The sequence below is a fragment of the Littorina saxatilis genome, linkage group LG4, assembly GCF_037325665.1.
Source record: "Littorina saxatilis isolate snail1 linkage group LG4, US_GU_Lsax_2.0, whole genome shotgun sequence".
NCBI classification, from domain to species: Eukaryota; Metazoa; Mollusca; class Gastropoda; order Littorinimorpha; family Littorinidae; genus Littorina; species Littorina saxatilis.
The window spans coordinates 38506317-38649487 of record NC_090248.1 but is presented as its reverse complement, the minus strand read 5'-3'; the positions used below and the strand labels follow the sequence as shown (position 1 = coordinate 38649487).

General features: G+C 42.0%; 9 protein-coding genes and 3 long non-coding RNA genes across 13 annotated transcripts in view; 6 read left to right on the top strand and 6 right to left on the bottom strand.

The window, feature by feature from the left end:
* LOC138964702 (uncharacterized) overlaps nt 1–4553 on the top strand; it is a 5996-nt gene extending 1443 nt beyond the window's left edge. Inside the window, exons 3-6 of the mRNA XM_070336725.1 lie at nt 400–451; nt 1258–1420; nt 1979–2087; nt 4110–4553. Of these exons, the coding sequence (XP_070192826.1) occupies nt 400–451; nt 1258–1420; nt 1979–2087; nt 4110–4298 (513 nt within the window). The 3' untranslated portion in view covers nt 4299–4553. The remainder of the gene's footprint in view (nt 1–399; nt 452–1257; nt 1421–1978; nt 2088–4109) is intronic.
* Nucleotides 4554–5444: 891 nt separating this feature from the next.
* LOC138964701 (solute carrier family 41 member 1-like) lies at nt 5445–20431 on the bottom strand. Its single transcript, XM_070336724.1, has 9 exons — nt 20376–20431; nt 19094–19660; nt 17118–17297; nt 16504–16648; nt 13597–13743; nt 12900–13121; nt 11787–11921; nt 11046–11194; nt 5445–10400 (listed from the first exon to the last, which is right to left on the bottom strand). The coding sequence occupies exons 2-9, from the start codon at nt 19637–19639 to the stop codon at nt 10215–10217; spliced, it is 1710 nt and encodes a 569-aa protein (XP_070192825.1). The 5' UTR covers nt 19640–19660; nt 20376–20431; the 3' UTR covers nt 5445–10214.
* Nucleotides 20432–20614: 183 nt separating this feature from the next.
* On the top strand, nt 20615–35102 carry LOC138964699 (NOP protein chaperone 1-like). Its single transcript, XM_070336723.1, has 4 exons — nt 20615–20712; nt 22731–22826; nt 23575–23702; nt 33694–35102. Exons 1-4 carry the CDS (start codon nt 20631–20633, stop codon nt 33928–33930), a joined length of 543 nt encoding a protein of 180 aa, XP_070192824.1. The 5' UTR covers nt 20615–20630; the 3' UTR covers nt 33931–35102.
* A 1479-nt stretch (nt 35103–36581) lies between these two features.
* Nucleotides 36582–42357, bottom strand: LOC138964700 (uncharacterized). Its single transcript, XR_011455185.1, has 2 exons — nt 40775–42357; nt 36582–40326 (listed from the first exon to the last, which is right to left on the bottom strand). It is a non-coding gene; the product is annotated as an uncharacterized lncRNA (long non-coding RNA).
* A 3728-nt stretch (nt 42358–46085) lies between these two features.
* LOC138965583 (uncharacterized) lies at nt 46086–47963 on the top strand. The gene has a single exon (XM_070337766.1). The coding sequence runs from the start codon at nt 46086–46088 to the stop codon at nt 47961–47963; it is 1878 nt and encodes a 625-aa protein (XP_070193867.1).
* A 28-nt stretch (nt 47964–47991) lies between these two features.
* On the bottom strand, nt 47992–54500 carry LOC138964695 (kelch-like protein 36). The gene is made up of 5 exons (XM_070336719.1): nt 54426–54500; nt 53577–53912; nt 51610–51852; nt 50630–50806; nt 47992–50021 (listed from the first exon to the last, which is right to left on the bottom strand). Exons 2-5 carry the CDS (start codon nt 53703–53705, stop codon nt 48768–48770), a joined length of 1803 nt encoding a protein of 600 aa, XP_070192820.1. The 5' UTR covers nt 53706–53912; nt 54426–54500; the 3' UTR covers nt 47992–48767.
* Nucleotides 54483–62092, top strand: LOC138964696 (large ribosomal subunit protein mL42-like). Its single transcript, XM_070336720.1, has 6 exons — nt 54483–54611; nt 55126–55195; nt 55615–55699; nt 57424–57456; nt 58503–58624; nt 59060–62092. The coding sequence occupies exons 1-6, from the start codon at nt 54560–54562 to the stop codon at nt 59112–59114; spliced, it is 417 nt and encodes a 138-aa protein (XP_070192821.1). The 5' UTR covers nt 54483–54559; the 3' UTR covers nt 59115–62092.
* Nucleotides 59365–86906, bottom strand: LOC138964693 (acylamino-acid-releasing enzyme-like). 2 transcript variants are annotated; one of them, XM_070336718.1, is made up of 22 exons: nt 86768–86906; nt 85778–86040; nt 85366–85456; nt 84681–84759; nt 83277–83431; nt 81667–81804; nt 79679–79767; nt 78642–78682; nt 78175–78296; nt 77681–77765; nt 77018–77179; nt 75685–75773; nt 74740–74890; nt 73791–73880; nt 72482–72562; nt 72014–72102; nt 71478–71588; nt 70541–70589; nt 70108–70138; nt 67276–67378; nt 65886–65992; nt 59365–63301 (listed from the first exon to the last, which is right to left on the bottom strand). In XM_070336718.1, the coding sequence occupies exons 1-22, from the start codon at nt 86816–86818 to the stop codon at nt 63196–63198; spliced, it is 2283 nt and encodes a 760-aa protein (XP_070192819.1). In that variant the 5' UTR covers nt 86819–86906; the 3' UTR covers nt 59365–63195. The 2 variants fall into 2 exon arrangements, with proteins under 2 accessions (XP_070192819.1, XP_070192818.1); XM_070336717.1 differs by lacking the exon at nt 70108–70138 and adding an exon at nt 69749–69779.
* Nucleotides 86907–88077: 1171 nt separating this feature from the next.
* Nucleotides 88078–93124, bottom strand: LOC138964697 (uncharacterized). Its single transcript, XR_011455184.1, has 3 exons — nt 92352–93124; nt 91469–91559; nt 88078–90465 (listed from the first exon to the last, which is right to left on the bottom strand). It is a non-coding gene; the product is annotated as an uncharacterized lncRNA (long non-coding RNA).
* Nucleotides 93125–98640: 5516 nt separating this feature from the next.
* Nucleotides 98641–111000, top strand: LOC138964692 (DNA damage-regulated autophagy modulator protein 1-like). Its single transcript, XM_070336716.1, has 8 exons — nt 98641–98752; nt 100018–100082; nt 103365–103418; nt 104926–104993; nt 108239–108384; nt 108616–108796; nt 110118–110203; nt 110527–111000. Exons 2-8 carry the CDS (start codon nt 100021–100023, stop codon nt 110740–110742), a joined length of 813 nt encoding a protein of 270 aa, XP_070192817.1. The 5' UTR covers nt 98641–98752; nt 100018–100020; the 3' UTR covers nt 110743–111000.
* A 10620-nt stretch (nt 111001–121620) lies between these two features.
* On the top strand, nt 121621–125218 carry LOC138964690 (uncharacterized). The gene is made up of 2 exons (XM_070336715.1): nt 121621–121848; nt 123528–125218. The coding sequence occupies exon 2, from the start codon at nt 123529–123531 to the stop codon at nt 124510–124512; it is 984 nt and encodes a 327-aa protein (XP_070192816.1). The 5' UTR covers nt 121621–121848; nt 123528; the 3' UTR covers nt 124513–125218.
* Nucleotides 125219–128089: 2871 nt separating this feature from the next.
* LOC138964691 (uncharacterized) lies at nt 128090–131162 on the bottom strand. Its single transcript, XR_011455183.1, has 3 exons — nt 131029–131162; nt 129376–129532; nt 128090–129099 (listed from the first exon to the last, which is right to left on the bottom strand). It is a non-coding gene; the product is annotated as an uncharacterized lncRNA (long non-coding RNA).
* Between the last annotated feature and the right edge of the window lie 12009 nt (nt 131163–143171).

Here is a 143171-nt window from a genome sequence, read left to right as displayed (position 1 = left end):
GCGCAGGAGACAGACAGATACTGAGAGACGGAGAAAGAAAGAAAGAAAGACAGACAGACAGACAGACAGACAGACAGACAGACAGACAGACAGACAGACACTGAGAAAGAAAGACAGAAAGACAAAAAGACACAGAGACAGAGAGAACATGAGAGATTGAGATATAGACAGCCAAGACAGACAGACAGAGAGACTTACAGAATAAAACAGACATAGAGAGGCTGGCAGACAGAAAAATAGAAGGAGATAGGTAGGTATTCGTACTAACCCGAGAGGGTCGCGAACAGAGTTGAAGGCAGTAGGTATAGTTGCAGCAAATGTTCCTGTGTGATGTTACAGCCCACTTACGTTATAGTATTTTTAAAGCTAACTTTCAACTGTTTCTCTTTTTTTCTACAGCGAATGTGGATAGCTGGCAACTTCCTAACCAAGGGTACATCTTCGCAGTGTGGTGAGATTATTGTTGTTGACTGTTATTGTATGTTGATTGTCTGATTCTTTGTGGATGACTGCGTGTGTGTGTGTGCGTGCGTGATTGCGTGCGTGCGTGCGTGCGTGCGTTCTTTTATTCAATTCCTGAAAGTTGGGAAATGTTGTAGAATATCTTCATTTCGTAACACAATGTCTGATTGCAGTTTTATGGTCGTTGTGAACATTTTGAGCTGGTTTTGTGTTTTACTATTGTTATTCCCTATTCCGCAAAAGCGGTTAAAGGATTCAACTTAAATTTGAATCGTGCGTGTGTGTGTGTGTGTGCGTGTGTGTGTGTGTGTGTGTGTGTGTGTGTGTGTTTTTCTATTTATGGATTTTGGAAGAGTTGCTTTCCCTTGTTTTTTCCTTGCCGCTTGTCTATAGAAACACTGAAGCAAGCTACACGTGACATTGTAGGCTTGCCTCAGTGTTTCTATGACAACTATTGGGGAAAACAACTCTTCTATAACCCATAAATAATTTGACAAAGTTATTTCCGAACATCTTCTATTTTAATTTGTGTTTTAATTTATTTCGATGTGTATATAATTATTTGACTTGGCATTATGCGGGTTAAAACTGTGTAAACTGTATAAGTATGTGAGGACGTAAACGTTCCCCTAGTTCCTTCCTAGTATGTTTCGGTGTGTATCATTATTTGAGTTGGAATTGTGTACAAAATAATGTAATCATTTTTGTGAGGCGGGTAGAACTATTTTTAAGATTTGCGCCATATAAATATCCTCATTATTATTATTATTTCACTCATGTCCTTGTTCGTGACAGCGGCGGGGTCATGTTCCGCTGAGCAGAAGCGCCTGGCCTGTGAACTGGCGGGGTCAGCCAACGTCCAAGCGGCCCATGTCCACCCCTCCGGTGTCCATGACGGCGCCTATGCCAACAACAACCTGCACGACATGTGCAACGGACTGAAGGCCCAAAGATCTCAGTATGTCAATGCTGCGTGTCGTTGAATTCAGTCTAGATAATTAGATGTTTTTGTTCTTTGACTTTGTTGTATGTTTTCTTTACAGTGCTCTATGTCCTGGTAGCTGGCTTGCTGGCGTTCGCTCTGTGTCTGTCTGTCTGTCCGTCTGTCTCTCTCTCTCTCTCTCTCTCTCCGTCTCTCTCTCCCTCCGGCCTTACCCGCTTCCCCTAAAATGTGAACAATACGTTACGTATACTATGTATCTGTTCTTCACAGTTTTGTTAAATGTCGAAACGTAGGGCACAAAATGTGTCAAAATGTTTTGTTTCCATTCGTGAAGTCGAAAAGAACCACGGAAGATCAGGTCAGGACCAGGAAGGGAGGAGGAGGAGATAAGGGAGGGGTGGGGGGGTGGGGTAGCGGCTGGAAAAAGGTTATGAACTCATTACTGCATGTTTTGGGACGGTTAGATCGTGCCTTTTCCCATTTCTCTCCCTACACCCACCTCCTCTGCGCGGTATACAGACCCACCGGCCCGACAATACCTGTCCATCTCATTATCTTACCTGTGTCTCACAGTTACACCTGCGCCGAGTGTCGCTCACCTGGTGCACCGGGAGGAACCACCTGCCTCAGCCTCAACCTGCTCAAGTTCCTTCAGGACCTCAAGAACCACGGACGCGTCATTGTGAGTATGACGGCCTAGACTATGGCAAGCCGATCGATGAATCGAGTTACACATTCTGTGAATCAAAAAATGAACTACAAACACGAAACTGATTTGCGAGCTTGCCATAATTATTATCAACTCACAGAATCGCCGGTAAAAATGCAAAACTAGGTAGACTGCCAACCTTCTAAAACTCACAATCAGAAAACAACAATGGTATGTAATTGGAACGTTTCATTTATAACCAAAAAACCACAGTTACAGTCACTTTACTTTGACCCAGCGGTTTGTTTGTTTGTTTGTGTGCTTAACGCCCAGCCGACCACGAAGGGCCATATCAGGGCGGTGCTGCTTTGACATATAACGTGCGCCACACACAAGACAGACTGAGTCGCAGCACAGGCTTCATGTCTCACCCAGTCACATTATTCTGACACCGGACCAACCAGTCCTAGCACTAACCCCATAATGCCAGACGCCAGGCGGAGCAGCCACTAGATTGCCAATTTTAAAGTCTTAGGTATGACCCGGCCGGGGTTCGAACCCACGACCTCCCGATCACGGGGCGGACGCCTTACCACTAGGCCAACCGTGCCGGTATTGAGCCAGCGGTCGGTAAAGTGGACAGACAGACAGACAGACAGACAGACTTAAAAGACCGCTGGGTCCAAGTACAGTGACTGTAACGTTTTGTTTTGTCATAAATTAAACTTTCCAATAACATACCATATCCTTGCTTGCTGGCGTTTGCTCTGTGTCTGTCTCTCTGTGTCTGTCTCTGTCACGTCAGTGCATTCTTGTTTTCTGATTCTGAGTTTTGGAACATTGGCGGTCTATCTCATTTTGGATTTTTACCAATTCAGTGAGTTAATGATATGGGCAAGCTTGTGTGATGTACAAATGGTTGCTGAATGGCTGATTCCTTCTTATCTATATATATATATATACGACTAGTGTCTGTCTGTCTGTCTGTCTGTCTGTCTGTCTGTCTGTCTGTCTGTCTGTCTGTCTGTCTGTCTGTCTGTCTGTCTGTCTGTTCGCGATGCACGGCCAAAGTTCTCGGAGTGGATCTTTTTCAAATTTGGACACCGTATTCAGCTACACCCCGGACACAACCTCATCGATGAGATATTTAAACACGTGCTCTCAGCGCGCTGTGCGCACTGAACCGATTTTTTTGTTTGTTTGTCGGGATCCACTACCAGTAACTCTTCCTTATCTTCTCCAGTGTTTTCAGCCGCGATTATCTCCCTTCCTCCGTGTGGCGTCAATCCATATTCCCGTTACTACGTTACTATTTTTAGAAGGTCACTGCACGTTACTATTTTTAGAAGGTCTCCAGTGTTTTGCGCGTTTATCTCCTTTCCTTCGTGCGCCGGCAAAGCCGGCGTACACCCGGCTTTGCCGGGTCCCAGGCGCAGCCTGGTATTCGGCTCTACTTCTTCCCGGCGAAGCCGGTACCCGGCGAAGCGGGTAATCATCTAGTATTAAATATGTGAACGTTAACACGCTGATAGATTTAGGACTGTGTGATTTCCCTAAGCATTACAATTTTTGGGCAGGCTGAATTATTTTAACTATGGAGATAAGAGTGAGTCAATTCCGTGTGGATTTTCAAAGCCTACACTGAAAAGTCATGACTGGTTTACTTTTGCAAGAATGTTGTAGACAACAAAATATTCAGTCTTGTATTAGTTCTATTGGCTGTTGCAAGTCAGCTTATAACTTCTGTATTGATTCGGAGTTTTATTGTCAGATTCGTAATCAGCAGTTGAACCCCTCTTCTAAAACTACATGAATATCAGAAAAGTGGGTCTTAAAACAATGGGGGGGGGGGGGGGGGGGGGGGGCGGCGGAGGAGCCTGAAAATGGAGGTAAATTTACATATGTTATGAACAGAAAATGTAAGAAAACAAAGTTTTAAAAGAGGGAAAGTGTAACATTGGTTGGGCAGGAGTGGGATGTTGGGATCTTACAATTAAGGGGGTTCCACTGTAAAATAACCATAAAATGAACGTGTGTGTTTCTCTACCTGTTCAGATCAACGAGCTATCAGGAGCCTGCCACGGCTGCAGTTCACGCCACTACTCGGGTCTGGCTGTGGACCTACATAACGATGCACGCAGCTCAGAGTACATGACCAAGTGCAAGACCCACGGTGGTCTGCCCCTGGACGAGGGCAACCACATCCACTGCCAGTTCTATGACGGAGCCCATCCCAACTGGTGAACACCAGAGCACCAGGGGTGGTGTGAACAAGAAAGCGCCCATAGTGAGTGGGAACCAAGCGCTTGATCGGATTGGTTGACATTGATTTTTTTTTTTTAAAGATTGAAACCAATCTGACCCAGCGCTTGGGTCCAACCCAGTTGGGCCCGTTCTCGTGCATGCGTCCCCAGATGTATGAAACCCGCGAACTCTCTTCTCATCCTTTTAATGCAGCCATGTATTACTAATAAAAGCTCTGATCTACAGTCAAACGATTGTGTGTGCGTGTGTGTGTGAGTGAATGTTGTGCCTCGTCTTCCATTAGTTTCATCAGTTATAATAAAACAAAGACTACAAGACTTCTGCCCCCAGGAATCTCCGATAATAAATCATAACTTAGCTCAGTTTCAAATTTCCAGATTAACTTACAGACTATCATCACAACACAAGATGATAGACTTGTTCTAACAATGAATGAGTTAAATATTGTTTTTAAACTTCCAGCAGTTTCACAGCTAAACCATCAAATGCACGTTGTGGCTGTCATGGACCATTTGTGGTTGGTATAACACTTTCAAGTGTGGCTGTCATGGACCATTTGTGGTTGGTATAACACTTTAAAGTGTGGCTGTCATGGACCATTTGTGGTTGGTATAACACTCTAAAGTGTGGCTGTCATGGACCATTTGTGGTTGGTATAACACTTTAAAGTGTGGCTGTAGCACATTGTGTTTTAAATGAGAAATGAAGGCCTTAGGACAATAACATCTGACCTGTTTTACTGTTTTATAAAACATTTTCTGATAGCTGCTTGTCATACTTCTGTACTGGAAGTAAATGCGTCATGAGATTATCTGGTCTCATCTGGAAACAATGCTGTTGACATACTTTTCTTATCTGTTGATATCTGCAGTGTGTTGGGTCTGCATGGTTTTAAAATATAAGAAGTAGTAATCTTGGTTTTTTTTACAAACGGTACATACAGGAGCTTGTGTGTGTGTGTGTGTGTGGGGGGGGGGGGGGGGGAGTCTACACATGCAAGTTGACATGTGTGAATGTTTGTGTGTGCACAAGTCTCTTAATTTTACTTAGATACATTAACAATTCCTATTACTGTATTTTTTAAAACTAGCCAACACAAAAGCTGTCCAAGAAATTACAAAGATATTTTGCAGGATCATGTGGTTTATTGTGAAATTCTCTATGCATTTCTCATTTGCACTGAATAATATATTTAACGTAAGCAGATAAAACATTCACCAACAACACAATAACACTGAAGCCTTCATCACCAGTAGCCCTGCTGGAACATACATGTATAAGAAACTTCTTCTCAAAACCGTAACTTAATAAATAAGTCCCTGCTATTTGTCAAGTTATTTTAAACAGTGAACATGCAAATGTACTTACATTACAAATGTGTTTTAAAACCACGATATTTATGTGTACATACATGTACCAGTCCACTTTTTCATAATTGAAAACTGCCAGCCCTTTTAGGGAAAATATAAACAAAATCTCTCTCTGTCTCTCTCTCTCTTTCTCTTTTGAGCATTCTGTCTAACATTTAGTCTTGCACACATTCATTCTTTCTTTCTTTATTTGGTGTTTAATGTCGTTTTCAACCGTTCAAGGTTATATCGCGACGGAGGGAAGGGGGTGATGGGCTAGAGCCACTTGTCAATTGTTTCTTGTTCACAAAAGCACTAATCAAAAATTTGCTCCAGGGGCTTGCAACGTAGTACAATATATATATTACCTTACTGGGAGAATGCAAGTTTCCAGTACAAAGGACTTAACATTTCTTACATACTGCTTGACTAAAATCTTTACAAACAATGACTATATTCTATACAAGAAACACTTAACAAGGGTAAAAGGAGAAACAGAATCTGTTAGTCGCCTCTTACGACATGCTGGGGAGCATCGGGTAAATTCTTTCTCGTCCCAACCAATATGGGACTCCCCCTGACCCGCGGGGCGCACACATTCATTACTCAGTCATTATTGTGAGATAGTACTCTCACACACACACACACACACACACACACACACACACACACACACACACACACACACACACACACACACACACGCACACACACACACACACAACCACACATACACACACAACCTGATGATGTGTATCATGTTTCTTAAAATAAATTCACAGTTGCTTGTGCAAGTATCCACACAATCTTACATGTATTTTATATTCCTTTTTTTCTCCCATAAAAGGCACATTTGTACATAAACTCTGGACTCTCTCTCTCGATCTTTCTCTCTCACACACTATCACGCACACACACAAGCTAGTCCAAAACCACCACTCATCACAATCTTTCTGTAAAACAAAACAAGCATACATTAAATATAAATGGTAACATTTACTCCATGTGCAAATTGCAACATGAAGAGTTTAGGGAGGTCTGAGAAATGAGAATGCATGTATTGCATCAGAATTGTCCTTCCTAAATGTTATTTCACACATTTGTAGTTGATAGACAGCAAGCAGAGAAAGGCACTGAGCTGAGGCTGTCACATTGTCAGTAAAATAGAAGAGATGGTGTATTTGAAGATAGTCTGCAAATTTGTTTGCCTGAAATGTAAGTTTTTCCAGACAAGACAAAAACAATCACATTTATGCTTTCATTATCCCTTCACCTAAATATAATACATTTACATAAAATATGTACACACACACACACAAACACACACACTTGCAAACACACACTGCACACATGCATGCAAACACCCACCCACTCACACACACACACACTCACCAGTAAATTACCACATCATATTATAAAAGTGACATCCACCTGTATGATAAAACAAAGTTGATTGAAATAATGTAAAAAGACAATCCATTCTCCTTGATGTCAAAGTACTTTTCTTGGATTTTCACATGATTTTTTTTTCCCCACTGGCAAATTCTTTTTGTCTTTTTTTGTGTACATAAAATGCATCTGTAAAAGCACCATTAACACTATCTGCATGTATTTCGATGTTCTTACAGCACAAGATTTCACATTCCTCATACAAGGTGATCAGATTCTCATCTCTCAGACACTGTCCAAAATATTAACAGCTATTGTGTTTTCAGCGTAGCAATACTGGGTCCGATATTTAGATGAGACAAGTATAATGCCGACGAGTTGAAGACGAGTCGCATTATACTTGTTCGAGTCTAAATATCGGACCCTATTGCTACGCTGAAAACACAATAGCGATTATATAGCTGTTTTGACCTTGATTTGTTGTTCCAAACTTACAAAATGACAGTTTTTGCGTCGATGCGTTGATCTCAGGTTTTGATAGCAGACGCCGTTTCTTATGCGCATTAGTTTTGCGCAGGCGCCACACTGACTTTGGAAAAAAACTCGATTTGACAACACAGCTGTTAAACAGCTTTTTATTAGTTCATTCGTATACAACAAAAAGAAGTTTGAGGTTTTTTTAATTTTGAACAAGACTACTTATGAAGAAGACCAAAACACAACATAAACGGAAAACTAGAAACAACTGAAGAACTAGGATGCAACAAGGGGAGGAGAAGAGAACAGCTAATCCGTACAACGCGAGCAGACGGCAGCGAAGTTTTCAGTTTGGGTAAATGGCATTTATACTTGTCTCGTCATGAAGCGAATTTTTCAACCTCAGTTATAAACGACTACATGAATGTTAGTGCCATGGGTTGTACATCAATACTTCAGAGGGGAAGTGGGGTATTTAGTGTGGAGTTACGAGATAAGAAAAGCCGAATGCGAAAGTTTGTGTCAGTCGGCAACTGACACAGGCACACAAAAACGGCTGTTCCGTTTTACTCCCCTGTTTGTACTACATCTTTCGACTTTGGGCATTTTGTGGTGTTTAGGGACAGAAAATAATTGGTTTAGTCCTGTTTCATCGGGAAGTTAGCAGAAAGGGTATGCTATCGACATTTGTAAAGCTGAAAAACATTCCCGAGAAGAATTTCAAGTTGTCAGTGTATGCTGTTGTCGATTAAAACATCGTGTGGTACAGATGGGTAAACCGGAACCATGCGTCTTTGTTATTGCCAATATGCTTTTGGATATTGGCAAAAATGGCCGACTTCCGTAGCATTATGCTTTGATGATCGGAAGAGACCATCCAATCACAGCCCCCGAATTCCCCCACGTGTCCATCAGAATAGCTATATAATATCATCATCATGGTCAAAATCACACGCAAGCAAACATCTTTTCAGCTGAAATAGCACAAAATATATTAACAAGATGTATCAATACATATCTGTGAGTGAGTGTTTTTGACTTCTACGGTGTCAAGTCAAATTCTCTGTACATTTTCACACACACAAACATCACAAATCTGTGGAACATCACGTGTCTTAACCCCCATAATTCAAACAATGTTCTTGAAAGACGATTACATTAACCTTTTGCCTCCTGTGACACAGGAAGTAACTGTCCATTTCAAATTTTAAAGAAACAACAGAGAGTGTTCCAAAATTATAAATGCTCAAAGCTCGCAGGAAGCCAGTAGAAACGGAAACAGATATGTGTCATATAGCACAGATTTCGGGCATCCAGGGATCTGCATAAGGGTTCTTGAGCAGACAATATTGGGCATCATGGGAGTCATTGGGGTACGTTCACATGGTAGCTCATCCAAAACAAAGTTTCATTAATGCCGAGTTCAGTACTTGCCATGTAACAGATCATGCAAACCGCTACAAATCTGTCCATGATTTTACATGAGGCCAAACAAAAAAATAGGTGTGGTTACGGTAACATAGCCCCAAAAAATAGGGTAGGTAGGTAGGCAATCACTTTTTTTTTTGTTAACTTTTTTTTCTAATGTGTACAAATTAAACCTACTTGACAGGGAAATAAGTGTGCGACTCGGGCGCTTTCGCTTTCATTGCGTTTTTTGCACTTGGGTTTTTTTTTGTTTTTTTTGTTTTGACAAATGTAATAAAAAGTTATAGGATCAGCCCCTAAAATTAGGGTAGGTCGGGTTACCGTAACCACACCTATTTTTTTTTTAGGCCTGAGAGAAAAGCATTAAACTGACCGTCTATTTGGGTTTAAAGTCCTCTTAGACCTATTGGCCTATATTGGGACAAGTATTGGTAATACCCTGAGGATATCGTGTGATAGTGTGATCCTATGACTCGAACAAGCCCACTGTGGCTGTCTTCTTCGACATGCCAGCATTTGGCTTGCCTCATCGAAGTTTTAAGATACGATCATGATAATGAGAGATGAGAGATAATGCATTGCAAGCCTTCGTGTTTTCCAAACCCTGTGACTTTCGCTGTGAGCTTGGGATCTTTTTCATGCGCAGGTGTGCACACGAGGATGTTCAGACACCAAAGAGAGTTTGCAAAAAGTTGACTCAGATAGCCATGAACTGGTGATAAAGCCAGCGCGCAACCCACTGAGCTACATCCCAGCCCCGAGAAAAGCATCCTTCCACCAAAAATCAACAGTCCGGTTCTTCTTCTGAAGAGTGCGATTTTTGACCAAATTAGTTTGGCAGACGGACATAGGTGTCAGTCATGAAATTAATTCAGCGAGGCTGTAGAATTTTGGTATGTGTCCAAGACAAAAGATGCTCTTATTTCATGTAAAAGCCTGGGTATATGGATCGATGGTGATTTACAAGATGAATTACATGGGAAGGATGGTATCTTTGACATATTTGTCTTGTGTTACAAAAAACCTTGCCATGCCTCTATAACCCAGAAATGTTTAGCATTAACTCAACAAAACTTACTCTTATTCAGGGAGGTTTTTCAACCAAATGTTTCTCAACTTCTCTTCATCTCCAACGTGAGACACTGACTATTGCATTGTTAAAACAAATGGCAGCAAATATTTCACAGTGAAAGGAATTCCGCACATCTGTATATATCACAACTTCAACGCGGACAGGACACAAACACCTCCTTCACTCCCCTAGATCAGCGTCTCTGTCGCCTATCAAGTAGAGGGCGTGGAAAGCCAAAGCCAGAAAGCCTGTGCCCAGTAGGTCCCCTATAGCGGTGAGGTAGGGTATAGCCACATTGTCTGGGTCATCTCCAATGCTCCAGATTTTGTGGACCATCCACTGTGATATGTACAGCAGCAGTATAACCTGGGGATATATTCAAGGCGTATTTGAATCCAAATCACCTTTTGCTATGAATCTTATGAAATAAAACAGTTTAAGAAATGAAGCACGTTTTAATCAGTGTTGAATGAGAAGTTGCACCTAGATGCCAAGAGTGTTTGTTTGTTATTGCATGTCTCCATGTTAGTGGATCATAGCATGATTGTTTACTTCATTTCACTTTTAGTGAGCAAACTATGGAAAGAAAAGAACGATCGATTTTGAGCTTTTATCTTGCAGTTGCAGGAAGAAATATTTCTGTGGAAATTCTACAGTTGATCTCACAGAGCATTTTACCTTATCCAGTATGCGGTATCCTAAAGGGTGTAGCATGTTTGGAATGAGAGTGCATATGAAAAAAATGCACTGCTGTTTTTGTCTCTTTGAAAACACTGGTTTAGTGCACTAAGTACTGTATACTTCGCTGTAAAAAGTGCAGTTTGTTGAAGAAGAAAGTACAGATCATGAACAAATTTTTTTTTAATCTGAAATATCACATTCCTTTCAAAAACTTTAGTCTGATATTAACGGGCGAAGTAGACTTCGGAAGTCTTCACAAAGTCAACTTCGGGGTCAATGAAGGACAGCTGTTAATGACAAAAAGAAAGCGCCAAAAAGGTGAGCCTTTACCTGTAAAACTGCAGCCAGCAGGTAAAAGACGTTGAAGAGGATGGTGATGGAGGTGTGGCCAGCCTTCATGTAGTAGATGGTGTAGATGAAGATCAGGTGGCCTGGCACCACCAGCAGTAACAACACTCGTGCCGCACGGGCATTTACAGCTGCAACAAACACATCAGCCGTGTTTATCAGAGGTGCTGATCTGCCGCTGAAACGATCACTTTAACACATCTGTGACAGTCCGCATATACAGTCGTTACAGCAGAGCATTGTGCACTACCGGGCTGCGTATATACAGCAGTCATTTCTATGGTACAAAACTCGTGTTTGCTTGGAACGTACGGATATTACGAGTTACTTTCCATGCATAGTAATTCCGTTTGCCAAAGTCTGATCAGAATTCAAAGTGGTTTTGCGGAATTTTTGAGGGAAATATTTTATCTAAAGCATCCTTTGAAGAGATAGGAGCTAGATTCCTGTATGCTCGAGCTTGACAGTATTTTGGATGAGGATTGTTTTCCTTAAAGTTTTCAATTTGACAAATATTTTGTTCATACCATACGTGTCACTGTGTTCTTATTCTTCACTCCACTTGACATAATGACTATGTTAGGGCTGGGTTTTTTTCTTGAAGAATTTTCAGTTTCACAAAAGTCAACTTGCCTGTATATCAGTATAAGTAACTAAAAATCTGCTATAACTGCTCTTTTGTGCAATGACAAGAAAACATCTCTTCATTGCTCAGCAACTTACTTTTGCCAAAGAAGAAAGTAAAGGGATTGGCACAGCCTTTAGATGCTCCTGCTATTATCTGCCCTGGACGCCCGCGTCGGTGCAAGAAGGTTGATATGCGACTAGCTTGCACAGCCACCAGGTTACCGCCAACACCTGAGTGACATTATAATAATAATAATAAAAATAATAATAATGATAAATAGCGTTTTTATAACGCGAGTTCCAGCAGTTGGCTCCAGGTGCTTTACAATTTCATTCTAAAACAAACTAGCAGTAATGTAACGTAATCATTTGATACCTTGACTACCCACATACTGTACAAGGTTACTTTTTTTAATTATGGATTCACGGACTTTATACTTTTAACTTATTCTAACCAAAAACCTGATGATGCATACGTGTATGCTAAGCCAGTTACCTGCTACAGTCTCGCATTTCTTTCATAAGAAACAGACACGAGACACCAAAGAGTTTTCTTATGTGTAGACAACAAGGTAAGTAAAACAGAAAGAAAGCTAATTTAAACACAAGTTTGTTTGTTTGTTTGTTTGCTTGACGCCCAGCCGACCACGAAGGGCCATATCAGGGCGGTGCTGCTTTGACATATAACGTGCGCCACACACAAGACAGAAGTCGCAGCACAGGCTTCATGTCTCACCCAGTCACATTATTCTGACACCGGACCAACCAGTCCTAGCACTAACCCCATGATGCCAGACGCCAGGCGGAGCAGCCACTAGATTGCCAATTTTAAAGTCTTAGGTATGACCCGGCCGGGGTTCGAACCCACGACCTCCCGATCACGGGGCGGACGCCTTACCACTAGGCCAACCGTGCCGGTTAAATTTAAACACAAGTCCCAAAGGGTGGACCTCTGATTCTTAAAACACAAAGCACATGTGCAACACTAGAAAATAAAGAATGACAACGACCTAAAACCTCCCACAATGTACAAAAGGTTTACACGTTTATATTCAGGGAATGGACGAGGAGTATAAATGAAAAAGCTTTTAGAGGTTGAAAGGGGGAGGGGTTACAAGAAGATTCCCTTGAAGCTGAGAAGTTCTATAATTACGCGGATCTAAGTACAGATTTCATCCATGTACATTACAGACAAAACAAACACCTCACCATTAATGACAGGCTGAAAGACGGCAATCCCGTGGTACTTTGTGACGGCAAAGTCCAGAATGACACCGCCCAAAGAACTGATGACCATGGCACACAGCACAGGGGTCCAGCCGGAGTAGATCACTTCATTGGTGTACTTGTTCTTTGCCGCAAGCGTCACCCACAGAGGCAGCAGCAGGAAGAACACGCCTATAATGGTTGGCGACAGCCAGTGATATTTTCCTGTAGGGATAAAAAAAAGAATACATATTGTGAACAGCATTTGGAAAAATGTCGTTGAGTGTAAATATTGACACGGATCTTCCTTAAGTATTATTCTTTACCAACAGCAGCAGGAAGAACACACCAGTGATACTTGTTTTAAGTGACAAGAAAGGAACAATTTAGTAAAATAAAATGTCCACAACATCTTTGAATACTTTCAAAACATAAACCAGAAGTTCCTTTCTTCAAAGCATTTTTGATGCAAAAAGCTTTTCCCTTTTGAACCGCTTTACCTGTGTATGTAAAGCTAAGTTTTGCACACTTCCAGCCAAGAAAGAAAACTGTTTTTAAAGTTATTCTTTTGCTCAAGAGAATTTACTTTCCACTCAGAAAAAAAAACCAGCATCAAGTTGTTTGAATAAGCTTTTAATGAAGGGAACTATGCCTGAAAACATTCCCCACAAATTTAAAAACACCACTGCCATTGTCTCACCTATAGCAGAGAAGAGAAGGGAGCTAACTCCTGCCAACAGAGCGAGAGTGATGAGGTCCCCTAGACTGGCGGCAATGGGCGTGGCCACGTTGTCTGGGTTGACCTTCACCTTGCGAGACAGCAACACCACGCCACACATCAGGGAACCTGTGCAGGAAAACTCTCAAGGTCATACACGCCATATAGGTGGGGTTTCGGGTAGCGTTTGCTGTACAGAATTCTGTACATGATTTTATCCCTATTTTTCAACCTCGTAGCCCCGGAAAGTCATAAATAGACCACAGCTTTAAGATTAAACTGAAGACTCACCTGTACAAATCTGCCTTTTACTGAAAAGAGCAAAGTAATTAGGACATTGAAGCTGTGGTGTAATGCGTGCATGTGACTTGTGAGTGAATGTGCCAAATAAGTTTGCTTGTTGACTGGTTGTTTTTAAACCTTCTAGAGTATCATATGCATCTGGTTGTTGTTTATAAAATGTTAACTATTAATGCTTGTATTGTATGATGGATTTTTAAAGCGCCATGATTGAGACTGTTATCTGGCAGTGAATCAGCGCTATCGAAGAATGTTTTATTATTATTATTATTATAATTATCATGGTGTCTTTGTGTTTACTTTAGTCCCTAGACTTTCGCTGGAAACTCAGAATCTTTAACGTGGGCATTGATCATTTTGCATGCATAAAACATGCACATGACGTTGATAAGATTCCAGTTGCTTGGAGTCTGCACTGAACGTCGACTCTGGGATATGCACAAAAATTCCCTGCCGTACCTGGGACTGGAGCCCACACCGATAGTGATATTCTGGTTACAAAAAGCTAGGACTAGCGTGCTACCAATTGAGGTACGGACACACCCCGTGGCATGATACAAAAATGCAGGATCAAACCCTGTGAAGGGATTAACCAGTAAAAGGGCCCTGCTTCTCTGACGGGTCTGGTTTAAGTTTCTCCCAGTCTGTTCATGCCTCGGTACGCATCACAAACAGCAAAAACTAAGTCTTTCTAAAATTCTAAACAGCAAGCGTGTTAATCGAGCACAAACTGATTAACAAGCTTTTTTTCCCCTTTTGTTTAGGTGGGAGGGGTCTGGCTCCTTGTCTGTAGCTACCCATATAAAACCCCACCCCCTTCCGACCCTACCCCCACTTTCAGTACCCAGGAGGCACACTAGTTATCATACTGGTCTCAAAACGAAAAGCAATTCTGACTGCAATATAACTCAGCCAAACATGCTCTTATCAAAGATAAGAGATTTATGCTGACACAAGTACTGTATTACATGTACCTGCCATTGGACAATAGAGAGAGAGAGAAGATGGGTGACAGACAGACAGACAGACAGCAAATTGTGTACACATATATCCTCGATATTTTATTATGTTCTTACGTTTTATGTTGTTTATTGTAATGCTGTATACACCACACCTGAGTTTCTCCTCGTTGAGATAATAAAGTGTTCTTTGTCTATGTCTATATACACTACTTATTGATGCAAAGAAAACAGAGGAACCCGCATTGGATGGTGTGATATTAATATTCAAGGTCCAGAAGCTTTACTCATTAAATCTCACCACTCTAAGTACATTCACAGTTATATAATGACTCAGTTGCAAGACCCAACCAATCAAGTGCAGCTAAACGACAGCTTGCAAATTCAACGACTGCAAAAACAAGCTGTTGGTGGGCCTCTCTCTTCTTCAAATAATTAACAACAGCGCTCAGCTGTTACAGATTAAAAACACGTCATCTGTTCTAATCCTTGTCCACTGTTTATTGATTTTCCAGACAGAGACCTAAATCCCTGCATACACCGATCATATCAAGTGTTTAAGTATCACTCTCTTGTGCTATACTTTGTCTGATATGTATCCAGTGTCCTAAATTGTTCATTAACTTAGAGCCAGATGTTACCAGGTAGATATTGTATTTCTGACTGACACAGCAGCTGTGTGTTCATCCTGAACAAAGTTCTGCAGATCACTTTATTCGCTAACATCTTTTCTATAAACGAAAAAACCAAACACTTATTTTCCTACAGTTTCACAAATAAGCAGTGTTGTTCTTAGGCTTTGGTCTTCAGTCGTTACCCTATACTTTTTCGATCTGACAAATTGTTCTGACCCCTGGCCGGTAGACTGTCTGATAGTTTTGACATGTAGAAGGTCTTCAGGCAGAACAATTTGTATGTAAGCAATGACGTTTAGACCTATACATATTTTCAATCCAGGTCAAACTGACCTAACGTCCTTTCGACCATGTCAAAGAATCACTGAGGAGGATGTATTCTATATATAAATATTTATTTTTTCATGGCAACCACCTGTCTATAACTAACACATTTGGTCTGTCCCTTCAGTGGTTGTTATAGACAGGTTTGCCTGTATTTGCTCTCTCTCTCTGTCTCTCTCTCTGTCTGTCTGTCTGTCTGTCTGTCTGTCTGTCTGTCTGTCTGTCTGTCTGTCTGTCTGTCTCTCTCTCTCTCTCTCTCTCTCTCTCTCTCTCTCTCTCTCTCTCTCTCTCTCTCTCTCTCTCTGTCTCTGTCTCTCTCTCTCTCTCTTATGTTGTTTATATGCGTGCAGATGTGTTAGTGTGAATGTAAAGGGCACGTTGTAAGATTAGGCCCTTGGCTTAAAATGTTTACCCTTTATGTCAATAAAATGTTCTAAGTCTAAGTCTAAGTCTAAGTCTCTCTCTCTCTGTGTCTAACTCACACACACACAAGTTTGCACTCTCTCTCTTTCTCACACACACACACACACACACACACACACACACACACACACACACACACACACACACACACACACACACACACACACACACGTCAGTCTCTCTCTTTCTCTCTTTTTCTGTCTCACAGTCACACACACACAAGTTAGCCCACTCTCTCTCTCTCTTACCCAAGATAAAGCTGGCCACAGCGGCAGTGAAGAGACTGCTGGCACACAGGAGCAGGGCGTGGTCCAGCGGGAACTCCCCTTTAGGGATCCAGCCCATCACCATGGCAAACATGGACGCCAGGAATCCTATCACTGTGGCTTGTGCCTGAAATCACACCTCTACCATTCAAACTTGTAGTTTTAGCAGATGCTGCAATGTGTAATTTCTCTGACAAACTCAGACATTCATGGTAATAAATAGAAACTAAAACATCTAACCAGAAGGTTTTAGAATTCAGAGCAATCTAGTATCTACATATAATGATCCTATATATATACAGTGTATATATAAATATCATTATCAATCAGATGAAATATTGTTTATTTTGTCAGTGAGATGATTTCTGGTAAGTTTTGACATCTTTCCTGCACAGAATTCTCCTCTGGGATAACCTTTAGATTTGCACAAGTCATTGGTTTTTTTTCCTACAATGCGGAAGGTAGAAGTAAAAGAAAACTCCATCACTAGCACTGATTACACTCACTGACATAGAACTTAGAAGTTAAATCTAAAAAGTGAGTAGATCTATGTCCTTTCAGTCTAAATCTTTACAACATAGATCTTGTAGTTGTACCTGAATAAGCGCCATGTTTCCACCAATCATCTTGAATTTTTCCCGCCTTGTGTCCATGTTGCCAAGGTTGGCCTGTGTTGAGAGTCGCGAAGCCAGCGTCATTTCCAGATTGCCCTTTAACCCCAGCAAAGCGGGCACCAGTATGAACAACTCTGTTACTGTTGTAAAAACTGCAGCATGCTGCACAAAAATAAAATGTTACAATCACATTAAAACTTCAATGTATTTAAAAAACCAAAAACAAAACAAAAGTAAGAATCTACTGACAAAGGGAAGTATAGGGTGTCTTAAAAAAAAAGTACCCCAAAAGACATTGAAACATCAGTACCGAGAAATGGAAAAACTAAGAGAAGGGACAATTGAAATCTGAATGACAACACAGTGGTTCCAACAGGATGGAGCCCCACCACATTCTCAGAGAAATCCAGAACATTCCCTAATGTAATGAACAATATGGCAATGAGGATGCAGTCTGTCATTGGAAAATGGGGTGGCTATACATTGATCACGTGGTGTGAAGAAACAGACGATCTCAACTGAAAGCTGTGAACTGGGGACAAAATTTCTATGAACTGACCACAATATCACGCAAAAATGATTTCAATAAAGTTTAACTGACTTGTCTGTAGTATTGAAAGAAAATCGAGTACTTTTTTTTTAAACACCTATAAACATGGAAAGTAAGAGTTATGCAGAACCTACTCTCCTGGCAACTGAGAGTGAGAGAATTGTATTAAGAAGCATGGAAATGAACAACTTAACCAAGCAAGTCTTTTCCACACAAAGGGGTGTGACTGTGAGTCTGAGTTACACTTAGTGACTTACAGAACAAGAGCAACATGAATTAGGGATCCTTACATATCACATTTTTATACTACAGTATACAAATTACAATCAAAACGTTTAAATTCAAACCAAACATGAATTATAACAACCCACCTGCACAACATCTAGTATTGTCATCATTTTCACGAGTTTTCATTCACAAACACCTGGTAAATAAATCTCATGTTCCCCATGCAATAACTCGAGGTGGTGAATGGGTTTGAGCTTTCATGTGAAACGTGGATTGTCAAAGTAAAAGCCAATCAGGCTGATTGTTTGATGTGTGGAACCATCGTGGCTTTGGATTTGTGTTTCCGAGGACAACGATTGTAAGCATTCACTCTCAAAGACCCAATCAATGTTGATAATTACCGCGGCGACTCATGGTCAATTTGCAACTTATCTCTGTAATCGCAAAATCCACAACGAAAAGTCATAAACACTTAAAAGAAAAGAAATATGCTCAACACTTACTGAATTCACAGGTATGATCGCAGCTCTGTACATTTTCAGACTGGAAGAAAAGCGTCAACAAGCTACGTTTGACGTCACTTACAAGTTTGACGTGTTATCTCGTGCTACTGTGACGATGCTTTGTGGCCCGGAATTGGATTCTAAAAATTCGTCTCCCTGTGTGGGTTATTGTGCATTTTGTTGCACAACCAAAATGATAACAAAAACGATGTTTGGTAGCTTGTTGTCAGACCAGCACTTTGTTGTTGGTCCTCGGGGAGCATATATCGCCTTTTGTCTCATATAAATTTTATCAACCGCGGCCTTCGGCCTTGGTAGATAAAGATGAAACAAAAGACGATATGGTCCCCTTGGACCAACAAAAAAGCTGGTCTGTCAACAAGCCACCAAACATCTTATAGTAGTACCATACTTTTGAACACACAAACGGGTGAAGGTAAAAGTGTCAGTCTGTCACTCAAAAACAAGACCAGGATGTTAAAAATTAATCAATATTTTCTCATCAACAAACAATGACGAATGAGGACCACCCACCTGCACAACATCTAGCACAATGCTTTCACACAAACGGGTGAGGGTGGGAGTGTCACTCAAGAACAAGTCAAGACAAGGATGTTAAAAACCAATAGATCTGTTTTCATCAAGAAACAACCATGAAACGATTGAAGAGAACCCACCTGCACGACATCCAGCACCATGCCGGCACCGACCATGCCAAAGCCGGCGATGAGGTAGGGCACCAGCACTTGCAGCATGATGGACAGCGACGACTCCTTGTCCTCCGCTTGCTGCAGCAGCACCACCCCCACCGCCTCGTTCTCCACGATCACGCCATCAATGTTCATCACTTCACTCTCCACACGGCCACTCCCGCTGCCGGACAGTAAAGGCCGTCTGTCGTTATCTCCATCACCACCATCTTCGTCCTCATCATCGTCATCATCATCACTGTCTTTTTGGTGGTTGTGTGTTGAAAATCTTGTCTCTGCGTTAATGCCGTTGCGGGAAAGTGTGGGATCCAATAAAGTTCTTGTTATATTTTTACCGTCTGCAGCGGCAGACTCAGTCAAAATTCCTGTGGAAGTGTCATCACCCCCTAAACTTCTGAGTTCTACTGCCTCACCCCCACAGAGTTGAGCCTCTTCTGGGGTGTGGCTTACGCGAGGCACCATTTTTGATTTGCGACTGCGTAGCTGCGGAGACTCTGATTGGGCCTGACTCATCCTTGAAATGCTGATTCCATGCTGCACACAGACACTGTTAGGTAGAAACTTTCTTAGGCCAAAAAAAATAATAGGTGTGGTTACGGTAACATAGCCAAAAAAAATAGGGTAGGTAGGTAGGCAATCACTTTTTTTTTTTTTACTTTTTTTTCTAATGTGTACAAATTAAACCTACTTGACGGAAATAAGTGTGCGACACGGGCGCTTTCGCTTTCATTGCGTTTTTTGCACTCGGTTTTTTTTTGTTTTTTGTTGACAAATGTAATAAAAAGTTATAGGATCGGCCCCTAAAAATAGGGTAGATCGGGTTACCGTAACCACACATATTTTATTTTTAGGCCTTATTTGAAAAATGTGACAATATTCACTTCTCTGGACAGAAAATACACACACATACAGTTACAACTTACACACACACACAACTGCGTGTACACTCACATACACTGACACAACATAACAAAAAAAATCTAATGTTTTTGATTTAAATAACGACTGGGTCTCGTGAGATAATAACGGCCGTAGCTCTTAGTATTGAACGACACTGTCCACACTGACGACAGTGATGGGAGCAGCCCAGCCAAACCACAGCTGTTTTTTCCGCAGAACAACGTGTCATGAAACACACTCCTCGCAAGAATGAATGAAGTCCTTCACTTCCTGTAGTCTACATTAAAACTCTGTATTCCCCTTAGATAGAATTGTTCATTCAAACCGAAAGTTACGTGTGAAACCTTACCTCTTGTTGACTTCGATAGATCTGCTAACACTGTAACACATCACTGGACGGCCATGCTGGAAACTCTTCAACCAAATCTTTCAAATCAAAAATACACCCAATTATATCAAAGTCCAAGCGGAATTGAGAGTATAACACACATAGAAGCCACAATTTTATTTTATATCGTTTGGTAAGTTTACATAAAATGAAGTCTAGTCGTAAATGTTTGTTTTTGTATCTTGCTTTTCTGCGTTTTGTTCAGAGAGTTTCAAAATGGCAGCGCCCTCAGAATCAACAAATGCAGCGTGTACACTAAAATCATCAAAACAACTTCTATATTCAGAAAAATTCGAAGGTGAACTGCTTTAAGTATTCTGTCATTCCACTAAACGACCTTAAAGTTGGTTGTAATCGGCTGTTATTGCTGCCTTTTCTGTTGTTTGATACATAATATTAGCATCCGTACCCTGTAAGCTCCTTGAGCACATCATCTGTAAACACCTCCTCAAGCATTTAGAAAAGAATTCGGTGTCCGAACCCTCCCCCCGTGTACACTACATTGGGTGTGCACGTTAAAGATCCCACGATTGACAAAAGGGTCTTTCCTGGCAAAATTGCTTAGGCACAGTTAATAATTGTCTGCAGAATCTTCACCTCGATGAAGGCGGCAGTCTAAAGAAAGAAGAAGAAGAAGAACAAAATCCTCACCAACCTCAACCATGGCTTTCGATCAGGCTACTCATGTGAGACACAGCTCGTCGTCACATTTCAAGACCTCTGCAGAAATTACGACAACGGTAATCAGACCGACATAGCCATCCTGGACTTTTCAAAAGCCTCCGACACTGTGCCACACTCAAGCCTGCTGTATAAATTACAGAGTTATGGCGTGAAAGGCAACCTGCACAGCTGGCTGCAATACTTCCTGACGAAAAGACTGATGAGAGTGGTAGTCGACGGAGAGGAGTCAGTTGAAGTCCCTGTAGATTCAGGCGTACCACAGGGTACCGTACTCGGACCGGTCCTATTCCTCTGCCACATCAACGACTTGCCAGCGTCTGTGAAGTCACAAGTGCGCTTATTTGCAGATGACTGCCTCCTGTACCGCACCATCAACTCCTACAGTGACCACCACATACTCCAAGCCGACTTGAAAACCCTGGAAGAATGGGCAAACACCTGGGGCATGCGCTTTAACGCAAAGAAATGCTATATCCTCAGCATCAGAAACAAGTCCAGCTTCTTCTATAACCTGGACAACCACATTCTTGAGAAAGTCAATAGCAACCCCTACTTAGGCGTCACCTTTACTGATGACCTCAGCTGGACCACACACATTAACAAAATCGTCAAAAAGGCAAATTCCACCCTCGGCCTACTTAGAAGAAACCTCCGTTCCTGCCCCCAAAGCTGTAGACGTACTGCCTATGTGTCCCTCATCCGCTCAACCCTGGAGTACAGCTGTCTCGTCTGGGATCCGTACAAACAAGGCGATATAGACAGCCTGGAAAATGTACAGAGACGAGCAGCCAGATTTATTACCCAAAACTACAGGAACCGAAACCCAGGATGTGTCTCAGAGATGCTCAGCAGACTACAGCTTCCCCCACTCCAGGAACGCCGGAAACAACAGAGACTCACATTTCTTTTCAAAGTGGTCAGAGGGCTGGTCCCCGCAGTACCCCCTGAGAAATTTCTCCAGCAACAAAAATCAAAAAGACAAGTGAAACAACGAGTGAACAAAGACTTTACATCATCAGCCACAGTCACAAATATCACAAGAAATAACAACCAGTGCTTTACTGTGGAGTGTACTAAAACACCAGTGTACAGATACTCTTTTTTCACAAGAACAGTTATTGACTGGAACAACCTTGATGACAACACGATCCAGTCAACGGTCAACGAATTCAGAGGAAAACTGCCAACCGCTGATTAAAACACCAAGTGCTCTCCCCAATTTTTCCGCCAACGAACATTCCCAAGTTTGGGACCTGTTGGCGTTATTTATCAAGATCAAGATCAAGATCAAGCATGTGGAGCAGTCACAGGAGGCGCCCAACTCAAATGTTTTTAATGTTATGACATTCATACGGGGTTTAATTGCCTCAAGAAAGCGTGGTCAAGATGTCATTCATTGTGTGACCCAAGGCTATATGCATTTGACAGTACGGCTCACAGTGATAAGGAGGTCAATAAAAGTCATGAAATCCAATACCGAGTGAATGATCATGAATCAATGACTCGATGAGATTCATGCATACCTATTACCGTCCTTCGTCTTTTCAGACTGCATTCAAACAATTGCTGCCACGCAAGTGACGGAGGGTGTGTGTTTGTCATTAATTGATACATTAAATATGTTGATTGCAGGGTGCCTGGAGCAGAAATTGAAGATAATTGGCAAAAGTGCAGAAAAACAAAAAGAATCGGGGCCAAGGAAGACTTTCCGTCCACCACCAAGTTCAGGTGTGAAAACTATACAATTTATAAACCTGTAGAGGCAGGATTTTAATCATGTAAAATTTTCAGGATTGTTTTTACTAAGTGTATGTCAAAAACAGCATGGGAGTAACTTTATGACGTTTTGAAAGACCAACATCACAAGTCATTTATACATTGTCAGGTGAAGACTAGTCTATGCTCTTTATTAAATGTTCTTCATTCTTTTTCTGTTTCTACTTTCTTGCCTTTTTTTTTCTCCTCTTTTTTTCGAGTGACCATGGGATTTGAGGGAGGGTGATCCAATACTTTCTTGTGTTAAGACTATTTTATATTTTGTTAGTTGTAGATCTAGTACGATGTTTGAGGCTGTAATGTTTGTGCGGGTGTCATATGTAGCCGTACGAGGGTTCCAGTGTGTGAGTTGTGCATGGCCGGGCGCTAGAGTGCTGCATGAATGAGTAAGTGCATGTGGAGTTGTATGGCTGGGTGAATTGTGGGTTGCGTACGTCCGAGGGGCACATGTAGCCTGTGTGTCTGAAGTAGTGGGTATGTGTGCGTAAGGGTGTGTTGATATTGAACTTCAGTTGTTGCTTTGTAAATGTCTATGTATCAGTGTATTATGTCTTGCCACACACATGCCAAATTTCCTTGTATTGATGAGGACAATAAAATTTCTTGTATCTTGTATCTTGTAATTTCTTCGTTTTTATTCATTGTGTCTCTTTTTGTTGCCATTCTCACCACAGCTATTACCTGTTTCATTGCATTGCAGTACTTGGCAAAGTTCAGGCCTTCCTGCCGCAGTTAGCGTCTGCCAATGAAGTGCTGCTTTCCATGCCGCCGTCAGAAGTCGACATTGAAAACGTGGACCCTGAACATGATGGCCCTTTGATTGAAATGGTATGCAAGTTTAAATTTGGATCGTGAAAACAAGTCAATATCTCTAAATAATTTGTATCTAGATACATTTGCATTGCTTTCAGAGCAACTGCTGTTATGTCCGAATGCATTCTGTGTCACTGTCAGTACAAGCTGTTGATAATTAATGCTACAGTTAGAGACAAGTTATTTCTTTCACAATTAGTGGGATTTAAAGTCTTTTAGGCCAACAACAAAAATTAGTCTGTTTACGGTATCCCGACCGACCCTATTTTTTTGCGCGACCATAGACTTTTTTTGGGCATTTTGGTAAAAAAAAAAAAAGTCTTTGTTTTTTGGCAAAATAACTTAAAAATAGTTATGGTTTTTAAAAGAAAAAAAATCCCGACCTACCGACCTATTTTTTTACCTATGTTACCGTAAACAGACTTTTTTTTGTTGTGGCCTTAGTATATGAAGGCTGGGAGGATCTTTGCATAGATCTACGAGACTTTCTGGATGAAATACTGAATGTCAGCATCACACTTATGCTACTTCTATCAAAATTAAAGAGTAAAAATTAGGCATGGTGTTCCTACATTGATACTTGAGTACAGATAGTACATGAAGTTTTTGATACAATTGCTGATGATATTCAGTCATCCACCCAACACTGACTCCGCTTGCAGTCTGACTTGACTCCCTGTTGTTTAGGCACGGTTTAGGTTTTGTGATTGATTCGTGGTGAGAATTCAACCTTGAGTGGATTAAAAAATCAAATAACCAGTGGGAATAAGTGTTCTCAATACAAACTACAGCGTTCCAAGTTTTTCTTTAAGTCAATTAAATTACATATTCTTACCCAACTCACATAGATAGCAATAACTTCATTTTGTTGCTAAGGCATTGAAGCACTCATCCATGGTAACACGAGAGGTAACTCTTAAAAACAAACTCTACACCATATAAGGCATGGTCCATGGTAGTTACCTCCCCTACCGTTGTCTTGCACATGCGCTGGACCTACACCGGTGACACTCATTCCTTTTCCTTCAACCCACGTTGCATGACGTGTTTGAGGTGCTCAGGCTTTTTCTTAAGCTATCGGCCTATCTTTCAGGGAAGGCCATCGAATCTTGGTAACATATCAACGTCCTTCTTCACTTCTTCAGGAATCGGTGAGAGCGTTCCTTTTTTGTATAACGAGAAGATTTCTTAGCGTTTTTGAAAGTTTTGCCACTTGTCTTTTGTAACAGTGGTCCGCCATTTTTTACTTTCAAAATGGCCGACAACCTCGATATAAAGAGAAAACTAAGAGCTCCGCCAAGCAGACTTGCTCACCTGTTTCTCAATTGGGCAAAACGGTTGAAGCTGGCGCTAAACCACAAACTTCTTCTACTACTCATAGCTCTCAAAGTTCTAAAAGGTTCCTTAGCGAGAAGCCGTCTTTGGTTTGGGACTTTAACCTGATAAGTAGCATTCTTTTCTATTGTTGATAGATACCGCTTCTCCCTCAGTTGACATTTCAGCTTCGGTTAATAACCACAGGTGTTACAACCATAATGAAGTTAAGCGAGAGGAGCTTCTTGTCCTCTTTTTACACCCCCGGTATAGGGGTGTGTATAGGTTTCGCTCGATGTGTTTGTTTGTTTGTTTGTTTGTGTTCGCATATAGATCTCAAGAATGAACGGACCGATCGTCACCAAACTTGGTGAACAGGTTCTATACATTCCTGAGACGGTCCTTACAAAAATTGGGACCAGTCAAACACACGGTTAGGGAGTTATTGGTGGATTAAAATTATACAAGGACTTATAGAGGAACATCTTAATGGTCAAAGGGAAATAACCATTCTCACTCAGTCACTGCCACCAACTGAGAAGGTTATTTCCCTTTGACGGGGGTGTTTTTCCTACCTCGTAGGAATTTCTTGTTGTCATTGTTTATTCTGAGGTTCAGGACATGTTAACTGCTGATTGTAAACAAATAGCAAGTTAGGCTTCTCTGCTGCTCCCTTCCGGAGTAGGTAACGCACGGTCGCTCGCACGGGTTCGTTACGAACCTTCTGCAACCATTACGTCTTCTGACGTTGTTGCAGAGCCGACAGATGCGTTTAGGTCGTAGTCAGGTTTCCTGTCAACGAACTTTAGTCTGCCTGTCAGACATCAGCACCGCCCAGTCCTCTCGGCGCTTTGGCGTCACGGGCGGTGTTTGCCTTGGCGAAGCACGCAAACTTGCGTCAGGTTTTGGTAACACAAAGTCTCTCGCGCGGGTTCGTTCAGAGCGGCTGCAACCATTACGTCTGCCGACGTGGTTGCAGAACCAACAGTGGTGTTGGACTCGTCGTCAGGTGTTCCTTTCGACAAATTTTTGTCTGATTTTCAGACATCAGCACCTCCTGGTCCTCTCGGCGCTTACGCGTCGGCAGGAGGTGTTCTTGGCGAAGTACGCAAACCTGCGGCAACGGTTTCCGCTTTAGCGGAAGTTCACACCAGCCAAAAGGTTCATTCCTCACGTCAGTCGCATACCCCTCCGGGGTACAGGCTGGGGTGTGAAGAGCATGTGTCCGCTACTTCCGGTAGTAGGACAACAGGGTCTTCCGGTCGCCATTCGTTGGATCCGGTTGATGCTGATGCTTACCAATCCACTGCCGGTTCCGCTTCCGCGGCTGCGGCTTCCGGTGGCAGGATGGTATTGCCTTCCGCCAATAACACTTTGGTGTTGGCGGTCGGCACTCATCAGCCTCGACTTCCGGTTTCTCTTCGGCGGTTTCCGGGTGGTTGGAGGCTTATGCTTACCGATCCGCTTCCGCTTCCGCGGTTGGGTTTCCGATAGCAGGATGGTATCGCCTTCCGCCAATAACACTGTCGGTGTTGGCGGTCGGCACTCATCAGCCTTTGGCTTCCGGTTCGCTTCGGCGGTTTCCGGCGCCGTTGTACAGGCTACAACCATTTTTGTTTCTAGTGGTTCAGCTGGCATGAGGCAGGTCGATGGAGGATCCGTTCAAGGATGTCCAACTTCCAGGGTTTTTCTCAATCATTTCCGACTTCGGCTGATGTTGCCCCTGCGGGGTTGATTTCCGGATCTCACACTTTCGATGATCGTTGGGATACTCCAGAACAGGGTGATGAGAATGTGGAAGACGATGCCTCTGAGGCAGATGGGAATGCCCCTTTTTCGACTTCCAGTTAAGCTGCCAACTAAGTTGGCTTTAGCCGCAGAGGTCACTACACACTATTTCCCGGAGGGAGTAGTGGTAGCGTCGTCATCTGCTGTTCCTCCACCTTCAGCTTTGCTGATTTGAGCTTTCTTAGGAAAATCTTCGAACTTTAAGTTCTTAGAGCATCCCTCGGTGGCATTTGAACTTGCGAAAGTTTTCTCAAATGATTTTCATCTTCCACCACTTTCTTCGTTGGCAGCGCTCGGTGAAGCACCTGCTGCGGCATTGCCTTAGCCTGCGTCACCCGCGCAAGTAGCGCATCACTCGCTGAGCGCTATCCTTAGGCCTCGGTTAACACCAAGCCTAAGAACTTAACTTATTCTTTTGTTCTAACTACGGAACCGCTTCCGGTTACACCGGATTTGATAAACATCCTTTAGGATGGTTATAGCAAGGAGAAACTGTCTCTTTGCAAGGACAAGGATCTCCGGGCTGTGGAAGAATGCAGCTGCACTACTTTAGAATTATCGTCTTTGTCTGAGACTTTGATTCGTTATCTCTCTCGTGCGATTATGTCCTCACTGGATCCCTTTGTGTTCCTTCAGGACGCAGAGCCAAAGGATGTAGCTTTGCTGTTCGCCGCTTGGGAGAAGGTCTCAGCAGAATGAATGGTTCTTTTGGCGAGACTTTAATCGCTTCCTTTCTCGAAGGTTCTGTTCTCGAACATGATATGCGGGTCGGACTGCATTAGCAGTCCTAGCAGGCCAAAGAGTTACAGTCTGTTAAGCTTTCGGAGCTGGCATTTTCAAGAAACAAACCAAACGCAGCGGACCTCCCGCTCCTTAGTTCTTGGCGTCAGCTAACACTGGCCAGAGTTCGAAGTCTGGTTCGTCTTCTCGGGATAAGAATCGGGCACGAACCTTCCCCAAGAACTAGCCCTCCTTCGAAGAGCGGGGGTCAGGCCATAAGCCTAACCCTTAATGACGCTCCCCTGCATGGTCAGAGCTTCCTATGGAGCACGCACAGAGCACATTGACCAGAACTCCTCCTACTTTTTGTTTCCGGCCAGAGTAGAAGCCAGGGATTCTATTACAGGCCGGGGTCTCCCTTCTGCTTCAGAGGAGAGATGTGGCTGTGGAATTCTGTTTGTCATTCCAAAAGCCTCGGGGGCATAGCGTCCGGTTCTAAATCTGTCTCATTTAAACCTTTTCTTAGAAAGAGAAGGTTTACAAGGGAGACACCCACTTCATTGAGGGAGGCACTTAGGCCTTCCTATTGGGTCACTTTCATTGACCGAACCGATGTTTACTTCCACAATTTGATAAACAAAATAGATTGGAAGTGGCTACATTTTATTTTTTGAAAAAAAAAAATTCATGAGCCTTAGTCAGGTCGCTGACTTCGATTCTAAGTCAATTGGAATCCATGGCCGCTTTGATCCCTTTGGGTCTGTACAGGTGGCCCTTCAAGAAGCCCTGAACTCCAGGTGGAAGCCAGAATTGCAGGGCTGGAACTTGTTAGTGTTTTTTTACGACTAGTTCAATGACACGACCAAACAATGGATACTCACGCCATTGCTCATGCAGCAAGGCGTTCCCATTGATTCTCCCTCCACCATCGAAGCTCCTCTTCACAGACGCATCTCTCATGGGGTGGGGGGCTCATATAGACGACCACGCGACTTTCGGTCAGTGGACGCTGGCGCAGGCCTCTTGGCACATCAACATGCAAGAGATGGAAGCAGTTTTTCTGTCTCTTATGGAATTCCTTCCCCTTGTCAGGGTAGAACATGTGTTGATACAATCAGACAACACCACAGTGGTGTCTTATCTCAACAAGCAGGGGCGCTCTCTCGCTCACTATCGCTTTCACATCGAGCTTGCGAGATTCAGATGTGGTGTTACCACCACGAGATCCTATTATCAGCGAAGTACCTTCTAGGAGGCTAAATGGCTTGGCGGACTCTCTAAGTCGGTCGGCCAAGATTGTCCACACAGTATTGACTCTATCTCACCACGCGCTTCTACGCCTCCGGGCGCATGTGGAGAAGCCGCTGATAGACTTATTTGCCACGCACTACTATCGCCATCTGCCGATGTTTGTCTCCCCGTTCCCGGACCTCGAAGCATGGAAGATCAACGCTCTCGAAATTAGTTTTGAGCGGCCTGCCGGTCGCACCGTAGGGGCTCTTTCAACCTTGGTTTCCAGACCTTCTAAGGCTGGCAAGTCGGCCCCCGTTTTCCGCTCGAGCTACACGGGTGGCAATTGTACGGGAATCATTGAGACGCTCAGGGTCTTCGGCCTCAACTCTGGATTTGGTCCAGAGATCCCATAGGGGTTCAACGTCTTCGATTTACATCTCACATTTGGCTGGCTTGGACCAAATGGCGTAATGTTAACGGAAAGAACTCCACTTCTTCCCGTTCAATGCAGGTGGCGAACCACCTATCCTGGCTTTCTGGCCAGGGAATTTTCTCCTACTTCTTTGAAGTAAGACGATACGCGATATCAGTCACACTGTAACAGCTAGGTCGCACTATTTCACTTGGGGGCGTTATCGCCAGCGTGATTAAGGGAGCCTCCCTTCGGTTTGCTGAAAACAAATCTCCCGTCCCGACTTGGGATTTGCTCCTAGTTTTGGAATATTTGAGATCGGATTCTTCGAGCCGTTACAAAAGCTAGCCTTGCTAATCTAACACGGAAAGCGGTCATGCTTACTCTACTAGCTTCTTCTAGAAATGGGAGTAAGTGCACTGTCTGTCTGGTTTTGCTATAGACGTCTCTTTGGAGAAAGACAGATCTATGGCGCTTAGGTTTTGTTCAAATTTTCTCGCAAATAAGCAGAAACCGGATAAACCAGCTCCGATAATACAATTCAAACCGCTGAGCAATATTTTGGCTCCGTTAGAGCCATTTTTAACCAATTGACCATTTTGAGTTTTGAAAGTTTTTCTGACTCACACTGTTACGTTTAGATCAACAAAACAAAGGCTCTTGTTCATATCCATCAACACTGGTAGAGGCAATGACTTACCGTGGTCAACCTTAGGTAGATGGACTGCCACATTGATTAGGCATGCCTACAAGTGATGGCAAGAAAAGGGGGGGGGGGTCAGTCCTCCCTCTTCAGGCAGCACGGACTCAAGAAGTCCGAGTCTGGGCCTCTTCTTTAGCTGTACTCAAGTATGGAAGACTTGCAGAAGTTATGTATGCAGCTTATTGGACGTCCAAGGACGTATTCATGAATTTCTATCTGCGGGATATATCAAGTACCCGCCATTATAGTACACATGGTCTGCCGGCTATAGTTGCTGCCGGACCAGTACTTAAAAGATATTGACTGTGAATATTTCCCCACCACCTTAATTAGCAATCTGCTATCTATGTGAGTTGGGTAAGAATATGTAATTTGATATAAAGTTTCAAAAATAAACTTTGATTTAATTAATATACTCTTCAACTCACATACTGAATTCCCTCCCAAACTGCCCCGCATATTGTGTTAAAGGGGTATGGGTTTCAGGCGCAGGAAATCGATAGGGGAGGTAACTACCATGGACCATGCCTCATATGGTGTAGAGTTTGTTTTTAAGAGTTACCTCCCGTGTTACCACGGATGAGTGCTTCAATATCTTAGCAACAAAATGAAGTTATTGCTATCTATGTGAGTTGGTAAACTGTATATTAATTAAATCAAAGTTTAATTTTGAAACTTTATATTCCCATGCCTGCTACTAAAGACTTTTGGACAAGTTACAGTTTGGACAAGATACCCATTACAGACTTCAGTGCATGTGTGTGTGTGTGTGTGTCTGTGCTTAAATCAGAATACCCTTAAAATGGCTCCATTATTAATACATGCGCTTCTACTATTCTACATGCGCTTCTACTATACATGTGCTTCTACTACCCGCTTCGCCGGGTAGCTGGCTTCGCCGAGAAGAAGTAGAGCCGAATACCCGGCTACGCCGGGTACCCGGCTTTGCCGGGTGAGTGGCGCACCGTACGCCGGGTGAGTGGCGCACCGTACGCCGGGTGAGTGGCGCACCGTACGCAATTGACGCCACACGAAGGAAAACTTCTAAAAATAGTAACGGGAATATGGATTGAGCGTTGTGGACAGTGACCTTCTAAAAATAGTAACGGAAATATGAATTGACGCCACATGAAGGAAGGGAACAAAACACTGGAGAAGATAAGGAAGAGTTACTGGGAATGGATCTGGGAATCAATCAATCAATCAATATGAGGCTTATATCGCGCGTATTCCGTGGGTACAGTTCTAAGCGCAGGGATTTTTTTTAATAATTTATTTTTTTATGCAATTTATATTGCGCACATATTCAAGTTGCAGGGATTTATTTATGCCGTGTGAGATGGAATTGTTTTTTTACACAATACATCACGCATTCACATCGGCCAGCAGATCGCAGCCATTAATTCGGCGCATATCCTACTTTTCACGGCCTATTATTCCTTGTCACACGGGTATTTTGGTGGACATTTGTTATCTATGCCTTTACAATTTTGCCAGGAAAGACCCTGTTGTCAATCGTGGGATCTTTAACGTGCACACCCCAATGTAGTGTACACGAAGGGACCTCGGTTTTTCGTCTCATCCGAAAGACTTAAGCACTTGAACCCACCACATAGGTTAGGAAAGGGGGGAGAAAATTGCTAACGCCCTGACCCAGGGTTGAACTCGCAACCTCTCGCTTCCGAGCGCAAGTGCGTTACCACTCGGCCACCCAGTCCTCAGTGGGAGTAAGTGCACTGTCTGTCTGGTTTTGCTATAGGGAAGATGAACAGAAAAACCAAAATCGGTTCAGCGCTGCGCGCTGAGAGCACGTGTTGAAAATTCTCATCAACCATCGAGAACTTTGGCCGTGCATCGTGAACACACACACACACACACACACACACACACACACACACACACACACACACAGACAGACAGGCACAAGTCGTATATAGATATATATATCTATATATATATATACGACTTGTGTCTGTCTCGTGTATGTATAGATATATCTATATACGACTTATGTCTGTCTGTGTGTGTGTGTGTGTGTGTGTGTGTGTTCGCGATGCACGGCCAAAGTTCTCGATGGATCTGCTTCAAATTTGGTGGGCATATTCAGGTAGACCCCGGACACAACCTGGTCGATGAGAATTTTCAACACGTGCTCTCAGCGCGCAGCGCTGAACCGATTTTGGTTTTTCTGTAGATCCACTACATCCATTCCCAGTAACTCTTCCTTATCTTCTCCAGTGTTTTGCGCGTTTATCTCCCTTCCTTCGTGTGGCGTCAATCCATATTCCCGTTACTATTTTTAGAAGGTCACTGTCCACAACGCTTTTATCCCGGCGAAGCCGTGTATCCCTCTACTTCTTCCCGGCCGGGTATTCGGCTCTACTTCTTCCAGGCGAAGCCGGGTATCATTCGGCTCTACTTCTTCCCGGCGAAGCCGGGTACCCGGCGAAGCGGGTATTCATTCTAGTATATATAGCCGGCTTCGCCGGGAAGAAGTACTTAGAGCCGTTCGCCGGGTCCGAACAATGGACCCGCCAAGCTTAGGTCCCTCCCAGATTCGTGGAATGGGAACAGCACGAAAATGATTCAGTGGCCATAATGCCATTCCTGACCATATCGAGTCCCATCCTTGTCGACGAATGTAACCGTGTTAATCACCTTTGGAGGCGAACTCCACTCAAACAGGATTGAGCAATTTATAGCTTATCTGTAAGCCCTTTTGAACTGTTATGGCTTCTCAAAGGAAGGCCAGTACATACAAATACACAAAAGCCGCCAGACCACATCACAAACAGAACTGAACAATCCCCAGGTGTTGCTCACATAGAGAGACACACACACACACACACACACACACACACAAACACAGAGAAGCCGTATATATAGAGAGATAGATGACAGTGTATTTTTCGCGTGGCTATAAATTGATTCGACCTTTGCACCTTTACAGTGAGGATAATTTACGGGTCCAATTTACGTTCTGGACACTGCGGTGACCTTCTAAAAATAGTAACAGAACGCCGGGAATATCCGAAGACGCACCACTCATACTATAGTGCACCATACGAAGGAAGGGAGGTAAACGCTGAAAACCTGGAGAAGATGAGAAGATAAGGAAGAGTTACTTATAATGGTGAAATGAACACAAAAACCAAAATCGGTTCTGCGCTGCGCGCTGAGAGCACGTGTTGAAATATCTCATCGATGATATTGTGTCCGGGGTGTAGCTGAATACGGTGTCCAAATTTGAAAAAGATCCACCGAGAACTTTGGCTTTGGTGTGTCGGTATGGGGGCCCGGGTAGCTGAGGTGGAACCAAAATAGCTGAGGTGGAACCAAAATCGGTTCAGCGCTGCGCGCTGAGAGCACGTGTTGAAATATCGACCAGGTTGTGTCCTGTCCCGGGTCTACCTGAATATGCCCACCAAATTTGAAGCAGATCCATCGAGAACTTTGGCCGTGCATCGCGCACAGATAGACAGACACACAGACACTAGTCGTATATATATAGATGTATAGAGCTTTGTCATTTGACGACTAGCATGTAATGTTCACAAACATTTATAAACACACACACACACACACACACACACACACACACACACACACACACACACTCTTACACACCACATACAAGAAGCAGTCTCCTGGTACCAATGACAATAAGAAGAATTCAGTGAAAAAGCAACTTTCATCTGCATGTGTGTGAATATTTCTGGATATAAATGAATTGTGTGTATGCCACAATGGTAGATATTATTTAGCTGAAGATTTCAGTAGAGGATGATAAGCATGAAATTCAAGTGTTGATCCTGTTTTATTTCTGTTTCTCCTAGAACTTTGCACTGATGCCTCAGCTCAGCTCAGATGACGATGAAAGCAGTGAAGAAGATGACAGTGAAGATGAAGACACTGACGGTGATGATAAAACAGAAGAAAACTTGTGCGGTCCTTCCAACAGCAGCCAGGGGGAAATGGCAACAAAGAAAAAAGTTTGTGTTATTGACAAAGACAGTGAAGAAAATGCACACGCAGAGAATGTGGTGATGGAGCAGGGATGTCCAGAAGGCTGAATAATATTTTTCATTGGGTTTATAATTACAAGGCAGAATAATACTGTGCGGAAAGACACGGGCAGTTGTACATACACTGATACATGTATCTGCGATAGGAAGCTCCTTGAGTGAGAAGACATCTCCCAATAAAGGGCACCTTCTGCGGTCCTTTCGACTACTATCTTGACCACAATGCACCAGTTCAGACCACCTGCAATAGTAATGTATGAACATTATCAGCTGGTGCAAGGTGTGTGCTTTCATGGTAGGAACAGTGGAACCCCCCTTTTAAGACCTTAGTTTTTTACAGATTTTCTGTTTATGACCTCTGTCAATTTACTTCCATTTTTAAAACCCGATTTACTCCTACCCCCCGCGGGTTAGGGGGAAGAATTTACCTGATGCTCCCCAGCGTGTCGTGGGGGGCGACTAACGGATTCTGTTTCTCCTTTTGCCCTTGTTAAGTGTTTCTTGTATGGAATGTGGGTAAACTTGAACGGTTGAAAACGACATTAAACACCAAATAAAGAAAGAAAGAAAGAAAGTATGGAATGTGGTCGGTTTTTGTAAAGATTTTGGTCAAGCAGTGTGTAGGAAATGTTGGGTCCTTTGTGCTGGAAACTTGCATTCTCCCAGTAAGGTAATATATTGTACTACGTTGCAAGCCCCTGGAGCAAATTTTTGATTGGTGCTTTTGTGAACAAGAAACAATTGACAAGTGGCTCTATCCCATCTCCCCCCCTTTCCCCGTCGCGATATAACCTTCGTGGTTGAAAACGACGTTAAACACCAAATAAAGAAAGAAAGAAAGAAAGATTTACTCCTATTTTTGGGAGGTGGTAAAAAGGGAGTTCCACTGTACCTCTGTACAGTATCAGGTTCAGGTTAGCGATTGGACTGAGACTACTAGGGCCTTTATCTGTTGTTACTGGGGGGTGTTTATTACAGCTTCAGTTGCTTCAAATACCTGTCAGCAGTAGCAACAGTCTTGCTCTGAAAACTTTATTTTTCATTTTTTCATTCATTCATATTCATGCTGGCATGGGTTGGCTTATTTGTCTTGACGATTTGGTAGGAAGTGTGAACATGTCCATGCATTCTAACTTGTTGGTGATTTGAGTAAGGGAAAAGAATGAGGGGATGGGAGATAGAGAGTGTGTGTGTGTGTGTGTGTGTGTGTGACCGGGAGAGAGAGAGTGTGTGTGTGTGTGTGTGTGTGTGTGACCGGGAGAGAGAGAGTGTGTGTGTGTGTGTGTGTATGTGACCGGGAGAGAGAGAGTGTGTGTGTGTGTGTGACCGGGAGAGAGAGAGTGTGTGTGTGTGTGTGTGTGTGTGTGTGTGTGTGTGTGTGTGTGTGTGACCGGGAGAGAGAGAGTGTGTGTGTGTGTGTATGTGACCGGGAGAGAGAGAGTGTGTGTGTGTGTGTGACCGGGAGAGAGTGTGTGTGTGTGTGTGTGTATGTGACCGGGAGAGAGAGAGTGTGTGTGTGTGTGTGTGTGTGTGTGTGTGTGTGTGTGTGTGTGTGTGTGTGACCGGGAGAGAGAGAGTGTGTGTGTGTGTGTATGTGACCGGGAGAGAGAGAGTGTGTGTGTGTGTGTGACCGGGAGAGAGAGAGTGTGTGTGTGTGTGTGTGTGTGTGTGTGTGTGTGTGTGTGTGTGTGTGTGTATGTGACCGGGAGAGAGAGAGTGTGTGTGTGTGTGTGACCGGGAGAGAGAGAGTGTGTGTGTGTGTGTATGTGACCGGGAGAGAGAGAGTGTGTGTGTGTGTGTGTGTGTGTGTGTGTGTGTGTGTGTGTGTGTGTGTGTGACCGGGAGAGAGAGTGTGTGTGTGTGTGTGTGTGACCGGGAGAGAGAGAGTGTGTGTGTGTGTGTATGTGACCGGGAGAGAGAGAGTGTGTGTGTGTGTGTGACCGGGAGAGAGAGTGTGTGTGTGTGTGTGTGGGTGTGTGTGTGTGTGTGTGTGTGACCGGGAGAGAGAGAGTGTGTGTGTATGTGACCGGGAGAGAGAGAGTGTGTGTGACCGGGCGAGAGAGAGTGTGTGTGTGTGTGTATGTGACCGGGAGAGAGAGAGTGTGTGTGTGTGTGTATGTGACCGGGAGAGAGAGAGAGTGTGTGTGTGTGTGTATGTGACCGGGAGAGAGAGAGAGTGTGTGTGTGTGTGTGTGTGTATGTGACCGGGAGAGAGAGAGTGTGTGTGTGTGTGTGACCGGGAGAGAGAGAGTGTGTGTGTGTGTATGTGACCGGGAGAGAGAGAGTGTGTGTGTGTGTGTGTGTGTGTGTGTGTGACCGGGAGAGAGAGAGTGTGTGTGTGTGTGTATGTGACCGGGAGAGAGAGAGAGTGTGTGTGTGTGTGTGTGTGTATGTGACCGGGAGAGAGAGATGTACAAAATGTATGTTGTGGTGCACTGGAGTTGTATTTTTTGTTGTTGTGCAAGTTGCACTATCCACGTACCGAAAGAAAAGGTGTGAATCAGTAACGCATGCCTGCAAATAATGCATACTACTTTGTGCAGAACAAATGTGTTCAACATTGTCTTGTTTGTGGACACGAACAATTAGAAGGAAATGCACATAACATGTTAAAATGTGTGTGGTTTTCATTTTTGATGTGACCCTTTGGGAATGTCTGCACAGTTTCTGTACAAGAAAGAATGAAATAAAAATCTGAATAGTGCAGAGCAATTTTAATCACCAGAGAGCTGATGTTTTTTTGTCTAAATCCTATAGCAAAAATTCACACAAAATGCAGTAAACATAAAAAAAAAATCGTGAAATTATAACTTGTAAACGGTGAAAGAGAATATTCATCAGAAGCAGCTACGTGTTTATGTAACAAGCAGACAAATGCATAGGCAAAACTTCATATAACTGTCTTAACAACCTACACGCCACAACATGTATGTGTAAAACAAAGCAGACAGAAAAAAGTACTATGTACCTAAAAAAAAATTTGCTACAAAAGTAGTAAATACAGTAAAATAGTGCAACCCAAAACAAAAGGCATTGTCTAGAAACACAAGCAATGAAGAGACCAAATAAAAACCTCATCAAAAATGTAAAATTATAATATTAAAATTCACTTTTTAAAGTGTAAAACATTGAAATATTTAGAGGAATAAAAACTTCAGTGTGACACTGACATGACCAAAAAAAATTGCAAAAGACAACACACAGACACGCACACACACCCACAAGCAAATTACCTTGCCAGCATGTAGTTGAAAGCAATTGTTATCGCTAGATTCACTGTCGGATTACTCAGTCCGTTACTGAAAGCAATTGTTATCGCTAGATTCACTGTCGGATTACTCAGTCTGTTACTGAAAGGAATGTCATGTTCCACATACAGGAGCAATTGCCTCCTCCCCCCGTGGGTTAGGGGGAAGAATTTACCCGATGCTCCCCAGCATGTCGTAAGAGGCGACTAACGGATTCTGTTTCTCCTTTTACCCTTGTTAAGTGTTTCTTGTATAGAATATAGTCAATTTTTGTAAAGATTTTAGTCAAGCAGTATGTAAGAAATGTTAAGTCCTTTGTACTGGAAACTTGCATTCTCCCAGTAAGGTAATACATTGTACTACGTTGCAAGCCCCTGGAGCAAATTTTTGATTAGTGCTTTTGTGAACAAGAAACAATTGACAAGTGGCTCTATCCCATCTCCCCACTTTCCCCGTCGCGATATAACCTTCGTGGTTGAAAACGACGTTAAACACCAAATAAATAAAGAAATAAATTGCCTCCTAGTCCTTTGTTTTACATAAAGCTCGTAAGAAAGGGTTCATTGACGTCACATCAAAATTAAACATTTATCATGGTCCAGCATAACTGTGCAGCATAACTGCCTCAACTTTTCAAGCCAACTCAGTCAGGAAAATTGTTCCCTAAAATGAAAATTTTGCAGAAGTAAACTTGATTTTCCTCAACAACAAAAAACAAGTCGCGTAAGGCGAAAATACAACATTTAGTCAAGTAGCTGTCGAACTCACAGAATGAAACTGAACGCAATGCAACGCAGCAAGACGGTATACTCGTAGCATCGTCAGTCCACCGCTCACGGCAAAGGCAGTGAAATTGACAAGAAGAGCGGGGGAGTAGTTGCGCTGAGAAGGATAGCACGCTCTTCTGTACCTCTCTTTGTTTTAACTTTCTGAGCGTGTTTTTAATCCAAACATATCATATCTGTATGTTTTTGGAATCAGGAGCCGACAAGGAATAAGATGAAAGTGTTTTTGAATTGATTTCGAAAATTTAATTTTGATAATAATTTTTATATATTTAATTTTCAGAGCTTGTTTTTAATCCAAATATAACATATTTATATGTTTTTGGAATCAGCAAATGATGGAGAATAAGATGAACGTAAATTTGGATCGTTTTATACATTTTTATTTTTATTTACAATTTTCAGATTTTTAATGACCAAAGTCATTAATTAATTTTTAAGCCACCAAGCTGAAATGCAGTACCGAAGTCCGGGCTTCGTCGAACATTACTTGACCAAAATTTCAACCAATTTGGTTGAAAAATGAGAGCGTGACAGTGCCGCCTCAACTTTCACGAAAAGCCGGATATGACGTCATCAAGGACATTTATCAAAAAAATGAAAAAAACGTATGGGGATTTCATACCCAGGAACTCTCATGTCAAATTTCATAAAGATCGGTCCAGTAGTTTAGTCTGAATCGCTCTACACACACACACAGACAGACACACACACACACACACACACGCACGCACATACACCACGACCCTCGTCTCGATTCCCCCCTCTACGTTAAAACATTTAGTCAAAACTTGACTAAATGTAAATAGTGTCTGCTGAGAAAATAATTTGGGTTTCACAGGCATTAAGTTATGACAAGGCTACCCTCAAGATTGCATAGATTTGGGTAGAAAATATGTTCAGGAACAGGAAGCATATTGCCCCTCAACTGCTCTAGCTTTCAAAGTTTTTTCTTTAAGTCAATTCACATGCCTGCTACTAAAGACTTTTTGACAAGTTACAGTTTGGACAAGATACCCATTACAGACTCCAGTGTGTGTGTGTCTGTGCTTAAATCAGAATACCCTTAAAATGGCTCCATTATCAGGGCCGGATTAGGCTAAGAGGAGGGGGGGGGGGGGGGTTGCCAGTGGTGGTCCAGGGAGATGTTTCCCCTCGCGGGGTCAAGGGGCAGAGCCTCTTGTGGGGGTCAGGGGGCTTTGCCCCCTGAAGCTGATGGGTAGGTCATATTCTGAGATAGGAAAATGGTCGCTCCTTGCATGAAACGGCATAAAATAAACAATAATAAAAAATGTTTTAAATAAGTGAGGTACATGTTTAGGCTAGGGGAGGGGGGGTTGCGCAACCCCCATAACCCCCCCGGTAGTCCGGCCCTGAATTATTAATACAAGCGCTTCTACTATTATGTATACATGTATACAGCTTTGTCAGACGACTAGCATGCAATTTTCACAAACATTTATAAACACACACACACACACACACACTCTTACGCACCAAATGCAAGAGTTCACTTCCAATTTTTGTATGACACAGGAAAATACACAAGCACCATATTGCGTTCAATTAAAAGAGCAGTCTGTGGGTATCGCAAGAAGCACATATGTGCTGGAATCATTCATAAGTACATGTAGTATTAGTAGCATCCTTAAGTTTCAAAGACGTGACACCTACAAAAAGCAGTTATTTGTTCATGGGACATAAATACATGCAGTACATTTGATAGCTTTCTTTGTGAGGTGAAAACTGATTCCTGAAGATGCAAGATTGGATAGACATTGAGAACATTGATCAACAGTTGTAAACTGATTGTGAGATTCTGATTGCAAGCCGGGAATGGACCAAAGATGTATTTTGTGAAAGACAAGATCAGAAACAGACTCTTTTTTCTCTTTCTTTCTCCCTCTTACTTTTTCTCTATCTCTATCACCAACACAGGGAGAAACACTACCATTATAATCAACTGTATAAAATCAGTGTTGATTATGAGATTCTAACTGGTGTATAAAACTAAACCAATCTGTTTTCTGAGAAAAATTCGACGCATTCAAACTATATCTATGACAAACAAACAACATTCCAACAATAACTTCAACTGTCACAGATTTGATTTGATTTGAACAACTAAATACAATTGATATATATATCCCCAACAGCCTACAGGGCCAGCCTGGTCTTGTCATGACTTGTTACGACTTACAATATCAATGATATTGACCTATTATATTTTTCAAAACTTCATATTCTTGAAGTCCAACACAGGATAAGCATAGGTGTACAACACTGTGCAAGTGTTCTTTGTTATAACTTGTAGTATTGTTACCGTGTTATCTTTTTCAAGACTTTATATTTTAAAGGCCAACAAAGGCAAAAGTTTGGGTGTGTACCAGAGATCGATCATGCATGTGTACCTTAGCAAGAATGGGTCAGTATTTCTTCTTTCTTCTGCGTTCGTGGGTTAAAGCGCCCATGTACATTCGTGTTTTTGCACGAGTGGATTTTTACGTGTATGACCGTTTTTTCCCCGCAATTTAGGCAGCCATACGCCGCTTTCGGAGGAAGCATGCTGGGATTTTGGTGTTTCTATATATTTACCCACCAAACTCTGACATGGATTACAGGATCTTTTCCTTGCGCGCGTGGTCTTGTGCTTGCGTGTACACACGAAGGGGGTTAAGTCACTAGCAGGTCTGCACATAAGTTGACCTGAGAGATCGGTAAAATCTCTACTCTTAAACCCACCAGGCGACAGCGGCAGAGATTTGAACTCACGACCTCCCGATTAGGAGGCCGATGTCTTACCACCACGCCCGTCTTTATATTTTAAAGGCCAACAAAGGCACAAGTATGGGTGTGTACCTTAGCAAGAATGGGTCAGTATTTGAATGTAGGACTTAAAAATATCTGTCCGCAACAAAGAACAAAGACCGAAAGATATAAAATTCTAATTAAAACCTCATTTGTACATTTTATAAAAAAAATACGAAAAGTATGGCCTGCAGCAAAACGTCATCTGACTGGCCCAAATTCAGTGATTGAATTATAGATGGCACGCTGTATATATTTAATTATATTCTGAAGATTTGACATGTGGCCGGTTCTTTCCCACCACTGTTCAAGTAACATGGAATGTTAGTCAAACCACATTATAGGATAACCCTGAAAAAAATGTGTTCATGTTACAAAAACGTGCACATGTTAATTTACAATCCCTGACAAACTAACACAAGCATGCTGACAATCAAAAATACTCTTTGTATTTACATGACTTCACAAATAGAGACATGTTCCTCTCAATATTAAAATGGAAGAATCATTAGAATGGAACATTGAAATAACAATTAAAATGAGAGAGAAACAGTCCCTACTGTTCCAAAACTTGGACCCACATAATCGAAAACACAACACAAACACTCATAACTTATCTTTTTTCAAATGTGTAAGTAAGTAAAACAAATTTTAACCTCAACCATAAATCTTTAAAAATGTTAAATATGAATTTTAAAAAAAAAGCCAATAAAAAGTAATTGCTCAACCTGCTTTTAAATATGTTATAAAACATAAGAAAATGCTAGAAAATTACTATTTTTTTTTCTTTTGTTATAACTTATATCAATAGCAAAACTGCCTAACATTACATTATCATGCATACAATATCCCACACCATACAGATCTGCAATCAATCACCCAGATACACATCTGAAAGACGTGGTGCAAATTGAAATATATACAGACAAATGTCATGACTAACAGTGAGACATTAAACATGAGAAAAATAATGACTCATTAAAGAGTTCACATCTCAAATTTGTAACATCAAAATAAAGAAATAAATGCAACGTCATATACACGTCCAAATAAATTAACTAGAATCATCAGCACTTGACTCAGATTTCAAACATGTAATTAGATACAAACAAAAGAGTATCACTTTTAAACATCTTGTTGCACATTGGAATGGATTGTACAGACCTGTTTACCAGTACGATTTGGGCGTATTTTGTACGCCACATTATTATCGGTACGCAAATACGCGACACACGCACAAAATACGCATAAGAAAAAGTCTAGAATACGTTTTCCGGTGTTGGTGTGCTGATTACGGAATGGTACAACTGATACCGGTTTCGGTCGAAGGGAGATAACCATGACAGCGAGTCTTCAGCTGTGGAAACCTTGTTCAGTTGTAACTTGTTGGCACGTGCGATCGTCTGGACAATCGTGGCAAAATGAAGCAGAAAAATTTGCCCGTTTTGGATGACTGTACCAAGTCTAAACAGCAGAAGCAGCAGATTTTCTTGGAGAAATATAAGAAAAAGCCAGGAATTGTGGAGTCTACTAGGGGAAAAAGTCATGCACACTGCAAGTATTGTAAATCAGATTTCTCCGTTGCCCATGCTGGGAAATATGACATCGAACGACACTGCAGTTCCTAAACTCACCTGGACAAGGTTGCTGCAAAGAAATTTAATCCGCTGAAAGCTGCCAAGGAATTATGAAGTTCATTCCCGCAAAGCCTGTAGGGGCGACCACCCCCAACCAGGCGCGTTCACAGGTGGCGGATAGTGTGATGGCCTTCAGATATGGAGGTTAGCTGCGAAATAAGCCAGGCTTGCCAGGACGAATAAGCAGTCGCGGACCAACTGGCGGTGCTTCCAACAGGAGGGGGCGGGGTAACAGGTGGCACTGTTACACTCAAGAAATACCCCAGGTGTCCAATGACGGGAGCATCATGCGAACAAGAGCCGCATTTTAAGTTCTAGCCCTGGGGAAGGTCACCTCAGATAAACAAACCAGCCAGCTATGGCCAAATAGCCGGGTAGACTGGACTCGACAGCCCTGTAAAGCCACCAGTCTAGGAGAAGGATCACTCCGATATAAAAACACGCTGAAGCCGGATGAGCTGGGCCATGTATGGCGCATAACGACAGCTCAACGCATCAACGCTCATATGACAGACGACAACGGAATTTCACGATGTGGTGCTCTACCGTTGGAGACCCGCCGGGGTGGAAGAGTGCCGGGCCCTGTGCCTCAAAGGGGCCCAAGCCAAGCAACTGGTGGTCCCCGTACCCCGTATCGTGGTGGAGCCAGGCGGCGGGTGAGACGGGTAAATGCGACTGGCAACGACAATGAAGGAAGAGAAAAAACAAAGCCTCTAACGATACTGCAGTGGAATGCTGAGGGCATCTCCAGGAAGAAGACCCCACTTGCAGAAAGACTTCATAAGGAGGGCGTGGATATAGCCTGCTTCCAGGAGACACACCTCACTGACAACCTGCGATTCACTGTCAGAGGATATCAGACTTTTAGAGTCGACAGGCAGGAGAGAAACAAAGGAGGTGTGCTTATCCTGGTCAGGAATCATCTACCAGCCCAACATCTGACAGTGGACACTGAGGGACAGGCAGAAATCAACGGTGTGGAGGTTACGATTGAGGACAAGCAATACAAGATCTTCAATCTCTACTGCCCACCCGACCGAAACCTGTCTCTTGATGCAATGGATATACCCCAAGAAAATTGCATGATCCTCGGCGACTTCAACAGCCATTCCCAAAGCTGGGGATACACAGAAACTGATGCAAGAGGAGAGGAAGTAGAAGACTGGCAAATTGAAAACCAACTCCAACTGCTAAATAACTCTGACGACCCTCAAACATTCTACTCCCGAAGATGGATGACAACAACAACACCTGACTTAGCCTTCTGCACCAACAACCTGTGTCCATCAGCAGAAAGAACAGTGCTAGAGCAACTTGCTGGGAGTGATCACAGACCATGTAAGATCACAGTGGACCTGAACTACCACCCTGAGACGTGCCACAGTCTACCAAGGTGGAACTACAAAAAGGCAAGATGGACAGAGTACAGCATGCTGACAGATGAGTACACCATGCACATCAACACCAGAAGAAAGAACACCAACAGCATGGTGAGGGATTTTAACGCAGCAATCAAGAAAGCTGCTAGAGAAACAATCCCAAGAGGAGCAAGAAAAGACTTCCGACCCTATTGGACAGAGGAACTCCAAGACCTAGAAAAAAAAGTACCGTAAAAGTCGACCTATAAGACGCACCTGGGTATAAGCCGCACCCCCCGATTTTTAAAAAAAAATCAGAAAAATCCATACACAAGCCGCTCCGGCATACAAGCCGCGCCTAGAAGCAAAGTTCAAGTCAAGAAACATCGAAAGTCAACGAAAAAACAACACACACACACAAAAAACGAACCGGCTAACTTGTCAGTTTTGCACTTTACTTTCAGCATCAGATGTTGAGTGATTCACAGAACTCTGGACTATCAAACTGTCCTCTCGTCCTGCACACAGCACCTGTAGTTAGTTCTGTAAATCACTCAACATCTGATGCTGAAAATCCGCTGAAGTCGGACTCCTCAGTGTCGGAGATGAACAAGTTCAGAATGGCTTCTGGCACAGAGTCACCGGAAGTGTCACTCTCGGCCCCACTGTCAGTGGCTGTCGTGTTGTCTGTCGCGTCGTCTGCTCCAGTGATGATCTCAGCCTTTCTGAAGCCGTTGATGATCGTTGACTTTTTGACAGCATCCCAAGCTTTCAGGACCCACTGGCACACATCTGCAAAGGTTGCTCTACGCATGCGGCCAGTCTTTGTGAATGATTTCTCGCCATCCACCATCCACCTCTCCCACTCATCCCTCATCACCACTTTGAAGGGCCGGTTCACACTGATATCGAGGGGTTGCAGGTACTTTGTTGTGCCACCCGGGATGATAGCGATGATGGAGTTGGTGGCAGTGACTGACTTTTTGACCTTCTCAGTGATGTGTGCACGCATGCTGTCCATGACTAACAGAGCTTTAGTGCGACGGAAGAAACCCCCTGGCCTTTTCCCATAGCATTCTGTCAGCCAGGTGTCCATCATCTTCTCATCCATCCACCCCTTCTTGTTAACCTGCACGACGATCCCCTTCGGAAACTTTTCTTTCGGCATTGTGATCGATCAAAACCGGTGTATGCCAACCCATTACTGTGTGAGTGTAAGTTATTGTCATGCTTCAAACTTCCGGAAAGAAGGTGAGTGAGTGAATTGAGGTAAACACAGCTGATTCAAGGCCATTACACAGCGGCGATCCAACTTCCGGAAACTAGGTCACTGAGCGAAGTCGGATACACTCCACTGATTCAGAAAAAGTCATTCATAAGCCGCACCGCCTTATAAGCCGCAGGGGTCCATTTAGGAAAAAAAAGTTGCGGCTTATAGGTCGACTTTTACGGTAAATGAGACAAGAAAGACAGCAGAAGAAGAACCAAATGAAGAAAACAACATCCGACTGAAGGCAACAACAGCACACTACAAGAAAACCTTCATACAAGCTGCAAGAAACAACTGGCAGAAGAAAACCGAAGACCTTAACCTCGATCGAGATGGAAGAAAACTATGGAAATTAGCACAGGCTATGAACGATGAGAAAATATCTAGTGCTCCCATCGTACTACACCATAATGATGCAGTGTTAACAGGAAAGAAAGCAGCTGACCATATGATGGACAGCTATGAAAAAGTCAGCAACATCACCGTCTCTAAAGAAAGAAAACGAGAAGTCCAGGATGAAATCAAGACCCATCAAGAAAATCAAACAGAAAGTGAAACACAAGAGGAGACCATGTCCCAGCCCTTCACTGAAAAAGAACTAGAAAATGGACTCAAGCAACTCAAGCAAGAAAAGTCCCCAGGGCCAGATGACATAACAAACGAACTACTGACACATTTGGGATCATCGGCAAAGAAAACGTTGCTGAAAATCTTCAATGCAAGCTGGAAACATTCATCAGTGCCTCAGGATTGGAGAGAAGCAGAAATGATTCCAATTCACAAGAAGGGAAAGGACAAGAAAAAAGCAGACAGCTACAGACCAATCAGCCTAACAAGCTGTGTGGGAAAGCTGATGGAAAGGCTTATCAACACCCGCTTGATGTGGTATCTGGAAAAAGAAGAAATCATCACACCAAACCAGGCAGGCTTCAGACAGTCCAGGTCCACAGAAGACCAGGTAGCTTTTATAGCCCAAGAGATAGAAGATGCCCTCCAAGACAAGAAGCAAACCATCGCAGTTTGGATAGACCTGGAATGACAGGGTATGGAAGGAGGGCCTAAAATTGAAGATGCAGAAATGTGGAATCAGAGGACACATGTATGAATGGATATGCCAATACCTCACCAACAGAAAAGCAAGAGTACGGAACCAGCGCCATAGAAGCAGAAAGAAGACCCTGAAAGAAGGTGTACCACAGGGCGGAGTCCTCTCACCGACACTGTTCCTTATCTTCATGAATGACGTCCTGAAAGACATGCCAAAATGGATCCATGGTGCCATATATGCTGACGATCTGGTGATTTGGTGCTCAGAACAATACCTTACCACAGCAACTGTGAGGATGCAGGAAGCACTCAAGAAGATTGAAGACTGGACCCGAAAGTGGATGGTGACACTAAATGCCAAGAAGACAACTTTCACCATCTTTAGCCTCTCAACACGAGTGCAAACTACCACATTGAAAGTAGGAGACCACATCCTGCCTGAGGACAAATCCCCAACCTACCTGGGAATTACTTTTGACCCAAGAATGACATGGAAACATCAGATTGACAGGTGCACAAAAAAAGCCAGACTACACATGTCTCTGATGAAGAAACTGTCAGGAACGACTTGGGGGGCAGACTACAATGTCCAGAAGACACTCTACACTGGGAGAATCAGACCAGTTTTGGAGTATGGGATGGCAGCCTGGGGAACAGCAGCAAAGTCAAGCTTTGACCGAGCAAGCAAGATACAAAATCAAGCCGCAAGAATCATCACGGGAGCTATGAAATCAACTCCAATTCAGGCAATGGAAACACTGACTGGACTCGAGGCTCTTGAGAGCAGACGGGACACCAAGACTCTCTTGCAATATGCAAAATACAAGAGAATGCAAGCACACCCAATGCATGAACGGACATCAATGCCCACCAAATGCAGACTGAAGAGGGAGAGTTTCCTTCAAGCACGAAGACTGGAAAGACGGGACCCAGACCTGATGGAACAAGCGGCTGCACCAATCTCAATTCCCACAACACTCCCAACTTGGAAAAGAAAGGAGTTCCCTGAGATATGTACAACTGTCCCAGGAATCCTGCAGAAACAAGTCCAGTCTGAAGCAGAAAGGAAGGCGCTTACACTAGAGTACATCAGCCAAACGTACCCAAATGAAGAGTGGACCCACGCATACACTGACGGATCAGCCGAAAAAGCAACACGAAACGGCGGTGGAGGTATCCTTATCTGTCGAAAAGATGCTGCTCCAATAAAGAAGTCAATCGCAACAGGGAAATTCTCCACCAACTACAAGGCCGAGGCAGAAGCACTGAAGGAAGCCGCTGGTGTGCTGAAAAACTCTCTGATGCTCCCAGGAGATACCATCTGCAGGAAGATAGTCATCTTCTCTGACGCACTCTCTGTGCTGCAAGCACTCTCCAACCCCCAAAACCAGGACGTTAGTGAACTTGCAACTGCCCTCACTACATTGCAGCAATCCACAGAGAAAACAGTTATCCAATGGATACCATCACACTGCAACATACAAGGGAATGAGGAAGCTGACAGGCTGGCGAAAGAAGGAGGGAAGCTACCACAAGAGAACCAGCAAGTTACATTTGGTGAGGCAAAAACCATTGTAAAAGAGAAGCAACGGAAAAGGTGGCTGCAGCAACACCCTCACTACAACCCTAGAGACAGTTACTATCAACTCTCCAGAAAAGACCAGGTCATCATTGTGCGCCTGAGAACCGGCCACTGCAGACTCAGGCAGCACATGTTCTCAAAATTCCACATTGGGGACACGCCTGTATGCCACTGTGGCATCGCAGACATGACAGTGGAACACCTCCTCCAACACTGTCCAATCCACCAAAAACTACGAGCAGAAATATGGTCTGCTGACACACCAGTTCAGGAGAAGATCTTCGGCAACCTGCGGAGTCTTCGCTGTACTGCAGACTTCATCAGAAGTTCCGGAGTCCCTGTCTGAGCGATCGAGAAGAAGAAGATTCCCGCAAAGCAAATCCTGCCAGAAGAAAAGGCTGTAGTCCGCGCTGAAGCAATGTCAACCGTAGATGTTATTTCACGAACTTCATCTTTTCATTATCAATCTGTTTGGAAGACACTGGTTATAATGCTATAAACTGACAGGTAAATAAAATTGTTTTTATCCCTGTTGTATTGGAAGGAGTTAAATTCTGAAGGTGTTCACAAGACATGCTATTCTTACACAAACACGTTTGCACCCACGCGTACATTTTCCCTAGCCCATATGGCTTTGCTTGCAAAGTACACCAACTTTTTGAAAAATACACTCAACTTTTTGGGAAAGTACTCTTGCCTCGGGTTTAGGGTAAACAGGTCTGATTGTAGCATTTTTGCAAAAGAATTTTCGTTCACTGTGAATGAGATAATATGGTATGAAATACATGCTGTTCAATCACTGCTTCCTAACAGGCTTAAATATAAGACCTCTGCGACAGAGAGACGAACACAAAAGCACATTTCTGGTTCATTCATTTGGGTGGTCTTCTTTCACCATAAATGCAAACAACAGTAAACTACAAGCTTATTTCTTCTTCTGCAGCACTGTATAAACTAGAGGAAAAACTTACAATGCCAGAAAAATGTGTATAACTACTACAGGATTTGTATACCTACATTAATCTATCACTAGAGGGTTCGTAACTCTCAATCCATCACTAAAGCAGTAAAGGGTAGACAACTCTCAATCTATCACTAAAGGGTAGGCAACTCTCAATCCATCACTAAAGCAGTAAAGGGTAGGCAACTCTCAATCTATTACTAGAGGGTACGCAACTCTCATGACAGCAAGCTTGTGGATGAACAGCCCGTAATAGTCCAGGCACTCAAACGCATCCTTTTCAATGTCATAGCAACCTAGATGCCCGTTTCCCAGGAAGTAGATCTTGTTGTCATAAAGAGCCACGGAGCGCAGGATATGACCAAAGCTGGGCGGAATCGGTTTGATTTCCGTCCACTGATTGGTCTCTAGGTCACACACCTCATTCTGAACGCAGTCGGCGAAACCAGCCGCGTGTGGGTCAGGGTTGGCCGTGTAGCCACCAATGGCATACAGGCGGTTATTATGCGCCGTCAGACTGTGGCCTTGACGTGGATAAAGCATTCCCCTCATTGGCTCCCAGGCGTCGGAACCCAATGGAAGGCGGAAGGCGGCGTCTGAAGGAATGGATTCGTACGGGTCAGCGCTGATCCCTCCAACCATGTACAACACACCGTCTTGAAAAGCACAAGCACTGTCATACGTCCCATGAACAAGGTCTGGTAAAGGGATCCAAGCGTTGTCTGCAACTTCGTACATTTCGGCGGATGTCAGAATCTCTTCCGTCTCTCCCGTCTCTTCCACCTGATGGTCCACACCGCCACAGACAAAGATGCGATCGCGTGACGCACACGTTGAGTGCGATACCCTCGCCTGTATCATGGAAGCAAGCTCCTGCCAATCACGCGTGCGGGCGCTGAACCTGAACGTTTGCATGCTGCTGCAGACTTTCTCGTCATAGCCTCCGGTGGCGTACAGAAAGTCACCTATGGCGGCCGTCACAGAGTAGGAAAAGTCATAAGCAACCTCATTGTCTTGAATCTCCTCTGTGCAATTGGAAGGCTCTGAGGGAGGAAGTGCGCGATATTTGAGGATAAAGTGACCTTCTGGGAAGGATAGCATGACAACACAGGGGCGAGCTCCTCGGGCTGTGAACCTGAGCTCCTGCCGCAAGCACTGTGCGGGGATGTTGATGTTGAAATGCTTGGCCTCCTCCACTGCGTCCTCGATCTCTGGGAACTGGGTCACCGTCTTGGGGTAACTCTCCAGGGTCTCAAGGTCGATGAGCGGGAATCGGATGAGTCGCAGGAGGGGAAGGCGCAGGTCTTGGCGTTCCTCGGGCTTGGTCTCCACCCATTTCTGCACCAAGTAGAGCAGGAAGTCTTCCTGGGCGTCCACATAGACGTCCTCCTTGAGGAACTGCACCAGCAGGTCTGCGTCGAGGTTCTCAAAGAACTTGTTCTCCTGTAGCCAGACACAAAAAAAGTGGTAATTATTTAAACGTCCTGGAAAATATTGCTATGAGCTTTTAGCTTTTTGCTAGTGGCTTTTTTGTAATATTATGTTGTCAGGACTTATTAAACAAAACACTTTTAAGAGGCAAACTCTTGACATGACAGTTACAGTCAGTGATAATTAGGTCTATCAAAAGAGAGAGCCAAGCCTTAAAATAGATTGGGTGGGGGCCCGGTAGCTCAGTTGGTAGAGCACTGGACATGTGATCGGAAGGTCGCAGGTTCGAATTCGGGCCGGGATGGACATGGGTCAACTTTATGTGCAGACCCAGAGACGGAAGCCATATCCCACCCCCGTGTCACCACAATGGCACATAAAAGACCTCGGTCATTCTGCCATAAGTGCAGATGGCTGATACCACCTAAACACGCATACACTTGTGTATCTTGTCAAAAGCCATGAGGGCGTAAAACTCGAATCATATAACCCATGTCTTGTCCTTAAGAGGTGAAATGTCACCGTACTAAATCAGTAAATGTCAAGAAATCTTTAGAGAAGTACTACTAACATTCTAACTTGCACAAGAAACTCGACCAACAACAGGAAAACTAGCTCACTTTAGACAACTCCATGATGTTAGAACCAAAGAAGTTGAAGATGTCTGTTCGCAGATCTCCCAGCCAGTACTTGTCAGCCAGGATCAGGACGTTCTGATAGTTCTCCATGCCCAGCTGGTGCACCAGGAAGTCACAGCACGCATCCACAAGGAATTCCACATGGAAGAAGCGGGCAGCCTGAAAGAAAATCAGACAGAATCAGGAAAAGGAATACAGTGGAAACCCCTGTATCTATATCTATATACGGCTTGTGTGTGTCTGTCTGTCACTTCGCGATGCACGGCCAAAGTTCTCGATGGATCCGCTTCAAATGTGGTGGGCATATTCAGGTAGACCCCGGACACAATCTGGTTGATGAAAAATTTAGAAATTCAGGTCTTAAAAAGGAGGGGGTCTTAAAATGGGGGAAAATTTACCGAGGTTCTGAACAGAAAGTCTAAGAAAACAATTGAGGTCTTAAAAGGGGGGGGGGGGGGGGGTCCACTGTAATGGCTCAAGCTAAGGTTTCCCATAAAAAAGATAAAATACAAACTTTGGCATTAAAATTTATTTAAGTTTGTGGTTTAATCAGCAACTTTCCCAACCCAGTATATGTATATCTCCCAGCTCCACCCCTATGACTCTCTTCTGTCTGAACGCAGTTTTGTTTTCCTGCTAATTCTTTCTTTGTGTGTTGAAGACATCAGACAGGACAAAACATTAACAAAAGCAAGGTAAATATAATGATATCTTTCAGTACACACAATTGTTTCCATAAATATCTCTCGAACTGATTATTTAAGGCCTTTCTTAATTGAGCTTAGCGAAGACTTTGCAAAGTCTTTCTAAAGAAATTTCAGTGTCAATGCTATGCAGCAAGTTTCAAAAAGTAGGCTTTAAATACCACATATTACTTTCTTTGATTTCTTTAAAGACTATCACCAGCCAGAAAACAACAATGCGAAGGGAAAAGCCAATATTAGCTGAACCCATTAATTTACCTCTAACACGTCCTCACAGTTGTCATGATCAATAGTGACGTGACCATGATAAAAATAATCAAGAATGATGGAGAAGCCTCCGGAGCTGATTCCCTGAAGTTGTATGACATCCTTCTCTCGTTCCAGCATGTCATGTGAAAACATGGCTGAGAAATAGTCACTGGCATCAGCTAGGACGTCCCGGTGAGCCTTGAAGTTTGCCCCGGACACTGTGAGTTTTATATCACACTTGTAGTCGTACATCTGAAATAAAAATACAAAGTACAGTGAAACACCCTTTTTAAGACATCCCCCAAACCTGTTTTAAGAATTCTTCCCTTTTAAGAGCCTATAGCTGCTCCCTCAGATTTTCTGTTCAGAATTTCTGAAATAAACCTCAATTTGTAAGACTCGCTCCCTTTTAAGATCTGATTTTCTCAGATTTTTTCAGACCTTATTCTTCTGCATTCATGGGCTGAAACTCCCAAGTACACTCGTGTTTTTGCACGAGTGAGTTTTTATGTATATGACTGTTTTTAGCCTGCCATACGCCGCTTTTGGGGGATGCATGCTTCGTATTTTCTTTAACCCACTCTGACATGGATTACAGAATCTTTTCCGTGTGCACTTAATTGGTCTTGTGGTTGTAAAAAAATACACACAAAGGGGGATAAGGCACTAGCAGGTCTGCATATATGATATATACGTTAACCTGGGAGATAAAAAAGTCTCCACCCTTAACCCACCAGGCGTGGCCGGGATTCGAACCCCAACCTTCCACCTGGGAGGCTGGCGTCTTATCCACTAGGCCACTGCGCTCGCCAAAGATCATAAAAAGTCTTGTGGGAAACAAGGAAATTTATGGGAAATCGGAATTCCTCTGCTGTAACCCCATGAATATTTATGAGTAGCACATGGACCAATCGCTGGGTAATGCCAGAGATTGTGCCAGCCAGCTTCGCGTGGATGCTTTCCCCTTGACCTCGTTCGGGCACTCTCTTCTTTGTCTACCTACAGACAACATCATTTTTTTTGCTCTGTCTATACTTTTGACTTATTTAAGGGGAGTCCACGGTGCTACATAATTAGTGACACAGCTAAAATATATTGTTTAATTTCAGCTTTTCTCTATAATTTATAACTGAAGAGGTACATCAAAAAACAGACAATACAGACAAGTGTATCTACAGTTAGCCACAGGCAGACAGATTAATTGCAAAGATAGACATGCAGTGACTCATAGTAGAAGCATCAAACTTTCTTCTAGTTCAATAAATGGACCAATACTATTTCAGACCTGTTTACCCCCATAAGTGTTTTGGAGTAATGCTCAGCCCCAAAAATAGTAATCCTGGCACAAAAATAGTAATCATCCAGCATTCGTCGCCAATTACAACGCCGCGGCACATGACAACTGTGTCTGCGAAACGCAATCATGCACATATATCCATCATTCACAAACAAAACACATCAGTCAGTTTTTGTAGTCATCATAATTTCAAAGAAGATCACATCAAAAGCACATGCATCACTGATTCTTTTTCTTTTGCTCGTAGTAGGCCTTTTTCAGTGTGTCAAGCGCTTCTGTACTGTACTTGCGCTTGCCGAATGAGTGAGGGCGAGACTTCACCACTAGAATAAGGCTCTCCAGCGTTTCATCAGACAGACATGATCTCTGGTCAGTCCTGTGCTTATTCACCCCATTTTGCCATTGAAAAAAACAATGCCAAACATGTGAAATTGATAAAAAAAAAATTAAAAAAAATAAAAAAAAAAATTTTAAATTTTTTTTATTTATGAAAATCGTAGTCTTGACACGGATAGCGGAATGGCGTATTTTTTGCAGAAAATCGTAATAAATTACGCCAAAATCGTAATGGTAAACAGGTCTGCTATTTATTCTATGTTTTTAACTTTTAATGGGCCACTTACATACACCCAAATATATACTTCCACAATATACAAGGTTCTTTTACAAGAAAACTCACCTTGGCAGACACTTTGTTGAAGTTGGGCTTCATGTACTTCATCCTGCCAGGTGCGATCTGAATGCTCTCAAATCGAGCAGGCTCGTCTTCCACTGCATCTCCTTCTGCTGGGCCGCTGGTCGCCATCATGTGTGAATTAATTAATGACCCACTGATATTAGCTGGTAATTAGCCGTGTGACTGGCACTTGTGAATTCTCCCAATCTAGATCAGTTTGTTGATGATCGATACTCGGATGATTGCAGTTCCGATTGCTGCGAATAACTTTGACTTCAAAGCAAGGCAGGAGTGTGTTGATCAGTTGAAAGTTATAAGTTATATAACCATGCATGTATCCTGAAACATAACAGATATATACTCAACAATTATGTGCTAGTGTTAAAAGTATGCATTCAAAAAATACCTGGGCAGAAGCCGCAGGACAACTCTGTCATGGACACTCCTAGTCATAGTTCAGTAACCTAGCTGCATGTACTGTGTAGGCATACAATTTCTATCATAAAACTTAATAACATTCTTTGAAACTGTTATCTGAAACAAATAAGAGACAGAAACACAAAACGTTATCCCTGCTAGAAGTGAAACATACCCCCCCTCCCCCTCCTCCAAATCTAACAAAGTATGCCACAGAGATGGTGAAAAATAACAACACAAATGTCGTCTGCTAACAGTTAAAAATGATCACTCAAGTGCCAAACCGACCAAACCAGTATCTAACAATCGGATCCCTAACAATGAGTCACATCATGTGTACCTCTCGTCCGCTTTGCCAGAAACCAAAAATCAGACTACATTATTAATCTTTGGTGTCAAATAGTCTGGCAGGGTAAACTTTCACTCTCAACTTACCCGTTTCCTGCCATGCAAAGCAATTTCCATCTCCCCCAAAACACAACAATCTTCTCTGGGTCTGGGATCTAAGGGCCTGCATTCTGAGCAATGCCTAAGCTTATTGAAGAGTAGTTTCCCCTCGTGAATCAAAGATGGCTGCGTCCTTGACTGCGGCCAACATGCTGCGAGCTTTAACCAGCATTCGTAAGTTTCTGTACAGTTGCACAAGAATGCGGTTGACAAAACTGTTGCATCCCATCTTAATTTGAATGAATTGTCATAGATCGTGCTGTTTAATTCATTGGTTGCACGGTAATGTTTTGTTTTCAAATTGATACTCGAGGCCTGCATCCGCAGCAGACGAGTCTGGTTGTATCTATTTGCCATGAACTGATGAAAAAGGGGAGCGGCGATATTAACAGTATTTTAATTTTAGAGCAAAGGAACAATGAGAATATTTTAGCTTTGGACTGAATCGAATGTCGCTGTTTTATTAGGTGTGTGTGCGCGCGCGCGTCTGTGTGTGTGTGGGTTTGTGTGTGTGTACTCATCTGTGTGTGCATAACTAGGCATGTGTGTCGATCTGTTACTCCAGCAATAGTACTAAGTTTTTGTATTAACAATATGGCTTGTAATATTTAGGCCCTAAAATCTGCCATTACTTGTTCATATTCTTATGACTGTAATACTTGACCAATATATTCGGTGATGATTTCAGGTACACAAATACTCACCTCAGGCCACTGGAGGCTGTATGCAACCAGCTGTAAGGAGCTAGATGCAGACAGGTGTGTGCTGAAAACACTTTGTTTATTCTATTTCATGTTGATTTGTTTTGTTGTGTGTTTGTTTTTACGTGTGTGTGTGTGTGTGTGTGATACTTAAGTGAAATTTTTCCTTACAGTTTTTATTTTATTTTACTCTTTCACAAATATCTTCACAAAAGGATCAATAATGACATAGAGACAACCATCTAAAACTCAGATATTTCTGATCATTTGCACGATGTGTAATGCCGTGTAAAATATTGTTTAAATGTCTTTTCTCTGACACAGACAGCTGTGTCTATTTCTACCTCAGAAAAATTATGGAAATTGTTTATTCTCATAGAAATGTACTTCACTTATTTGTTTCCAGTATTTTTGTGTGTCATAATTTATGTTCAAGTGCACTGGTTAGACATTATAAAATTCCTGCAATGTTGCAGACAACCCAGGGTAGCCATGGCACCAGACAAAAGCTGTATCATATGCTGGCACCCAGAACCAGAGTTTCCGTATGACTGTACTCAGGTAAACTTGATGAGTGTGCTGAGAGAAAGACAAATAGACAGACACGCAGACAGACAATGAACGGGGTGTATATTTGTGTGTGTGTTTGTGTGTGTGATTTGGAAGACTATATGCACATTATATATTATATATGTCAAAAAGGGCAACTGAGAAAAACAGAAAATCTGTGTAATCATCTCTTCATACCTTAAATCTATACATGTACAGGCAAATCCAGTTAACTCACAAACGGTTAAGTCAAAAATTCGCTTAGCACACAAAGAAATTCTGGTCCGGAATTATCCCTCTTTATCTATGTGTACAAAGTACCCTGAGCTCGAAATGGGATTTCTCTTACGTAAGTCGAAAGACGGATAGCACACAACAGAAAGTCAGTCCCAAAGACAAAGTTTACTCTATATTTACTACAGCAACTCGAAACACGAAACTTGGCGTCTCACACTAGCGCATTGTGTAACCTTATTCCCTTCTTCTCTACACGGACGCCACACCGACTGGTCAGTCGGCACGCAATAAAGTATGAACTGAAGTTAGGAGGGGGCGAGGAGTAAGGAGGGGGCGAGGAGTAAGGAGAATTATCCAACTCCAAGAAAACATTCTGAAAAAGGTGGGGAAGTGGTGACAAGGCAGTGAACGCACTCACCATGCACTGACATCATACGAAAGCAGCCACACAAACACAGCACAGAGGCAGGTGTGCAGATGCTTTGTGAGAATAAGCGTTGAAAACCAGTTTGAATAAAAAAAAAAACCCAGCAGATAGAGCCGCATGTCATAATCATTCTTCTTGTCTGGCTTTATTGACTGCATGCCGATCTTGTGGCAGTGACTTTTCACTCTTCAGTCGGACTGTACACAAACAGCTCTCACTCTCCCTCACTGACTACCCTAAGCCCTACAACTGATCTTTGGAAATTGTTTGGAAGAGTACACCTCTCTATTTCTCTCCAATGCTCTTCCTGCTGACTTCAGTGACACCGGACACCCCACTGAGTTTAGCCAGCTACCCCCCACCCCCCCCCCCCCCCCCCCTCTCTCTCTCTCTCCCCAGCCATGTACTGTTTGGTGCTGTGGCCAGAGAGGTGTCACCGGCTAATTGAGGCCAGCTGCACCGCTGTTCACTCAGAGCAAAACTAGTTGACTGTGTCTAACTTTTGACAAAGCAACACAACTGAAGGGTTCACAGATTAGGTAACCGACTCACTGGTCAAGGCTGCAGGGAAACAAGAGTATCTTGTCAATGAAAGAGGTTACACACAGATACCCGATGCTGAGAACGGTGGCCGATTTTTCACTCTCTTTCTCGGAGGGCCTTCATCATTGCAGGGACTGCTGTAAAGAAATGCTTGCTCAGAAACTAACTCTTTTTGCATTGAAACATGCACCAGAACTGGTGGACACCATCGACAATGTCAAACATGAAATCGAAGCAGTTTACTTGAGGAAACGGTCGTCAGCAACTCAAACTTCTCTGTTTTCTTTTTTTAAGAAAATCTGAGGTGACTTTCTTTGTGGCCCCGCCCCCTCCCTCTGTAAGGACCCCCCTCCATAAGGACCGATTTTTGTCAACATTTTCAAGGTCGCTAGAGAGGGGTTCCACTGTACTATGACCAAGTCGAAATTTCGGATAGGACACAATAACAATTCGGTCCCTTCAATTTCGTCTTATCCGGATTTGCCAGTACATAAATAGGACTTGAAAATACTCTGTATTTTTGTTTCAGCCACTTCCAAGAAACGAAGAGGAGGCTGCTGAGGTAATTTTCCTTTAATTTATGTGTGTTGTGGTGGGGTTGGGGAGAGGGGGATAGGAGTGCCAGCTAATGTTGCCTCAGTATTTTTTTGACATCTAGTAGTCCTACCTCATCTGTACTTATGTTAAGTTTTCTGATTTAAACAGTTAGTTTTGGAATTTAATTTCTTCTGAGAACTATTGAACTCAGAAAATAAAAGAAGGGAAGAAATTCTTGCTGAATCATGTGAATGATAAGTGTTTCGTGTTTTTAAAAGTTATATCTGTAGTCTCACCAGTAGTACAGTCAAATGGTACAGCTTGTCTTTTTAAGAAACAGTGTTGAGAAGTACATGTAGCTGAAAAAGAGAGTATCGTCATAGTTTTTCCTTTCACCCAGACTTTCTGTATGATTCACCTCCATCTGATTTTGTTAAGGTGCTCGTCTGTCATTGTCTTAATTTCTTCTTTTTCTCCGTCTAGTATTTCTTCATTGATTTTTGTCTCATCTGAAAAAGTTGTGAAGAAAAAAAATAGCTCTATCATCGGTTCATTGATGAGTAGACAATGTTGAGAAGTACATGTAAATACATCTTTCTTTTCTTTCTTTATTTGGTGTTTAACGTCGTTTTCAACCACAAAGGTTATATCGCGACGGGGAAAGGGGGGTGGGGGGGGGGGGGGGGGAGATGGGATAGAGCCACGTGTTAATTGTTTCTTGTTCACAAAAAGCACTAATAAAAAAATTGCTCCAGGGGCTTGCAACGTAGTACAATATATTACCTTACTGGGAGAATGCAAGTTTCCAGTACAAAGGACTTAACATTTCTTACATACTGCTTGACTAAAATCTTTACAAAAATTGACTATATTCTATACAAGAAACACTTAACAAGGGTAAAAGGAGAAACAGAATCCGTTAGTCGCCTCTTACGACATGCTGGAGAGTATCGGGTAAATTCTTCCCCCTAACCTGTGGGGTGTATGTAAATACATGCTGTCAGGCTGAAATAGAGTATTGTCATGGTTATTCCTTTTACCAAGACTTTCTGATTTGTCTCGGCTGTGCAGGGTGAATCACCCCTCAAGGTGAACTTACTGATGGAAGAGAAACTGAAGATGCGAGCAGATGGACCAACAGACCATGAACTATGCAACATGTTCTTCACCACCAAACACACTTGGAGACCCATGTATGTAACTGGCTGAGATGTGGATACAGTTTTGAGAGAGAGAGAGAGAGTGTGTGTGTCTGTCTGTCTGTCTGTGTGATTCTCTGTGCTTGTGTCTGCATGTGTATTCATTTGTCCATGTGTGTTTTTCTCTGTGCCTGTGTGAGCAGGAGATTTTCCCTGTAAAATCATGTGAATCTGTGTCTGCTTGTTTGTGTGTGTGCGTGCAATACTGTAAATGCAAGTAGATACGCTAAGTAGAACTAGAAACTTTTTTGCACTACAGACAGAATCTATAGCAGAGGCGTTTATTTGAAGAAATTCAAAGTCAAACCTCCAAAACTTCATTTTGAATTGCTATAGCTTAGAATGTACTGCAGTGGTTTAGAGAATTCTGCGAAGATGAGAGGAATTGTTTAGTAAACTGTCATGCATTGTTTTTTCTTCTTATTTCAGGCCTGGGAAGAAGTATCGCAAGCCCAATCTACCACTGGACAGAGAAGGATTATGAATATGATAGCATGATTAAGATTGATCGATTGATTGTGTGCATGAAAGTTCCACTGTGTTTTCTGTGTTCTGTTTTTATCTGCAAACTTTTTTTTTGTTATGAATGTCATCATTTTCAAGAAAGAAAGAGAAATTTTGAAGGAAAAAAAACCCCTGTGTGTGTGTGTCATGTGTGGGTGTGAAAGATAATTTGCACACTCACAAAAACATGGCTACAACAATTACTAACAAAAGGAAGGTAAGCAGCAAAATCGTTTCCAAATATGTATTTATTCAAAAATCTGAATAGTGCTAAAAAATTACTAAAATATAGTCTCAAAGATATAACACCCCCCCCTCAACAAAAAAAAGTCTAACCAAATACACCTTGGTAGATTAAGTACTAAGAGTTGACTGACTAGTCATTCTTGCTTTGCTCTTAGACAAACATTAGAAGAGAAAACTGAAAAACAAAACAATTTCAAACAGACAAAGTTGTTAAGAATCTGGGAGGAAAACACATACATTTATACATACAAACAGTACTTGATTTACACAAATAAGCCTTTTCTAAGGATAAATTATGATAAAAACTTGAGTAGAAACATGTAACTCGAGTAGAAATGTTTATCTACTTGCTAAATGCGAGTAAAGCTGATGAAACAAATTGTTGGTTTGGCTAGTAAAGTTCTCTCTCTGGCTAGTACATTTTCAGAATCACTAGCCAAAGGCGAGTACACCATTTGTTGGACTTTCAGGGCTGCTATTTTAGGTGTGCAACTTAAAGAAATTTCTCAGCACCCTGATCAATGTGCTATGGTACAGTGTCCATAAATAACACAATTCACTGCCATTCGATACATTAAGCCTTTTTCATTTCTACCCCAGTCCATTCCTTGAACGTAGGATAAGTACGTCACTGGGGTTGTAATCATTCAAACGCATCCTTCAGTATTCTTATACATGTACACAGCTTTTTCACTCACTCCCACCCCTGAATTACAACTGTACATCATAATAAAAATACAAAATTTTAAATAAAAAAGGCAAGGATTGACAAGTATTCCATGTAAAATACTTGACAGTCTCATGACATGGCAATTTTCATTTATTCTAAAATGAGGAGCATCACACAATCCACAAACAAAATTTAGGTCAGATTTCAAAATCCCATGCCAGAACTAGTTTGACCATGCAGTGCAGATTCTGAGAACATGGTCTCCATACAATCAAAACTTGCTACCATTTGTACCATGATTCTGATTCTGATAGTATTGGAAATACTGGGATGGCACAAACATGATTAGTCAGCTGTACTGGAATAAAAAAAAAAAAGAATAGAAGAAAAAAGTCTACTGTATTGTGTATATACTAAGAGAAAAAACACACACACAAAATCAGATTGCAGTCCCACAAACATTCACACTAAGCAGCTCTGGAATATGTGTCAACAGGCATCTGATTCTGAAGGCCATCATTGCATAGTTCAATGGTTTCAGCTTCATCGCGCTACAGTTTTAAATTTAAGTGTCTGAGTTGTGGTCCTTGATCATTTTTCATATCGTAAAAATCACACTTCTCAAGAACATAAAAATCTGACAAGCAAATGGATACATCATGCATCATGTATTTGTGTCGACCATATATATCCATGATATTGTTCATGTGATTACGAGTGTATGGTTGGGTATGTGCATTTGCCTGCACTTCATTGTTTGTATTGTGACTATCGGCTTTGGAGTGAGTGTCCCCTTATGTTGATCTGTCTTGTGTGTACATGATGCTATTTTAGTCTATGCCTGTGTCTGTCTGTCTACGAATGCATAAATTAGGTGTTACATCTTTTTCTTCTTCTATTCAGCTGTCTGTATTTCTGTTATTCTGTTTATTAACCCCTTCACTGCCCACCCCGTACTAGGTACGTGGTCATTTTCGGTTTGTCGTACGCCCATAACCGTACCTAGTACGGGGGATTTGCATCAGCAACATTTCAGAACATTTCTGAAAACTGAATGGGAGGTAACCACTGTCCAAGTACTTGTAGGGGTTCTAAACACAGTTCTTTCCCATTGACCGTTCGGATAAGTTAGTACCACGTGGTGAAAACTTTGTTAGAAGTGTAGAACTGAGTATAGGGTTCACAATGGCGGCCAAAAGTCGGACCTCAACTCGTAGACCTGTTTTCAAGCGATACAGTGGTCTGGAAGCTCTACAAGAAGTGATTTATGGATTACCACACAGAAGAATACTTTTATGGGCTGTAATGTGAGTACCTGATGTTTGACACCAGTTTTAGCAGTGTTTTGTGTGGTTTTACGTGCTGCAATGTGTGTGTGTAAGTCCGGAAACTGTAATTTTTGACAAAAATGGTCATATCAATTTTTACTATAACAATCACAAAGTCCAATGATCATGTCATCCTATAATAGCCAAGGGTATAAGCAAAACACATGCCAAAGATCTAAGAGATATCTCAATAAATGATCGAGCAGTGAACAGATTAGTGAACCTACCGAAGAAAGCGAAATTTTGCCCTGGCACACAGCAATACCAAAATGCTGTTATACTGTGGCAGTGAAGGGATTAAGTCGTACTTGTTTCTGGAAGCAACCAACAAGGATTTTTTTTTTCATTTCTGGAGACAATTGCCTTAGTAAATGACATTCTTGATACTTTCTCTTCTGTGCTGGAAGTGTAGTTTTGATACAGAATATAGTAGTACCGTAAAATCCCTAGCAAACGCCCAGTATCTAGCAAACGCCCACCCCCCACTTTTGGCCAAAAGTTGTGCAGAGGGGTCACTACCAAGCAAACGCCCACCCCTTTTTTGCTTTAAAAAAATGTGTTTTAAGACAGTCGGCCTCCTTTATCTACGATTTGTGCACACTGTTTGATGGTTCGCCGGTGTTTTCTTCTTCTTTTTTTGCTATCACAGAACGTTGATCTTTATTTGTGTAAACAAACGGTGTGTTTATTTTTCATTAAAATTGCAAAAAATCACATGTTGTATCACTGTTTTTTCTCATAAAAATGTGATGACACTTTATTTTGCAAAGGGGTGTATACCTAGCAAACGCCCACCCCCTACTTGTACCCGAAATCAGTGCGGAGGGGGGTTGGGCGTTTGCTAGGGATTTTACGGTACTTGCAATAAAAGAACACCAATGGGACCATGTAGCTAAAAGTGTTCTTTCGTTGTAGGTGTGCTTTCATGACAGGTATCTCTTGATCAAGATGAAAGGCAAAGGCACAACAGAAGGTTTCCTGTATTGAAAGTTCTCTCATTGTACGAGCCTTGCATCATTACAGGTACCAATGCACATCTTTTCTCTTTCTAATCTGTCCAGCTACCTTAATGCACATCTGTTATTCTCTTCGTTAGTCCCCTGTGGGGCGGGGACGTAGCTCAGTTGGTAGCGCGCTGGCTTTGTAGCCAGTTGGTCGCTATCAGCGTGGGTTCGATCCCCACGTTCGGCGAGAGATTTATTTCTCGGAGTCAACTTTGTGCAGACTCTCTTCGGTGTCCGAACACCCCCGTGTGCACACATGCGCACGAAAAAGATCCCACGTTCACAGCGAAAGTCTCAGGGCTTGGAAAACACGAAGACACGCATGCATCATCTCTCGTCTCTGATTATCATGATCGTATTTTCGATACTTTGACGAGACAAACCCAATGCTGGTGTGTCGAAGAAGACAGCCACAGCGGGCTTGTTCGAATCAAAGTATCACACCATATCTTCAGCGTATTACCAATACCTGTCCCAATATAGACCAGTGGTCTAAGAGGACGTTAAACCCTAATAGTCAGTCAGTCCCCTGTGCACATTTCTAGACACAATCAGTGTAAGAAACATGTTTCTCTTTCCTGGAGACAATGGCTTTGTAAAGAACATTCTTGATAAGTGTAGTCTGGGTAGAGTATCCAGTGGTACCTGCATGAAGAAAGGACCAGACAATAGTGTCCTCACATTGCAGGTGTCCTTTCATGACAGGTATCTTTGGTCAAGGGAAAACAAAAAGTCTCCTGTATTGGAGGGTGTCCTCTCATCCGAGGGGCCTCACATCACAGGTACCACTGTCGCGTCGCCACAAAATGTAGACTACTGAGAGATGTGCTGAGCAAACCACAGAATAGAGTTGACCAGACTGTCTGCCTCCACTTCCACCTCTGCCAGGGAATGGTTGCTATCCGGGTAGGTCAGACACCTGCAAGAAACATCAACATTTTGTAACAAAACTCATTTGTCTCTTACATTTCTTTCTTAATCGCTCAGTAATTCCTTAAACTATTTCTTTCTCCTGACCGAATGTGCACACTAACATCCTAATCCACCAAACCAATCACAAACACACACAGACATATCCAGCCCCTTTTCATTTTTATATTTAGTCAAGTTTTGACTAAATATTTTAACATCGAGGGGGAATCGAAACGAGGGTCGTGGTGTATGTGCGTGTGTGCGTGTGTGTGTGTAGAGCGATTCAGACTAAACTACTGGACCGATCTTTATGAAATTTGACATGAGAGTTCCTGGGTATGAAATCCCCATACGTGTTTTTCATTTTTTTGATAAATGTCTTTGATGACGTCATATCCGGCTTTTCGTGAAAGTTGAGGCGGCACTGTCACGCCCTCATTTTTCAACCAAATTGGTTGAAATTTTGGTCAAGTAATCTTCGACGAAGCCCGGACTTCGGTATTGCATTTCAGCTTGGTGGCTTAAAAATTAATTAATGACTTTGGTCATTAAAAATCTGAAAATTGTAAAAAAAAATAACAATTTATAAAACGATCCAAATTTACGTTTATCTTATTCTCCATCATTTGCTGATTCCAAAAACATATAAATATGTTATATTCGGATTAAAAACAAGCTCTGAAAATTAAATATATAAAAATTATTATCAAATTTTTTTTTTCGAAATCAATTTAAAAACACTTTCATCTTATTCCTTGTCGGTTCCTGATTCCAAAAACATATAGATATGATATGTTTGGATTAAAAACATGCTCAGAAAGTTAAAACAAAGAGAGGTACAGAAAAGCGTGCTATCCTTCTTAGCGCAACTACTACCCCGCTCTTCTTGTCAATTTCACTGCCTATGCCGTGAGCGGTGGACTACGAGTATACGGTCTTGCTGCGTTGCATTGCGTTCAGTTTCATTCTGTGAGTTCGACAGCTACTTGACTAAATATTGTATTTTCGCCTTACGCGACTTGTTTTTTTATCCCCGAGTATGCAGTACTAGGGTCCAACAGACTTTAATTGTGTGTCTGTCTGTCTGTCTGTCTCGACTTAACAGCTTATTGCTGGGAAACTACTGGGCGCAGTTCGTTCAAAAGTTGATACACTAACTTGATAATAGGTCCGATTGATCGTATTAAAACTTCATAATGTTACCTGGGACCTAAATGCGAAATAAACCACAAAAACGACTCTTGGCGGTGGCGGTGGGCGCAATTCGCGGTGGGATAGAACTGCTGTTCGGCTAATAGAACAGCGTCACTGGGCCTGAGAACACATACGCTGCGTGTGCCACTGAGTTCGCGTGCTGCGCGACCTAATTTTATGAACGAGCGAAGGGAAGCCAGCCGGCTTCATACCTCTTGTAGTCTTTTTTCTCTCGCGCGGTGTGTGTGTGTGTTCAAGATTGTGTGCACATGTGTTAGTGTTACTGTTTGTGTGTGTGTGTATGTGTGTGTGTGTGTGTGTGTGTGTGTGTGTGTGCGTGTGCATGAGTCTGTACTCGTGTGTGTGTGTGTGTGTGTGTGTGTGTGTGTGTGTGTGTGAGGAAGAGAGAAAGTGAGGGAGAGAGGGAGAGAGAGAGTGTGTGTGTGTGTGTGTGAATGTGTGTGTGCATGAGTTTGTGTGTGTACGAGTGTGTATATGTGTTTGTTTGTAAAGCACATCCTCGGCTCGCATGCAATGTATTTATATAGCAAAGGGAATGCCTGTAATTCACACAGAGCAATCACTTGGTCTTAAACGTGCACAAGACAAAAACTTTCATACTGGGGGAGCGAACCAGTCTGAAGAGTACTCGGGTCCAGCGCGAGCGTTTTTTTCTTCTTTTATTATTTCTGACTGAAATAATGTAGAACAGTTGTACCTGCAACAAAAGGACACCCTTGGTACCAGCCATAAATGACATCCCTATATATACATTGCAGATGCCTTTTTAAGACAGGAATATTTCAGGCATGCTTATAAACAAAGGGACACCAGAAGTGTCCTTTATTGCCAGGTGTCCTCATTAAAGGGGCCTCATAAAGGGTTCACATCCGCCACTCTCAGTCACCCCAAGCATTCAAACGAGCACTTAAAACACACCTCTTCAAGAAATACAACCCCTGATTTTGTTTTTCTCAGTCCATCAGTAGGCTACATGTAGTGTATTTGTTGTTTTAGTGATGTGATAATGTATATCATCTGGGGCTGTTTTCAGTATTGTTGATAACATGTTCTGTTTGATTAAGGGTATTCAGCTGGTATTTCCTTGTTTTCACTACCAATTTTATTCATGTTTTTATTACTTAGTTAGTGGAAGAATTTTTTGTAATGTATGTTTGATGGTGTATGCTTTTAATTAAGCGTTGTTGACTATGAATGTAGATGTAAATGCTTGTATAACTGTGTTTTAATTTAATTTTAAATGTGTCAAGTGCAAAGAGCATAATTGTAAAGTTATGATGTTGCGCTATATAAATGCTCAGTTATTATTATTATTATTATTATATTAGGGGTACCGCTGTAAAATAAATAAACCTTGATTATACATATATGCTCACCGGACAGAAACGCCTCGAGCCTTGAGCATCTTGTAGTACTCCAGGCCCTGTGATGGCGGCACTCGCATATCCTTCAGGCCAATGTTCAGCATCACTGGTGTTTTCACCTGGGTAGACAAAAATGCAAACTTGAAAGCTAAGAATATTATCAACAACAAAAAAACATCCCTAAGCTTTTACCTGTGGAAAAATGAAAGTCCCCTCTTGTTTCTTTGACAATTTCTCGGATTGTAAGTTTATTATCTGTATCACAAGTGTTTGTCTGTCTGTCTGTCCACTTAAAAGACTGCTGGGTCGCAGAACAGTGAATGTAACATTACCTGCTATTCCGACTTGGTCGTGTGACAGACGTTTTCTTCCACCAAAGATTACGTTGATTGTCTAACGAAACCATCAGACTGAGTTACACATGAGCTAACCGAGTGTGGAAGAAAACTCTGTCACACGACCAAGTCGGAATAGAATTTATGTCTCACAGCTTCAACAGAGGAGAGAACAAACACGTTTTGTGTACTCAAGCTTGACAAACCTAAACACAGGAGCAGCCATTGTGGAGAGATCTACTTTTTGACAGAAGTGACCAAACAACTGTGAATGACGTCTCGGTATATATGTGAATGACGTCACAGTCATCGTCACAGTCTGTATCTTTTGAAGCATCGCATTCTTCATGACGTCTTTCTGTGTCTGCATCCGCGAAATGTTTGTTCTTTTTGGGGTCTTTGTCATCTATGTTCAGAACTCTGTCCTTCTGGTTTCAGACTTACAAGCCTCCTGAGCGAGCCACTTTGCAAGGGCAGCTAAATTAACGTATGGAAACAGTACGTACTTTCGTCTGGGATGCCGTTTTCAGTATTCTCAGCGTTGAAGAATTTGTAAAGAGAAGAAACGATAACAGCAGGAGAAATAAAAGTCGTGTGTGCATTTTGGGGCTTTTGGAGGGACGATTTCGAGTTTGAATCCGTTCTTGCACATGCTCCAAAGCGTGTAACATACAATCTTGCACACGTTAGCTTTAGTAGTGGCAAAGAAGGAAAGCGTGTGACATTTTGTTTTGTCATACATTACAATAACATCCCACTCTTGTTTTTGTATTCTGAATTTTGGAATGTTGGCAGTCTCTGTTTTTGAATTTTAGTCCCCTGTAGGAATGTTGTCATCCATGTTGATGTCTCCAATTAAGATCCCAACGATTAAAGTGCTTATTGATTAAATGCATTAATCTATTGGAAATGTCGGGATCAGCAAACTCATGTCAGCTGTAAACTATTATCAAATACAAAACCTGAGTGCACACACACACACACACACACACACACATACACATGCACAAACATGCACTCACACACATACACACACACACAACATACAGGTATACGAAACTACTCACATTATCTATGTATCTGACAGGAGAGGCCTTCCAAAGTCTTGCAAGGATGTTCTCAGAAGCCTGACTCTTGTAGTCAAACTTTTCTCCTGCCTCAGTGAAAATCCTGCAAGTCAATAGTCATTACTGATTAGACTACGGTACACCCTTTTTTGAGACATCCTCTCTTACGAGATACTTCTTTTCCAGATTTTGTGTTAGTGTTAGTATTAGGTCTTTAAATTTACCCCTCTTTTAAGACTTTTGGGGGTATTGAAAGGGTGGTTGATTTGTTTTGATTTTTCAACTCGTGGTCATTGTTTAAGCTCTATCTACCACATTTGTATGGTTGGCATTTTTGATTGTAAAATGTCAAACCTTTTTGAGTACCGTATTTTCCGTGTTACAAGGCGCTACAGCGCATAAGGCGCACCCCCTTCTTTTTAAACAAAATTGTAATCCAGTAACCCATTGGGCGCAGGGGGCCGATAGGGCGCACCAAAATTAAAAAAAGTATACCGGTAACAAACGGTCGAAGAATGAAAATAAGCCGCACATCAAAGGAAGAATACAGAGTGGAAATATGTGTGCTCTGTGTGTGCGGCGAGATCAAAGGCAGGTCCATTGTGATAGCTGGGTTGCCTTGTTTAGACACTGACCTTCTTCCCAGGGGTCAATGACCCAGTTTTTGCTATGAGAGGTGGTTCCCCTGTCATAGATCTGAGAGAGGAAACACTTCCTGCACTGACCGGGGTCAGTGACCGAGTTTAACCTATGGGGCGGTCTCTTTGATGTCTTGAGAGGAAACTTGGCCAGGGTAGTACCTAGTAGCTGAAACATGCATTATCACAAGTTGTTTGACTGGTACTCAGGCGGTCTCTTTGATTTTTTTCGTATTTCATACACGGATTAGGCGCTTCGTTATACAAGACGCAGGGGTCAAACTCGAAGAAAAAAGTCGCGCCTTATGACCCGGAAAGTACGGTACACCTTACATCCGATCTCTTCGCCAAGAGAAACGAAATTCGTAGAATTGGTCATTCTGACGAACGTGACATCAGTCGCGTTTTATATTCGAATAGTCATAAAATATGCTACCTTGTGTAATCAATGTATGCTCTGACATCTTTATAGGCGCGATTTATCTGGAAATGTTTCTAAAAATCAAGTTTAAAAGCGTAAAGCAGGCTTGGATTGGGTAAGTGAGTGACTGAGCAGACAAATGTAAGAAATTTGAAGATGGCGACGCAAAGATCAGGCCGACTCAACTTTTCAGTCGGCTACTCCATATTTCACTTTTTGTTCTTCTTCTTCTTCTGCGTTCGTGCATAGACCATTTATCCTGGACCACCAACTAGCTCTCTCTCCGCTCTTTCTCTCTATTACGAGGTAGCGGCCCCTCGCATTTAGGAACGAAGAGAGGTACAGAAAAGCGTGCTATCCTTCTCAGCGCAACTACTACCCCGCTCTTCTTGGCCTTTCAGAAATCAGGGGGATGTCATATCCGGTGTCGATTGTAAACATGGACGAAGTTGCCGAGGTAAGTTTTGAAAATGCTAAAATAAACTCAGCTAAAGTGCATAATTATGGAACATGTTTTTCGATGACTTTTGTTAAGTTTAGTTTGGAGTTTTGGAAAATCCAGTTCATTGTCACCACACATTGTCACAAAATAACTGGAGCGTGCTTTCTTTTCACTGTCTTTCAAACCGGACGCTAAGCGCCCCTGTGAAAGTCGAGCGTCGTAACCTCGAAGGGTCACGTGACGAGTTGGCGGTCCAGGCTATTTGGTCTATGGTTCGTGGGCTGAAACTCCCACGTACACTCGTGTTTTTTGCACAAGTGGAATTTTACATGTATGACCGGTTTTTTTACCCCGCCAATTAGGCAGCCATACGCCGTTTTCGGAGGAAGCATGCTGGGTATTTTCGTGTTTCTATAACCCACCGAACTCTGACATGGATTACAGGATCTTTTTCGTGCGCACTTGGTCTTGTGCTTGCGTGTACACACGGAGGTGTTCGGACACCGAGGAGAGTCTGCACACAAAGTTGACTCTGAGAAATAAATCTCTCGACGAACGTGGGGACGAACTCAGGCCAACTGGATACAAATCCAGCGCGCTACCGACTGAGCTACATCCCCGCCAACTTTTTGTCCAAATGTGAACAGGAACTTTCATCTTGAATGAAGATGATTAAAAATGATGAAAACAAATCACTATTTTTTTTCTCTCTCAGAAAAAAATGTACAGTATATCCACATCGGGGTATAGAAAAACAGGCTGCAGGAAGTAAACAGGGCAGATGATTATTTTTTTGGATGAATTAGCACATTTTCCCCTTTAATGTTTGGCAAATTAACATACAATAAACATTCTCCTGAACTTTAAGATATATATATATGTCAGTAGCAATACCAGCAGCTATCATAACTCACATAGTTAGAAACCTACTAGTTTTCAAAACATTTATCATAAATGAACAAGGTTTGTTACCAGTCTTGAATGTCTGTAGTCCCAAACATGGCTGCAAAATAAGATTACGATGTTCATCAAAATTCATTCAAAAGCTTGTAATAGAGGGGCGGGGCAGGGGAAAGCAATATGGCGATAACTGAGCTATGCTTGGCATGCGAGACAAGTACTACACTTTGTTGCCAATGAATGTCTGTGGTTCCCAGCATAGCTGGAAAACAAAAGCTGTTCTTATTATTAAAAAAAAGTCAGTTTTCATTGGTTTCTCACGGACAAAGGATTGAAGGAGAGGAAAGAATCTGCGTTTCTGAGTGTGAAGAAGACAGTGCAATTCTGGCAAACAAAACATCATTATACACCAATACTTTTCCTCAACTTACTTGTCAGGTTTATCACTTGTCCAAACTCTGGCTGCAACAGATACAGAGCTAATTCTAATTTCCTGGACTAATCTGCAATTTCTAAAAGGCTGACATCCGGTTCCTTTTCTTTCTCCTAAATTTAGCTATTTTTAAGTTGTGTGTGTGTGCCTGCGTGTGAATATGTGTGTGTACATGGGTGTGTGTGCATGCTTGTGTGTGTGTACAACTACAATGTCTGTGTCTGTCTGTGATGTCTGCTTGTGTTCATAATAATGATCATTACACATGAATGTACAATCTCACATGGCATATATCCTCCCGTCTACATGACTAACTTTTAACACCCATTTCATGTCCATATGTCATGCTCATATTTACAGAGGGAGGTGGTGGGGGTTGGAGTGGATGTGATTGTTGTAGAGGTAATTACAGAGGTATTAGGGTCACTCACACGTCAGGTTGGTGACTGGATTTCTCATGCTAGCAGCCTTGAATGTATCCTGGAATCACAAAACAAAGTAAGTTCTCATAAGCACTACAAGTAGAATGGAGGTAGGGTCAGGAATGCTAGAACATAACGTATACCTCTGAGGTACACTGAAATCAACTATCTTTACCTTCACCACAGTATAGTAGTGCATGCAATTGCACACTCATTCAGACATTCTCTCTCTCTTTCTCTCTATAATAGATGTGCTTCTGCACACACATTTTCTGACTGTCTGCCTCTGTCTGCCCTGCCCTGCCCTGGATTTTTGAGCTGTGCTTCAATTTAACCAAACGTCGCCAATAACTCTTCAAAATGACAGTCGTTGGTTTGCCAACTGCTGCAGAAACAACCCTCCAAGCCCTGCTCCACAACCACCAAGTCACATCGTGGAAAATCGCCGGCAATGGGAGCAACTTGACTTTTGTTGTCAGATTTGCACCGGCGACCACTGATGGCGACCAAGCTACATGCTACGTTCACAGTGTCACCCAGGAGAACACGGTTCAATGTTTTCGCAGAAAACCACCGAGCCAAATGAGAAGAGACAAGAAGAGAGCCGAGGAAAGAAAAGCAAAACGAGAAGAAGAAGAGAAGGCAAGTAAACTTTTTAATGGGCCGCTAATTGAAACCACCCCCGAAAAACTACTGTGTCATTTCCACACCGCAGAAGTAAACACACCTGACACAGACATCAACAGATCACGTGAAACACGCAGCCTGGCCATCCCAACACAGCACGCACCTCCCCACTGTGACACTGCAAGTTCAACCACGTGCAAGAATGTCAACCCTGGGGTGTGAAGTGCTGTGACGTCACAGACAGCAGATGAATAAACATTCTCTCTCTCTCTCTCTCTCTCTCTCTCTGTCTCTGTCTCTGTCTCTCTCTCTGACTCACAGGGTATTGACCAATGAGATGACCAGATAGGAAGCCTCCGTGGGATCCACCGTAGACAAACACGTTCTTTGAATCCACCAGGTTCTCTCCACAAACTTTATCCATGGCAAGCTGAAACAGTTAGATGACTGGAACTCATTTTCAGTAATAATTTCAATTAAAAATATAAATCAATAAAATATATTTTTCAATAATATGTATGTCAGTGGCTGATCTCCGAGGGGAGTTTACTGTGCTCTTTATTTCAGTGCCTTCTGACTAAATCAAGGCTTCATTGTGCGGCATATACCTGTATCAAATAAAGGCGGTATAGTTATTCCCAAAAGAACAAACAGTCAGCCTTTTGACTTTTCGTTTCGCTCTTTCAAGAGGAAATTGCTAATTAGAGAAAACAGCACAGGGCTTAGTTCATTTGCCTCTTTACTTTATTCAGATCATGGAGCCCATGCTGAAAGGTATTGAAGACTGAAAAAAATGAAGATACAAAACTTGAACATAAATATGCAGGTGCTCTCTTGTGGCTATACATTTCTTACCTTGCAATCTTTCACATCAAAGTCTCCAATGTGACTCAGGAGACTGGTGATACCATCTTGTCCAAAACCAAGAGATCCTCGGAAATTCACTTGAACAAAAACCAAAACAAACCCATCAGTTTGCAAAAAGAATGTGCTATCCTTTGGCAATATAAGATAAAAATGCTCAGGTGTACTTCCTCCACACAGAATTTTGGATCATAAGACAGTTAATATATCAAATCATCTCAGCTTACAGCATACAGAAACTAAAAGCATGAACAAAAGAACAATGTACCAATGTGTTGATAGAGATAAGTGTTTTTCTATTTGTTTCTGTTTTTTGGGGTTTTTTTGCAGTGTGAAAAAGTACACACATTTATATTAGCACCACTCTGGTAGACAGGCCAATTCGCACGCACATACACTGTATAATACACACGTACCACACATAGCATATTAAACCAGTCATGTCATAAGGTAACATACCACACAAAACTGCAAATCCACAATAGGCCAAAACTGTTGGATTCAATGCAAAGCCGCAGTCAAACGTGGAATGAGGACCACCTGCAAAAACAAAGTAAATAAAAACACAATGCATTCAAAACTGCACCAATCATTCTTTCACACTGATGATATTACACTGAATGTGGTCCAAACTAAAAGATGAGGAAGTCATATTCAGAAGACAAGGAGGAAAAGGGTTGTGAATGCAATGATAACAGGTTGCAATGGTACCTGTGATGTGAGGCCCCTCTGATGAGAGGACACCTCCAAAGAAAGGACACCTTCTGTTGCCTTTTTACATTTAGTCAAGTTTTGACTAAATGTTTTAACATAGAAGGGGGAATCGAGACGAGAGTCGTGGTGTATGTGTGTGTGTGTGTCTGTGTGTGTGTAGAGCGATTCAGAGTAAACTACTGGACCGATCTTTATGAAATTTTTCATGTGAGTTCCTGGGTATGATATCCCCAGACATTTTTTTCAGTTTTTCGATAAATGTCTTTGATGACGTCATATCCGACATTTTGTAAAAGTTGAGGCGGCACTGTCACTCCCTTATTTTTCAATAAAATTGATTGAAATTTTGGCCAAGCAATCTTCGACGAAGGCCGGACTTTGGTATTGCATTTCAGCTTGGAGGCTTAAAAATTAATTAATGACTTTGGTCATTAAAAATCTGAAAATTGTAATTAAAATTATTTTTTTATAAAACGATCCAAAATTACGTTTATCGTATTCTTCATCATTTTCTGATTCCAAAAACATAAATATGTTATATTCGGATTAAAAACAAGCTCTGAAAATTAAAAATATAAAAATTATGATTAAAATTAAATTTCCGAAACTGATTTAAAAACAATTTCATCTTATTCCTTGTCGGTTCCTGATTCCAAAAACATATAGATATATGTTTGGATTAAAAACACGTTCAGAGAGTTAAAAAGAATAGAGATATAGAAAAGCGTGCTATCCTCCTCAGCGCAACCCGCTACCGCGCTTTTCTGGATTGTTAATTTCATTGCCTTTGCCACGAGCGGTGAACAGACGATGCTGCCGAGTGTACAGTCTTGCGGAAAAAATGCAATGCGTTCAGTTTCATTCTGTGAGTTCGACTGAGCTTGACAAAATGTTGTATTTTTGCCTTACGCGACTTGTTATCTATTATCTTTACCAAAATATACCTGTCATGACAGGGTAGCACCTGTAAGGTAGGGATATTTTTGCTGGTTGAAGGGTGTCCTTTTATCGCAGGTACCACTGTACAACAAAATAAGAAGTATGGGGTACTCACCATGTGGAAAAAGTACAAGTGGAGGTTTGCGGCCATCGTCTTTATCCACCTTGACCGGCAAGTACAGGAGGGCTTCGAACTTGAGGTAATCTGCACACAGGATGATGCATGAATCATTACGCAGAAACACATCCCTAAAAGCACAATAGACGATCTTCGGAAATAACTCAGGATTTGTAGCGGTCTGATAGAGTAAGAGCCCCTTTTACCTGGACAAGCTTTTCAAAACGTGGCGGAGCATGTACCAAGCTTCCGATTGGCTTTATCCTGTGATCGGGACAAACAACTCGCTCTAATGTGAATGCAGCGTGCACAATATGAAAACCCCTTCCTTTCAAAAATCAGTGTTCATAAGGTTCATCCCAGTTTACGATTAGTGGCGGAAATGATCGCTGGCCCGTAGTGATCGCTCAAAACATGTTATGATTGAGCGCGCTGCATAACATGCACATAAGAGTTATAGTTGTTTGTCCCGATCGCAGGATAAAGCCAATCTGAAGCTCGGTATCATATCAATCATTTGCTGCGGAAATGATCGCTGGTTCATAATGATCGCTCAAAACATGTTATGATTGAGGTCATGTGGGTTTGGCTTGAGGTCACGTGAGTTTAGGAAAACACATCCATGGCAATTCGTGGCTCCAATGATTATATTTTCGAAAGAAAGTGGTATTATATCTAGCGTAGTACGCCACATAGCATACACATCACAGTCAGTTGCTCGTCCCGATCGCAGAATAGAGCCGATCGGAAGCGTGGAACATGCTCTGAATGTTGTGAAAAACATGTCTACGGTACAGGGGCTCCTACTCCTCCAGACCGCCAAAAATCCTGAGTTATTTCCGGAAAATGTCTATTGGAAAACCATTGGAGGCAATTAATGCATATCTGTATACATTCTGAACAAACAAAACACTGAGCTTCAATTACGTATTCATCATATTCTTACCACAGTCAGGGTGGGCAGCCTGGACTGTCTTGGGATCCAGAGTGAAGAGCTGCCAGTCGTACAGCTTGCACAGCGCTACACCTTCCTGGTCTGAGCCCAGCTCAGTCCACTTGCTTTCCTTCACCTTGCCTGGCTTCACTTGGCCAAGCATCTGTGTCAAATGAATTAATTACAGATTTTCAGATGGAAGCCAAAAACTCACTCAGTCACAGTGTATCAAATTTGGCACATATGCAGGTAAATGTGTGTGTATACGAGCTATTGGGAACGTATGAGTGCCCCTCGATACTCAGTGCAGCCTAGCTGCTTTCTCGGATTTCTGTAAATTTACATCAATTTTGAGATTTTTATTCCTTCTTTTTTAGACCCGATTTCCTCAGATATTTGGAGGTCTTAAATCAAAACCACTCTATACCATATCCAGGTCCACAATCACAACCTAGCCACTTTCAATGACCTGAGAACACATATATATGAACCACATGCAGGTTTCAAACCAAACAAGCCAGTGGCCAAAGCAGTTCCATGCAATCTAGAAGCACAGCCACAGGCAACTTATGTGCTGTGGCTCAGCTTCGGCAGCAACTGAGTCGTCGACACAATGTAAATGCGGTACAGCGAACCTCCTTTTAAGACCTCCTCCATTTTAAGACCCTGTTTTCTTCGACTTTCAGTTCATAACCTATGTTAATTTACCCCCATTTAAAGACTCCCTCCTTTTTAAGACCTGATTTTCTCAGATTTTTAAAGGTCAGGGGAGGTTCCACTGTCTAATGTGGTGTGAGTGTGAGTGTGTGTGTGTGTGAGATATTCGGTGAGCACTTGTATTTTGTTTTGTTTGAATGTATCGAATGTACTCGAGCCAAGCAATTTTCCTAGTGTATTGCACATGGTTGACATAAAATCTGATGTCTTATATGTCTCAAATACTTCAAACGTACATACCAGAACAGCAGGCCTGTCTGGCAGGGAACAGCTGAGCAGGACATTGTAACCTTTCACATCCAGCAGACCGCAGGACCAGCCACAGGCACCTGCAAGTACATGTTAACTTTAATAAAAATGTTTACCGGTGCTAAATTTAGTATATGATCTGTTTTCTTTGGATGAAAGCCAATCTTTGACTTAGGTGTGACTACATAGTTGTCATGTTTATTATTCAGATTAATTTTGTAACTATGCACAGTAAGCAATCGAAATGATGTGCGGCCACAAATAAACCGCCATATACCACAGAAAAACAGACTGGCAGAAAACTTTTTAATTCCTCTTGAATTCTGCAAACTATTTTGTACATTGAGCAAAATGTTCATTAAACAAGAAGAGCAAACGCTCGATCGAGTCACTTTCGCAGTTCTGAATATTATATGAGGCATCAGATGGACAGGAAGAAATTGCTATTCACAACACAATACAGATGTAAATAATTTGATGTAAAGAATAATCCTATAAAGTTTGAATCAAATCCGATGAATAGTTTCAGAGATATGATATTTCAATTTTTTTCCTTCAAGACATACCTGTGACCTTGAAAAAGGTCAAAGGTCACCAAAGCAGACGTCAAAGTGTAGAGGTCACTGGGAGTCACGTTCACATAAAATTTGAGCCCGGTCACTTTTATAGTTTCCGAGAAAAGCCCAACGTTAAGTTGTGTGTTGCCGAACAGAAAAGGCTAGTTATCTCCCTTGTTTTTCTGATAACGTTCGTAAAAGGCTACAGATGTAAATACTTTGATGTAAAGAATAATCCTACAAAGTTTCAATCACATCCGATGAACTTTGTCAAAGATATAAAATGTCTAATTTTTCCTTTGACGCTGACCTGTGACCTTGAAAAAGGTCAAAGGTCAACGAAACCATCGTTAAAGTGTAGAGGTCATTGGAGGTCACGACTAAACAAAATATGAGCCGGATCGCTTTGATAGTTTCCGAGAAAAGTCCAACGTTAAGGTGGTGTCTACGGACGGCCGGCCGGCCGGCCGGCCGGACGGCCGGCCGGACAGACTAACACTGACCGATTACATAGTCACTTTTTCTCAAGTGACTCAAAAAGCAACCTGAGGTCTCCCATTAATTCTGGAAAAAAGACAGAAATCCCTGAAATTCTTGGGGCAGCGAGTGGACAATTTTTGAAATCAACATTCAAAATGGTACAATTTGAATCACAGTTATAACTATGTTTCTCATTCTTCCACTTCTCAGAAATCAACAAATATGTGGGGAAAATTGCACAACATCAAACTCTGTGTTCAAGTACAAACTTCTCCCATCAATCTAACCTGGCTGTAGCCTAGACACGTCTCCAGTGTTAGTGTTGATAACGACCACAGCAGAAGAACTCCTCCAGTATGAGGGAAGCAGCACATGCACATTATCCTCCAGCCAGTTGCGCTGGGTGCCAAGATCTGCCCACGTGTACAGGCCTGGAAACTTGTCTTTGTCTGAAAAGCGTTTTAGATAAAAATAAGAACAGTGTGTTTGCTGCACTCACAAAAATAGCCTTGCAATGACACCAGCTCTTTCATTTCAGGGTACCACAACTTAAAAGATGCCCCACCCCCTCCTCTACCAAAATAAATTGAATATGAATGAAACACTGACATTGTGGAGCGAAGTAAAGGTACAAGGTCAGATATTGTTAAGTATGTTGGGGGGAGAGAGAAAGAGATAGAAAAAAAAGAGTATTTAGAGATAGAGAGCATGGATGTGTGTAAGTGTGTGTGAGTGTCTGTGAATTTGTGTGTGTCTTGTGTGTGTCTGTGCATGTAATTGTGGATTATAATGTGACTGTTTGTCCACCTGTACGTACATGTGCATCAGTGTTTGTAAATGTACATGAGTTTGTTTGTGTGTGAATGTGTTTGACTCAGTCTGCCTGACTGCCAATCTTTCTGTCTCTGTCTATACTAGTATATTAATTTTATTTGTACTAAAGAACTGACCAGCATCGGTCTTGTAGGGGCTCTGAACAATGTCCACTACAACTCTGCTTGACCCTTGTTTTACTGGCTGCTTCTTCCAGTCTATCTGCAAGAACATAAAGAAATCATGTCATTGGTTAATACATATGGCATATGGAAATGGTTGAAGCATCAGACAGTTAAGCTCTGATTCTGTCATTTTTTCCACAGAACAATGAAAATTAAGCGCAATATCACCAGCGCCATAATGACAACAAAGGCAGATTATAATGAGCTCTCCTGCTAAGCTAACTTTTCTTTTCATTACAGGACGCCAGCGATACAGAACATACAAAACACCAATCATGGCAAAATTAACCAAGTTTTCAATGTTCATTGTGTCATGCTGTGCTTGCATGTCCAAGTTAAACCAAGGACGACAGCACTGCACAATGTGACTGTGGCTACTATATCAATGGCGCCACCTTGCAAAATGTGCTAATGGTCACAACTCGAACAGAATTAGCGCTAATTACCAGCAAAAGGCGACTGCACTGGTTGTGTGGGCCTCCTTCAGGTGTGTCCAGGTAGACCAGGCGAGAGAAGTCAGGGCTGAAACTGGGACACCTCACTGCACAATCTTCCTCGCTCAACTTTTCTGAGGAAAAACATTGCACAAGGATGTGAAACTTAATTCCCCTGAACAACATGTAAATCCGCATCAAAGGTTGCTGTGAATCTACACATGACTGTTTTACAGCAGCTTCCAAGTTTCATCTAGCTGACATTAGAAATCCTTTATATAGATGAATTTTTCTGTCACAATTAGGACCATGCAGTCACACACTAAGGCATACCTGATATACAAAATAATCAGTCACATTTCTGCTTGCAGTCCTTCCCATGAAAAAAAAGTATCAAAACCCAATACTCCAATCAAGCAAAATCAGGCAGCACAACATTCACACGACTGAGTATCATCTTCTTTATAAGTATAACCTACCACATCCTTCTCCTTCAAAGGTGGCTTTGTACAGAAAGCTCCTGCAAACAGAAAATTGAATTTGGTGAACTCTTGCAACCTCCATCCAACAGCAAGATCAGAACGGGTTTCAATGTCATGAATTCTTCAAAACACAAGTTCGACCACCTTAGACATTTCAATCAATCAATCAATCAATCAATCAATATGAGGCTTATATCGCGCGTATTCCGTAGGTCCAGTTCTAGGCGCAGGGATTTTTTTATTTTTTATTTTATGCAATTTATATTGCGCACATATTCAAGGCGCAGGGTTTATTTATGCCGTGTGAGATGGAATTTTTTTACACAATACATCACGCATTCACATCGGCCAGCAGATCGCAGCCATTTCGGCGCATATCCTACTTTTCACGGCCTATTATTCCAAGTCACATGGGTATTTTGGTGGTCATTTTTATCTATGCCTATACAATTTTGCCAGGAAAGACCCTTTTGTCAATCGTGGGATCTTTAACGTGCACACCCCAATGTAGTGTACACGAAGGGACCTCGGTTTTTCGTCTCATCCGAAAGTCTAGCACTTGAACCCACCACCTAGGTTAGGAAAGGGGGGAGAAAATTGCTAACGCCCTGACCCAGGGTCGAACTCGCAACCTCTCGCTTCCGAGCGCAAGTGCGTTACCACTCGGCCACCCAGTCCTCACTACTTGACATCATCTCAGTGCTAATCCCCAAACTAATAAGACCACAGAGACTTCAGAGCTTGTGGTTTATTCAAAGAACTTTACAACTAAATTCACTTTCCGAATACACACTGCAATTTTAACAAAGTTATGCAGTACACAGGTAACAAACCCACACTATGTCAAGAGACCTACAGTGCACTTTCATGAACCTCATAAGCGATGTTCTCGAAGTGCCAGTCGAATATGTAAAACAAAATTTTTCATCCCGTAACCCAAATCAAGCAGATAAAATAGTGAACTGCTTCATTAAATAGATCAGGTGGACATGCACCATGTAAAGTTTAAAGGATGCACTGAAAAATACACTTACTTTCTCTCCACACAGAACTTGAGACCAAGCCTGTAGGGTTCATGACTCCAGCCAACAAATACCACAGCATTCTCTGGGCCCCAAAGTGCCTGTAACAATTAATGTAACAGAAATGACTAACATACTTAAGCGTATCATGACATTCATGTCCCTAATTGGTTAGCTACATGTGAGGACGTTAAGCCCCCTTGGTTTGTTCGTTCGTCTCGATTAGATATGACACCAAATTTTGCCTTTCCCTGTTTTACTATCAAGGACAATACAAATTGCAGTGCTCGATATTTTATTTATGTTCTTACGTTTTATGTTGTATATTGTAATGCTGTGATACACCACACCTGAGTTTCTCCTCGTTGAGATAATAAAGTGTTCTATGTCTATGTCAGTTAGCAAATCCCCTAAAGTTATTTCAAATCGCCCAAAACTTTGCTGTCATTTCTGTAGAACTGCCAAACTTTTTCATGATGAAAGAAACCTATTGGCAATTAAGAAATGCCTTAACCCCTTCACTACCACAGTATAACATCATTTTGGTATTGCTGTGTGCCAGGGCAAAATTTCGCTTTCTTCGGTAGGTTCACTAATCTGTTCACTGCTCGATCATTTATTGAGATATCTCTTAGATCTTTGGCATGTGTTTTGCTTATACCCTTGGCTATTATAGGATGACAGGATCATTGGACTTTGTTTGTGATTGTTATAGTAACAAGAAGAGCAAACGCTCGATCGAGTCACTTTCGCAGTTCTGAATATTATATGAGGCATCAGATGGACAGGAAGAAATTGCTATTCACAACACAATGAGTCACGTTCACATAAAATTTGAGCCCGGTCACTTTTATAGTTTCCGAGAAAAGCCCAACGTTAAGTTGTGTGTTGCCGAACAGAAAAGGCTAGTTATCTCCCTTGTTTTTCTGATAACGTTCGTAAAAGGCTACAGATGTAAATACTTTGATGTAAAGAATAATCCTACAAAGTTTCAATCACATCCGATGAACTTTGTCAAAGATATAAAATGTCTAATTTTTCCTTTGACGCTGACCTGTGACCTTGAAAAAGGTCAAAGGTCAACGAAACCATCGTTAAAGTGTAGAGGTCATTGGAGGTCACGACTAAACAAAATATGAGCCCGATCGCTTTGATAGTTTCCGAGAAAAGTCCAACGTTAAGGTGGTGTCTACGGACGGCCGGCCGGACGGCCGGCCGGACAGACTAACACTGACCGATTACATAGTCACTTTTTCTCAAGTGACTCAAAAATTGATATGACCATTTTTGTCAAAAATTACAGTTTCCGGACTTACATACACACACACATTGCAGCACGTAAAACCACACAAAACACTGCTAAAACTGGTGTCAAACATCAGGTACTCACATTACAGCCCATAAAAGTATTCTTCTGTGTGGTAATCCATAAATCACTTCTTGTAGAGCTTCCAGAATACTGTATCGCTTGAAAATAGGTCTACGAGTTGAGGGCCGACTTTCAGCCGCCACTGTGAATGCTATAGATCGGTTCTACATTTCTAACACAGTTTTCAACACGTGGTAGTAACTTATCCGAACGGTCTATGGGAAAGAACTGTGTTTAGAACCTCTACAAGTACTTGGACAGTGGTTACCTCCCATTTAGTTTTCAGAAATGTCCTGAAATGTTGTTGACGCAAATCCCACGTACTAGGTACGGTTATGGGCGTACGACAAACCGAAAATGACCACGTACCTGGTACAGGGTGGGCAGTGAAGGGGTTAAACTTCCGAAAATTGACCCAATTCTTATGGCCATTCAAGCAGAACAACATCTCTGGTAATGTACATTGTAAGAAGTGCCAAACTTTTTCATGGTAGAGGAAACTTGATGGCAATTAAGTACTGCCTTAAACTTCCAACAATTGCCGCAACTCTTATGGCCATTTTAGCAAAGAAAATAATTTCAACAACATCTCTGGTGGTGTAATGTGTAAGAAGTATTGACAGTGACTGACCTGACCGGGAGAGATGTCGTCGGGGACCTGAGTCAGCACGGTGACAACACTGGTCTTGATGCACAGTCTGCAGACGACAGTACGATGCCGCTCCACAAGCTGTTCACCCCACGTCTCACGGAACACATACTCATCCCCCTGTAAAGCACAAAAGCAAACCACTGGAAGGCCCCTTTTAATAAAAATAAAAAAAACACCCTGATTTAAGACTCATGATTCCTGAGAATATACAGGATTATAATCAAAGTCAAGTAGGTTATCATGTCATGTAACAAAGTCTGTTCTTTACTCACAGTACAGAAAATTACAAAATAAATTGGTATGACTTACATTTCTCACCACAAAGCGAATACTGCTGGATATTCTATTCATAAAACGCAATACGTACATCACACAGTTTTCAAACGCAGTCAACCGACAACAACGGGTATGATACTATTGAAAGATAATTTATCTCCAAACAGTGTAATAGGGTTACATGAGTAAAAGAGAAGAGATAAAAGAAAACATGAAGGACACATACACACACACACAGTAAACCCTCATAAACACACACACACACACACACAGTAAACCCTCATAAACACACACACACACAGTAAACCCTCATAAACACACACACACACAGTAAACCCTCATAAACACACACACACACACACAGTAAACCCTCATAAACACACACACACAGTAAACCCTCATAAACACACACACACACAGTAAACCCTCATAAACACACACACACACAGTGACACACACACAGTAAACCCTCATAAACACACACACACACAGTAAACCCTCATAAACACACACACACACACAGTAAACCCTCATAAACACACACACAGTAAACCCTCATAAACACACACACACAGTAAACCCTCATAAACACACACACAGTAAACCCTCATAAACACACACACACACACACACAGTAAACCCTCATAAACACACACACTAAACCCTCATAAACACACACACACAGTAAACCCTCATAAACACACCAACACAGTAAACCCTCATAAACACACACAGTAAACCCTCATAAACACACACACAGTAAACCCTCATAAACACACACACACACAGTAAACCCTCATAAACACACACACACACAGTAAACCCTCAAACACACACACACAGTAAACCCTCATAAACACACACACACACAGTAAACCCTCATAAACACACACACACAGTAAACCCTCATAAACACACACACACACAGTAAACCCTCATAAACACACACACAGTAAACCCTCATAAACACACACACACACAGTAAAGCCTCATAAACACACACACACACAGTAAACCCTCATAAACACACACACACACAGTAAACCCTCATAAACACACACACAGTAAACCCTCATAAACACACACACACAGTAAACCCTCATAAACACACACGCACCACACAGTAAACCCTCATAAACACACACACACAGTAAACCCTCATAAACACACACACACACAGTAAACCCTCATAAACACACACACAGTAAACCCTCATAAACACACACAGTAAACCCTCATAAACACACACACACAGTAAACCCTCATATTCATAAACACACACACACAGTAAACCCTCATAAACACACACACACCTTGATGGTGGCTTCTTGGGCACTGTCCCCTTTCTCCTTTTCCTCATCAGATAAGGGCTTTGACTCAAAGAAGCTTGCCGTCTTGGGTTTCTTTTTCTCAGCAACGTAAAGCAAGTATTCCTCACAGGGTGACCATTGCACACTGCCAAACTGGCCTGGAAAAAACCCACAGAGTTTTTCAAATCAAGCAAAGAAAGAAGTGGTACCCATGATGATAGAAAAACCACGGGATCAATCAAAATTAAATGTCCTGTATACAGGGGCCACACCCATTACAAAATGTTGCCTAAATATTGCATCTTTCAGGTGCCATACACATTTTTAGCAATATCGCTGTGCACAATAGTTCTTGTTTTGTGTCAATCCACGCATATCACTCAAAGTCAGCTTATGATACAGGTGTTCTTGACTTGACTTTGTGAACGAAGGCCGTCCATGTCTGAGGCAAGCACGCTGGTGGCTGATAAGACCAATGCAAGATAGGCAGGCACGACCTACCACAACAGCTGGAGGGGAAGGTCTGGTAAGGTGCTGGTGTTGATGTGGCAAAATAGTTGTACTTTCATGATGAAAAGCTGTGTTGTTCACAGGCCTTGCATGGTCTGCGGTCATTGACGCATCTTTTTTTTTTAAATTTGATGCATTGGCCTGATCCCTGGCCAGTTGACGATCTGATAGTTTGACATGGGGGAGGTCTCCCGATAAATAAAATTTAACTGACCCTGTTTTCAAGTCTACTAGTTGAACAAAACACTGTTGTATAGAGTGTATTCAACACCAGTTTCAAAGTCTAACCGTCAGGATCAAACTCATACACCTAAAGTGGAACCCCAATTTTAAGACCTCCAACTGGACGGGGATGTAGCTCAGTCGGTAGCGCGCTGGATTTGTATCCTGTTGGCCGCTGTCAGCGTGAGTTCGTCCCCACATTCGGCGAGAGATTTATTTCTCAGAGTCAACTTTGTGTGCAGACTCTCCTCGGTGTCCGAACACCCCCGTGTGTACACGCAAGCACAAGACCAAGTGCGCACGAAAAAGATCCTGTAATCCATGTCAGAGTTCGGTGGGTTATAGAAACACGAAAATACCCAGCATGCTTCCTCCGAAAACGGCGTATGGCTGCCTAAATGGCGGGGTAAAAAACGGTCATACACGTAAAATTCCACTCGTGCAAAAAACACGAGTGTACGTGGGAGTTTCAGCCCGAGAACGCAGAAGAAGAAGAAGACCTGCAAAAATCAGAGAAAATCAAAACGGAGGGAGTCTTAAAAAAGGCGTAATTTTACAGAGGTTATGAACAGAACATCAAGGTCTTAAAAGGGGAGAAGTCTTAAATTGAGGGGTCTTAAAAGGGGGCTTCCACTGCCACTCTCGCTTTCACTCACTGCGCTGTCTTACGCTTACCATCATTTCCTACAACGTCACCATGCTTGTCCAAAGCTTTCATGTCGATTGTCTTCACCTTCTGCCGCACATTCCAGATCTGTAAAAAAAAATTGAATAAAAAAACAAACAAAAGGCAAAAGTGTCCAGTTCCCTATTACTTTTCTCGACATATAGGCTGAAACAGACTACATTTTTTAAATACAGTCCAATCTGTCTATAACAACCTCCCAAAGGACCAACCAAAAGTGGTCTTTTAATAGACAGGTGATCATTGTGGAAAGGTGAATTACATAGGAAAGAACCGTGTCAGGGTTTCTGTGGTGTGGTCGTAATGGACAGAAGGTCGTTATAAAGAGGGGGTCGCCAGGGCAGGTTCAACTCTACGTACATACTCATCAGTGCTCAACAGCTTCAACCTGTTGATATCAAGCTTCGCCCATCAAGTTAAACTATACTGCAGTGCAACAATATGAATTTGTATAAATCTACCATATCCAGCAACTGCAGAAAAGGTTTTGAGACATTCAGAGGGAATTTGATTCCAAATTGTCTCTGTTTTCAAAAACAAAATGACAAATCACACAGATAAAGATGGAAAACAAGACATTTCTCAGCACTTCATCACACACATGTGTACTCTCTTTCTCGAAAACTGAAGCACATAACAATTTACACCAGGTTCAAAATAAACAGTTTTCCTCACCTCAACAAATTGTTTATCTTCTCCCTTCTTGTCCTTTTGTTTGATGATGACAGCCCTCTTCTTTTCTGATGGGGATTCCACATCCCATAACCTGCCAATGTTTATACCATAGGTGAGAGTGGAGAGGCAGTACAGGCAGTGTACAGATGAAATATTCTGCCTCAGAAGAGCTATGTAATAACTTACAGAAACATACAAACAAAGTTGGGGTAAAGGCAACATGGCAGAAAAAGTAGGCAAGCTAGACTCAAGCTTCTTTTTGTTCAGATCTTCATACAAATACTGTCCATTCTTAGGGTCTCTCGAACGCTGAGGCATACACCACTCTTTTCTATTCTTTTCTGACCAGCAGCATAAAATAGCGTTGGAGATTTGTTTACGCCTTATTACAGTTCTAAACGTAATGACTTACACATTATTTATCTCCTGTGGGAGTGAGCAGCTGATATTACTGTAGATTGGATCACCATCGGATCCCTTGTCAACTTGAATGGTGTAGACTTTGGAAAAGTGAGTCTTCTCCTTGCGATCAATGTCCCTCTGACTCCATACTGTTCTGATGTTCTGCACAGGTTTCTGACCTGTACCTCCAGCACTTGAAATAGTTCCTGAAGCAACGGCTGGCTGGCCGGCTACTCTGCGGTAGGCCTCTACAACCTTCTCTGCTGTCAGTTCCTGCAAACACAAACGATATAGTGAACATTAAGTCTACCCTATTTTTATTCCAAGCTCTCAAGCAAAGCATGTACGTGGTACGTGTATGCATGTATGGCTATCTCGCGCAATTAACCTGTGAAGGTTGATGATTGAAGTTCTCGCGACTTTTGAAGCATAACAAAGAGCATGTCTCGCGAGAGCTGCTCAGATGCAGATAAGGTCTATTGTAAATGTGTAAGAGGCATAATTACAATATATACCTTTTGGCATTCGATCATTTGGGGATGGAGGTTCAGAAGGGGATGAACTGAGGATTAAAGGGTAATGAGGTTCACAAATGCACATTCTTATTTGTACCAAAGAATGTGCACATGTGATTAATTAAATGGTTCAGCCTTTCTTTGAAATAATACTTTGAGGCTTATGCACGACATAGTACATATTGCAGTGACAATGATCGTATACTGAGTTTGAACAAAATGACTGAATGACCCGTGAATGATAGTGAATTAAATTTTAACGTGGCATTGTCCCGAATTAACCTGTGGAAGTGACGTCACATACTGAGGAGGAGCAACTGTTTTAGATTGACTCAGTGGGACAATGAACCTGACATAGGATTTTGCGGTGTCCGGTCAAATCCTCAATGTTCAACTTCAAACTCAAACTCAAAGGAGCAGAGTTTCGCTGCAAAAGTTTGTACGGCAACTTCTCTCCTGTGCAATACAGAAAAAAATCCACATACCTTTGGGACGAATGGCATCTTCGGTTCCGAACCCTCTCCAGTGGTAGGCATTGCTACTTTTTTTTTCAACGGTGACGCGAAAAGCAACGTTGCATCAAACACAGCTCGACTGAGGCAGACGACAAGTCAACTCAGCAACTTCCACTTTGACCCTTGAATAAAAAGTAGGATCGGAACTGTTCGCATACCTGCAAAAGCTTAACTCAAAATCAAGCGAAACGAATCACAAGAAAATACACAAATTTGAAGAGGAAAAAAAGATTTCCGGGGTTGGGTGGGATTGGATTTAGTTATTTATTTATTCATTTGTAAATAAGAGCCTCCTTAGCCGACAGGGATCGTAAATCAGGAGAAAAAAAGTGTCACAGTCATAAAACTAAAAACCGAGTATTAACTGACTGGCGAGGAAAGTTCATAATAGGGTGTTATAAGTACCCACACCGACGTAATATGACTGGGTCCAGTGACCTCGATCGCCCCCACATGTGTGGCTCAGCTGGACTGACCAGCCGCTCGGCTCAGTGTAACTGTGCGGGCTGTTTTTACTGATTCCTGCCAGAGGATAGGCGCCGAGTCAAAGCTGTTGCTGCTGCTTTTAGCTGCCGGTATGGATGCCCGTATCAATGGCAGGAGCCTATGGGCAATCATGAGAGTTGCTAAACAAAGATCCTGTGTCAAGTCTCAGGTTTAGCCCAAACAAATCTTTAATTAAAAGTTTACCTATAGAAGCGCTAAACTTTTTTTTAATTTTTTTAAGAAAGAAAGGAATTAAGAAGGAAAATAGAAACAAACATTTTTTGACAATGATAAAAACTGCAAATGTAATTGTGCAAATGTTTATTTTAAGCACAAGAAAACAACTTTTTTTTGATAATAAGAATTGCAGTTTGTTTATTGTGCACATGTACTTCTTCTTCTTCGTTAATGGGCTGAAACTCCCACGTTCACTCATGTTTTTGCATGAGTGGGTTTTTACGTGTATGACCGTTTTTACCCCGACATTCAGGCCGCTTTCGGGGAAGCATGCAAGGTATTTTCGTGTTTCTATACAGAACCAAAGAAACTACAATGGGAAGAAGGATAACTTCCTCATTGGGCATGCTTAGAAATGAGAATGGCTAAATATGAGTTATTCCCCTTTGCTGCATGCTGACCAGACTGTCTCCTGCTTTGTTATGACTAGTACAGTCGATCTTTCTCATGTTGTGACTTGCTTTATTTTCACATTTTCAGTATTTAAAACAGCAAACACACACACACACACACACACACACACACACACACACACACATACACTGAAGAAGTTTCCATTCTGATTCGGTTATTTTATTTGGTGCTATATGTTTGCTTCACATTGTTTCTTTTTTTTACATTGCTTGAGGTATCCCCATTCGCTAAACACATCCATAATGCATGCATGGCTCATTCGAAAGAGGGCAACTGAACAACTGATGCCCAATAGCAATAAATACTGAACAACTGAACAATAAATAGCAATAAAATGATGACAGTGCCAAGTTTTTAAGTACAAAGTGAAATCATGTGACTGGACAAAGGCACAATTACAAAATACAAATAAAAAAATCGTGGCCCATTTTAAATTAAGTTCTCAGCTCATGGGGAAGCATAAGATGACCCTAGAAACCGAAATTAGGAGACCTCCCGCCCCCAGGGCAGACTACAAAAAAAAAAGGGGGGGGGGGGGGTAATTTGTGAAAAAGTATAAAAGGAATCAAAAACTGTATACATGTATTTAGTTAATACCCCAAAAAGTTGTATAGTATATACAATGTCAGACCCTAAAGAAAGTTTGTTAGTCATTGCTTAGGCAAAACAAAGCAAAATAGTCTGTTTACGGTATCCCGACCAACCCTATTATTTTTTCCCCGCCAACCCTAGACCTTTTTTTTGGCATTTGGAGAAAAAGAAAAAGAAAAAAAATCAATTTTGTTCCTGTTTTTTTGCAAAATAATTTAAAAAGATGGTTATAAAAAAAAAATTAAGAAAAGCCGACCTACCGACCCTCTTTTTGTGTGCCTATGTTACTGTAAACAGACCAAAAGGTACATCAAAAACAACACACCAGGGATGCTACTCTCCCCTTAAAAATAGCCATGGGTCATAGGTGTGACGTTTGAATCTTTTAGCTAAATAAAACCATAGGCAATTGATCGGAAATATCAGGAAAAATCTTACAAGTTTATTATTTGTTTGCTTGGACCAATCCTCTTGCCGAAGTGTTTTACAGTAAAAATTGATTTTACGTCAAAAGTATCACAGGAATATCGAATGTTGAGGTAAGGCTGGGATAGCCAAGTTCAAGAATAACGGAAGGTGACTGTTGAATCTTTTTGAAAATGTATAAAAATATAGATGGTAGGCAATTCAAAATTAAAACAAGAAGGGCAAAGCCCATACGACTCACATGCTTTACACATTTTTCCTACCAAAATACATGTGACCTTAACCCAAGGTCAAGGTCATCCAAGGTCATGCAACACAAAGCTGTTAATTCAAGACATAGGAAGTACAATGGTGCTTATTGGCTCTTTCTACCATGAGATATGGTCACTTTTAGTGGTTCACTACCTTATTTTGGTCACATTTCATAAGGGTCAAAATGACCTTGACCTTGATCACATGTGACCGAATGTGTCTCATGATGAAAGCATAACATGTGCCCCACATAATTTTTAAGTTTGAAACAGTTATCTTCCATAGTTCAGGGTCAAGGTCACTTCAAAATATGTATACAATCCAACTTTGAAGAGCTCCTGTGACCTTGACCTTGAAGCAAGGTAAACCAAACTGGTATCAAAAGATGGGGCTTACTTTGCCCTATATATCATATATAGGTGAGGTATTGAATCTCAAAAACTTCAGAGAAAATGGGAAAAATATGAAAAATAGCTGTTTTTTAGGCAACATTTATGGCCCCTGCGACCTTGACCTTGAAGCAAGGTCAAGATGCTATGTATGTTTTTTGGGGCCTTGTCATCATACACCATCTTGCCAAATTTGGTACTGATAGACTGAATAGTGTCCAAGAAATATCCAACGTTAAAGTTTTCCGGACGGACGGACGGACGTCCGGACGTCCGGACGTCCGGACGGACGGACGGACGGACGACTCGGGTGAGTACATAGACTCACTTTTGCTTCGCATGTGAGTCAAAAAGGACTCTCGGAGCATGGACTTTTGAGTCAAAAATTAAAGAAGGCTCTATGAGCCGAAGTACATGTTTTGTCTATTGTCTTTTTTTTATTTTGAATTCCCTACGATCTATATTTTGATACAATTTTGGACCCTCTTTGTACGGAGAGAGTTGGCAATTGTTAATCACATTCTCTCATCTCATCGACTCTCCTTCGGCTCCTTGGTAACATGCGTTCCGTCTCTGCCAGGAATGGACACAGCAGCAGATAACCGGTAAATATGTAACAGGCATAAATGGCAAAATAGCTCGCCTCGCCTGATAATATATGAGACAACTGTTCTATTACAAAGTCTTTCTTGGGAGGCTTGGCTAATTTACTCGCTCGTTTTACACGGGGTTCCATCGTTTTCTTTTCTAATCGGAAAACCTTGCTCCTCAGTTTGTTGACCTTCTGCCGAAGTTCCGCTTCACGAGGGGATGGGGAGGATGACGACTTTGATGCTTTACATCCTATGTCCTCCAGGATCGCCTGAATGTCATCTAAAAAAGAAAACACACACACAAAACACACATAAAATAACATAACCATAACAAGTTACAACCTGGAAGAAATTAAAACATGTGTAATTCAATCACAAAATGAAAATAAACAATAGCGTAGGAAGGCAGGCCAGAAATGAAGTGTATTAGCAACTATGGATTCGATGTGGAACAATGATGGAATTGACCTTGTTTGGTACTGAATGGGTGAGGCCATTAGAACTGTACCCACGGAATACGCGCTATATAAGCTTTATATTGATTGATTGATTGATTGATTAGGACAACAGTACCAGGTAAACTCCTCGCACACCATGCCTCTTTCTTTCTTTCTTTATTTGGTGTTTAACGTCGTTTTCAACCACGAAGCTTATATCGCGACGGGGAAAGGGGGGGGGGGGGAGATGGGAATAGAGCCACTTATTAATTGTTTCTTGTCAAACCATGCCTCTAACAGGATATGTTTCCCATCTTTACGTGTGGGAACTACAGGTACAATTTCATCCATCCATGCATCCGCCCTATACAGCTTCTTCTTCTTCTGCGTTCGTGGGCTGAAACTCCCACGTGCACTCATTTATTTGCACAAGTGGAATTTTATGTGTATGACCGTTTTTACCCCGCCATTTAGGCAGCCATACGCCACTTTCGGAGGAAGCATGCGGGGTATTTTTGTGTTTCTAAAACCCACCGAACTCTGACATGGATTACAGGATCTTTTTCGTGCGTATTTGGTCTTGTGCTTGCGTGTACACATGAAGGGGGATAAGTCACTAGCAGGTCTGCACATAAGTTGACCTGGGAGATCGGAAACATCTCCACACTTAACTCACCAGGCGGCCGCGACCGGGATTCGAACCCTCGACCTTCCGAGTTAATAGACCGACGTCTTACCACCCCGCCCCAGCGCCCGTCACCCTATACAGCGATTATCAACTACGTAATGGATGGGTTTAAACATTTTTTGATGTCAGGGTGTTCTTCATGGTTAAAAATCTCTTACCTGGTTGAACAATTTGTGTATCAGGCGACAGGTCGGTGCTGGCTTCATTTGTAGCTACCCTTTGCGATGGTGGCTTCCTCCCACTAGCAACCTGCAAATTGCACAGCTCTTTAACTGACAAACTCACAACCAACACCCAGTCACAATGAAACATTTCTCCCAATTTCATGGCATTGGTCTTAGGCCACACACAAAAAGTGTATGTTTCTGGTAAGGCAAAACAAAAAATAATCTGTTTACGGTATCCGGACCGACCCTATTTTTTTCCCACCGGCCCTAGACTTTTTGGGGGCATTAAAAAATAAAATTAAAATATTCAGATGGCTAAAATACAAAACTAAAAAGCCGACCTACCGACGCTATTTTTGGGGGGCCTATGTTACCTTAAACAGACTTTTTTGTGACCTAACATGACTAAAGGTGGAGATTTTTTTTCTAACCTTTTTTTTTAAAACCATCTTTTAAACTATTTTGTTGAAAAACAGGAAAACAATTGATTTTCGAATACCCCTTTTATTTTTGAAAATGCAAAAAAAAAAAAAATGTCTAGGGTCGTCGGGAAAACATAGGTAGGGTCAGGTGACCAGAAACATACAACTTTTTTGTTGTTGACGCCGACCCTATACCTTTTTTGCCATTTGGGGCTGTTTTTTTGCAAAATAAGTTCATCATATCATCATAATCAGGACGTCGATCCAAAATAAGTAACTTTTTTTTGTTGGCCTTATCATTTTTTTGCGCTAAATGCAAACAGGCATTATTTGATGGGAACAATGCTGTTGTTTTCAATTCTTACATCAGCCTCAAACTTGTCATTACTCAACCTGCATTTAATAGTGTGCTTCTTTGGTTTGCAAAAACCTAAAACCAATAAATAAATAACCTTCGGTGGTGGATTGGGCACTGCAAACAATGTCGGGACAGCATTCCACACAAGTGATCCTCTCTGCAGGATTGTTTTACTGGTTGGCCTCAAAGTGATCAGTACAAAGCTTGAGACCTTGAACAGCAGCTGGCTGCAGCTTTTCAAAGTCCTCTCGCCTTGTGAATTGCATCCATATTCTGCACCTAGTTTGACAATAAAAACAACAATGTTATTGTTAAACTAAGCAAAAAGGAAAGACAAAGAAAGCTAAATCAGATCTTCAGTCTAAATCTAACGCTCTGCCTGAACGCAAAACGGATGAGTGATGTACCTTTGTACTGTAGTTTTCCCGTAAGCAAGGTTTGATAAAGGTTTCGGCAAATATGCCCACGGGTTTGTCATCAAGTGTAAACTGTTGTTTTGTACTGACTGCTGACTCACACTCACAGTCGTAAGTACTCGCTGACGCTGTAGTCTACTGAGTGAGTTGACTCGAGCCATTGCATTCTCATTCTGAAGAAGGTAAACCTGATGAAATAATCACTGCACAACCCACCTTTTTTCTTCTGTAGGGAACTTGTGGAAAGTTTTCCCGAAGCAGCTCTGTTTGTAACGGGCGTTCTTGCAACAAAAAGCCGAGCACAATTATTTACCACCACCTCGCACACGATCGGTACCTACGCGATCCGCCATTTTGTTTTCGCCGCCAGCATGTGACTAGGGACGATAACCCACAAACACTTTTTCGCATTTTCTTCGCAAGTTCCACGTCTTCCTTTTGTACAGTGTTTGACAGAACCCACCGAACTCTGACATGGATTACAGGATCTTTTCCGTGCGCACTTGGTCTTGTGCTTGCATGTCAGTTACCTCGAAGGGGGGTAAGGCACTAGCAGGTCTGCACATAAGTTGACCTGGGAGATCTGAAAAATCTCCACCCTTAACCCACCGGGCAACAGCGGCCGGGATTTGAACTCACGACCTTCCGATTAGGAGGCTGATGTCTTATCCACTAGGCCACTGCGCCTGTCCGTGAACATGTTGATTTTGAATGCCTGCTTGGAGTCTTGATAATACTAAATCGCTCGGAGAGAGAAAAAAAAAGAGAGAACATGGAGGAAAATTCAATATTTTGAGCTGGCGGTGTTAAACATTCTGGCATCCACTCTCCCTGTCGCACCACGGCTCTCACTCTGGCTCCACCATCTTTCTTAACCGGCTCCGGTCTGGTACTCTCACGCTAGAGTCTGGGCACCACCGATTCTCTCTCCGGCACTCTCCACTCTCGCCCTGGCACTACCATTCTCTCCGCGCTCAAGCACTCTCACTCTGGCACTCTCACTTTAGCACCGATGCTGGCACTACCAATCTCCACGACTCTCACTCACTCTAGCGTCGCCACGTGACCCTCACTTTAGCACCGGTCGGGCACAACACCTCTCATTCCAGCTCCTGCCTGACTCTGGCACCGGTCTGTATTCACCGCTTACACTGACTCCGGATCCGGTGTGGCGTTTTGTGTTGATATTTCGCTTCTCGGCCTCGTTGATCTAGTATAAACTCTACACTGAACAAAAAAACACCCTTCGATAGTACTAATGAGCGACCTTGTGTACCTTACATTCATGGGTCCAAATTTGTCCAACCAATTTGTTTTATTTAACTTAGAAATTTGATTCATCCTAAAATGTTTTCCTTCTAACTCAAGGGACGTAACCACTCAGTACACGTTTTCGAAGAATTCGATTTTGGGGTGAAATCTATTAAATTTTACCACCAATTTTCTTCACATGCAAGAAACTGACATGCTTTTCGTCCATAAATAATTTCACTTCTTAATTTTACCAAGAAACAACATTTCAGTCTTGAGTATATGTCGAGGGGGAAATATGTACACAGGCGAAAGATGAAATCGTGACACCGGTCTAGCACTCTCACTCCTGCATCACCACTCTCACTTTGTCAGACCGGTTCCAGAGCGAGAATGATGGTGGGCAGACCGGCACTAGAACGAAAGTAGTGCGCTAGGGAGAGAGTGGTAATGCCACAGTGGAGATGCAAGATCGGTGTCACTGAGAGCAGAGACATAGATAGATGTATGTATGTCTCTGCTGAGAGTGAGAATGGTGCTGCCAGAACGGCACCAGGACAAGAGAGAGAGAGAGAGAGAGAAAGAGAGAGAGTGTGTGTGTGTGTGTGTGTGTGTGTGTGTGTGTGTGTGGGTGTGTGTGTGTGTGTGTGTGTGTGTGTGTGTGTGCGTGTGTGTGCGTATGTGAATAGAATAGAATAGAATAGAATAGAATAGAATATATTTTATTGTCGGAACCAAATTGGTTATTGACACAAAGAGCGATTAAAACAATCTGAAATAAACTTTCCTAGACGAATTTGTATTCTGTCTTCGCAAAATACTTCACTAGGTTTATTGTTGGAATACTTTATATCTATATTTGATAGATCCTTTATAAAATCATTTCGCAGTTCAGTGAACTTTTGACATCCGTCTAGGAAGTGAATTTCATCTTCAATAACGTTGCATTTATTACATAAACGATTTTCTCTTGGTATGTTATTATGTCTTCCAGTTTCAATTTTTAAAGAGTGTGTACTTGTCCTTAATTTACTCAGTAAATGTCTATGCTTGATATTCGTAATGCTTATAAGGTATGGCTGAACTTCGTATGTCTTGCTTACAGAGGAATAAAATTTCAGCCTTGGACGACCTTCACATTTAATTTTCTCCCAAAACTTTATGTAGTTAATCCTTAACTTTTCTTGTATGGCGTTTTGTAGTTTACCGATGTCAAATGTATATTGATTAAGCCATACATGTTTAAAACCTATTTTGTACAAAAGCTCTTTGATGAAAGTTAGCCACGGATTTTTTGGCGCTTGGTTTAACATTTCTTCATATATTTGATGAATAAGTGATTTATTCTCCGTTTTCAAAATATGTGCCCAATACGATATGCTTTGTGATAACATGTTTAGTCCCAAAGGAAATCTTCCTATTTCTGCTAAAACTGGAATCCACATGGCTTTTTTGTGCACACCAAGAATAAATCTACAAAATTTAAATGTGTGTGTGCGTATGTGTGTGTGTGTGTGTGTGTGTGTGTGTGTGTGTGTGTGTGTGTGTGTATGTGTGTGTGTGTGTGTGTCTGTCTGTCTGTCTCTGTGTTGTTCCGGTCGTTTTTACATTTAGTCAAGTTTTGACTAAATGTTTTAACATAGAGGGGGAATCGAGACGAGGGTCGTGGTGTATGTGTGTGTGTCTGTGCGTGTGTGTGTGTGTGTGTGTGTGTGTGTGTGTGTGTGTGTGTGTGTGTCTGTGTGTGTCTGTGTGTGTCTGTGCGTGTGTGTGTGTAGAGCGATTCAGAGTAAACTACTGGACCGATCTTTATGAAATTTTACATGAGAGTTCCTGGGTATGATACCCCCAGACCTTTATTTTTTATTTTTTGGATAAATGTCTTTGATGACGTCATATCCGGCTTTTTGTAAAAGTTGAGGCGGCACAGTCACACCCTCATTTTTCAATCAAATTGATTGAAATTTTGGCTAAGCAATCTTCGACGAAGGCCGGACTTTGGTATTGCATTTCAGCTTGGAGGCTTAAAAATTAATTAAATGACTTTGGTCATTAAAAATCTGAAAATTGTCATTAAAATTATTTTTTTTATAAAATGATCCAAAATTACGTTCATCTTATATTTTCTGATTTCAAAAACATATAAATATGTTTTATTCGGATTAAAAACAAGCTCTGAAAATTAAAAATATAAAAATTATGATTAAAATAAAATTTCCGAAATCGATTTAAAAACAATTTCATTTTATTCCTTGTCGGTTCCTGATTCAAAAAACATATAGATATGATATGTTTGGATTAAAAACACGCTCAGAAAGTTAAAACGAAAAGAGGTACAGAAAAGCGTGCTATGCAGCACAGCGCAACCACTATCGCGCTAAACAGGCTCGTTAATTTCACTGCCTTTTGCACGAGCGGCGGACTACGGTCATTGTGAAAAAATGTAGTGCGTTCAGTTTCATCCTGTGAGATCCACAGCTTGACTAAATGTAGTAATTTCGCTTTATGCGACTTGTTTCTTTGTTTTTGTTGTGTTATTCGTGTGTCTTTATTACACTTTATTTGATTTGATTCGGATTTGTTATGTATTACTGTTTTTTTGTGTCAGAATTAATCAATACTATAAATATTGCCTCTCTCTTTCCGAGGCTCTCACTCGGTTCTCTCTACTCCTCAGTCTGTCTCTCTCTCTGCCTCTCTCTCTCTCTCTCTCTCTCTCTCTCTCTCTCTCTCTCTCTCTCTCTCTCACTCACTCTATTAGTCTGTCACGTTCGTCACATAATTTGTTAAAAGGTAGATTAGTCGGCTGGTAAGTTGGTCGATCGATTGATTGATGCTCATTATCAGTGGCGGTAAATGCATGCGTTCGTGGGCTAAAATCGTGTTTGCGTGTTTGCTTGCGTGACGTCAGGCGGTTTTAGAGTCTGCCTTGATGTGTTCCTGCATGATCATCATTTGTGTTTTAATCGTCACCTTCTAGAAATTACAACGAGCAAGTTCGGAGAGTTTATGTTCAGATATCCATTTTCTCGGTATGTCTGTTATCAATTGCTAAAAGTCAACATATTAGTAACTAGATGAATACCCGCTTCCGGGTACGGCACGAAGGAAGGGAGATAAACGCGCAAAACACTGGAGAAGAGTAAGGGACAGTGACCTTCTAAAAATAGTATAACGGGAATATGGATTGAGCGTTGTCGACAGTGACCTTCTAAAAATAGAAACGGGAATATGGATTGACGCCACACGAAGGAAGGGAGATAAACGCTGAAAACACTGGAGAAGATAAGGAAGAGTTACTGGGAATGGATCCAGAGAAAAACCAAAATCGGTTCAGCGCTGCGCGCTGAGAGCACGTGTTGAAATATCTCATCGACCAGGTTGTGTCCGGGGTGTACCTGAATATGGCCACTAAATTTGAAAGAGATCCATCGAGAACTTTGGCCGGGCATCGCGGACACACACACACACACACACACACACACACACACACACACACACACACACACACACACAGAAAAAGTCGTACACGTCACAGTTGCAAATCATCATTTGAAGATTGACATAGCCATGTTGTAGCACTGTGGACTCAGTCCAATCGGTTTGATTAAGTGACTGCAGGATCGCCTTCCTTGTAATTTCTAATCAAAATGCACTGTGTCTAATCTAAAGGGAAAAAGTTATCTAAATATTTTTGTAAGAGCCGTATCATTAACACACTGTGTTAGAGTCGCGCTATGGAAGAAAAGACAACAACAAAGCAAAACAAACACACTGAAAGCTGTTGTACATTTTCCGCACAGAAAATCTGGCTGACACGAAGGCCTTGTCATTGAGGCCAACTGATAACAAGAAATTCCTGATCAACCAAGGTAACTGTCACAAATCTTGAAACAGCATGAAGGGCACACAGTCAAGAGATGACAACACTATATAGCTTTGGGCAAAAAACAAATTCTCTTTTTTTTTCTCTCAGATTTTAAGGTATTCTGGAATGGTGTAATTACAAAAAGTGGAAACTGGAAATTTGTATGATTTGTTTTTTAATTAAAATGAACACATCAAACACAAAAAAATGGTTATGAGATTCCGCTTTGAAACTTTCATATTAATTTCGACGCTTGGTGTGTTCAAATGAGGACAAAATCTACGAATCTGGCATAGCCCTTCAGATCAGGATGAAAATATCGCCATTGAGGCGTGATACTGACATACCATACACTTCAGGATTGCCGCGTAGCTTATCTCGGATTGACAATGTTGACTTTTGATGAAAGGCCAATCTTTCATTTAGGTTAAAGATTCTAATTTTAAATTACGAAGGGTTTACATTACGTTAAAAAAAACCACATGTAAACAAGGCCATTCGGGTGTTTTTACTTTGTATCTTTTAAAGAAACCAAAAAGCAATGTACTCATTGTTTAATACTTTTGTATCTTTTGTTTTGTTTTGGTTGTTGTCATATGTTGTTTGGTTGTTTGAGTAGATGAACCGCACGTTTCCATCCATTATCTAATTGTATGGAAAATACATTATCTTATGTCTTATGTCTTATTCTAACATACAGTATCCATATAGAAGGCCAAAAACGGAAAACCCACGCAAGCTTCAGTGGTCAGTGTAGAGTAAGGTCTGCTGCACACTCTTTTTGCTTCATGCGCTTTTGAGAAAAATCGCTATTTTAATTCTTGTGCAATAGGCCTACTGACAATCGAAGTGCGACTGGTACGTAACACTTCATCGGCCCTCTCACTTACTCTCCAGCATGCTTATTATCGACGTCGGATATCACATCAACATTCAGTGAATCAACTGGTCATCTTAAAGGTAGGTTTTCTCAAGTTACACAGTTGTGTTTTCGTTGTTAAAAATTAATCTTAATAATTATGAGTTGGGGCTTTGGCTGTGACTGTGTTTGTTTTGATTTGTTAGAGGAAAATAAATATTGTTATTAAGTGACGTCAGTTTTGTAAAGTAAGTCGTATTGTACTTATCACCAGCTACTGCTCAGGGTTTAGTTGAAGAACAGGTGTCACACAGGTGCACCCTTCCCTTGGTGTTATGGTGCGTTTGTACCTGTATAAGTATTTGTTTGTGTGTTTGCTTATTTTGTTGTCAGTTGTTGTTAGTTTGTTAAGTATATTTCATTCCAAAATGACCGAATTCATTTTCTCTTGATTATGATTTTTTTTAAACCTGTAAAGATCTGTGATCTGATGAACACTTGTTAGTAAGAGTATGATAACCAGGGCCCTTATACTAACCTTTATGCTCTCCTGTTTAGACTTGTGTTAGTATCTGTATGTGAAGATTACAGTTACCAAACGATGAGAACTGATGGGGTCACCGGAACACGTTAACAAGGCATTCATGATATTCATGATAACGTACTGTCCATATTTCACCTGCCATGAGTGTGTGTGTGTGTGTGTGTGTGTGTGTGTGTGTGTGTGTGTGTGTGTGTGTGTGTGGGTGGGTGTGCGTGTGTGTGTGCATGTCAGTGTGTTCAGTATGTGTGTGTGTGTGTGTTTGAGAGAGACAGAGACAAAGACAGAGATCTGATACGGAGAGAAAGAGAGACAGAGAGAGATATCCGCTCTGTTCAAGGTCTAACTGTTTAGTGTGTGTGTATGCGTGTGTGTGTGTGTGTGTGTGTGTGTGTGTGTGCGTGCGTGCGTGTGTATATATATGTGTGTGTGTGTGTGTGTGTATGTGTGTGTGTGTGTCTGTGTGTGTGTGTGAGTGAGTATATGTGGGGTTTTTTTTTTTAGAGAGACACAGAGACAGAGACAGATGGAAAGAGAAACCGAGAGAGAGGATCGTCTGTTACCAACAATCCACAGCTTGAGAATCAGTTGATATAACACTGCCGTACAGTCCCAACGAATTGCCTACAGCCCCTTTTGCCAAATTTAACTGGCTGCTTTTGCAATTAGATCATTATAGTAAGCTTAAGAGACAGAGAAGTGGCACACTTCTGGCGATAATACACGTAAACACATCGTACGCGTTGTTCCCGTAAAATGTCAAGATTATATTAATTAATCATATACTTTAAATTTCAAGACCGGTCGTGATTAAAATTGTTTCAGAGTATGCGTGGTCACGTGCTCCCGGTTCTACAGCTTGTTCTGCTTCCAATATGCTGCACAGCAACGTAAGTCATTAAAATAAGTTGGTTGTGTGTGTGTGTGTGTGTGTGCGTGTTTCGTTTTGTTTAGTTGGTGTGGTTTTTGCTTACTTTTATTTTTTAACGTTTAGTTTTTAGTTAGACTGGGGTTCGAGACGAGACGATAGTGAATATAAACCTAACTGTGTGCGTGTGTATAAATATATATATATATATATATAGTGTGTGTGTGTGTGTGTGTGTGTGTGTGTGTGTGTGTGTGTGTGTGTGTGAGTGTGGTTGGGTGGGTGGGTGTGCGTCAGTGTGTGTGTGTGTGTGTGTGTGTGTGTGTGTGTGTGTGTGTGTGTGTGTGTGTGTGTGTGTGTGTGTGTGTGTGTAGTGCATTTCCAGGAAAACTACTAGCGTCTGAAATACTCATGCATCACTCTTCAGGGTATAGTTGAATTTTGACTGAGAAGAGAAAGTGCGCCCTTGAATATTTCTTGTTTAACATCGATTTTTATGTTCGGCAGGCCCCAAGCTTTAAAAAAATATCCATTTAGTTGAGTCCGCTTTTGGGTGCACGGTCAGCCCTCCGCCGTGACGGAGTATACCCGACACATGTTCAATGATACTTTACATATGCATTCTTCCAGAAAATATTCCCACACGGGGTGTTTTTTTTACATTTAGTCAAGTTTTGACTAAATGTTTTAACATAGAGGGGGAATCGAGACGAGGGTCGTGGTGTATGTGTGTGTGTGTGTGTGTGTGTGTGTGTGTGTGTGTGTGTGTGTGTTTGTGTGTGTGTGTGTGTTGTGTGTGTGTGTGTGTGTGTGTGTGTGTGTGTGTGTCTGTCTGTGCGTGTGTGTGAATGTGTGTGTAGAGCGATTCAGAGTAAACTACTGGACTGATCTTTATGAAATTTTACATGAGAGTTCCTTGGTATGATATCCCCAGACCTTTTTTTCATTTTTGGGATACATGTCTTAGATGACGTCATATCCGGCTTTTTGTAAAAGTTGAGGCGGCACTGTCACACCCTCATTTTTCAATCAAATTTATTGAAATTTTAGCCAAGCAATCTTCGACAAAGGCCGGACTTTGGTATTGCATTTCAGCTTGGAGGCTTAACAATTAATTAATGACTTTGGTCATTAAAAATCTGAAAATTGTCATTAAAATTATTTTTTTTATAAAATGATCCAAAATTACGTTCATCTTATTCTTCATCATTTTCTGATTTCAAAAACATATAAATATGTAATATTTGGATTAGAAACAAGCTCTGAAAATTAAAAATATAAAAATTATGATTAAAATAAAATTTCCCAAATAATAATAATAATAATAATAATAATAAATGAGCATTTATATAGCGCAACATCATAACTTTACAATTATGCTCTTTGCGCTTGACACATTTAAAATTAAAACACAGTTATACAAGCATTTACATCTACATTCATAGTCAGCAACGCTTAATTAAAAGCATACACCATCAAACATACATTACAAAAGATTCTTCCACTAACTAAGTAATAAAAACATGAATAAAATAGGTAGTGAAAACAAGGAAATACCAGCTGAATACCCTTAATCAAACAGAACATGTTATCAACAATACTGAAAAACAGCCCTAAATGTTTATATACATTATCACATTATCACTAAAACAACAAATTAAATACACTACATGTAGCCTACTGATGGACTAAGAAAACAAAATCAGGGGTTGTATTTCTTGAAGAGGTGCGTTTTAAGTGCTCGTTTGAATGCTTGGGGTGACTGAGAGTGGCGGATGTGAAAGGGGAGAGAATTCCATTGTGTGGGTGCGCAGAAAGTAAAAGTGCGTTGTCCGTATGTTTTTTGGTTTTGGTGTGTGGTATGGTGAGGATGCGACAGTAAGAAGAGGCACGGAGTTGTCTTGCTGGAGAATAGACGGTGAGGAGTTCAGAGAAGTAAGCAGGAGACGAGCCAGAAAAGAAGTTAAAGCAGAGGGTGGACAGTTTGTAGTCAATGCGGGCTTGAATAGGTAACCAGTGCAGTGTGTGAAGAAGTGGTGTTGCGTGATCTCGTTTTCGTGCTTTCAGAATGAGGCGTGCTGCCGAGTTTTGGACTTTTTGTAGTTTATGCAGGAGGTACAGAGGACAGCCAGAGAGAAGAGAGTTGCAGTAGTCAAGTTTAGAAAGAACAAAGGCACAGACAAGAGTGTTAGTTGTTTGAGAGGAGAGTGTGTGGCGAATGGTGCTGATCTTACGAAGCTCAAAATAAGTTGCTCTTCAGACTAAAGATATATGTTTTAAGGGTCATGTCAGATAAAAGGGTGAATCCAAGGTTTCTAGCTGATGGTGAGAAAAGAATGTCGGTGTTGCCTATTTGAACAGAAACAGGTTGGGGAGAGGGAAATGTAGTGTTCTTCTTTTTGCACAGTAAGACTTCAGTCTTATCATCATTCAGCTTAAGTTTGTTATCGACCATTTAAAAACAATTCCATCTTCTTCCTGGTCGGTTCTTGATTCCAAAAACATATAGATATGATATGTTTAGATTAAAAACACGCTCAGAAAGTTAAAACGAAGAGAGGTACAGAAAAGCGTGCTATATGCAGCACAGCGCAACCACTACCGCGCTAAACAGGCTCGTTAATTTTACTTCCTTTTGCACGAGCGGCGGACTACGGTCATTGTGAAAAAATGCATTGCGTTCAGTTTCATTCTGTGAGTTCCACAGCTTGACTAAATGTAGTAATTTCGCCTTACGCGACTTGTTTTATTATTGTCTTTGATGACGTCATATCCGGCTTTTGGAAAGTTGTGGCGGCACTGTCACGTACGCCATCTTTTTTCAATCAAATTGATTGAAATTTAAGTCAAACAATTTGTGTCACAAACAGAACTATTGGATTCTTTTCAGCTAGGACGTTTAAAAACTAATTAAACAGTTTGTCCATTTAAATTCTAAAAATCTTAATTCAAATTGAACTTTCAATAACAGATTCAAAACTGATTGTATTGTATTCTTTATCATGTCTTGAATAAAGCTCAACTCGTCTCTGTTTAAGGGTTTCGACTACCCAAGCTTTAGTAGTCTTGGTATGTTTTACCAGTACTATTGAGGCGGTTCCGGGCACTAACAAGCAACACACAAACATACACACACACACACACGCACGTACGCACGCACACGCACACATATACACACTCACACACAATCCCGCAATGTGTTTGTATGTGATTGTAAACTAAAAGTCGAATTTCAGATATTTTTGGTTCTCTAATAATGTTTTTGTTTCTAAAACAATCACTCAATGTATCTATGATTTTACAGGTATGTATGGTCCGTGTTACTGGGTCACGTTGAAGCTGGCTTTCCCTATATCAGGTAAGTTCAATTCGGTTTGTGTGCGCGGGCGCGGGCGCGCGCGTGTGTGTGTGTGGTTGTGTGTGTGTGTGTGTGTGTGTGTGTGTGGTTGGGGGGGGGGGTTGTGTGTGTTTGTGTGTTTGAAAAGTATGTGTGCCTGCCTGTTTGTCTTTCTGTTTTCAATTAATGCTGGTCTGCATCTTCCTATACAAATTAGCTGGCGAAAGTGAACTTGCTATGACTTTTGTGTGCGACGGCTTGCTTGTTGCTGAATTAATTGATTGATTGATTGATTGATTGATTGAATAATTGATTGATTGATTGAATAATTGATTGATTGATTGATTGATCTATATGGAGTGAGTAAGTGAGTGAGTGAGTGAATGCCTGACTGACTCAGTGACTGAGCGAGTGAGTGAATGAGTGAGGTTGAATGACTGATGTTTAATATGTTTAAGTTAAAGGCACAGTAAGCCTCCCGTAAACCATCACAGAGCTCCCCGAGCGTCTACATACAGTACACGCATACTTCCATTTGAACGCTCACCGAACGGGAACATCCTGGCTGCTTTCTGTCGAGCGTGAGAAATTTTCAAAGAATTTATTTTCGTGGACTTGGTCCAACAACAATGGCGCCTCGTTTTGGTGCTGGACGGCTGTTATGATACCGGAAAGCACGCCCGGACAGTAAGCCTCCCGTAAACCATTACAGATACTGTCAGGCTTTTACACACAGTACAAACACCCTTCCATTTGAACGCTCACCAAACGGGAACATCCTAGGTGCCCTACGTAAAGAGCGAGCAATTTTTGAAGAATTAATTTTGCAGATTGTCTCGAACACTTTTTGGACCCATCCTGAACTCAGGTCAAACATGAGTTACTTCCCTTCGGGTCTCATTCTATCGATGTAAACTGGCAATAGCCGTGAATCGATGATTATCAAAATGTTTTTGGACCGTGGTGCGTTTTTGCGCTAGACCTAACTTTTAAAATCTAAATAATAGATTGACAGCTTGTTACACAAACATTCTTTAATCATAAAAGAATTCTTTTTTCATCAAGACAAGATCAGTACAATTCGAAGTTGTAAAAGTTTGAAAAAAGAAAAGCCGGAAGCAGGGTCACGCAAGGGTCGTAGCAGACGACGGTTTATCAGTGCATATCGCCGTTCCTCTCAACAGTCAAAAGCCATCGCTAGAGTTCTTGTGAACCACAACCGTTTGTTTCGTGCATAAAAACGTGCTATTGTAAATAAGCTCACATCGAGTCGCATTCAAATGACTAACTGACGACTACATTGTGAAAAGGGGAAACTGGATCACACGGGTTCACGATGGCTCAGGGGTAAGATAAACCAAGTAAAAATTAATTCTTTGAAAATTGCTCGCTCTTTACGTAGGCCACCTAGGATGTTCTCGTTTGGTGAGCGTTCAAATGGAAGGGTGTTTGTACTGTGTGTAAAAGCCTGACCGTATCTGTGATGGTTTACGGGAGGCTTACTGTGCCTTTAAACAAAATTGTGCAGTGACACGGGGACATATCCTCCAGAGAGCTGTCTTTTTGGCTTGCTTCTGGACATCTACGCCACAGTCAGTGAGTACCAATTTCATCTGATCATAAACAATTAAAAATCATCATTTACTGTCCTTTGACCGTCCCATGTTTCCTGTCGCACCTATTTTAGTTTGACTGGCACATTGTCTTGCATTACTGATTCAGCTAACCCTGAGTTTAATCATTTCTAAATGAGTACTTTATCAAACAAGAGGCGAAGCCTTCAAGGCTCACGTAAGAAATCGACAAACAGTAACACAAACTCAATCACTCCGTCACACATACACACACACACACACACACACAAACACACACACAAACACACACACACACACACACACACACACACACACACACACACAGTAAGCATAGCCATAGCCTCATAGACATAGGTGAAACTGTGCAAGAAAGCGAGACCCTGGATCTGTCAACTAGTCTCGGCCCGCTCACAATAACAATGACCGAGACTTTCAGTAATTCCTTTGCGTGACGTCTAACCCTCTTACGTCATAATGTGACGTCTTCAAATAGTTTCTATCACACACGTCAAACACTTTTGGCCGAGACGTAATCTTCTTATGCGAGCTTTATCCATAGACTCGGAAATGTTAAAGTTTCTATCACACACACACACACACACACACACACACACGCACGCACGCACGCACGCACAGACAGACAAAGTTTATCATCGCATAGGCTACACTTACGTGAGCCAAAAATACGTAGAATGGGTCAGAAAATCCGTACAATGTTCGCTGACGGTATCATTATGAATATCCGTTTCTAAGGATGCTCCCCTGCCTGGGGAAAAAAAGTGAAAAAAGAGAAAGAAACGAATCAGGCAAAAAGATGGGTTGGAGCAGCGTGCATGCAACTGAGGTCCTAAAAAAAAATAATAAAAAAAATAAAGAATGATTACCCTTTACCGTCCTAAATATTATATTGTAGCATCCAAGAACACCAAAAGAAAACAAACAAGTCGCGTATAAGGCGAAATAACAACATTTAGTCAAGCTGTCGAACTCACAGAATGGAACTGAACGCACTGCTTTTTTTACCAAGACCACATACTCGTAGTTTCGTCAGTCCACCGCTTGTGGCAAAGGCAGTGAAATCGATAAGCCATGCAGAATAGTGCGGTAGTGGTCGCGCTGAGCAGGATAACACGCTTTTCTGCATGTCTATTCTTTTTACATTTAGGCAAGTTTTGACTAAATGTTTTAACATAGAGGGGGAATCGAGACGAGGGTCGTGGTGTATGTGTGTGTGTGTGTGTCTGTCTGTCTGTGCGTGTGTGTGTGTGTAGAGCGATTCAGACTAAACTACTGGACCGATCTTTATGAAATTTGACATATGAGTTCCTGGGAATTATATCCCTGGACGTATTTTTCTTTTTTTCGATAAATACCTTTGATGACGTCATATCCGGGTTTTTGTAAAAGTTGAAGCGGCACTGTCACACCCTCATTTTTCAATCAAATTGATTGACATTTTGGCAAAGCAATCTTCGACGAAGGCCGGACTTCGGTATTGCATTCATAATTTTCATATTTTTAATTTTCAGAGCTTGTTTGTAATCCAAATATAACATATGTATATGTTTTTGGAATCAGGGACTGACAAGGAATAAGATGAAATTGTTTTTAAATCGATTTTGGAAAATTAATTTTAATCATAATTTTCATATTTTTAATTTTCAGAGCTTGTTTGTAATCCAAATATAACATATGTATATGTTTTTGGAATCAGAAAATGACAAAGAATAAGATGAAATTATTTTTGGATCGTTTAAAAAAAAATATGTTAATTACAAGTTTCCGATTTTTAATGACCAAACTCATTCATTAGTTTTTAAGCCACCAAGCTGAAATGCAATACCAAAGTCCGGCCTTCGTCGAAGATTGCTTTGCCAACATTTCAATCAATTTGATTAAAAAATGAGGGGGTGACAGTGCCGCCTCAACTTTTACAAAAAGCCGGATATGACGTCTCTGTTTATCGAAAAAAAGAAAAAAACGTCCGGGGATATCATTCCCAGGAACTCTCATGTCAAATTTCATATAGATCGGTCCAGTAGATTAGTCTGAATCGCTCTACACACACACACACGCACAGACAGACAGACAGACAGACAGACAGACACACACACACACACACACACACACACACACACACACACACGCAATGCATGCACACACACACACATACATACACCACGACCCTCGTCTCGATTCCCCCTCTATGTTAAAACATTTATTCAAAACTTGACTAAATGTAACAAGTCGCGTAAGGCGAAAATACTACATTTAGACAAGCTGTGGAACTCACAGAATGAAACTGAACGCACTGCATTTTTTAACTATGACCGTAGTCCGCCGCTCGTGCAAAACGCAGTGAAACTGGCGAGCCTGTTTAGCGCGGTAGTGGTTTCGCTGTGCTGCATAGCACGCTTTACTGCACCTCTCTTCGTTTGAACTTTCTGAGCGTGTTTTAAATCCAAACATATCATATCTATATGTTTTTTGAATGAGGAACCGACAAGGAAGAAGATGGAATTGTTTTTAAATCGATTTTGGAAATTTAATTTTAATGATAATTTTTATATTTTTAATTTTCAGAGCTTGTTTTTAATCCGAATATAACATATTTATATGTTTTTGGAATCAGAAAATGATGAAGAATAAGATGAACGTAGTTTGGGATCGTTTTATAAAAAATTAATTTTAATTACAATTTTCAGATTTTTAATGACCAAAGTCATTAATTAATTTTTAAGCCTCCAAGCTGAAATGCAATACCAAATTCCGGCCTTCGTCGAAGATTGCTTTGCCAAAATTTCAATCAATTTGATTGAAAAATGAGGGTGTGGCAGTGCGCCGCCTCAACTTTTACAAAAAGCCGGATATGACGTCATCAGACATTTATCCAAAAAATGAAAAAAAGGTCTGGGGATATCATACCCAGGAACTCTCATGTAAAATTTCATAAAGATCGGTCCAGTAGCTTACTCTGCCGAATCGCTCTACACACACACACAGACAGACAGACAGACAGACAGACAGACAGACAGACACACACACACACACACACACCACACACACACATACACCACGACCCTCGTCTCGATTCCCCCTCTATGTTAAAACATTTAGTCAAAACTTGACTAAATGTAAAAAGGAAACGTTTTCATACAGTCACACGGCACATCTACTTTTACAGAGGCAAATATCTTGTAAACAAACATGATTTTATTCAGCCATTTATACGTACTCTGTTGACAGCCGCCATAAGTGTGTACCTGCGATGGCAACAAATCAGAACTTTCTACGAGTCGGATGGATCATGTGGTCTTCGTAGAGCCAACACTGCGGGCCTTGTTTTGGGACTCATTGCTGCCTTTGGCGTTTTACTTGTCGCCAACTTTCAAGTAAGGGCGTCAAACAAGCTTAATTCGTTTTCTTTTTTTCTCTCTCAAATTGATACATTGGAACCTCATTTGTAAGATCTACCTCCCCCATTATCATTTTTAAATTCCGATTAAATCAAAACGATTTTAGTTTTATGTTCAAGGGAGGCCCTATACTGCCATGCGGCTTGACGTAAAAAGATAATTTGGGACACTATTCTTGAGTTTCACCAGGGCCTCTTATATTTACAGGAAAGTAACGTGATCTATGTCCATTTGGTCGGAGCACTTTTTGCTTTCGGTGGAGGCGCCATCTACACATGGATACAGACCGTCATCTCCTACAAGGCACATCTACTTCCGGGTCACCACGCTTGCCTACGTCACTTCCGGGCAGTTCTGTCTATTGCCATCACCGCGAGCTGTGTGCTCGGTATCCTTTGGAAACACAAAACCTCTGAATATGAATTATAATTCTGGTAGAATGATAATTATGCTGTTGTTGATAGAGGTTCGGGTAATCTTGAACTTTAGCGTTGTACTTTCAGAGTGCACAATCCAGTGGCATTATTGACTTACTTTTGATACAAGTCCCTTTAATCAAACCAAAGAATAGTTATCGTGAAACCGATTAATTGACGGATTGAGCTTAAAAAAAAAATTAGCCTAAATAATTAATGTTGTCATTTGATCGACAAAAATGACTGCCATGGGAGAGAAAACGCATACGTATTATCGACAGAGTTGTCTCCCTTCCATCGACAAAAGTGCACAAAAACTGGCAGCGCCGATGTTTTCAAGTTCCTTCTAAAACCCATCAGTGTAAATGAAAGGCATTTGTACAGTTCATTTCGCAACTTCAAAGGTATCTAAAATGATTTGTTATCCTTACTTGAAGAGCAGGTTCTGCAAACAGTAGTTCCTGAATATACAACGCTAAAGTTCAACATTACCGAGGTTCGATCTATTGTCCCGCTCTGCAACTCGGGAATCAGTGTGAAGGACTAAGAAGAAAATTGTGGAATGTAACGGTATTCTGCAGTTTGTGCCGCAATATGTGGAGCAAAGTCATTCCTAATTACAAAGTTTCTTTCTTTCTTTCTTTCATTTCAAGACGCGCACCCTTCACCTCAATAATGACTCCGAGTAATTAAGTTACCCACTAAAATAATTATGATAATGGTACAATTACATGCTACCTAAATCACAATTTTCCCCTAGAACTGAACGTCTTTTCTCGATGTGGTCTATCGTTGCTTTGTACCAAAACAGTAAAGCTTACTCAGTTAGTCGCACATCTAAGCCAATGTCGGACAATGTTAAATTGGATCCAGCCGGTTTTCCATTTGTTGACTAACAAGATATAGTTCTAAGGACCTGCTTTCAGTCGGGCCATGACTTGACTGCCAAAGTTGATACCGGGATGCATTCTATTATCCCATGGTATAATCATGCGGTGTCTGATTAGGCCAAATAAAAATATATGTTGGTTAGGGTAACGTGACCAAAAAAGATAGGGTCGGTAGGTCGCCTTTTTAATTTTTTTTAATTTAGTCGATTTTAAAGGAGGTTACTTCCTTTAGTCTCGGTATAGCTCGCAAAATGTGCCAACAGTTTTTGTTTTTTTGAGAAATGAAAAAAAAGTTTTAGGGTCGGCGGGAAAAAATAGGGTCTGTCGGGTTACCCTAAACCAACATATATTTTTATTTGGCCTTATGTTATACAGTAAATGTGTAGTCCTTAACAGTTTCCAGTGGTCGTCTTTGCTTCACTGGCCAAAAACAAACGCGGAGACATAAAGACAGATAGACAAGGATTCAAATGGTTGCCAAGTGACAAGGTAATATACCCTTTCAGCATGGATTTTGCCACACAACTGGCATCACATTTTTGCGATCTATCTTTTTTTTTAAAGGAAGGGCTATTGATTGCTTGCTCGATTGGTGGATAGATGGATTGATTGGTAATGACTGATTGTCGTTCTTATATGTTTGGAGCCTGTGTGTAACGTGCGCGTGCAAAGATATGAGGGTGTGCCCAAGTCTCTGTATGTTTGTCAATTTTCATGTGTGTCTATTCGTCAGTGTGCTGCCCTGCTGTCTGACTGTATGTTTTACAGAAAATAAAAATCTATTCAACTTATATCAACCCTTTCTGATTCAGGGCTTTGCGGAACACATTATTTCTACCGCCCTGGAGTGGGCTATGGCTTTTATGTCTGCCACTTTCTTCGCATCCTTCTATAGAGAGTTCAAAGTGTTCACATTTACCATGCCAGTAGAGTTCACGGTCACGGAAAGAGAAGTCAAGGTCAACGGAGATTTGACGAGCAGCGAAATGCAGCGTGCTGCCTTTACTGTCGCCACTATCGAATATTGATGAAAATTACGCTCGTGTGTGTGTGTGTGTGTGTGTGTGTGTGTGTGTGTGTGTGTGTGTGTGCGTGTGTTTGCGTGCGTGTGTGTAATTATGATTGTGTGTGTGCTTGCGTGTGTGTGCGCGAGCGCTCATGGGTGTGTCTGAGCGCGTGCGCCGAATGATCCAATACTGACTTTCTAAAGCTTTTTGCCCTGCAAATTGTCAAGAATCTGTTATGTGCTAAAATGAACAAAAAAGAAAAGAAATACATACTTTTTACTGATTTGCTTTGGCTTATTATGGTGTGCTGTGCTGCGTTGTGAAATTACAATACATTATGATACATGCCTCAAACACACTTTGCTTTTGACAAGTTTTCAACCAGAAGACTAGTGAAAGTCTGTGCCTTCTGATTCAATACAAATATTTCCAAATTAGAAAGGTGTTGATACCTCAAATGTCAGCCACAGTGTTTGAATTATGTTTTTGAAAGCATGCCAACACTTGATTTGCGAAGACAGCTCGGCGACAAGCAAATACATCGGCACACTGACACGGCATCCTCCGCACCCCCACCCCACCCTACTCCTTTTTTTCTGGTCAGATTTCCAGATCGTTGTTTATGAGAGTGAGAAAAAAAAATGCTGAACCCATTCGGCGTTGCAAGACACCCTCAACCTGACGTTTATGTCCTGGTGACACATGACGTCCCGGATCGCCCCTCCCATTTCGTCCTTTTCTATCTCGCCCTCAGTTATCTAGCGCTCATTGGTTAATAACAGGATATTCGAAGATTATTTTCCCGTGGTTGCTGCACAATATTTACATATGTTTTAGACCAATGAGCGCTGGTATGCATATTCGGTGCGGATGCATGAGTTTGACGCCGAGTGGAAGTTAGCGGCTCGCAAACGAAGATTCGTCCAAATGATGGTTAAAAACAACCTGCAAGGGACGGAAGCTGAAAATTAAAGGTACATACAGTTCAAACAATCATTCAACTGTATTTATTTGACCTTACACAGACTGTAGGAAGAGGCAAACCGTCTTGAACACAGAACACAGAAGACTCGAAGGTGAGTGACGTACCTTGTAGTCTTTCTGTGATAGTAGTAGTCCAGTGGACGATAACTTCCGCCTGTGGTTGAACATCGTTATGTACAACCTCTGAGGGCCCCAAAGGGTTTTAAATCGTGATCGTGATTGGCGTTTTTTGACCTTTCTGTGACCGTGATTGCCGAAATTTCCATTTCTGTGATCGTGATGGGACTTTGCCCGTGATCCGTGATGACAAAAAAATCAAGTCTCGTGATCGTGATCGCCATTTGTTTTCGTGATCGTGATGGGCATTATTGCAAAGCATTTTATTTTCAACGTACATTTTTCACAGCTGTATCACTCTATGATCCTCTATTCGTCAAGGAGCCAATCCCGATTGAAGGGAAGCAACAACACATTCAGAAATATGATTTTGACAGAGATCCAATCAGAAGGCAAATTGCAAAAGTCTGCCAAACTTCATCCAATGGAAGGGCTTCGTGCAAAAGTTTTGAGTGCATTCAGTCACATTCGAATTCGAAGATCAACAAGAAGGGCAAAGCCCATACGACTCACATGCTTTACACATTTTTCCTACCAAAATACATGTGACCTTGACCCAAGGTCAAGGTCATCCAAGGTCATGCAACACAAAGCTGTTAATTCAAGACATAGGAAGTACAATGGTGCTTATTGGCTCTTTCTACCATGAGATATGGTCACTTTTAGTGGTTCACTACCTTATTTTGGTCACATTTCATAAGGGTCAAAGTGACCTTGACCTTGATTATATGTGACCGAATGTGTCTCATGATGAAAGCATAACATGTGCCCCACATAATTTTTAAGTTTGAAACAGTTATCTTCCATAGTTCAGGGTCAAGGTCACTTCAAAATATGTATACAATCCAACTTTGAAGAGCTCCTGTGACCTTGACCTTGAAGCAAGGTAAACAAAACTGGTATCAAAAGATGGGGCTTACTTTGCCCTATATATCATATATAGGTGAGGTATTGAATCTCAAAAACTTCAGAGAAAATGGGAAAAATATGAAAAATAGCTGTTTTTTAGGCAACATTTATGGCCCCTGCGACCTTGACCTTGAAGCAAGGTCAAGATGCTATGTATGTTTTTTGGGGCCTTGTCATCATACACCATCTTGCCAAATTTGGTACTGATAGACTGAATAGTGTCCAAGAAATATCCAACGTTAAAGTTTTCCGGACGGACGGACGTCCGGACGGACGGACGGACGGACGGACGGACGACTCGGGTGAGTACATAGACTCACTTTTGCTTCGCATGTGAGTCAAAAATGGCGTGCAGCGGTACTGTCATCGAACTTCTGTTATATTTTGTGGATTCAAGCCAGACCAAAGCAGGCGGCGAGAATGCCTTCCTTCTACGGGTCGGTCTTTCCGAAGACGAAATATCAAGGTATGTTGATCTATGTTGCTCTATGACTGTTCTGAATGTAGGCAAAGATCTTGAAATTTGTTCAAGATCTTTGAGTTTGAGTGAGATCATTGACATTGTCGACATTGCCGCGTCCGGCTGTCACTCGCTCAGTGTGACCTCGACTGGCTCGAGATCGAGTCTGCGTGTAGCCAAAACCGAAACTAGAAATGTGTTTTTTCATCCCAGCAACCGTGGACACGCCTGGCATATATTCTAATTGTCGCTTCTTTGCATTAACTTGATTAAGCTTGGATTTATGTTAGCGCCTGTAAACTTTAATTTCAACAATGGGTTAAATTCAGAAACAATGGCGGGGAGACGTGCCAGTTTGGGTCACTTGATCCTCATGTCAAAGACGATCAAAGCCGAGGAGTCATGTTCGTTGGGGATTTTGTCAGGCATGCTACTTTTCCGGTAATTGCCGGAAATCCGATAAAGCCGTTTTCAAAATCCGGTAAAGTCAAATTTATTCCGATGAAGTTGAAAAATTTCCGCAAAAACGATCCGTGTGAATATCGCGCAACGCGACCGGGCGCCGGTCTGAATGAAGCCAGCGCACAGTAGTGTTGTTTTCACCAGTTTGGTGGTGTGTTGAATGGTGGTGGGGGGAGGCTAAAATGGGATTTTTAACAAGATCACAACACTATTACAGCCCTGAAAATGATGCCGGCCCAGAATGCACCAGATTGCACAGATTTTAACCGTTTTTTAAAGAAGAAAAAAATTTCGGGGGGGCATGCCCCCGGACCCCCCTAGTTGGCTCGCCTGCTTTGCAGGCTCAGGCTTGTGGCTTCGCCACCTGGGACAGGCTGATCTTTCTTAACCCAGTGTGGGATTTTCAGTGGGGCGACCACCCCCAACCCAGCGCGTCCCCGGGTGGCGGATAGGGGAACGGTCTTCAGATATGGAGATCAGCCGCTTGCGGCCGCGGACCAAACTGGCTCCGCCGGTGGGATCCCGGCAAATCCTCCCCCCTGTGCTCTCAGGGTAGGACGTACGGGCCATGAGCTAAGGGTGAGGTAACCCCGACAGAAAACCCCGAATGCTGAAGACGGAGGACCCGGGCCGCACGGCGCATTCTAACAAACCACGGGTACACGCACTTTCGCAAATGATGAAGAAGTGGCTTCGCCACTGGCACTGCGCGCTTCTTTCAGGTAAAACCATTTTTGGCCAATGGCATTCCTGTTTGTTTTTCAAGGCCATGAAACCAGGCGATGGTGTACCTCAAATTGTATGGAAAAGTTGAAAATAAAGAACCCATCACACATACATGTACTTTAATTTCAATCCACCCAATAGTTTATGAGAAAATGGGTTTACAAGATTTAGCTCTGGAAATGTAAAATTGTGCAAGTATATATTCATGTGTGTGAGTGAGGGTGTGGGAGTTGAATGTGCATGAGTGGAGAGAGACTTAGACTTAGACTTAGAACATTTTATTTGCATAAAGGGTAGACATTTTAGGCCATAGGCTTAATCTTACAATGTGCCCTTTACATTCACACAAACACATATTCACGCGTGCGCCCGACTAGAATCATAGAAACATCAACCATACAGTAATAATAAATGAGAAAAGTAGTAGAAAGAGAGAGAGAGAGAGAGAGAGAGAGAGAGAGAGAGAGAGAGAGAGAGAGAGAGAGAGAGAGAGAGAGAGAGAGAGAGAGAGAGAGAGAGAGAGAGAGAGAGAGAGAGAACAATGAAAACAACATTCTTGTTACTGATTACAAATCATGATATGTATTTCTATGTGTGTATGAAAGAGAATTCAAAAAATAATAATAAGAAAGTGCAACAGTTCTCACTTTGTGTTGAATAAACAATAGATCCAGAGGAGCGAATTACTGTGTGGTTGTGTTTACTTTGACACGTGCTTTCTGTACATGCAACTTTTACCGTGACCGTGATTTGCCACTGGTGTTCGTGATCGTGAAAACAAAAATCAAGGTAACTGTGATCGTGAAAGCTAAAATTTCCCTTCCCGTGATCGTGATGATACCCCCCCCCCCCCCCCCCCCCTTTGGGGCCCTCACCTCTATAATAATACACAATTCCAAGCAGTTTTGTCTCTATTCTCTTTATCAATCCTTAACCTTTGCCGTGCTTCCTGGGTTCACCTGTACCCAGAGACACACTAAAATCATTGTAACTCTGGAACCATTAAAGGTATCGTTTTGAAATTTTAAGTATCTCTCACACACCTAATTTGCTCTCTGTCTGCAAATTTTTAGTGTGTACATGACAAAACATCAGAATTAATTGATTATGATAATTTACATAAACACTACCGATGGCGCGGGTTCACACATACCCATACTTTTAAAGAGTAGTAGTGATTGTAACTATCCCTCTGCCGACGGCGCGGGTTCTGCTACACCCATAATTACCAAAGCGGCGGAACAGTGTCTGTCTGCCTGTTTGTCTCCAAGAGACTGTCTGTCTCTCTGTTTGTCTGTCCGTATCTCTCTGTCTGTATGTCTGTTGTCAGTTGCTCTGTCTGTCTGTCTGTCTGTCTATCCGTCTATCTGACTGTCTGTCTATCTGACTGTCTGTCTCTGTCTCTCTCTCTGTCTGTCTCTCTCTGTCTGTCTCTCTCTCTCTGTCTCTCTCTCTTAGTCTCTCTCTCTGTCTCTCTCTCTTAGTCTCTCTCTCTGTCTCTCTTTCTTAGTCTCTCTCTCTCTTTCTTAGTCTCTCTCTCTTTCTTAGTCTCTCTCTCTCTTAGTCTCTCTCTCTCTCTTTCTTAGTCTCTCTCTCTCTCTCTTTAGTCTCTCTCTCTCTTTCTTAGTCTCTCTCTCTCTCTTTTTTAGTCTCTCTCTCTCTCTTTCTTAGTCTCTCTCTCTCTCTCTTAGTCTCTCGCTCTCTCTTTCTTAGTCTCTCTCTCTCTTAGTCTCTCTCTCTTTCTTAGTCTCTCTCTCTCTTTCTTAGTCTCTCTCTCTCTCTCTTTGTTAGTCTCTCTCTCTCTCTTTCTTAGTCTCTCTCTCTCTTTCTTAGTCTCTCTCTCTCTTTCTTAGTCTCTCTCTCTCTCTCTAGCTCTTTCTTAGTCTCTCTCTCTCTCTTTCTTAGTCTCTCTCTCTCTCTTTCTTAGTCTCTCTCTCTCTCTCTTTCTTAGTGTCTCTCTCTCTCTCTTTCTTAGTGTCTCTCTCTCTCTTTCTTAGTCTCTCTCTCTCTCTTTCTTAGTCTCTCTCTCTTTCTTAGTCTCTCTCTCTCTTTCTTAGTCTCTCTCTCTCTCTCTCTTTCTTAGTCTCTCTCTCTTTTTCTTAGTCTCTCTCTCTCTCTCTCTTAGTCTCTCTCTCTTTCTTAGTCTCTCTCTCTCTCTCTCTCTTAGTCTCTCTCTCTTTCTTAGTCTCTCTTTCTCTCACTTAGTCTCTCTCTCTCTCTTTCTTAGTCTCTCTCTCTCTCTTTTTTTTAGTCTCTCTCTCTCTTTCTTAGTCTCTCTCTCTCTTTCTTAGTCTCTCTCTCTCTCTCTTAGTCTCTCTCTCTCTTTCTTAGTCTCTCTCTCTCTCTCTCTTAGTCTCTCTCTCTTTCTTAGTCTCTCTTTCTCTCTCTTAGTCTCTCTCTCTCTTTCTTAGTCTCTCTCTCTTTTTTTTAGTCTCTCTCTCTCTCTTTCTTAGTCTCTCTCTCTCTCTCTCTTTCTTAGTCTCTCTCTCTCTTAGTCTCTCTCTCTTTCTTAGTCTCTCTTTCTCTCTCTCTTTCTTAGTCTCTCTCTCTCTCTCTTTCTTAGTCTCTCTCTCTCTTTTTTAGTCTCTCTCTCTCTTTCTTAGTCTCTCTCTCTCTTTCTTAGTCTCTCTCTCTCTCTTTCTTAGTCTCTCTCTCTCTCTCTTTCTTAGTGTCTCTCTCTCTCTTTCTTAGTCTCTCTCTCTCTCTTTCTTAGTCTCCCTCTCTCTCTTTCTTAGTCTCTCTTTCTCTCTCTTAGTCTCTCTCTCTCTTTCTTAGTCTCTCTCTCTTTTTTTTTAGTCTCTCTCTCTCTTTTTCTTAGTCTCTCTCTCTTTCTTAGTCTCTCTCTCTCTCTCTTTCTTAGTCTGTCTCTCTCTCTTTCTTAGTCTCTCTCTTTCTTAGTCTCTCTCTCTCTCTTTCTTAGTCTCTTTCTCTTTCTTAGTCTCCCTCTCTCTCTTTCTTAGTCTCTCTCTCTCTTTCTTAGTCTCTCTCTCTCTTTCTTAGTCTCTCTCTCTCTCTTTCTTAGTCTCTCTCTCTCTCTTTCTTAGTCTCTCTCTCTCTCTCTTTATTTGTCTCTCTCTCTCTCTCTTTATTTGTCTCTCTCTATCTTTCTCTCTCTCTCTTTCTTAGTATCTCTCTCTCTCTCTTTCTTAGTCTCTCTTTCTTAGTCTCTCTCTCTTTCTTAGTCTCTCTCTCTCTCTTTCTTAGTCTCTCTCTCTTTCTTAGTCTCTCTCTCTCTCTTTCTTAGTCTCTCTCTCTTTCTTAGTCTCTCTCTCTCTCTCTTTCTTAGTCTCCCTCTCTCTCTTTCTTAGTCTCTCTCTCTCACTCTCTTTCTTAGACTCTCACTCTCTTTCTTAGACTCTCTCTCTCTCTTTCTTAGTCTCTCTCTCTCTCTTTCTTAGTCTCTCTCTTTCTTAGTCTCTCTCTCTTTCTTAGTCTCTCTCTCTCTTTCTTAGTCTCTCTCTCTCTTTCTTAGTCTCTCTCAGTCTCTCCCTCCCCCTTTCCCTCCCCCTCTCCCTCCCCTGCAAGAGGTCGGTGAAGGGAGAAACTCGATGCAACCACTGAAGTAGCGCTGTGGGTTTCCCTGAACCCACCCCGTCGTTAGAGAAATAAACGGTAAAAACCCTCTTTCAAATGTATGGGTTCAGACAAACCCGCATCGTCGTTAGAGGAATAAACGGTAAAAACCCTCTTTCAAATGTATGGGTTCAGACAAACCCGCATCGTCGGGAGTGTGTAGTCAAAAGCGGCATCCGGCAAAGGTTAATTGAAAGACGCTGAATAACAAAACAAAAATTCACTTTTAAACTCGGGCAGAAGTGTGATTTTTGTCATGACTTGTTCTGATCGACAAACGTCAAAAATGCAACATGGTTTCATCCATCGCTTTGAACATACGGGGGCGAGTTGACACCCCTAAGGCCCGGCGCTCACTTATGTAACGCCAGCAGGACAGACGACGCACTGCAGATTATTGAGGTGATTCTTTTTTTCCCCAGCCCGCTACACGTTGCGTGAAAAGAAAACAGGCCAAGTACTCGTCATAATCCCTATCGCAGCATGTAGTGTAGTAGCGACTGCGCAGATGTATTGTGAGGGCCCCAAAGGGGGGGTATCATCACGATCACGGGAAGGGAAATTTTAGCTTTCACGATCACAGTTACCTTGATTTTTGTTTTCACGATCACAAACACCTTGACGAATAGAGGATCATAGACTGATAGAGTGATACAGCTGTGAAAAATGTACGTTGAAAATAAAATGCTTTGCAATAATGCCCATCACGATCACGAAAACAAATGACGATCACGATCACGAGACTTGATTTTTTTGTCATCACGGATCACGGGCAAAGTCCCATCACGATCACAGAAATGGAAATTTCGGCAATCACGGTCACAGAAAGGTCAAAAAACGCCAATCACGATCACGATTTTAAACCCTTTGGGGCTCTCTATTGTAATTGTCCATAACAAGTCAGTTGAAGGCAAGCAAAGTATGAAGTCGGCTACTACAAAGCGTGGGCGGAGCTGAGAGGGGGACACTACTTCTTCTTCTTTTTCGGCGTTCCAGGATTTTTGGCCTCAGGTCAGACTTCAAGTTTTGTAGCTTGAATAAAGCTGGTGGTCAGGATCAGGGAGTCTTTGGTGCCCCAGAGTTGCTCCTGCAGTGTGGCACCTTGGGGCCAGTGATCTGTTCTGGCTTCCTGGTGGAGCGGGCAGGTCTGCAGGATGTGCTCCGGGATCTGTGGGCCTGTTTCGCATGGGCAGTTCGGTGTGTGCGACAGACCAAGGCGGTGCATATGGGCACGCAGTAGACAACACTCAAAGGCACGTACAGTCCCGCTTCTCGTGAAAACGGTTCGGCTCACTATCTGAAATCTACGGCCAAGGTTTTACATGCACCCCTCCACTTGTGAACGTTTCATTCCCGTTAGGTGTACATACTCCCCGTTTTTCTGCACAAAATTCCCAGCATGTCTGCGTCTAAATTCCGTTAAGTCTACTTCCACAAGGTTCATCCTCAGATTGTCTACCCGCAAAAGTGGCACATGACCCAGAATGTCTTCTCGTGTGTGTGTGCGTGTGTGTTTATTGTTCCGTTTTTTCTTTTCTTTGTTTTTGCTGTTTTTCATGTGTCTTTATTTCACGTTATTTATTTGTGTGTCAGAATTTCTGCAAATTTTTTTCTGTACGTGTGTTTGTAAAAATATAGAAAAATCCACAGACACAAAACCATAAATCGAGAATACTACATGGTTTTGATGTACACAAGAATGATACAAGTTGTTCTATTTAAATATTCAGTGAAATGCGAGCGAAAGCGAGCTTTCAAATATTTGAAAAAGCGAACGAGTCTAAATCTCTCAAGTTATCACACAGCAAGCCATGACGTTTGTCAGTCTCGGTGGTTTAGAGCAGGTGAAAATTAGGTCTCTGCCAGACTGAACTTTGACACGACCTTATTAACATGATATATCCACACGTGAGTGTCTGGTTAAGTTATGACATGGGTGCTCTCGGATAAAAATATATATCTACTGACACGTACTCTGACACAAAGTAGGAGTCAAAATCAAAACTCAGAAAATTGCCACAGCGCTATCTTCTCTCTTATTCTAAATTCATTATATAACTTCTTTCTTTTTTAAACGCCCAAACATCCATAATTATTATCAAGAACACAACCCAAAAAAATCAATGAAATCTCAGAATACGTGTGTTGTGACTCCGCTTTTATAATACGTTGCAAATTGAATGCACTGAAATGCACAAGTGTGCTTACTGAATCAGTAAAACCAAACCCTTTGAAAGCCACAATACATACATATCAGCTACGTGATTTGCCAACACTGACTGAAAAAAAATCAATACTCTGACAAGGGAAACAACCGCTGTATGTTGCCCTTTGAATTGCAGCAACATGACTGCCTCCCCTTGAGGCCATTTTTGTAAGTTTTGGTGTACATGTAATTGTTTTCTCTTGAAATGTATGAATTTTTTTTAATTGAATATGTTTAACCTAATTTTTCCAGCAGTCAAGGGTTTAAGTTACGAGGCGAAGTGAGAACACCTTTGCTAATTCCAAAGGAAGTTTACTACATTTTGGATACAATCAAATCTCTTCTTCAAAGAGTCCTTTGAAGAGGGAGGGGGAGGGGAGGGGGGGTGGGTGGGGCTTAAAATGGTGGATTTGAAATGCTTTTTGTCAGCTCTGAAGATTTCATGGTTACAGCGAGTCCTTTGTAGTGAAGGAAAAGTAACTAAACTTTTACAAGCTCTGTGTCCACTTGTACATAATATTCACAAGAGAGGAGGTGAGTTTGAAAACATACTGATGCAAAGAGTTCAGAATCCTTTCTGGAGAAAATTTTTCAAACATTATTAGCATTTTGCATGTAAATGTGTCCCCATCTCCTTGAGTGATTTTGCCTCAGAGCGTCTGTATTATAATGTACATATTTGCATTGATAAAAAGGTTATTTTTATAAGGAATTGGATGAAAAACGGCATTATTACAGTCGGTCACTTGATGGGAGCTGATGGTTTTATGTCATATAACGATTTTAAATTGAAACATCCAGATTTACAACTGAATTTTGTGTTTTTCGAGGGCGTTATGCGCTCAGTTAAGAATTATCATAAAAGATTAAAGTTGGATGCAGTTTTAAACAATGTTTTTCATATTGGTGATGATGTTGTATGGAAACAAATGTCTAAAGGTGGAGTAAAACATATATATACCCATCTTGTGAAAAATGATGGCAATTTACAGTGCATGGAAAAATGGTCTAATTTATTGAATTTTGATGTAAATGTTGGAAAGGTATTTTTGACAATAAGGCGGACCTACACAAGACACATACCTGAGGTGGTTCCAATATAGAATACTACATAGAATTTTCCCCACTCAGCGCCTGTTATTTTTGATGAAAATTTCTGACACATCACTATGTAGCTTTTGTACACAGGAAGAGGAAACCTTAGAACATTTGTTTTGGGAGTGCACAAGAGTTAAGCTTTTTTGGTCTGATTTCACAGAATGGTTATGCCTAAATTTCACACATTGCAGTAATTTGAATTTGTCAAAAGAGCTCGTTATTTTAGGGTATTTAGACAGCTTTCATACGGATGCTGTTTTTGATTTGTTTATTCTCCTTGCCAAACAAAGTACATTTGGAGCCAAATTAAATAAGACAGTCCCAACACTAAATGTTTTTGTGAAAATTGTTAAACAAAGGTTTGTGATCGAAAATGATATTTTTGGGTGTGAAGAGAAGCGAGATTGTGGTGTATAGACGGTGCCAGAGCACAGGTCATATGCATAACTAATGAGCGGAATGCCGTCTTCCCATTGGCCAGCCGGCCCAAGATCAGTCTCTCTGCCATTTCTGCATCTGCGGTAGCCAGTGCCAGACGTCCCAAACAACTGTGCGAAAATTTTCAACGTTTCAAGGATTTTGGAAAGAGAAGGTACACGTACTTTTACCTTTTTTTGTTTTGTTTTGTTGCTTGATTGTCGAGAGGGGCGATTGAGATCGAAACAGCGGTAATAGGCTCGAGTGGGGCCAATTAGTTGTCTGCAAGGAAAGTTTGGAGTTTGGGAAACTGGGAGACAGCGTGGCACCGTAGGCAGAAACATGTGGTTTCACGTTTGCCGGGAGTGACACTCGAAGGAACGAGGGTGATAGCTAGGTAGACGGTGATGGTACAATTAGCTGACAGCCGTCAGTAAAAGTGTTCAGGGAGAAAAGAAGACAGTATCATCTTCTCCTGGCATTAAAATTGGTCCGAGCAGTGGCAACGCGAATCGCTCGGTCACGTGACTAGTTTCTTTGTGAAGAAAGACGGCGGGAGCGAAAATGTTTACAAGTTGTGCGGTGGTCGGGCACTCTTTCACGTGGAGGTTTCAGCGATTTGTGAACACAGATGAGGGGGTGCGGCCAGATTTAGGTTTTGATGGTTTTGAGCAGATATTCGATGGGAGAGGGGGCCGAAAAATAAGCGACGTTGAATCAATGCTAGAACAGAACAGGGCCATTTTCACCCGGAAAAAATGGGGAGTGATAGTGCTAATGGTGGGGGACAATAATATTGTTCCCGGAACGACACCGAATAAAGTGTTTCGTGAGCTGTGGCATCTGTGTGTGAGGGTGCAAACATTGGCAAACTCAGTAGTGGTGGTGTCAGGGATGACACAGAGATACAGTGGCTGGGGGGGTTTCAATGACATAGCCAGGGAGGTGAATAGGCTTCTTCATCAACAGCTGAAAACGGCACACAGGATAGTGGGTTTGTTCCCCCACTACGTGGCTTTCCCTCCAGCAGAGAAGTTTGCTCAGTATCAGAAACATTTTTTAGCAGATGGGATTCATCTGTCAGGGTCGGGGCACATGCTACTGTACAGAGCACTGAGAAAAGTTCTGTTGGACAGTCGGCATATAGACCAATGAGGTAAGAAGGTGTTGTGGTTGTTCAGCGGGTGAGAGGGAAGTGGGGGCTAATAGTGATAGCCGGTATCCTCTCGTGCTGATGGCAGAACCACAATAGGGGTAGATGCAGCACGGACGGGGTACCAAGGTTTATTCCCAGACTGAAGTGGTTGGGTTCTACCGAAGACGCCAGACGCAGAGCTTTGATGCCGGGAGTGGAATAGGATGGGGTATCCTTTCCAGCTTTTGGAGTGACGTCATTGTTGGTTCTGGTTTGGTAGAACCGGTTGTGACTTCATGGGGAATGTGTATTGGTACAGCCCGTGCTGCATGATCAGATTGACAGTGTTTTCTTAGGTGTACTCTCGTGCTGAGGGCAGAACCACAATAGGAGTGTAGATGCAGCACGAACGGGGTACCAAGGTTTATTCCCAGACTGAAGTGGTTGGGTTCTACCGAAGACGCCAGACGCAGAGCTTTGATGCCGGGAGTGGAATAGGAGGGAATATCCTTTCCAGCTTCTGGAGTGACGTCATTGTTGGTTCTGGTTTGGTAGAACCGGTTGTGACTTCATGGGGAATGTTTTATTGGTACAGCCCGTGCTGCATATATATAAAAAAAAAAAAAAAAAAAAAAAAAAAAAAAAAAAAAAAAAAAAAAAAAAAAAAAAAAAAAAAAAAAAATAGGCCCCTGATGCTTAGGGCCTTTGAAATGTTTCAGGATGTCGAAGCGTCCAACCAAGCGACCGGGGCGTCCCTCAAAGCAGCCCCCGAAGAGGTTTCGAGACGAGGAGGCTGAAGGAGAGGACGAAATGGGCGTGAAGGAGTCGCTAACCCAGCTCCTTGCTGAGCAGAAGGCCCTGAGGAAGGAGATTGCGGAGATTCGGGCCGCCAAGACGCCGGCGCCTGAGGCATCGCCCGCAGGATCGACCACCTCTACGGGTGGAAAATCCAACTCAGGCATGGCTGGGCACTCTGGACACTCCGGTGAGCAATCTAACACTAGCGGTACACAGGCGTGGGCAACCGGCAACCAGAAAATGTTGCCCATTGACCTACACGTGCCAAAGACAATAAAGGAAAAGATCTGGAGCGGTGTGGCGGTTAGGTTCGCAATACTCCTGCCCGCGGACCCGAAGGAAATGCTGGAGGAGGACTCGGATGAGGACGATGAAGACAAAAAGAAGAAGAAGAAGAAGAAAGAAAAGAAACTGTTAACCTTCACAGAGTGGGTGAAGGCCTGGAACATTTATATCACTATACTACAGGACAGAGCGAAAGAGGTACACAGGGGCCTGGGTGCCCACTTTGCTCGGGTGTGTACCCTGCATGAGCTGCAGGGCAATTGGCGGGACTATGACTACCGCTACCGGCTCGCAATTGCTGCAGGAGAAAGGGCATGGGGGGACAGCGACGCGGACCTGTTCGCCACCACCCGCTTAGAGCCTGCCACCCAGACCCATGACGGGGGAAAGAAGAAGCCGCAGGGTGGCGCAGGGGGGAAGACTGGAAGTGGAAACCCAGCCAAAGTGGGGGGCTTCTGCTTCCAGTTCAATGAACAGGGATCTTGCAGCCGCCCCAATTGTGGCTTCAAGCACTTTTGCTCGCAGTGTGGGGGGCAACCCGCAATCCGAAAATGCAGCGCCAAAGGGCACCCCTTTCGAGCGGGACGGGGGGGAAAAGAAGCAGGAGAAGGAAAGAAATGAAGACTGGGGCACGGGGGCCACGCCAGTGAAGGCGGACAAGCTGGAAAAGTGGCTGGAAGGGTACGATCCACAGAAGAAGCGGGCTTTAATACAGGGATTCAGAGAGGGTTTCCGGGTAGGGTTCACAGGAGCCCCAAATAGTGTAGTTCAGAAGAACCTGAAGTCAGCAGAAGAAATGCCAGAAGTAGTAGAAGCGCACATAAAGAAGGAAATAGAAGAGGGGAGGTTAGTAGGTCCCTTTAGGCATATTCCTTTTACTCAGTTCCAATGTTCTCCAATCGGCTTGGTAGAGAAAAAGATGAAAGGAAAGTATAGGATGATACATCATCTATCTCACCCGAAGGGGGCATCCATAAATGATTTCATAGAGGAAGACATGGCCACAGTGTCATATGCCAATGTGCAAGATGCAGTACAGTTAGTGCAGACAGTAGGAAATACAGCATTTATGGCAAAAACTGATGTGGAGAAAGCTTTTAGGTTGTTGCCTATTCACCCTAGTGACCAAAACCTCTTCGTACTGAGCTGGCAAGGAAGTTTTTATGTTGATCTTTCGCTTCAGATGGGTTGTTCTTCGTCTTGTCACTTGTTCGAAGAACTAGGCACGGCTTTGGAGTGGATTGCTGTTCAGAAGTTAGGGATACCATTAGTGCACTACCTGGATGATTTTTTCCTTGCGGCAGTATCGAAGCAGCTAGGCAAAGAATACCTAGACAAATTTCTGGGTTTGTGTGAGGAAATAGGAGTTCCCATGGCACCTGATAAGACGGAGGGCCCAGAGACGAGGTTGACATTCCTGGGAATAGAGATAGACACAATCGAAAGAGAAATTCGGCAAGATACGTTTCCGGGCTATGTGCACCTTGGCCTTTCACTCATTATTGCGGGTGGGGGAAATGGCGGTATCCCGGGAACCAGAAAACGTATTGCATAGGGGAGATGTCCGACTGGACGGACAGGCATTGACCATAACGTTCCGCAATTTCAAATCTAGCGCAAAACCAGTTACCCATACCGTAGAGAAAGCCAAGGCAGGCGTCCCATGCGCGGTAGAGGCCATGCGGGCCTACATGAGCATTCGTGGGAACGCAACGGGGCCGTTGTTCCGAGCTATGTCGGGGGCACCCATAACGGCCAGGGAATTCAACGAGCAACTACAGTTGGTTTTCCAATTTTGTGGCCTGCCCAAACAGAACTTCAAATCGCATAGCTTTAGGATTGGGGGTGCCTCCCACATGGCTCGGAACGGGGCATCGGACGCTCAAATCCGTCAGGCGGGCAGATGGTCTTCTAACGCTTTCTTGTCTTACATCAGGGTGCACAACTGGTAGATCAGGTAAAACGTAGGGCTTCTCTCTGTGTGCAGTGCAACAGAAAGGGGGAGGTCAGGCACATGTCTGCGTGCAGTGCAGCAGAACATTAACATGGGATCACAGGTGTGCAGTGCAGCCTGGGATTATAAGAAAGTGTGCAGTGCAACTTTCCGAGAAAGGTCGATTTTGCTTGGTGGCGGTACCTGATGTGAGTCATCAGGTGGTGGCGCGTACCGCCGGATTGGTGGTGAATGACAGACATTATGTATTTAATCGATGTGCTTTAATTGGGCTAAAACACAATGTTTATTGTTTTTTAGAGTTGCCAATATAAGTTTTTTGATGATGGTCTAATGAGCGGATGCAGAAAGCGGTAGATAAAGGGAAGTAACCCGGTGACCAGTCTAGTAAAATTTGACAGCTTGTTGGTGAAGCTGGAAACAAGAACAAAAAACAGTAAGCTAATACATAGTGGACAATGCCATCTATGATGTGTAAGACAATTTTTGTTCTTGGTGAATTTATGCAAATGTACAACCCAATGTATATGATTATGTCAATCATAGTTTTTGTGGAATTTATGAAAATATTCCACTGATTTTGTATGCATTATCTGCGCTGAAAATGAACGACCTGTGGTGTCGACCAATAAACATTTTCAGCGTAAACTGGCAATGAACGTTTCATGTGGTTGTGGTGGTGACTGTGGCGCTGGCTGGCGCTGGCTGATTGTCCGGTTTCGGAAAACTTTTTATCTTAAATTCTTGTCTATCCTCGCACATCTGAACATGCAAAAATGATTTTATGCACAGCATAAATGATATTTTTGGGTGTGAAGAGAAGCGAGATTGTGGTGTATAGACGGTGCCAGAGCACAGGTCATATGCATAACTAATGAGCGGAATGCCGTCTTCCCATTGGCCAGCCGGCCCAAGATCAGTCTCTCTGCCATTTCTGCATCTGCGGTAGCCAGTGCCAGACGTCCCAAACAACTGTGCGAAAATTTTCAACCCCACCGCCATCCCCTTACTCCACCATAACGTAGTTGTGTGGGCGCGTACCGCCGGATTGGTGGTGAATGACAGACATTATGTATTTAATCGATGTGCTTTAATTGGGCTAAAACACAATGTTTATTGTTTTTTAGAGTTGCCAATATAAGTTTTTTGATGATGGTCTAATGAGCGGATGCAGAAAGCGGTAGATAAAGGGAAGTAACCCGGTGACCAGTCTAGTAAAATTTGACAGCTTGTTGGTGAAGCTGGAAACAAGAACAAAAAACAGTAAGCTAATACATAGTGGACAATGCCATCTATGATGTGTAAGACAATTTTTGTTCTTGGTGAATTTATGCAAATGTACAACCCAATGTATATGATTATGTCAATCATAGTTTTTGTGGAATTTATGAAAATATTCCACTGATTTTGTATGCATTATCTGCGCTGAAAATGAACGACCTGTGGTGTCGACCAATAAACATTTTCAGCGTAAACTGGCAATGAACGTTTCATGTGGTTGTGGTGGTGACTGTGGCGCTGGCTGGCGCTGGCTGATTGTCCGGTTTCGGAAAACTTTTTATCTTAAATTCTTGTCTATCCTCGCACATCTGAACATGCAAAAATGATTTTATGCACAGCATAAAGTATAATGCTAGTGTAAATAATTATTGTGGTAAATTTGCAAAGGATTGGTGTTTATAAAGACACTTTTTTCATTGATGCCATTGGATAATTGTATTGATTGATTTTGTATGAACATTTTTGAATGTGATACTCCCTGTTCCATTTATTCATAACACATGTATATTATACAGGACTGTTACGCCTATAACTAAACCCCATGTATACATGTACTTGGAGGCTAAAGTGTGACCGCCGTCTCCACCTACCCCCCCATCCTTTCAACCACCCACCCTATTGTCTATGTATGTCTTGTGTAGGTATGGGCGTGTGTATGCGCCAAGACAATCTTATCTTATGCTGGTAAATTCTGTGTATGCTGTATGCTATGTTTATGTGAATATAAATGAATTTAATTAAATAAAAAGAATTAAAAAAAACACCTCTTTTTTGTCGGTGTAACGCCAGCAAACATGCCCCTGGTCACTTTGCTGTGAGGGTGTAAAACTTAAATTTCTCTCTAACCAACATCACAACTAAACTGAACTCAATTTATCTGCAGTTTGTATTCAGTCACGAACCAAAAAAACCTCGGACAAGCTCTCGCAATCACACATGATACACTAAACAAACACATGTAGGTGCCCACAATCACTTCTTGCAATTATTTCCTTCCTGTTTTGGATGACTGTTGCTTCAGACTGCTGGATTGTTTGAATCTAAGGCCAAAAAGGTATCCTGACCGACCCTATTTTTCGCGCGACCCTAGACTTTTTTTTAGCATTTGAAAAAAAAAAAATAAATAAAAAATAAAGTCTTTTTTGGGGGGGCAAAATAACTTAAAAATATGTATTTTTTGGGGGAAAAAAAATACAAAAATAATTCCCGACCTACCGACCCTATTTTTTTTTGCCTATGTTACTGTAAACAGACTTTTTTGTGTGCCTAACACTGCACAGTGTTCATGTATGCATATATGGTTGTTCTCCTGTACAAGTTAACTTGCGTCACTTCAAACCTCCAGACTGTATGAACCTAGCTCCAAACAATGCGCATGAATGTTTCTTTCTCTTCCGTATACGTCAACACGTGTGGCTCCAAATTATCTGAGTGTTTCAACCTAGCATTAGACTCTGGCTGTTCAGGTTGTTTCTTCCCATTACATCTGAACATGTGTTGCGTCAGACTCTTCTTGGCAGTGAACCCAACACCACACTCTGGACATGCATGTTTGTTCTCTCCTGTATGTAATAACATGTGTCTCTTCAAACACCTTGGCCGTTTGAACCTATCGCCACACACTGTACATGCATGCTTTTTTGGCTTATGTGTTGTCTTGTGACTGCTCAAATTAATAGACCGAGAGAACCTTTGATCACACTCTGTACATGCAAATGGTCTGTCTCCTGCGTGTGTTAACATGTGTTTCTTAAGGTAACAAGGTGTTGCGAAGGTAACATCACACTCTGTACACACATGCCGTTTTCTTGACATATCACTATGAACGGTGACTGCAGTTTCTGCCTCTGATGGCTGTATGGCTTGATCAAGAAGGGCATCACTGTGCATGTTGTCTGAAGCCTCATCTTCTAACGTTTGCAAGGCATGCTTGGCTGCTGTGTTCTCTGTGGCCACAACCCCGCTGAGCGATACTGGAAAGAAAAAGAAATCGAGTCTCATCCATAAAGGTGTATGCTGATTGTGATCCATTATTAGTACACTATCACTATCAGATGTTTCCTTTGTTTTTGTTTTTGATGATCACACTACGACCAAGGGATATGACTGTCAGTGTCACAATAAAAAAGCGGTTTGCAGAAGAGGCACACAATTTTAGCAGACACACATGTTATTTTATTGTTTGGTTTGTTTTGTACAGTACATGGATTTGTTCTTTATTTGAATCCGAAATCTGTAATGAACCTTACCATAAGGATTTGGTTCAGTGGTGCGCCAAGGCTGTAGTATTTCTTCAGCGACATCAATCTCTGTCTTGATGTCTGGCAGGAGTGCTGTTTCTGCATTCTCCATGCTGTACGTTGTGAGAAGCAGCGGTCTCCTGACAGTTCACTATTCCAGGTTCAGCTGTGAAAAAACAACAACAACAAAAGTGACCATATCATGCTCATGTTATGAGCTAAGGCCAAAAAAAAAAAGGTCTGTTTACGGTAACATAGGCCCCAAAAAATAGGGTCGGTAGGTCAGGATTTTTTTTTTCCCTCCAAAAAACCATATTTTTACGTTATTTTGCAAAAAAAAACAAAAGATTTTTTTTTTCTCCCCCAAATGCCAAAAGAAAGTCTAGGGTCGCGCGAAAAAAATAGGGTCGGTCGGGTTACCGTAAACAGACTATTTTTTTTTGTGGGCCTAATTTGTACAGAAAACAAAAAATGCCACAAAATTTGATTAATTCAAAACCTGCAAATGCAATGAGAATTGGGACGTCCCTCAAAAAGGAAACAAGAATTATGTGATAAAGTGACATATGGAGTATGTCAGAGGGGGTAGTCATGACATAAGCTTGAGCGACAAAAGCTTGAACGACACAAGATCGAACGACAAATGCTCGAACAACATAAGAGCGAACGACAAAAGCTCAAACAACGTAAGATCGAACAACAAAAGCTCGACACAAACAAAAAGTCGTTGCGACAAAAGTTCAAATTCAACATTTATGTATCGATCTGTTTCAGTTAGAACTTGGAACTCCTTTTTTTTAAAGATTGAACGCACGCAAACATGCACTCATTTTTAGTATCGGCCAGCAGCCTAAATGTCAGTTTTTGTCAGCCTCTGACATCACATGGCTCACAGAAGGAAAATCTAATGTTCTATCGATACATTATTAAATGAAGGGAATAAACGGTGTGGTTGACAAAAAAAGAGTTTTCGTTTTCGTAGGATGTTAGTTTATTTATGCAAGTGTATTTATCGTGCTTTCTGTGTTTATGTCTGTGTTCTGTATCTGTGTTTAATTTTTTGTTCACAATCAAGCAGCGTGCTAAGGCCAAAAAAAAAATAGGTGTGGTTAAGGTAACATAGCCACACAAAAAATAGGGTAGGAAGGTAGGCAATCACTTTTTTTTAAAACTTTTTTTTCTAATGTGTACAAATTAGGCCTAAACCTACTTGACAGGGAAATAAGTGTGCGACTCGAGCGCTTTCGCTTTCATTGCGTTTTCTGCACTTGGGTTGTTGGTTTTTTTGTTTTTTTTGTTTTTTTTTTACAAATTATGTAATAAAAAGTTATAGGGTCGGCCCCTAAAAATAGGGTAGGTCGGGTTACCGTAACCACACCTATTTTTTTTTAAGGCCTAACAAAGACATACACTTTCAGTTCACTTTTACATCATTACACTTGACAACATTTGAATCACACACACACACAAAAGCAACAACAGAAACAACATGAAAAATATAACATGCAACAGGAAAACTTTCATCAGATGATAAAATCAGCAACATACATGTTCTATAATAATTCGATCATTTTAGTCAAGTTGTGACCAGTCAATCAACCTCCTTGAATTGGGGTACTGTTCCTATTATTTACAAAAAAAATGAAACGATCAAAGTATTACCTTAAACACGTTGAAACGACCCAGACAAACAACTTTCTCTTCTTCAACTTGCTCAGCCCGTACGATGACGGTTTCCGAAAACTGAACTGGTAACCAAGCAGGGTGATTTCCCTTGTCACGTCGTTTTACCTAAATCAAAATAAATCAAGGAATACTCTTCGTTTGAAGTATTAAAATGGACACGTTGCATGTTTGCTTTTAAATAAGCAAACGGAAACAAAAAACACAACACACACACGCACGCATTATTATTTTATTATAGTTTTCTGTTTACCTTGTTTGCCTTGTCGAGCTTTTTCATGGTCGGTACATTTTAGAGACCACGTCGGTGAATGATACAGTACCTTATGCCAATAATGTTTTACCGGTGTAGGATCCGGTCCGGTCCCCCCTCTGAAGTAGTCCCCCGGGGGACCAATTCGTGGCAAAAACTGCTCTATAATGGTCCCCCCTTAGACATCCAGCCTCGTTTTTCTTGTTACAATGTTAGTAATGTTACCAGCAATTTCAGAGAAAAGAAAGGAAAGAATCAGAGACTGCTTTCATTTCTTCTTATCAGTATTTATTTATTATTCATTTTATTTCATGTGATTTTTCTTTTGAACGGCATTATAAATCAGATCTATTTTATTTACTGCAAAATATAGTCAAACAAAGAGATTGCTGTCTGTGCACTACATAATACCGGACGAAGATATAGATTGAAAATGGCTTGAATGCCTAAGAAAAACGAGGCTGGATGTCTAAGGGGGGACCATTATAGAGCAGTTTTTGCCACGAATTGGTCCCCCGGGGGACTACTTCAGAGGGGGGACCGGACCGGATCCTACACCGGATCTCCAGGATTGTTTATAGGATTCGGTCCATGTGTTTGTTTGTTTGTTTGTGTTCGCATATAGATCTCAAGAATGAACGGACCGATCGTCACCAAACTTGGTGAACAGGTTCTATACATTCCTGAGACGGTCCTTACAAAAATTGGGACCAGTCAAACACACGGTTAGGGAGTTATTGGTGGATTAAGATTCTACAAGGACTTATAGAGGCACATGTGTTTGTTTGTTTGTGTTCGCATATAGATCTCAAGAATGAACGGACCGATCGTCACCAAACTTGGTGAACAGGTTCTATACATTCCTGAGACGGTCCTTACAAAAATTGGGACCAGTCAAACACACGGTTAGGGAGTTATTGGTGGATTAAGATTCTACAAGGACTTATAGAGGTCAAAGGGAAATAACCATTCTCACTCAGTCACTGCCACCAACTGAGAAGGTTATTTCCCTTTGACGGGGGTGTTTTTCCTACCTCGTAGGAATTTCTTGTTACAAGTGCTTTCGACTTAATGATTTCATTGTTACCGTTAGAGTTCAGGGCTGATTGTAAAACTTGAAAAAGCAGCAATTGCTTACAAATCATCATATCTAGTTACTCTGATCTTATCATGATCTTACCAAATTATGGCCGCTTATCCTCTCTCTCTCTCCCCTCTCTTTTTCCGGCCTCGCTCTCGTTCTATATATATATATATGTTACAGGCATTAAGTGAAACCAGGCATTACGCGTAATGCCTGAAATGTTCAGGCATTACGCGTAATGCCTGTGACCACTAGGCATTACACGTAATGCATAAAAATACCAGGCATTACACGTAATGCCTGAAAATCATTGCCAGGCATTACACGTAATGCCTGAAACCTGTTACAGGCATTAAGTGAAACCAGGCATTACGTGTAATGCCTGAATATCGTTTGATAGAATCGGTCGAACAACAACACCTTTGACTCTCTCTCGTTTCTTCTTCTTCTGACACTCTGCGCACAAAGATTTCTAAAGTTCTATCGCGTGGCGTGGTATGTTGTCGTATTTCTCGTGCAACTCCTTCTCCATACGATCACGACCGCCATGGCCTGTGGCCACATGCGCTCTCTTGACGATATTGTATGCTTCTTCAAGGGTAGCATTGTAGAGAATGGATTCCTCAGCTGTGTTAGTACTTTTCTGTACAAGCCTTTTGATGTCACCGCATCTTAATACCTCGAATCTGAAAATTAAAGTAAATGACAACTATTTAATGGCAATAACAGGACATGTTTATCAAGGTTATAAACAATGTACCATAACTCTCGGCAGCGAGTCGGATATAATTATAACACGTAGGACAGGGTCCAGATTGAATTCATCTTGCTAAAACATGTCAATGTACCCGAGCGCTACATTCAAACTACTAAAGATCGTGAACAACTTACGTCGAATAATAACAACAAATCTTCCTTATGAGAAAAAAACACCCGTTCACACAGTGTTTCTCAAGCGATCAATAATAATAATTTGATATCGTAGCTAGCTTTCAACAGCCCCGGAATGTGAGATAACACAACGCAATTTTCTTATTAACTGTTTTTGTTCCAGCAAGAACGATACAGTCAGTGTACTAAGCTTTTTTACATTTAGTCAAGTTTTGACTAAATGTTTTAACATAGAGGGGGAATCGAGACGAGGGTCGTGGTGTATGTGTGTGTGTGTGTGTGTGTGTGTGTGTGTGTGTGTGTGTGTGTGTGTGTGTGTGTGTGTAGAGCGATTCAGAGTAAACTACTGGACCGATCTTTATGAAATTTTACATGAGAGTTTCTGGGTATGATATCCCCGGACGTTTTTTTCATTTTTTCGATAAATGTCTTTTATGACGTCATATCCGGCTTTTTGTAAAAGTTGAGGCGGCACTGTCACACCCTCAATTTTCAATCAAATTGATTGAAATTTTGGCCAAGCATTCTTCGACAAAGGCCGGACTTCGGTATTGCATTTCAGCATGGAGGCTTACAAATTAATTAATGACTTTGGTCATTAAAAATCTGAAAATTGTAATTAAAATTATTTTTTTATAAAACGATCCAAAATTACTTTTATTTTATTCTTCATCATGTTCTGATTCCAAAAACATATAAATATGTTATATTCGGATTAAAAACAAGCTCTGAAAATTAAAAATATAAAAATTATGATTAAAATTAAATTTCCGAAATCGTTTTTAAAACAAATTCATCTTATTCCTTGTCGGTTCCTGATTCCAAAAACATATAGATATGATATGTTTGGATTAAAAACACGCTCAGAAAGTTAAAACGAAGAGAGGTACTTTGCACAAGCGGCGGACTACGTTCAGTTTCATTCTGTGAGTTCCACAGCTTGACTAAATGTAGTAATTTCGCCTTACGCGACTTGTTTGTTACCTACCTTTGACATTTTAATTATGTGTCAATTACTCTATCAGAGACAGCATTGGAGATAACCCGGTTTCAGTATTGTTTCACGATAGACGTAGAGCTGAATACCAACACTCAAATCTGTTTTTGACAAACACCACACATCACTTACTTTCCCAAGAGATGATACTCATGACGTGACTATGTTGTTTTCTGGAAGGCAGCTTTTACTTCTTCGATTGTTCTGAAGTACACAGCTTTCGGGAGCAACTTTCTGCCGTCCTTTTCATAATGTTCAAACAAACGTGGAGTAAACAATTGTTCTTTTTCATTATCCTCCATGGTGACGAATAAGCAACTGGTGAAAACTCGACTGGAAATATTGGACCTCTGCTTTCCATTGTGACATGCACTCACACGTGAAATTCAAACTGTGGTGAACACTATGTCAGAAATACATTATGTTGCATTGCGAACCATCACTCATAATCGCAAAATAAAATGTGCATTCATTTCAAAGCTCACTTGATTGAATGTCAGTTACTATATTCACACCATGACATTTTGTCAACACTTTGTCCTTAAAAAAATTTCTCACCGCCATCCAAGAGGTAATGTGTATTGCCTGAATTGCTTCAGGCAATAAGCGTAATTTTGAGAGTCAAATTTCAGGCATTACGTGTAATGCCTGGTATTTTTAGGCATTACGTGTAATGCCTAGTTGTCACAGGCATTACGCGTAATGCCTGAACATTTCAGGCATTACGCGTAATGCCTGGTTTCACTTAATGCCTGTAACATATATATAAAACATCAGAAATTGTGAAAGAAACAATTGAAAGTCAGCAGAGACTTTCTTCCGAGATTTGTTAAAATCTCTTAGCAGAGATAGAGAGAGAAGTAAGTATCCCTTCGCAGACAGCCCATTGGGAGCGACCCTCCTCAAGGGGCACCCAGATTTACAGAGCAAAGTCCCTTTGTGGGGGACGTATCGCAAGGTAATCTAGTCCTGAGGAGGACCATTATATTTGTACCTGGACCAGACACGTGTTTCGACACTAATGTGTCTCATCAGTGGTCAGGTGGTACTGATATATATATCTCCCTCTCTCTCTCTCTCTCTCAATCTCTCTCTCTCTCAGTCTCTCTCTCTCAGTCTCTCTCTTTACTGAACACACACTGGCACACCGCACACACACACACCCACACACACACACCGTGACACACACGTGACACACACACTGACACACCGTCACACACACCGGCTGACACACTGACACACACACCCCCGGCGGCGTCACACGTACACACACACACACACTCACACACCCACACACGGCCGGCCGTCACACGTGACAGTGACACACTGACTCACACACACAAACAAACACACTGTGACATACACACATGCCCGCGCACATAAATTGTACTGGCCTTACACGCTCGCAGACCGAGAAACAAGGACAGAAAGACTAGACAGACTGGACAGAACAGTTTTAGGGTTGTCAGAGCCAGAAGTAAACTGAATGTCAGTTCAAATCACATTTTGTGATTTTTCGTTCCAGGTTTCATTGACGGAGCGCTTTTATTTGATTGCAGTTTGTCCACGACACTCAACTCGAACGATGTTTTTGCACCATCTGTTGTAGAATATGTGGTGGTATCAATCCCAAATATACCGGTAATGTCACAAATGCACTCACATATATAGGGTCACACCCGCCACACCAACACGTGACCGTGGGCACACACACACACAAACACGCGCGGCAAGCCACTGACGCACCGTCGATCGCACGCACGCTAAAACACACACACACACACACACACACTTACACACACACACACACACACACACACACCGGCACACACACACACGCACACACTGACACATATTATGCAATTTGTATTTCCTGGCTTTATTGGCCGAGCGCTTTTATGTGATTGCAGTTTCTTCACGACAGTTACCGTCAATCACAGTCTCGAGTTCTATTTACCAATCGAATGCGTGTTCATGTTTTTGCAGCATCTGCTGGTGATATTAATAAAAACAAAGTGTCAAAAACGCACTCTCATATAGGGTCACACCTACACTGACTTACATAATGGTCACACCCAGCCACACACACACACACATACACTCGCACACACGCGCACACACACACACACGGCACACACACACACGCACACACGCGCGCACACGCACACACACACACACACACACACACACACACACACACACACACACACACACACACACACAAAATACTCTTGTTTTTAGCGAGTCAAACTTTCCTACGTGACAACATACGCCAGGCAGTAGCGCGGGTGTGTCTGTAACACGTAACACGAAACACTAGTAAAAAGCTTGCCTCTCTAGAAGCAAGAGTAGTCACTCTTTTACAATCAATTCCAACCCAACAGAGCTATTTCCGGAGTTCGTCTATTACCACGTTAAGTACTATTTTGTTTTGTTATTTCTAACCCTAACCCTCACCCTAACCCTAACCCTAACCCCAACACTCCTTGGATTTATTGAAAATGTCACTTTAAAAACAAGTGTATTACTTTCACAACGGGTGGACTCCAGCCTTACAGACACAGTCTTTCTCACACGCGTCGACCATTGCTAATCCAGAAGGAAGTTTCGATTAAATTTCCTTGCTTGCTTGATATGCAAATATAGAGAACAACAAAGACTAACTATTCACCAAGACGAATTCACGAGACGAATTCACGACTAACTATTCCCGAGCCGGACAGGTGATAGTTTTCTAACTTTAGCTAGCGTATATCCGGCTTCGACACGAAGAAAATTTATTCCCGAACCTGTCTTTGTGTCTGGTATTTTACCAGTTTTTACAGTAACAGCATGTGTCGACACCAAGACGATTTATTCTAGACCTTCACACACCTGTCTTTGTTTCTAGTATTTTACCAGTTTTGACAGTATAGCTGAATGCGTCGAAACCGAAATGATTTGATCTAAACCTCCCCAACCTGTCTTAGTTTTACGTACTTTACCGGTTTTGACAATGAAAGCATGTGTCGACACCGAGATGACCTCCCAAAACCTGTCTTAGTTTCTGGTATTTTAAGTTCTGACAAAAACGGCATTTGTGCTGGCGAGGTCTCCAACGCTGTTCCAAAACTCATAGTGCTCTCGCGCCGCAGCAACTGCTTCAACGAAATGAGGAAACTTTTGACTTTAGTCAAGTAACGCTGGCAAAGATCTGTGTAGCTTTGTGCGTGTGTATGGGCAATTGTCATCTGATCGTTTTGACACACAAGTACTATAATGGGTGGCAGGGTCAAGTTTGTAGTTTTGTGCACCCGGTGTGCAAGTAACACTGGTCCACCGTGAAAAAGAATCCTGGCTACACTTGTACAGACTTACAGTCTTAAAAGCTCTCGATCGTTCTAGGAATAATGTCGGGGTCCAACTAACTTAACTTACAGTCTTAAAAGCTCTCGATCGTTCTAGGAATAACGTCGGGGTATGTTATATTTGGATTAAAAACAATCTCTGAAAATTAAAAATATAAAAATTATGATCAAAATTAAATTTCCGAAATCGATTCAAAAACTATTTCATCTTATTCCTTGTCGGTTCCTGATTACAAAAACATATAGATATGATATGTTTGGATTAAAAACACGCTCAGAAAGTTAAAACGAAGAGAGGTAGGCTACAGTAAAGCGTGCTATGAAGCACAGCGCAACCGCTGCCGCGCCAAACAGGCTCGTCACTTTCACTGCCTTTTGCACTAGCGGCGGACTACGTTCAGTTTCATTCTGTGAGTTCCACAGCTTGACTAAATGTAGTAATTTCGCCTTACGCGACTTGTTGTTTATACGAGTGCATAAGACGTTAGACTTGTACAACAAAGGTACCAATGAGTTGATTAATGCAGAATTTCTTTTGTATGGTTAATTGAACGCTGATTTTTGTCTTCCCGCGGTAAACGTTTGACTTTAAATGCTTGCTCCTTCGCACTGAATCCTTTTGAGTGAAAAATGTAATTGCCATAATAAACTTGAATATGTTCTCTCTTAAGCTACTAATTTCTGTTGTTGAGAATGGAGGAACTATTCAGTAGAATAGATTTAGAAGATCAGATGTTCACTTTTTCAAACAACGGTGCCGCCACGTGGAGACGAAAGCATGACAACGGTGCTGACTTGGTATAGACAACAGTGCTGAGTCGCTTACCAGGAAGACTCTGTAGTTGATTTAGTCATAAAAACAGCGTTGTATTGAGTAACTAAGGTATTTCATTGTTCAATAGTATACAGAAATGGCAGAGACTGAAATGTGGATGCAGTATCAGTTCTTTCAAATTATTTTAAAACAACTTAGACGCAACTTAGGGTCACAACACTTGACGACTTGTATAAGTAGACATTAAAGTGCGATTTAAAACATACTCTTTTGTTCCACAAAGAATCAGTACGGGAGAAACGACCATCAAAACGGAAAAAATCGGGACAGAAAGACAAAAAACGGCGTTTGACTTGTTGTATGTTAGATAATCTGCATGAAACAACCTAACGGTTGGTGTAATATACAAGCCTAATGTTTCATACGCTTGCTTAAAGTAAAATCAGACTTATAAACGTCAAACTGACCTCAAACGAGAACACTTTCCAAACACATCCGATCGGAATCGCCACCGGATGCACGCCCGAAGCGAGTACGCACCGTTGGCGTTTCCGGCGATTCTCCGGCTTGTTGTATCAAAGCGCCTGTCGATGTACACCTATATTGCTATTTCACATGTTACGTAGATTTCCATTGGTCAATTGGGCAAAACTGAGCTCATTGCAAAAGTGATATCGACGACATTTCCGTCGATATTAGTTTTGATATCGACGACCTCTTTATTGCTTCCCCACTTCAAAAACAAAAACACAAAAACAAAACAATATATATGAAAATGTAATTATCCCTGAATTTAGTTGAGCAAGTGACTAATTACTTTTTGAAAGAAAAGACATTTGGAAATACTGGAAAGTACAAGAAAAGAGTGAACAAAAAGAAATAATAATCGGAGGGAGGGATATGGAACAGCCAAAACTGAGACAAATACTTTTGTAATGTCTTTACAGTGAATACAAAATGTTTAGAGAAATTGCAATATATCTAACACTAGAGGAATACCCGGCTTCGCCGGGGTGAATCGCGAGACAGAGACAGACAGCGTGGCGGTTCATCACAATCACCTCTGCAGGCGAAGTCCTGTCAAACGGGATTGAGAATTTTAGAGCTTATTTCTTAGCCCTATATTATCTGCTGTGGCTTCTCACATGCCAGAACATACAGACAGACAAAAGCCGCTAGACCCCATCACAAACAGAACTCTATAATACATAGGTGCCTACACACACACACAAACACACACACACACAGAGAAGCCGTATATATATATATGCATATCTGTATCTATAAATATATAGAGATAGGTGAGAGTGTATTTTTCGCGTGGCTATAAATTGATTCGACCTTTTCACTTTGACAGTAAGAACAACTTACGGGTGCAAGGGAAGCGTTCTGGACAGCGCAGTGACATTCTAAAAATAGTCACTCTCAGAAACGGGAATTTGGGGTGAACGGCGCGGAGACAGACAGCGTGGCGGTTCACCACAATCACCTTTGAAAGGCGAAGTCCTGTCAAACGGGATTGAGAATTTTAGAGCTTATTTCTTAGCCCTATATTATCTGCTGTGGCTTCTCACATGCCAGAACATACAGACAGACAAAAGCCGCTAGACCCCATCACAAACAGAACTCTATAATACATAGGTTTTTGCCTACACACACACACACAAACACACACACACACAGAGAAGCCGTATATATATATGCATATCTGTATCTATAAATATATAGAGATAGGTGAGAGTGTATTTTTCGCGTGGCTATAAATTGATTCGACCTTTTCACTTTGACAGTAAGAACAACTTACGGGTGCAAGGGAAGCGTTCTGGACAGCGCAGTGACATTCTAAAAATAAATAGTAACTTACAACTGAACGGGAAAGCCACACGAAGGAAGGGAGATAAACGCCAAACACTGGAGAAGATAAGGAAGAGTTACTTATAATGGTGAAATGAACACAAAAACGAACATGAGTTTAGCGCTGCGCGCTGAGAGCACGTGTTGAAATATCTCATCGATGATATTGTGTCCGGGGTGTAGCTGAATACGGTGTCCAAATTTGAAAAAGAACCACCGAGAACTTTGGCGTTGTGATGTGGTGTAGCGGCTATGGTGTGTCGGTATGGGGGCCCGGGTAAGCTGAGGTGGAACCAAAATAGCTGAGGTGGAACCAAAATCGGTTCCGCGCTGCGCGCTGAGAGCACGTGTTGAAATATCTCATCGACCAGGTTGTGTCCAGGGTGTACCTGAATATGATCACCAAATTTGAAACAGATCCATCGAGAACCTTGGCCGCGCATCGCGCACAGACAGACAGACACACAGACAGACACTAGTCGTATATATATATAGATAGATTGACGGACTGTGTGATGATATCTTCTGCTATTGGTCTGTTTCGACAGTGATATGAAAATCTCAACCTCCGGTCTCAATTTTGTTATCACTGTCTCAACAGACCATATAGCAGAAGATATCATCACACAGTCCGTCAATATTGGGTAATATCCTTCCGGTACTGTTACTTCTAGTCTTAGTAAACATACAGGAAGGATAAAGGAGTACATCGACCGGCGCTTTGATACAAGCTCCTGTGCTTGATTCCTAAGAGTTTGTGCAAAGCATACAGGAAAACAAAGTGTACATAAAAAGAGTTAACTGAGTTATTTGCGTTTTCCGTTTTTGATAGGCAAGACACAAAGGTTACAGACTGTTCAGGGCTCCACACGGACGCCCCTCCTAGTGAGTCCCGGGACCCCCACTTTTAAATTTTAGAGGGTCCATGGACCCCCACTGTACTATTTTAGAGGGTCCCAAGGGTCCAAAAGCCGAAAAGTCCCAGTGTAATTATAAAACATTGTGGTCACGTATAGTGTACTGCGAAGTGTCGATATTGCAGTCTAAGAACGGTATCTACGGTTCGCACGATAAAGGAAATTTAGTGCGTCCTAGGACCCGCTCTTTTAAAATCTAGTCCGTCCAGGGACCCCCTCCATACATTCCTAGTGCGCGTTTTCGGCTTCTAGTGCCGGCGTATAGGACGCAGGGACGCGCGCTATGGGGAGCCCTGCTGTTCACGAACCGTTTTTCTGCCATCGTCACTGCGAGACGGCCTGAGCTAGCTCCTGGGCTAGCTCACCACATGGAGGTCGTGGTCAAGATGGCAGGGAAGCGGGGCGACTGGCGTTTTTATGACGCCCAGTTTCGTCGCCTGATCGAGCGAGGGGAAGCCATTTGGGGTACCACTCACTTGGAACTTTATATGAATGCCACGATGGCATCCCACCCAACCTCCCTTGGGCTTACAAACTCCCTCCCTCGTACTTCCCATGGCCCAACAAGTCCCCATCCCCAGCGGGGCATGTTTTTCCTTCCACAAATCAGGTGAATGCTCAGCAGGCACGCAATGTTCTTATCAACATCAGTGTTTTAATGCTGGGTGCAGAGCATTTCACCCAACCACCCACTGCCCCAAACCAGTGACCCACCCCTTTTCAATCCTGCCTCGGTTTTTAAACAACCGCGGTAGAGGCAATCGCTCCCATGAGTTTCAATTTGGATCACAGCCCCAGCAATCCTTTCAGCCCCGTTTCTCTCACCCAGCCCACGATACATAAAAACTAGTCACATTTTGAATGTAACCGGCACCATCCGTCTGTGTCATACTAGTCACATTTTGAATGTTTTCAAGGCACCATCTATCTGGTGTCAACCATCAGATTCTGATCACAGACTGTCGGTGTGTCCAAGCCCCATCACTTTATCAGAATTGCGAAAGAAGTCCGCGCTGACATGTTCATGTGGACATTGTTTCTGAAAGTTTTCAATGGCAAACCTCTTGTTCTTCCTGGCAGATTCCTGATCTCGGATTCACTTAACCTGTTCACAGATGCATTTGGTTCACTAGGTTATGGAGCAGTCTTTGGCTCAGTGGTTGCTGGGACATGGAACGACCTGTGGCGCGCGCTCCCAGTCAATCACCCTGCTTGAGCTGTACCCCATCGTGCTGGCTGTGGAACTGTGGGGAGAGTCCCTCGCTAACAAATGTTTGTCTTTTTACACAGATAATCTGGCCTTGGCGGATATTCTCACCAAACAGACCTCCAAGGATAGACTTATCATGACACAACCCAGTGCAGGTACCTCTGCTGCCCTGCTTGAACCCCAAACCTCCATGTTAAGCCTACTCCTCAAATATACTCCTCAAATCGTCTCTTGCTCCACCCACTCAGAGGTCATACCGTCGAGCCTGGGCCTTATTTGTAGAGTTTGCTGAGAAGCATTGCCTAGCATTAGCACCTCCCATTCCAGTAGGCACCATTGCACTGTTCATTTCCTTTCTCACGAATAAGTCGTACAAGCCGGCTACAATCTCCTCGTATGTGTCTGCCCTGGGATACATACATAAGATGTGTGCCGTCCCTGACCCAACGTCCTCCCTCAGCCTACTTGCAATTGCGCCGTCCAGGTAACAGCCCTCTTTTTGCATGGGCTTCTGGCAGACCAGTCCTACATAAGGAATTCGAAACAGAGCTCAAACGAGCTTTGGTCTTTTGTCAGGTTGACCCCTCTCATTACCATTGTTATAGCTTTCGTATAGGTGCAGCAACTGCAGCAGCCGAGCGAGGCTTGTCAGATCCGTCAGCTCGGAAGATGGAAATCGGATGCCTTCAAAACATACATACGGGACGAACGTTCGTCCGCACTCTAGTTCCAACCCCGCCTTGTCGAGAGTTCAGTTATGCTAGGAAGGGCAGAGTGTCCTCTGTAACCTCTCC

What these genes read in the sequence shown, in the direction of transcription:
- LOC138964701 (XM_070336724.1), bottom strand. Translation starts at nt 19,639, where the DNA reads ATGAGTCAGGCCCAATCAGAGTCTCCGCAGCTACGCAGTCGCAAATCA. An exon ending in CTTTCAGCCTGTCATTAATG is followed by an intron (nt 11,922 to 12,899) that starts GTGAGGTGTTTG and finishes AATGTCACTCAG; the next exon opens with GTGTTGGCGGTAACCTGGTG. An exon ending in TACTTTCTTCTTTGGCAAAA is followed by an intron (nt 11,195 to 11,786) that starts GTAAGTTGCTGA and finishes TGTTTGTTGCAG; the next exon opens with CTGTAAATGCCCGTGCGGCA.
- LOC138964699 (XM_070336723.1), top strand. Translation starts at nt 20,631, where the DNA reads ATGGCAGCGCCCTCAGAATCAACAAATGCAGCGTGTACACTAAAATCA. An exon ending in ATATTCAGAAAAATTCGAAG is followed by an intron (nt 20,713 to 22,730) that starts GTGAACTGCTTT and finishes TGTTGATTGCAG; the next exon opens with GGTGCCTGGAGCAGAAATTG. An exon ending in CCGTCCACCACCAAGTTCAG is followed by an intron (nt 22,827 to 23,574) that starts GTGTGAAAACTA and finishes ATTGCATTGCAG; the next exon opens with TACTTGGCAAAGTTCAGGCC.
- LOC138965583 (XM_070337766.1), top strand. Translation starts at nt 46,086, where the DNA reads ATGTATGAATGGATATGCCAATACCTCACCAACAGAAAAGCAAGAGTA.
- LOC138964695 (XM_070336719.1), bottom strand. Translation starts at nt 53,705, where the DNA reads ATGATGGCGACCAGCGGCCCAGCAGAAGGAGATGCAGTGGAAGACGAG. An exon ending in TCAACAAAGTGTCTGCCAAG is followed by an intron (nt 51,853 to 53,576) that starts GTGAGTTTTCTT and finishes TTTTTATTTCAG; the next exon opens with ATGTACGACTACAAGTGTGA. An exon ending in ACTGTGAGGACGTGTTAGAG is followed by an intron (nt 50,807 to 51,609) that starts GTAAATTAATGG and finishes ATTTTCTTTCAG; the next exon opens with GCTGCCCGCTTCTTCCATGT.
- LOC138964696 (XM_070336720.1), top strand. Translation starts at nt 54,560, where the DNA reads ATGGCTGCGTCCTTGACTGCGGCCAACATGCTGCGAGCTTTAACCAGC. An exon ending in TTCCGTATGACTGTACTCAG is followed by an intron (nt 55,700 to 57,423) that starts GTAAACTTGATG and finishes TTTTTGTTTCAG; the next exon opens with CCACTTCCAAGAAACGAAGA. An exon ending in AAACACACTTGGAGACCCAT is followed by an intron (nt 58,625 to 59,059) that starts GTATGTAACTGG and finishes TTCTTATTTCAG; the next exon opens with GCCTGGGAAGAAGTATCGCA.
- LOC138964693 (XM_070336718.1), bottom strand. Translation starts at nt 86,818, where the DNA reads ATGCCTACCACTGGAGAGGGTTCGGAACCGAAGATGCCATTCGTCCCA. An exon ending in ACGACATCTCTCCCGGTCAG is followed by an intron (nt 79,768 to 81,666) that starts GTCAGTCACTGT and finishes TAATTGTTACAG; the next exon opens with GCACTTTGGGGCCCAGAGAA. An exon ending in CTTTGAAGGAGAAGGATGTG is followed by an intron (nt 78,297 to 78,641) that starts GTAGGTTATACT and finishes GTTTTTCCTCAG; the next exon opens with AAAAGTTGAGCGAGGAAGAT.
- LOC138964692 (XM_070336716.1), top strand. Translation starts at nt 100,021, where the DNA reads ATGCGTGGTCACGTGCTCCCGGTTCTACAGCTTGTTCTGCTTCCAATA. An exon ending in GGACATCTACGCCACAGTCA is followed by an intron (nt 104,994 to 108,238) that starts GTGAGTACCAAT and finishes CTCTGTTGACAG; the next exon opens with CCGCCATAAGTGTGTACCTG. An exon ending in CACCGCGAGCTGTGTGCTCG is followed by an intron (nt 108,797 to 110,117) that starts GTATCCTTTGGA and finishes AACAGTTTCCAG; the next exon opens with TGGTCGTCTTTGCTTCACTG.
- LOC138964690 (XM_070336715.1), top strand. Translation starts at nt 123,529, where the DNA reads ATGTCGAAGCGTCCAACCAAGCGACCGGGGCGTCCCTCAAAGCAGCCC.